General features: G+C 44.6%; 12 protein-coding genes across 28 annotated transcripts; 8 read left to right on the forward strand and 4 right to left on the reverse strand.

Annotated features, from left to right (window-relative positions):
* The first annotated feature begins 2,051 nt into the window (after positions 1–2,051).
* Positions 2,052–3,313, forward strand: LOC135412188 (taste receptor type 2 member 40-like). The gene has a single exon (XM_064650699.1). The coding sequence runs from the start codon at positions 2,085–2,087 to the stop codon at positions 3,045–3,047; it is 963 nt and encodes a 320-aa protein (XP_064506769.1). The 5' UTR covers positions 2,052–2,084; the 3' UTR covers positions 3,048–3,313.
* A 3,843-nt stretch (positions 3,314–7,156) lies between these two features.
* On the forward strand, positions 7,157–8,215 carry LOC135410653 (taste receptor type 2 member 9-like). Its single transcript, XM_064647369.1, has one exon. It carries the CDS (start codon positions 7,262–7,264, stop codon positions 8,213–8,215), a length of 954 nt encoding a protein of 317 aa, XP_064503439.1. The 5' UTR covers positions 7,157–7,261.
* Positions 8,216–14,522: 6,307 nt separating this feature from the next.
* Positions 14,523–16,872, forward strand: LOC135410654 (taste receptor type 2 member 41-like). Its single transcript, XM_064647370.1, has one exon. The coding sequence runs from the start codon at positions 14,625–14,627 to the stop codon at positions 15,570–15,572; it is 948 nt and encodes a 315-aa protein (XP_064503440.1). The 5' UTR covers positions 14,523–14,624; the 3' UTR covers positions 15,573–16,872.
* Positions 16,873–21,771: 4,899 nt separating this feature from the next.
* LOC135410655 (taste receptor type 2 member 103-like) lies at positions 21,772–23,476 on the forward strand. The gene has a single exon (XM_064647371.1). It carries the CDS (start codon positions 21,825–21,827, stop codon positions 22,770–22,772), a length of 948 nt encoding a protein of 315 aa, XP_064503441.1. The 5' UTR covers positions 21,772–21,824; the 3' UTR covers positions 22,773–23,476.
* A 1,674-nt stretch (positions 23,477–25,150) lies between these two features.
* On the forward strand, positions 25,151–27,053 carry LOC135412194 (taste receptor type 2 member 9-like). The gene has a single exon (XM_064650715.1). The coding sequence runs from the start codon at positions 25,473–25,475 to the stop codon at positions 26,412–26,414; it is 942 nt and encodes a 313-aa protein (XP_064506785.1). The 5' UTR covers positions 25,151–25,472; the 3' UTR covers positions 26,415–27,053.
* A 1,834-nt stretch (positions 27,054–28,887) lies between these two features.
* LOC135412193 (taste receptor type 2 member 9-like) lies at positions 28,888–31,175 on the forward strand. Its single transcript, XM_064650714.1, has one exon. It carries the CDS (start codon positions 28,990–28,992, stop codon positions 29,941–29,943), a length of 954 nt encoding a protein of 317 aa, XP_064506784.1. The 5' UTR covers positions 28,888–28,989; the 3' UTR covers positions 29,944–31,175.
* Positions 31,176–32,209: 1,034 nt separating this feature from the next.
* Positions 32,210–39,055, reverse strand: ANKRD66 (ankyrin repeat domain 66). Of its 2 annotated transcripts, XM_064650718.1 has the most exons (4): positions 38,971–39,022; positions 38,626–38,870; positions 37,056–37,284; positions 32,210–32,653 (listed from the first exon to the last, which is right to left on the reverse strand). In XM_064650718.1, exons 2-4 carry the CDS (start codon positions 38,762–38,764, stop codon positions 32,473–32,475), a joined length of 549 nt encoding a protein of 182 aa, XP_064506788.1. In that variant the 5' UTR covers positions 38,765–38,870; positions 38,971–39,022; the 3' UTR covers positions 32,210–32,472. The 2 variants fall into 2 exon arrangements, with proteins under 2 accessions (XP_064506788.1, XP_064506787.1); XM_064650717.1 differs by having other exon boundaries at positions 38,626–39,055.
* A 2,621-nt stretch (positions 39,056–41,676) lies between these two features.
* On the forward strand, positions 41,677–58,546 carry PLA2G7 (phospholipase A2 group VII). Of its 6 annotated transcripts, none has more exons than XM_064650708.1 (11): positions 41,677–42,028; positions 48,713–48,837; positions 51,407–51,557; positions 52,168–52,261; positions 52,894–52,962; positions 53,392–53,539; positions 54,616–54,729; positions 55,004–55,095; positions 55,510–55,683; positions 56,709–56,857; positions 57,196–58,546. In XM_064650708.1, the coding sequence occupies exons 1-11, from the start codon at positions 41,692–41,694 to the stop codon at positions 57,297–57,299; spliced, it is 1,557 nt and encodes a 518-aa protein (XP_064506778.1). In that variant the 5' UTR covers positions 41,677–41,691; the 3' UTR covers positions 57,300–58,546. The 6 variants fall into 6 exon arrangements, with proteins under 6 accessions (XP_064506778.1, XP_064506783.1, XP_064506779.1 ...); XM_064650713.1 differs by lacking the exon at positions 41,677–42,028 and adding an exon at positions 47,831–47,851; XM_064650709.1 differs by lacking the exon at positions 41,677–42,028 and adding an exon at positions 47,989–48,223.
* Positions 46,200–47,923, reverse strand: IMP3 (IMP U3 small nucleolar ribonucleoprotein 3). Its single transcript, XM_064650716.1, has 2 exons — positions 47,054–47,923; positions 46,200–47,003 (listed from the first exon to the last, which is right to left on the reverse strand). The coding sequence occupies exon 1, from the start codon at positions 47,870–47,872 to the stop codon at positions 47,315–47,317; it is 558 nt and encodes a 185-aa protein (XP_064506786.1). The 5' UTR covers positions 47,873–47,923; the 3' UTR covers positions 46,200–47,003; positions 47,054–47,314.
* Positions 58,547–59,096: 550 nt separating the features above from the next.
* On the reverse strand, positions 59,097–70,454 carry TDRD6 (tudor domain containing 6). 2 transcript variants are annotated; one of them, XM_064650703.1, is made up of 5 exons: positions 63,517–70,453; positions 62,955–63,073; positions 61,786–61,875; positions 61,313–61,370; positions 59,097–59,782 (listed from the first exon to the last, which is right to left on the reverse strand). In XM_064650703.1, the coding sequence occupies exons 1-5, from the start codon at positions 70,151–70,153 to the stop codon at positions 59,721–59,723; spliced, it is 6,966 nt and encodes a 2,321-aa protein (XP_064506773.1). In that variant the 5' UTR covers positions 70,154–70,453; the 3' UTR covers positions 59,097–59,720. The 2 variants fall into 2 exon arrangements, with proteins under 2 accessions (XP_064506773.1, XP_064506774.1); XM_064650704.1 differs by lacking the exon at positions 61,313–61,370 and having other exon boundaries at positions 63,517–70,454.
* Positions 70,455–72,502: 2,048 nt separating this feature from the next.
* On the reverse strand, positions 72,503–82,667 carry SLC25A27 (solute carrier family 25 member 27). Of its 6 annotated transcripts, XM_064650728.1 has the most exons (9): positions 82,356–82,664; positions 80,686–80,877; positions 79,832–79,916; positions 79,092–79,214; positions 78,256–78,368; positions 75,996–76,080; positions 75,305–75,397; positions 74,858–74,960; positions 72,503–73,699 (listed from the first exon to the last, which is right to left on the reverse strand). In XM_064650728.1, exons 1-9 carry the CDS (start codon positions 82,456–82,458, stop codon positions 73,628–73,630), a joined length of 969 nt encoding a protein of 322 aa, XP_064506798.1. In that variant the 5' UTR covers positions 82,459–82,664; the 3' UTR covers positions 72,503–73,627. The 6 variants fall into 6 exon arrangements, with proteins under 6 accessions (XP_064506798.1, XP_064506800.1, XP_064506801.1 ...); XM_064650730.1 differs by lacking the exon at positions 79,092–79,214 and having other exon boundaries at positions 82,356–82,667; XM_064650731.1 differs by lacking the exon at positions 80,686–80,877 and having other exon boundaries at positions 82,356–82,665.
* Positions 82,286–117,052, forward strand: LOC135412197 (24-hydroxycholesterol 7-alpha-hydroxylase). 5 transcript variants are annotated; one of them, XM_064650723.1, is made up of 12 exons: positions 82,286–82,304; positions 92,469–92,604; positions 93,895–94,069; positions 96,010–96,159; positions 96,826–96,919; positions 98,361–98,459; positions 100,349–100,439; positions 101,440–101,573; positions 102,403–102,498; positions 104,379–104,467; positions 108,083–108,170; positions 108,900–117,052. In XM_064650723.1, the coding sequence occupies exons 3-12, from the start codon at positions 93,945–93,947 to the stop codon at positions 108,969–108,971; spliced, it is 1,038 nt and encodes a 345-aa protein (XP_064506793.1). In that variant the 5' UTR covers positions 82,286–82,304; positions 92,469–92,604; positions 93,895–93,944; the 3' UTR covers positions 108,972–117,052. The 5 variants fall into 5 exon arrangements, with proteins under 5 accessions (XP_064506793.1, XP_064506791.1, XP_064506790.1 ...); XM_064650719.1 differs by lacking the exon at positions 82,286–82,304 and adding an exon at positions 86,719–87,092; XM_064650722.1 differs by lacking the exon at positions 82,286–82,304 and adding an exon at positions 87,200–87,298.
* The last annotated feature ends 545 nt before the right edge of the window (positions 117,053–117,597 follow it).

The raw sequence follows: 117,597 nt of genomic DNA on the forward strand, positions 1-117,597 counted from the left end.
GAGAAAACTCATTATGAACAGACTGCAACCACCATTCTGCTTTCCCTTGTGCTGCTGTGGGGGAGGAGGTGGAAAAGCTGGAAGTGAAAGAGTGAAGTTGAGCATGGGATGAATGAGGGATGGACACAAGGCTTCTAGCTTTGTGTTTGTTCCTCATCATCCTACTCTTATTTCAATAGGAAATAAATTTAAATAATTGTCCCCAGGACAAGTCAATTTTCTCCATGACAATAATTGGTGAGTGATCTCCCTGCCTTTATCTCGACCCATGAGTTTTTTCATGCTATTTTTCAGCCCTGCCCTGTGTATGGGTGACTTTGAAGGAGCAGCTGGGTGGGGGGCTGGCAGCTGCCCAAGGTCCAACCTCCACAGCAGGTCCTCTAAACATGACATAGTTCCAGCATGAACTGAGCAGAACCTGAATTGGTCATTTCTCTCACCAGTTCAGGACCTGAGGTAGATCTTAAAAATCTCATCTGGACACATCTCCCCACTCAAAGGCTTTGAAAGGACAGGCACCAACACACCTCCCTTCTCTCCTTCATGTTGCTTGTGCACTTCCTCCTTTAACAGGACAGTTCCAATTGATTTCACAAGAAGACCCTGGAAGACCCATCTGATTCCCTACATCCCATGCAACATCATCCCTCACAACCTCACATACCACAACACGCAGCAGGCAAAACCAGCATCTTGCCAATGTCAGCACCACACAAAACAAGGCAGCCCCAGCAAACCACACTGCAGATACCTTCTGCCATCTCCAGGCCACGGCACGGTCTGGCTGGTGTAACACTTTCATTTAGTGCCCCTGTGCAAACACAGTCCCAGCACAGACAGTTCATCTTCAGACCTGTATTAACAGAAATTACTTCTTCTCATATACTAATGGAGAGATGAAGAAATAAAGTAAGAAAATAATAAACTAGCAAAAACCATCCAACCTTACAACACATTTTCTATTCTGTCAGTAAAAGCACAAGAAACTCAAAGCAAAGCATAAAGAAGAGAACAGGCAGTATAAGTGATATGGTTTGAAGCTGGCTCCCTGCCAAATCTCCAAACCTTACCACAAGAAGTTCCCCCCCCAAACCTCAGGGAGAAGAGGGAGAAAAACAACCAAGAAAAACTGAAACGAGATGGACAGCTAAAGCAATATATATATATAAATATATTTACACTTATGTTACAGTTATATACAATTGAAATATATATACAATTTCACAAGGGAAAGGGAAGGAGGAAGGGAAAAGGAGCAAAACCAAAATAGAATATATATATATCCCGATTAGCAGCCCAATATCTAGCAACTAAAAGAGTTAGCAAAGAAATATCTCACTACTCTCCTTGGGACAACCGAAAGTCGCTCTGGAACGATCGCCGGCAACCTCCGCCTCCCAAGGTCGGCGAAGCCTGACCAGGCCTCGCTCCCCAACACGGCAGACTCAACAGCAGGGAACCTGCACCTCCAAGCCGCCGGAAGGAACGAGAGCGAAGGCCTTCCCTCCTTTCTTCTTAAAGCCGGGCTTACGTAAAAATCATAGAGAATACTGGGTAAATCTGGACCCTTCCTTGGTTACAAACTGGTCACCAAGGAAGGCCTAGACCAAACTACCACAATGAGGAAATGAAAATTCTCTCAAGGCAATGCTCTGCCTAACATCAACCATTATCAAAAGAAATAATATTTTTGAATGACTGTAGCCAAAACTAATGTGCTTATTGTAGGCAACCAAGGGACACAAGAGCCCAGACTCTAAATCCGCACAGGGATCAAACAAGGGTCACCCACAAAATCACAACACTGTCCTCTGAACGCTCTTTGTGCCACCCAACACAGTCCTCCTGAACCAACATGCAAATCCTGCACACTGACACTGACACCACGTAAGGGGATACTCAGCACATTTACATCCCTGCACCTGCCCTGCTCTCAAGACCAGTGGCACCAAAATCCCCCCACCAGCAGCTCTATAAAGCTCCTCTTTCCAGACCTGACACTCAGGAACAGCAGACGCTGACCTGTGTTTGGCATTGGTGCAACAGCCCCCTTGTCCAGCACAGCACTGCTCCCAGCTCCCAGGATGGAAGCTTGTCACTCGCCAGAGCAATCCAATGACACCTCATACGCTGACACAACTGTGGTCATCGTCATTACACTTGAAGTGTTTGCTGGCATGTGGATAAATGCTTTCATTGTTTCTGTGATTTGTGTGGCCTGGGTGAGAAAGAAAACCTTGAACTCTAATGAGAAGATCTTGCTGTTTCTGGGATCCTCGAGGTTTTGGTATTTGTGCATTGCATGGGTATATTCAATTTTTTTAGTAATTTATCCAAATTATCTTTATGTTCACCGCATATTTCCGCTACTTAATAGTGCTCAGAACTTTTTTAGTTATTCCAACTTGTGGTTTTCTGCTTCTCTTTTTGTGTTTTATTGCATAAAAATTGCCAATTTCAGGAACAGCTTCTTCATCTACCTGAAAGGAAAAATTGACAGGATTGTGCCCTGGCTCTTGTTGGGGTCAGTGCTTTTCTCCCTGGTTATTGGAATCATTGCCTATAACGCCACGGATAAAGCACTCAGTAAAAACCTCAATTTCACCTGCCAAGGAGGGATTTGGAAATCAAATATCAGAATAGATCAACATTTTTTGCCTCATTTTATCATTGGTTTTGGATATGCCACTTCATTCACAGCAGTTATCTTGTCTACCCTTCTCCTTCTCTTTTCCCTCTGGAGACACAAACGCAACATGCAGACAAACTCCATGAAGGACCTCAGCATGGATGCCCACATCAAAGCCATGAAATCCATTCTCTCCTTCTTCATAATGTACAGCACCAACTTTATATGTTTGATCTTGATTCTAATTTATTCAATGAAGAATGAAAGTGATGTGATATTTTTAACTTACTTAATTCAATACACTTTTCCAAGTTTTCATTCCCTTGTTCTGATTTTCAGTAATCCCAATCTGGAAAAGAGACTGCTAGGGATTCTGCCCTGTGGGAAGTGCAAAGTTTTCCTCAAGAGGGAACTGTAAGAAAACCCAGAGCCCTTGCAAAAGGCTGATATTTCTCTGTAGAAAACAAGTCAATTGATTTCTAACGCAGCACTCCCGTCAGTGTAGATGATAGAGGTGTTCATCTTTGAGGTTAGGAATACATTATTAAAATTCTTTGAATTAATATTAATAGGAGTAGAATAAATTATTATTCTCATTTATTTTGATAGTTCTTGGAGCTGAATTGTTGCCAATAACAAAGTCATTTGGACCTTGTACCCATGGATTGGCTGCAATTCTGCAAACCTGCCAAAAATGCTTTGGCATTCACTGACTGTAACAACAGAGCTAAACAACAGGTTTTTTCAATTCTGCTTTACATTTCTGTTCCTGTGTCATATGATGAGATGTCTTTGTACCTGGTTGATAACTGTGTAATATTAGGATCTGTATCACTGTCTGGCAGTGGCTGATAACTGATGTGTGAACATGTTGATCCCTGTCACTCTCCACAGGTGGTCACTGACACACAAACAGTGATGCAGGAATGGCCATGGGGGGCACAGGTGGGTGCAGAGCCCACTGCCCACATCAGCCCTGAGTGTCCTCTCTGCCCCATTTCCTGCCAGAACACGATTGCCCTGCTCTGTGTGACTGCTCTCCTGCTCTGCTTTTCCTTGTTTGTGTGCATCGTGCAGCGTGGAATAAAGTCCTGCTTTCAACTGGCAATGACCCACGGGCAGATGTACGGGGGGCTCGGGCCAGGTGCTGGCAGCTGGGGGTGCATGGGGGTCTCAGTGAGGCAAGGGCAGGGCTGTCCAGGCTGTGCCAGGGAAAGGCAGATACGGGCACTCCAGTGGACAAAGCATAGGACACAGCTCAGCCCATCAGCGATGGTCGTGGCTCCTCTGTGAAAATATATTTCAGAAAGGGGAGAAATACGGCTGGGCAGTGTGGAGTGAAGAACAATGTGGGAAACAGTCCTGAAGCAAACACGGACAGGGAAGGAAGAGGGGGGGTTGTTCCAGGTACCAGACTGGACATTCTCCTGCAGCCTATGGAGAGGACCATGGTGAGGCAGCTGTGCCTCTGCAGTCCACAGAAGTCCATGAAGAGCTGAGGTCCTTCAGCCCATGGATGACTCCATGGCAGAGAAGGTGTGGTGGGTGTATCCTGAAGGATTGCAGCCCATGCAGAGGCCACTCTGGAACCACCTTATCCTGAAGAACTGCAGTCCATGGCACGGACCGACACTGGAGCAGGATAAAAGTGTGAGGAGGAAGGAGTGGAGACAGCTCAATATGACCTGACTGTAGACCCCATTTTCTGTCCCCCTGCATTGCTGTAGGAGAGGAGGTAGAGACTCTGGGAATGAAGGAGTGAACTTGAGCCTGGAATGAATGGGGAGTTGAGGCAAAGGGTTTTAGTTTGTCTTTGTTCCTCATCACTTTATTTTCAAATGGCAATAAATGTAATTCTTCTTTTCCTAGTTGAGTCTGTTTTGTCGGTGACAGTAACTGGTGAGCGATATCCTTGTATTTATACTGACCCATGACTTTTTCGATCTTATTTTCCACCACACCTTTAGGGAAAAATGGGGGAATAGGAGCAACTGGGTGGGTCTGACAGCTGCCCAAGATCAACCCTCCACAGCAGGTTATCTGTACATGAAATAGTTGAGGAATATGTTCAGTGCAGACAGCTCAGTGTGCAGCTACAGTATGAGCTGCAGGTTGTGTGTTGGATGGCAGGAAATGGCAGGAGCCCCAGGCATGGAGCCAAGACCCCAGGCTATCATGTGCATGCCCTGGAAGGCTGCAAAAATGCCTGAACAGCCTTCCAGTGAAGCAATTTTTCCCAATATCCAAGGTAAATCCCCCTGGTTCATCTGGATTTTGATGCCTCTTGTTTTGTCCTTGCAGCCTGAGAGAACACACTTGGCTACAACATCCCTTCAGGCAGTTGCAGAGATGAATAAAGTTCCCCCCTGCGCCTCCTTTTCTCCAGGCTGAGCCCCTCCAGCTCCCTCAGCTGCTCCGCATCACATTTGTGCTCCAGACCCTTTCCCAGCTCCATTGCCCTTCTCTGGACTCTCTCCAGCATCTCAATGTTTTTCTTGTCATGAGGGGCCCAAAATTGAACTCAGGATTTGAGCTGAGGCCTCACGAGTGCCCAGCACAGGGGGACAGTCACTGCCCTGGTCCTGCTGCCACACTATTGCTGACACAGGCCAGGTGCCACTGGCCTCCTTGGCCACCTGGGCACACGCTGCCTCATGTTCAGCCACTGACAACCAGCACCCCCAGGGCCTTTTGCAACAGGCAGCTTGCCAATCACTCTACCCCAGCCTGCAGTGCTGCAGGGGGTTGTTGGGACCCAACTGCAGGACCCTGCACTTGGCCTTGTCAAACCTCACGCTCCATTGTCCTCAGTCAATTGATCCAGCCTCTCCACATCCCTTTTGCTCAGCCTTCCTACCCTCCCACACATCAACAGTCCCACACCACTTGGTATCTCCTGGCTAAGGGTGAACTCGATCCCCTCGTCCAGGTCATTGATAAAGATGTTAAACAGAGCTGGCCCCAAAACTGAGCAATGGGAAACACCACTGCTGATTGGCCACCAGCTGGATGCATCTCCATTCATCACCACTCTGGGCCCAACCATCCAGACAGTTTCTTACCCACTGAACAGGGAACCTCTCCAAGGTACAACACACCAGAGCAGAGAGCACAGAACGGGTCAAGCCAGGAAAGGAAAATTCTCAGTGCCCTTGGGTGGATCCCATCTGGCATCATAGACTTGGGAGTTTGTAGGTGGCACAGCAGCTGCCCCCGGGTTTGTGGGGACTTCCTTCTGCTCCTTGTCTCTGTCTTCCAGCTCAGGCTGTTCAGTTCCCTGAGGACAACTGCTCTGACTGTTGTTAAAGACTGAGGCAAAGAAGGCATTAAATACCTCTGCCTTCTCTTTATCCTTTCTGGCAATGTTTCCCCTCACATTCAAAAAAGGATGAGGATTCTCCTGGGCCCTCCTTTGCTTGCTAGTGGACTTGTAGAAACAATTCCTGTGATCCCTTATGGCAATGGCCAAATTAAGTTCTAGTTCTCCAGCAACATCATCAACTATCAAAAGTAAGTATAGTTTTGCATGGCTGCATCCAAACCAAGGACATTGATGTTTTCTTGGTAATACAAAAAATAAAGGCTGTTGAAGATCTAACTAGAACTGGTATGAAAAGCCTACAAACTGTCTGATTGGATTTCATGGGAATGTGTGGCAGGCACCATGTTTTGCTGTTGAGATGATCTTCAGGCCTTCTGTAAAATGCTTTCCATGTGTCAGTGCTGTGACAAGGCCCTTCACAAAAAAATGTAAATAGGAGCATGTGATAAGAATATTGGCCTGACAAAGTGATAGCATTTCTGTCCCCCTGAAGAGAGAAAATGCTCCTTGTTTATTAATTGCACCACTAGAGCTATTTTCTGTGATTAGAATTGTCCTTGGTTACACCATCAGCCAAGGTCTTGTTGGTACCTGTGGTCCCAGTGTGCAAGGTCCTGTACTAACCCAGAGTCCAATGGGCACTCAATGCACCTCATGATGAATTTTAACCTTTTCCTGCATATGCTTAAACCTAACCCCCCCAAAAAAGATCCAGCTTTCCTTTCAGTGCCTCCTCTCTTTGTGGCTCTTCACTTAATCTTCAGGCATTACCATGGGGAAAAGTCACACGGACTTCAATGCCTGTGAAGGATTAAAAGGAATCCCAGTTACAGCAGCTCAGATAAAATTTGCAGCTCTGGGACTCTTGGGATGAAAGAGCACAGTGACTCCCCTGACTGTGCTCTGCTGAAAGCACATCCTGTTCACCAAAAGCATCACTGGTGGCCAGGGGACAGAAGAACCCAGATCCTAAATCCTCACAGGGATCAAACAAGGGTCAGTCACAAAATCACAACACTGTCCTCTGAACAAAAACATCTCCGCTCTTTGTGCCACCCAACACAGCCCTCCTGAACCAACATGCAAATCCTGCACACTGACACTGACACCAGGTAAGGGGATACCCAGCACATTTACATCCCTGCACCTGCCCTGCTCTCAAGATCAGCGGCACCAAAATCCCCCCCACCAGCAGCTCTATAAAGCTCCTCTTTCCAGACCTGACACTCAGGCAACAGCAGACGCTGACCTGTGTTTGGCATTGGTGCAACAGCCCCTTGTCCAGCACAGCACTGCTCCCAGCTCCCAGGATGGAAGCTTGTCACTCTCCAGAGCAATCCAATGTCACCTCATACGCTGCCACATCTGTGGTTATAGTGACCCTTGAGACGTTTGCTGGCATGTGGATAAATGCTTTCATTGTTTCTGTGATTTGTGTGGCCTGGGTCAGAAAGAAAACTTTGAACTCTAATGAGAAGATCTTGATGGCTTTGGGATGCTCCAGGTTTTGGTTTTTGTGCATTGCATGGGTATATTACTTTCTCTCACTAATTTATCCCAATTATCTTCATGTTCACCCCATATTTCAACTAGTTGAGAGTGCTCAGAGTTTTCTAAATTATTCCAACTCTTGGGTTTCAGCCTGTCTTTGTGTCTTTTATTGTATAAAAATTGCCAATTTCAGGAACAGCTTCTTCATCTACCTGAAAGGAAAAATTGACAGGATGGTGCCCTGGCTCCTGTTGGGGTCAGTGCTTTTCTCCCTGGTTATTGGAACCATTGTCTACGATATTATTGATGAAGTTTTATGTAAAAACCTCAATTTCACCAGTCAAAGATGCATTTGGAAAGCAAGTATCAGCACAGAAGAACTTTTTTTCCCCCGTTATTTTATCATTGGTTTTGGATATGCCATTTTGTTCACAGCAGTCATCTTTTCTGCTCTTCTCCTTCTCTTTTCCCTCTGGAGACACAAACGCAACATGCAGACAAACTCCATGAAGGACCTCAGCATGGATGCCCACATCAAAGCCATGAAATCCATCCTCTCCTTCATCGTAATGTACAGTATCAACTTTGTATTTTTTATCATGACACTGATTTATGCAATGAAGAGCCAAAATCACATGGTCTTTCTTTTTTACGTATTTCAGTACGCTTTTCCGGGTTTTCATTCCCTTATTGTGATTTTCAGCAATCCCAATCTGGAAAAAACACTGCTAGGGATTCTATCCTGTATGAAATGCAGGTTTTGCATGAAGTAGACATTGTAACAAAAGCTGGACCCTTTGCAAAATGTTGATATTTGGTTATAGCAAACAAATCCATTAATTTCCAGTGCAACTCTCCAGTCTTTGAAGTAATATTACTGTGATTTAAGTATATTATTATTCTCATTTAATTTAGATAGTTTCCAGAACTAAATTACTGTCAATAGCAAAGTCATTCAGATCTTGTATACAGTGACAGGCTGCAAAAGGGCAATAACAATACTGAAACCTGCCACAAATGCTTTGGCATCTGTTGATTGAAAAGACTGAACTAAACAACAGGTTTATTTCAGTTTTGGTTTGAAGGTCTTGCTGCTGTGGCCCTGTCCTAGTGTAACATGATGAGCTGTATCACTGTCTGGCAGTGGTTGATAACTGATGTGTGAACACATTGATCCCTGTCACTCTCCACAGGTGGTCACTGACACACAAACAGCGATGCAGGAATGGCCATGGGGGGCACAGGTGGGTGCAGAGCCCACTGCCCACACCAGCCCTGAGGGTCTTCTCTGTCCCACTTCCTTCCAGAACAGGATTGCCCTGCTCTGTGTGACTGCTCTCCTGCTCTGCTTTTCCTTGTTTGTGTGCATCGTGCAGCGTGGAATAAAGTCCTGCTTTCAACTGGCACTGACCCACGGGCAGATGTACAGGGGGCTCGGGCCAGGTGCTGGCAGCTGGAGGTCTGTGGGGGTCTCAGCAAGGTAAGGGCAGGGCTGCCCTGTACCAGGGAAAGCCACTTGAAGGTGTTTTTCCAAAGGACTCCCCACAGGACACAGCTCAGCCCATCAGCAAATGCTCAAGGCTCTTCTGGAAGGATATATTGAAGAAAGGGCCAAAACAGACCTGGCAGTGTGGAGTGAGGAAAATTGTGAGAAACAGTCCTGCAGCAAACAGGGACAGGGAAGGACAAAGAGGAGTTGCTTCATGTGCTGGAGAAGCGATTCCCTTACAGCCCATGGAGAGGACCATGGAGGGGCAGCTGTGCTCCCTGCACCCCATGGAGGTCCACAGTGGAACAGAGATCCACCTTCAGCCCTTGGATGACCCCACACAGAGTAGCTGGGGTGGGTGAATGATTGCAGCTCCTGGAGCTCTTGCAGCTCACGGAGAGCTCACAGTGGAGCCAGTTTATCCTGATGGACTGCAGCCCATGGAAGAGACCCACACTTGAGCAGGGGAAGAGAGTGAGGAAGGACTGAAGCAAACAACTTGTTATGAGCTGACTGTAACCCCCATTCCCCATCTCCCTGTACTGCTGGGTGGGACAAGGAGGTAGAGAATCTGAGAATGAGTTAAGTTGAGCCTGGGATGACTGGGTGGTGGAGACAGGGTATTCTAGTTTTGTGTTTGTTCCTCTTCCTCCTACTCCCTTTTCAATAGGCAATAAATTCAACTGATTTTTGCCAAGTCAAGTCTGGTTTGTCTGTGACAGTAATTGGTGAGTCATCTCCCTGTCTTTATCTTGACACATGAGCTTTTCCATCCTATTTTCCACCCCTGCCCTGTTGTGGAGTGAGAGTGAAGGAGCATCTGGCTTGAGGGTCTGACAGCTGCTCACAGTCAACCCACCATGACAGGGCCTCTAAACGTGAAGTAGACCAGTGTTGAGAAACACATTCAGTGCAGACAGCTCAGTGTGCAACTGCAGTGAGAGCTGCAGGTTGTGTGGAAATGGAGGGAGCCCCAGGCATGGTGCCAGTACCTTGCACAACAAAGGGCCCAGGGACCTGTGGCACCAGCCAGGTGACCGGACACGCAGAGACACAGCAGGAGCAAATGATTCAGAAGGAAGACCCCAAAATATCATGTGCATACACTGGAAGGGTACAAAAGCCCAAGCTGAGAGTCCCTTCTCAGAGGCACCAAGCTCAAGCTCTTCTCTGTTACTGTGCCATGATTAAATTGCTTTAAAGATCCAGACGTCTGAGACTCTGCTGTGGGAAACCCAGTGTGCAGCTGGTAAGGAAACCTGGTCTGACTCTAGGGGTGTGGGGTGTGCAGGGGCTCAAGTGGAGCACCTGTGGGCTCATAGGAGCTGCCCCCTGCAAAGTGGCTTCGGTCCCAGCAGTGAAAGTCTCTGGTGCGGGTGTTGGACTGCCAGAGTGCCTCCTGGATGGGGAGACAGGAAAGTTTCCTTAGCTGCAGCATGAACAGAGCAGAACCTCAATTGTTTCTTTATGTCACCAGCTCAGGCAGCTCAGGGGGACATTTTACCTCATGCCCAAGGCCAAGGCGTGCACTTCTCATAATATCACCTTCAAAAAGCTTCCTCCCTATCCATGAAATGAGAAAAAACAACCATTTAGGCCAGAGCAACTTCTCAACCACTGTGCTATCCCCTTTTCCAAACACAGTCTATCAGATTGCCTTACTACCAATCCATCTCTTTAAACAACAGCTCCCCAGAAACTAGCAAATAAATAACTAATGCCACTTTAGAACATGGAAGCCCCCCTTCTGTGCCTAAGCAGGATTTGAGGTTGAATTAACATTTCCATAACAAGCTCATAACACCTGCCCAGAGGAGATTTTTATTCTCTTTCCCAGGATTGTGTCCTGAAACAATTGTGACCTTCTGAGCACTGAATTTGAGTTATGGATGGAATGGATTTGCCCAGAATAAACTGGGCATCTAAGAGCCTAAGTAGTTAGTGAACAAGGCGAACCATCTGGGATTTTCTACAATAAAGGAGAAAGACAAGGATTATGGAGAGGGTTCGGCCATGTCTCTCAGATCCCACATACACATGTCCACCCAGATGCAGAAACAGAGAGCTCAGGTGCCATTTGAGATGCACAGGGACATCCAAAATATGCACATGGTCTGGTAGATACAAAGTCTGGGAAATTCCTTCCCCTTCTTGAGTGGTACCTGCAGGGGATGGACTTAAATTCAAACCAAACCCTTGTACTTCAAGGACATGAGCCACACATTCTATTCATTGAAAACCCAGCATTGAGACTCTAATTTATACCCTTACATTCTTTTTAAATTGTCAGATTCCCCAGACAGAGCTGAGTCTAAACCCCAGCTACAGCACGGTCTGGCTGGTGTAACACTTTCATTTAGTGTGCCTGTGCAAACACAGTCCCAGCACAGACAGTTCATCTTCAGACCTGTTGTAATAGAAATTACTTCTATTCTTCTCATATACTAATGGAGAGACGAAGAAATAAAGTAAGAAAATAACAAACTAGCAAAAAACCATCCAACCTTACAACACATTTTCTATTCTGTCAGTAAAAGCACAAGAAACTCAAAGCAAAGCATAAAGAAGACAACAGGCAGTATCAGAAAATGAAAATTCTCTCAAGGCAATGCTCTGCCTAACATCAACATCAACCATTATCAAAAGAAATAATATTTTTGAATGACTGCAGACAAAACTAATTTGTTCATTGCAGGCAACCAAGGGACAGAAGAACTCAGATCCTAAATCCTCACAGGGATCAAACAAGGGTCACCCACAGAATCACAAGCCTGTCCTCTGCACAAAAACATCTCCACTCTTTGTGCCACCCAACACAGCCCTCCTGAACCAACATGCAAATCCTGCACATTGACACTGACACCAGGTAAGGGGATACCCAGCACATTTACATCCCTGCACCTGCCCTGCTCTCAAGACCAGCGGCACCAAAATCCCCCCCACCAGCAGCTCTATAAAGCTCTTCTTTCCAGACCTGATACTCAGGCAACAGCAGACGCTGACCTGTGTTTGGCATTGGTGCAACAGCCCCCTTGTCCAGCACAGCACTGCTCCCAGCTCCCAGGATGGAAGCTTGTCACTCTCCAGAGCAATCCAATGTCACTTCATACACTGCCACAGCTGTGGCCGTTGTCACCCTTGAGACATTTGCTGGCATGTGGATAAATGCTTTCATTGTTTCTGTGATTTGCATGGCTTGGGTCAAGAAGAAAACCTTGAACTGTAATGAGAAGATCTTGCTCCTTTTGGGAGGCTTGCTTCCAGAAGGTTTTTGGTTTTGTGCTTCTCATGAGTGTATTCATTTCCCTCAATAATTTATCCCAATTACCTTTATGTTCACCCCGTATTTCCACTAGTTGTTTCTACTCAAAACTTTTGTGATTATTTCAACTTGTGTGTTTCTGCCAGTTTTCTGTGGTTTGTGCCTTTTATTGCATAAAAATTGCTAATTTCTCTTAGCAAGCCCTGAGAACATGGCCCCCAGCACAGCATCACTGCCCTGTGCACCAGCCCCACTCAGCTGCACCTGGAGGGGACACGTTATCCACCAGCACAGCCACAGTGCACAGCCCACATGGAGAGATGCACTGATGTGTCCAGTCCAGGGAAGCTGACCCAGAAGACATGTCACAGGTCAATGGGAGGGGCTGCCCAGTGCTGGCAGAGTATGGAAACTGCTTTGGGTCACATTCCAAGTGTTCAGGATTGAGAAGTGAAACAGTTAAAAATGCTTTTGCTGTGCAAAAGTGTTGATGAGCAGAGGGATAGCTCGGCAGTGACATTAATATAACAAAACTCAATAGTAAATGAAATAAAAGCTGTCTGGAGAGCTGGAGAAAGTCAGTCTCTTCCTAAGGCAACTAATACAGGGCTACATTTAAGGCTGGAAGTAATGTTAAATTTCCTCTAATTCCAAACCCATCGACATGGTGGGATAGACGGGTCAGGAAATTTCCCTCCTTAGCACCTGTTTGTCAGAGCATTCCTCTCCAGCTCTTAATGACATCAACAGACTTCTGTTAACAGCATAAGCCCAATCTACACTCTTGCTGACATTGGTTTAGATCAGCAGTAAATACCAGCAAGAAAACATCACTTTGATAAGGGTTGTTCAGTTCATCTTCAGACCCTCCGCTATTGAAATAACTGATATTCTCCTCACAAACATAGATGCAGAGAGGAAGAAGAAAACAAAAACAAACAAACAAAAAAAGTCAAAACCACCCAAACCCTCAATCTACACCATGTTTTCTGTTCTGTCAGCAAACCCAGAGAAAATTCACACTAGAGCATAAAGCACAGAACAGGCCACGAGAGGAAATGAAATATCTCAAGGCAATGTTCAACCTTCCATCAACATTGTCAGCTCTCAAAAGAAACAGTATTTTTGCATGACTGCATTCAAAACAAGCCGTGACACCGGCATTTTCTAGGCAATATGAAATAAAGGATAATGAAGTTCTCACCAGAACTTTATGAAAAATGCATGGATTGCCTGAATGTATTTCAATGCAATGTGTGGCAGGTACCATGTTTTCTTGTTGAGATGAACACCAGGACTTATGTAAAATCATTTCCATGTGTCAGTGCTGTAGTGAGAGCCTTCACAAAAACATGCAAATAGAAACATGATAGGAGTATTGACATGACATAGTGACATGACATTTATGTCCCTAAGATAAAAGGGCATCATCATTCTGAAGAGACAAAATGCTGGGGGTTTATTTCTTGTAGCCATAGAGCGATTTCTTGTGACTTCATTTTTTCCTGGTTACACCACAGCATCAGCTGAGGCCTCGTTGGCACCTGTGGTCCTGATGTGCTGGGTCCTGTACAAAACCAGAGTCTAAGAGCACTCCATGCCCTACAGAGCTCCATAAACCTTGCCTATGAAAAACCCAACAGCTTTCAGAATTTAAATTAATTTGGAAGCTTGACAGGATTTCGGGGTGCAAGGAGTCCAGCATGGTCCCATCCCTAAAATTCTTCCCATTGCCAACACATGAGATTTGAATCCTGGCACAGAGACTCATGCTGACTTTGATCCTTTTCCTGCACATTCTACAACTTAATCCTGGAAAAGAAAGTCCTGCTTTTCATTCAATGCCCTCCCACATCCCCTATGTGGCTCTTCACTAAACATTAAGGCAATAAGAGTGGGGAATCTAACAGGGATTTCAGTGCCTGTGGAGGATCAAAAGGAACTCCTGTTATCCAGCATCTTAGTTGAACTTGAGAGCTCCTGGACTCTCAGATGAAAGAGCACAGTGATTCCCCTGATGTGCTTTGCTGAGAGCACACCCTGCTCACCAAGAGCATCACTGGTGGCCAGGGTAAAGAAGAACCCAGATCCTAAATCCTCACAGGGATCAAACATGTGTCACCCACAAATCCACAACACTGTCCTCTGCACAAAAACATCTCCACTCTTTGTGCCACCCAACACAGCCCTCCTGAACCAACATGCAAATCCTGCACACTGACACTGACACCAGGTAAGGGGATACCCAGCACATTTACATCCCTGCACCTGCCCTGCTCTCAAGACCAGCGGCACCAAATCCCCCCCACCAGCAGCTCTATAAAGCTCCTCTTTCCAGACCTGACACTCAGGCAACAGCAGACGCTGACCTGTGTTTGGCATTGGTGCAACAGCCCCCTTGTCCAGCACAGCACTGCTCCCAGCTCCCAGGATGGAAGCTTGTCACTCTCCAGAGCAATTCCATATCACCTCATACGCTGCCACAACTGTGGCTATAGTGACCCTTGAGACGTTTGCTGGCATGTGGATAAATGCTTTCATTGTTTCTGTGATTTGCATGGCTTGGGTCAAGAAGAAAACCTTGAACTCTAATGAGAAGATCTTGCTGGTTTTGGGATCCTCCAGGTTTTGGTATTTGTGCATTGCATGGCTATATTTCTTTCTTTCAACAATGCATCACAATTACAAATATGTTCACCCCATATTTCAACTACTTGCAGTTGCTCATAGATTTTTTAATTGTTCCGAAGTTTCTGTGTCAGCCTGTCTTTGTGTCTTTTATTGTATAAAAATTGCCAATTTTAGGAACAGTTTCTTTAACTATCTGAAAGTAAAAATTGACAGGATGGTGCCCTGGCTCTTGTTGGGGTCAGCGTTTTTCTCCCTGGTTATTGGAATCCTTCTCTTTGAAATCATCGATAAACCTCAATGTAACAATTCCACTGGTCTAGAAAATTTGTGGAAAGTGAAAATCAAGATAGATGAACATTTTCTTCCTATTTATTTTATCACTGGCTTTGGATATGCTGCTTCATTCATGGCAGTCATCTTTTCTGTCCTTCTCCTTCTCTTTTCCCTCTGGAGACACAAATGCAACATGCAGACAAACTCCATGAAGGACCTCAGCATGGATGCCCACATCAAAGCCATGAAATCCATTCTCTCCTTCTTCATAATGTACAGCATCAACTTTATATCTTTGATTGTGACATTAATTTATTCAGCGCAGGGGAAAAGTGTCATGATGTTTCTTATTTATGTATTTCAGTACGCTTTTCCAGGTGTTCATTCCCTTATTCTGATTTTCAGCAACCCCAAGTTGAAAAACACACTGCTAAGGATTCTGCCCTGTGTGAAGTGCAAGGTTTGCATGAGGTAAGAACTGTAGCAAAAGCTGCAGCCCATGCAAATTGTTGACCTTTCACTATAGAGAACAAGTCAATTAATATCTAATACAACTCTCCTGGCAGCGTGGATAGTAGAGATGTTTACTCTTCCCCATCTAAGTTAAGAAAACTGCTTTCAAATACTTTGACCTAGATTATTGTGACTTAATTACTATTATCATCATTGAGTTTAGATAATTTTTGAGCTGAATTATTGTCAATAACAACTTCATTTAGACCTGGTACATGGGCTGGATGCAAAAGGGCAATAAGAACACTGCAAACCCGCCACAAGTGCTTCATCATCTGCTGATAAAACTATTATTAGTAACATTGTTTAGTTTAGATAATTTTTTGAGCTCAATTATTAACATTGACAACTTCATTTAGTTCTTGTATATGGGCTGGTTGCAAAAGGGCAATAACAATAATGTAAACCTGCTGCAAATATTTTGGTATTCACGGATTGAAAGCACTGAACTAAACAACAGATTTATCTCTGTTTTAGTTTACATTTCTTTCTGCTCTGGCCCTGTCCTAGTGTAATATGATGAGCTGTATCACTGTCTGGCAGTGGTTGATAACTGATGTGTGAACATGTTGATCCCTGTCACTCTCCACAGGTGGTCACTGACACACAAACAGCGATGCAGGAATGGCCATGGGGGGTACAGGTGGATGCAGAGCCCACTGCTCACTCCAGTCCTGAGTGTCTTCTCTGCCCCATTTCCTGCAAGAACAGGATTGCCCTGCTCTGTGTGACTGCTCTCCCACTCTGCTTTTACTTGTAGATGAGATCGGCTCTTCCCAGTGGAGTCTGGCTCAGTAAAACATCTGGGAAAGTGGGATTTGTGCAAGGTACAGCATGGAATAAAGTCCTGCTGTCATCTCACAGTGACCCACAGGCAGAGGTACAGGGTGCTTGGGTCATGTGCTGGCAGCTGGGGACCCGTGGGTGTCTCAGTGAGGCAAGGTCAAGGCTGCCCTGTGCCAGGGAAAGCCAATTCAATGCTCTCAAAAGAACCCACCGCAGGACACAGCTCAGCCCATCAGTGATGGTCATGGCTCCTCTGTGAAAAGATAATTTAAGTGGTGCAAAAATTCAGACTGGTAAGGTGGACTGAGGAAAACTGTAAGAAACAGTCCTGAAGCAACAGGGACAGCGAAGGAAGGGGAGAGGTTGCTCCAGGTGCCAGAGCGGACATTCCCCTGCAGCCCCTGGAGAGGATCGTGGTGAGGCAGCTGTGCCCCTGCAGCCCATGAAGTCCATGGAGAAGCTGAGATCCACCTTCAGCCCATGGATGACCCACCAGCAAAGTAGGTGTGGTGGGTGTATCCTGAAGGATTGCAGCCCTGAAGGATTGCAGACCATGGAGAGCCACTCTGCAGCCAGCTTATCCTGAAGGACTGTAGCCCATGGGAAGGACACTCACGGAAGAAGAAGAGCGTGAGGAGGAAGGAGTGGAGACAGCTTATTATGATGTGACTGCAAACTCTATTTTCTGTCCCCCTGCATTCTGTAGGGGAGGAGGTAGAGACTCTGGGAAGGAAGGAGTGACGTTGTGTGTGGGATAATTTGAGGGTGGAGACAAGGAGCCAAGCTGGGTTCACAGGCACCCAGCTTGAGATGTTTCTATGTTACTGTGCCATGATTAAATTGCTTTAAAGATCCAGACGTCTGAGACTCTGCTGTGGGAAACCCAGTGTGCAGCTGGTAAGGAAACCTGGTCTGACTCAGGGGGTGTGGGGTGTGCAGGGGCTCAAGTGGGGCACCCGGGGGCTCACAGGAGCTGCCCCCTGCAAAGGGGCTTCGGTCCCAGCAGTGAAAATCTCTGGTGGGCGGTGGGACTGCCAGAGTGCCTCCTGGATGGGGAGACAGGAAAGTTTCCTTAACACCAGCATGAACAGAGCAGAACTTCAATTGTTTCTTTATGTCACCAGCTCAGGCAGCTCAGGGGGATGTTTTACCTCATGCCCAGGTGTGCACTTCTGATAATATCACCTTCAAAAAGCTTCCTCTCTATCCATGAAATGAGAAAAAACAACCATTTAGGCCAGAGCAACTTCTCAACCACTGTGCTATCCCCTTTTCCAAACACAGTCTATCAGATTGCCTCACTACCAATCCATCTCTTTAAACAGTAACTCCCCAGAAACTAGCAAATAAATAACTAATGCCACTTTAGAACATGGAAGTCCTCTTTCTGCGCCTAAGCAGGATTTGAGGTTGAATTAACATTTCCATAACAAGTTCATAACACCTGGTCAGATGAGATTTTTATTCTCTTTCCCAGGATTGTATCCTGAAACAATTGTGACCTTCAGAGCATTGAAGTTGAGTTATGGATGGAATGGATTTGCCCAGAATAAACTGGGCATCTAAGAGCCTAAGTAGTTAGTGAACCAAGGCGAACCATCTGGGATTTGGGTTGGACCTGATGATCTCGGAGGTCTTTTCCAACCCGGCTGATTCCATGATTTTATGATTTCCCATCATAAAGGAGAAAGACAAGGACTGTGGATGGTAAAGAAGTTCAGCCTGAGCCAAGCTCTGATAGACACAATTCAATTTGTGTGAGATGTCTCTCAAATCCCAGTACATCTGTGTGCCCATTCAGATGCAGAATCACAGGGGTCTGGTGCCATTTGAGGTGCACAAGGGCATCCAAAATATGCACATTGGCTTGTAGATACGAAGTCTTGGGGACTTCTCCTCCTTTTTCAGTGGTGCTGGAGGGCATGGATTTGAATTAAAAGCTGACACCTATGTTTCAAGCACCTGATCCAGATCTTCTATGCTTTGAAAACCCAGCATTTGAGACTCTGATGTTATACTCTTATTTTTTTAAGGTGCCAGATTCTTCACATGGAGCTGAGCCCAAGCCGCAGGCACGGTCTGGTCCTGCTCATTTTACAGTTTCATGTCATATCCCTTTATAAGCAGGGATAGTAGAGAGAGGACTGGCATAGATGAAGGCAGTTCATCTTCTGACCTGTTGGAGTAGAATTAGCTTCTATTGTCCTCACACACATACAGAGAGATGAAAAAATTAAAAACAAAACAAAACAAAACAAAACAAAACAAATAAAGAAAAGAAAAACCAAAACCAACCCCCAAGTAACCCAACTAAACCAAGAAACAAAACAAAGAACTACTACTAAGCCTACACCATATTTTCTGTTCTATCAACCAAATCAGACTAAACTTGGAATTACAGAATAGAAACATAGAATCATTAAGCTTGGAAAAGACCTCTAAGATCATCCATACCAACCAAGCACTGTCAAGCCCACCACTAAACCATGTCTCTCAGCACCACAGCTGCACAACGTGAGCTTCCAGGAACAGTGATTCCACCACTTCCTTGGGCAGCCTGGGTTAATGCCAGAACAGTGAAGCAATTTTTCCCAAAATGCGGTGTAAACCCCCCTGTTTCATCTGGAGGTCATTTCCTCTCATCTTGTCCTTGTGGCCTGAAAGAACAGACCAATACCCACGTGGTTACAGCATCCTTTCAGGCAGATGCAGAGAGCAACTCTTTTCCTCCAGGCTGAGTCTCTCCAGCTCCCTCAGCTGCTCCTCATCAGACTTGTGCTCCAGACCCTTTCCAAGCTCCATTGCCCTTCTCTGGACTCGCTCCAGCATCTCAATGTCTTTCTTGAATTGAGGGGCCCAAAACTGAACTCAGGATTTGAGCTGAGGCCTCACTAGTGCCCAGCACAGGGGGCAGGCACTGCCCTGGTCCTGCTGCCACACTGTTGCTGACACAGGCCCAGTGCCATTGGCCTCCTTGACCTGGGCACACACTGGCTCATGTTCAGCCACTGCCAACCAGCACCCCCAGGGCCTTTTCTGCTGGGCAGTTTTCCAGACTCTCCTCCCCCAGCCTGGAATGCTGCAGGGGGTTGTTTTTTTGTGACCCAACTGCAGGACCCTGCATTTGGCCTTGTCAAGCGTTGTCAGACACAATTTGCCTCAGTTGATTGATCCAGCCTCTCCACATCCCTCTGCAGAGCCTTCCTACCCCCCTGCACATCAACACTCCTGTGAGAAGATGGCTGGGGGTAAAAATTAGAGGAGACTAAGAATTATAGAGGAAAATAAAGCTGCTACTCCCTGGATGGAATGAGGTTGACATGCTCCATGATGATTCCCTACACAACCATAAGCACCTGGTACCAGGGATGGAATGGAGGGTGGGGCAGAGTGAAGATGCCGTGGCCTCCCCTCCGTAGAAATCTCTGCAGGGATTGCAACTTAGTGGTACCTTGTAGTGAATAAGACTGCACAGTACCTGCCAACCAAGGGAGATAGATGAACATGTCCTGCTGCTGAGCCAACAACTATTCAAAACCTCTCTCCTCAGATGAACTTGGCTCATTACAGCCTAATTGTAATATTAATGCACACCTCCATCCCAAAGTTCTGACCATCCCCTCATTGGGCATGCCCTCTATATTCTGTTGACTGTACCTTTAAAAGCAAAGCGAGAGAATTTTACACCGATCAGAAACGAAGATATTTATGACTAAAGTCACTCAAGCTCCACCTAAACATGAAGAAATAACATAAAAGGAAGTTGAGAATGGGGAATATATCAGGGAAGACCCAATTGAAACTGCTGGGATAAGTCAATGGGCTGAAACTGTCTTCTCCCCCTGTAAGGACACCGACTGGTTAAGAACCACACTCCACATGTGCTAAATATTGCTAGTAGGATTGGAGCTTGCTTTACAATATAGTATATTGCTTTAAATACGTTTTTGCAGCCAGATACTATCACCGGCAATCTTCAAACCTTAACCTGTCACAATTTTGTATTAATAATGAGTGTTATTCTGTAAACTGCTGGAGTGAGTCCTTTACAGGTCCTAGCAGTTGCCAGCAAGGGATAACACATTCAAATAAAGTGGGAAGACCTGCTGAGGGGTCTCCCTTATGCTGTTGGCTTAACTTCATTCAAACCAAGCTATGACATTGATGCTTTCTAAGCAATATAAAAGATAAAGAGAAGTGAAGATCTCAGTAGTATTTTTACAAAAACCTCATGACTATATGAATGGATTTCAAGGGTGTGGCAGGTACCAAGTTTTGTTGTTGAGATGAACTCCAGGTCTTCTGTGAAAAACTTTACATGTGTCAGTGCTGTAGTGAGAGCCTTCACAAAAACATGCAAATAGGAGCCTGTGATATGAATATTCATGTAACATATTAATTGCCTTTCTGTCCCCTGGAGAAAAACATATCACCATTCTGAAGAGAGAAAATGCTGAGGGTTCATTTCTGGCAGCCATAGAGCAATTTGCTGTGATTTCAATTTTTCCTGGTTACACTACAGAATCAGCCAAGGTCTCGTTGGTACCTGTGGTCCCAATGTGCAAGGTCCTGTACTAACCCAGTGTCCAAGGGCACTCCATGCCCTACAGAGCTTAACAGACCTTACCTGTTAAAAACCCACAGTTTTCAGGACCAGAATTCATTTGGAGGCTTGAGAGTATTTAGGTGAGGGAGGAAACTAGCATGGTCCCATTCCTAAAACTTTTCATATTGCAAGTAGATGAGATTTGAACCCTATCACAGGGACTCATGATGCTTTTTACCCTTTTCCTGCATATGCTTCAACTTAACCCTGGAAAAAAACCTGCAGCTTTCCTTTTGCTGCCTACCCACCCACCCCACTATGTAGCTCTTCAAAAGTCTTAAGGCCTTACCATGGGAAAACTAACTCCACATGCCTCTGGAGGATCAAAAGAAACTCTAGTTTTCTAGCACATCGGTTGAACTTTTCAGCTCCTGGACTCTGGGATGAAAGAGCACAGTGACTCCCCTGACTGTGCTCTGCTGAGAGCACACCCTGCGCACTAAGACCATCACTGGTGGCCAAGGGACAGAAGAACACAGATCCTGAAGCCTGACATGAATTAAACATGGGTACCCACAAAATCACAACACTGTCCCCTGCACAAAAACATCTCCACTCTTTGTGCCACCCAACACAGCCCTCCTGAACCAACATGCAAATCCTGCACACTGACACTGACACCAGGTAAGGGGATACCCAGCACATTTACATCCCTGCACCTGCCCTGCTCTCAAGACCAGCGGCACCAAAATCCCCCCCACCAGCAGCTCTATAAAGCTCCTCTTTCCAGACCTGACACTCAGGCAACAGCAGACACTGACCTGTGTTTGGCATTGGTGCAACAGCCCCTTGTCCAGCACAGCACTGCTCCCAGCTCCCAGGATGGAAGCTTGCCTCTCTCCAGAGCAATTCAATGTCACTGCATACGCTGCCACAGCTGTGGCCATTGTCACCTTTGAGGCGTTTGCTGGCATGTGGATAAATGCTTTCATTGTTTCTGTGATTTTTGTGGCCTGGATCAAAAGGAAAACCTTGAACTCTAATGAGAAGATCTTGCTGGTTTTGGGATCCTCCAGGTTTTGGTATTTGTTCATTGCATGGGTATATTTCTTTCTTTCAATAATTTATCCCCATTTCCTGTATGTTCACCCCACACTTCAACTAGTTGTATCTCTTCAAAGCTTGTTAAATTATTCCAACATATGGGTTTCAGCCTGTCTTTGTGGTTTTTATTGTATAAAAATTGCTAATTTCAGGAACAGCTTCTTCATCTACCTGAAAGGAAAAATTGACAGGATTGTGCCCTGCCTCTTGTTGGGGTCAGTGTTTTTCTCCCTGGTTATTGGAATCATTGTCTACTATGTCATTGATAAAGCTTTCTGTAAAAACCTCAATTTCAATTGCCAAGGATGTATTTGGAAAGCAAGTATCAGAATAGAAGAACATTTTTTCCCCATTTATTTTATCACTGGCTTTGGATTTGTCACTTCATTCATGGCAGTCACCTTTTCTGCCCTTCTCCTTCTCTTTTCTCTCTGGAGACACAAACGCAACATGCAGACAAACTCCATGAAGGACCTCAGCATGGATACCCACATCAAAGCCATGAAATCTATTCTCTCCTTTTTAGTAATGTACAGCATCAACTTTGTATTTTTGATCTTGACACTGATTTATGCAATTAGCAGCCAAAATCACACACATTTCCTTATTTCTGTATTTCTGTATGCTTTTCCAGGTTTTCATTCCATTATTTTGATTTTCAGCAATCCCAAATTGAAAAAGACATTGCTAAGGATTGTGCCCTGTGTGAATGCAAGGTTTGCATGAAGTAGGAACTGTTGGAAGAGTCATTAAATCTCTTATGCAAACTCTCCATGTTGTGTGGAAGGGAAAGATATTCTCTCTTTATCACTGAAGTCAAGAGTATAACATTCAGATACTTTGACTGAAATTAGAATAAGCAAAAGAAATTTTTATTATCCTTAAATTTAGGTATTTTTTTGAGCAAAGCTCTTGTCAATAATAAAGTCTTTTAGACCTTATACATGTGATTTGGTTGCAAAAGGGCAATAACAATATGCAAATGGTGAGGAACTCGCTGATTGAAACAACTGAACTAAACCACAGGTTTATCTCTATTTTGGTTAACAGTTCTTTCTTCTCTGGTTCCCTTCTTTGTAACATTATCAGCTGTATCACTGTCTGTCTGAGAGTGCAGGTGGGGTGGGTGCACCTTGAAGGACTGCAGCCTAAGGAGACCCCACACTGGACCCGGCTTATCCTGAAGGACTGCAGCCCAGGAGTGGGATCCACACTTGAGCAGGGGAAGAGCGTGAGGAGGAACGAGTGGAGGAGAAAACTCATTATGAACTGATTACAGTCCTCATTCCCTGTCCTCCTGTGCTGCTGAAGAAATGGCAGTGGAGAAGCCAGGAATGCAGGAGTGAATTTTGGATGTGAAGAATAAGAAGAATGGGGGAAGGGAAGGGGTTCAAGATTTGTGCGTCTTCCTCCTCACCCTACTCTGTCTTCTATAGGCAATAAAGTCAATTCATTTTCCCCAGTTCAAGTCTGTTTTCTCCATGACAGTAACTGGTGAGTGATTTCCCTGTCCTTATCTCGACCCATGAGCTTTTCCATCTTCTTTTCCACCCCTGCCCTGTTGTGGAAAAAGAGAGAAGGAGCAGCTGACTGGGGGCCTGGCAGGTGCCCAACCACTAGTGTCAGCCAATCACTGCTGTCCTCTAAATGTGACACAATTCCAACACAAAAAGAGCAGAATATGATTTGTTCATTTCTGTCATCATCTCGGGCACAAAGTGACATCTTAGCTCACAGAAGCTGCCAAGGGTGTGCTTCTCATGCTTTTTGGCAGGTTTTGCTTTGGCTCTTGTTCTCCCAGAAGGAGAATATGTGCCAGGTGTGCAGCCCAAACATCAGAGGTCTCCTGAAGCTTCTCAGATTTTCTTTTCCCCCAGTAAAGCAAATACATCCTTCTTGTAGGACTCCACTGCAAAGGACTCTGTAGATTCACTGCACTGTCTTTTAGAAAGTGACCCAGAGGAAGAGTTTCTGCTCAGGGAACATGACTGGCCCTGGGATGCTAATTTGAAAAGTTGAAGTGAAGGTGAAAAACCTTGTCTTGTGAGCTTTCTCTTTGAAGAGTTTTCTTGCCATGGGCATTCTCTTCCCTGTCTCTCCATCCCCACAACAATGAAAGGGGAAGAATTTAATATTGAAGTGTGTTTTTTAATGGGATGGGGCTCTGAACAACCTGGGATAGTGGGAGGTGTCCCTGTCCACAGCAGGGGGGTTGGAATGAGATGATCTTTAAGGTTTCATCCAGCTCAAAGCACTCAGTAGAAATTCAGTAGCAACCAAGGCTGATCATCTGGGATTCCCCTTGCCATATAAGGAGAAAGAAAGGACTGCTAGGGAGGGAAGAGGTTCAGCCTGAACCAAGCTCCAATGGAAGCAATCTGTGTGTGATGTGATTCAGATCACAACAAAATCTGTGTCCATCCAGATGCATAAACGTGGGGGTGAGGTGCCATTTGAAATGCACAAAGGCATCCAAAATATTCACATGGACTTGTAGATGCAATTTCTAGGAGACTCCTTCCCCTTCTCAAGTGGTGCAGGAGGGGATGGATATGAACCAGCAGCAGATACCTGTGCTTCAAGCACCTGACCCACATCTTCCTGCTCTGAAACCCCAGCATGTGAGACTCTGATATTATAACCTTATTTTAATAAGGTACCAAATGGCCCACACAGAGCTGAGCCCAAACTCCAGCCACAGTATGCTCCTTCTGGTGTAATATTTTCATATAAATGGCCCTTGCACAAGCACAGTCCCAGCACAGGCAGTTCATCTTCAGACAGGTTGTTATAGAAATAACTTCTGTTCTCTTCACATACATATGGACAGAAGAAGAAATAAAGAAGCAAACAAACCTACCCAACCCTGTACCGTGTTTCCTGTTCTATCATCAAAACCAGAAGAAACTGACACCAAAGCATAAAGAAGAGAACAGGTAGCATCAGGAAATGAAAATTCTCACAAGGCAATGCTCTGCCTAACATCAACACCAACAATTATCAAAAGAAATAATATTTTTGAATGGCTGCATGCAAAACTAACTTGCTCATTGCAGGTGGCCAAGGGACAAAAGAATCCAGATCCTGAAGCCTGACAAGGATTAAACAAGGGTCAGTCACAGAATCACAACACTGTCCTCTGCACAAAAACATCTCCACTCTTTGTGCCACCCAACACAGCCCTCCTGAACCAACATGCAAATCCTGCACACTGACACTGACACCAGGTAAGGGGATACCCAGCACATTTACATCCCTGCACCTGCCCTGCTCTCAAGACCAGTGGCACCAAAATCCCCCCCACCAGCAGCTCTATAAAGCTCCTCTTTCCAGACCTGACACTCAGGCAACAGCAGACGCTGACCTGTGTTTGGCATTGGTGCAACAGCCCCCTTGTCCAGCACAGCACTGCTCCCAGCTCCCAGGATGGAAGCTTGTCACTCTCCAGAGCAATTCAATGTCACTGCATATGGTGCCACAGCTGTGGCCATTGTCACCTTTGAGGCGTTTGCTGGCATGTGGATAAATGCTTTCATTGTTTCTGTGATTTGCATGGCCTGGGTCAAAAGGAAAACCTTGAACTCTAATGAGAAGATCTTGCTGTTTCTGGGATGCTCCCGGTTTTGGGTTTTGTGCTTCTCATGGGTATATTCCTTTTTTTCAATAATTTATCCCAATTACTTTTATGTTCCACCCACATATACTCTAATTTTATCTATTCAGAACTTTTTTGAGTGTTCCAATTTGTGGGTTTCAGCCTGTCTTTGTGTTTTTTATTGTATAAAAATTGCTAATTTCAGGAACAGCTTCTTCATCTACCTGAAAGTAAAAATTGACAGGATGGTGCCCTGGTTTTTGTTGGGGTCAGTGCTTCTGTCCCTGGTTATTGGAATCCTTGTCTATGATTTTGTTCATAAACCACACTGTAACAATTCCACCAGTGAAGGAAATTTTTCAAAAGTGAGTATCAGAATGGAGGAACATTTTTTGTCTATTTTTTTAATCTATGGCTTTGAGTTTGTCACTTCATTCATGGCAGTCATCTTTTCTGCCCTTCTCCTTCTCTTTTCTCTCTGGAGACACAAACGCAACATGGAGACAATGATGAACCTCAGCATGGATGCCCACATCAAAGCCATGAAATTTATTCTCTCCTTCTTTGTAATATACAGCATCAACTTCGCATGTTTGATATTGAATATGGTTTATACCACAGAGAATGGAAGTCCTGTGGTATTTCTTCTTTATGTACTTCTCTACACCTTTACTGTTGTTCATTCCCTCATTCTGATTTTCAGCAATCCCAAACTGGAAAAGTCAATGCTAAGGATTCTGGCCTGTGTGAAGTGTAAGTTTTGCATGAGGTAGGAATTGTAGTAAAAGCTGGAGCCCTTGAAAAATACTTATATTTCATTATAGTAAACAAATTGTTTAATCTGTAATGCAATTTTCCAGGTAGTGTGGATGATTCAGATGTTCTAGAAAACTTCATGAAAATTCTTTAAACCACATGAATATGAGTTAAATCATTATCACTTCAATTAGATAAACCTTTGAGCTAAATTATTGTCAATAACAAATTCATTTAGCTCTGGTCGCATAGGCTGTATGTAAAAAGGCAATGACAATACTGCAAACCTTCCTCAAACACTTTGGCATTTCCTGATTGAAATGACTGAACTGAACAACAGGTTTATCTCTATTTTGGTTTACATTTCTTTCTGCTGTGGCTCTGTTCCTTGTAATATTTCCAGTTGTATCAGTGCCTGTCAGAGTAGGTGGGTTGGGTGTTCCCTGAAGGACTGCATCCTATGGAGACCCTATGCTGGAACTGGCTTACGCTGAAGGACTGCAGCCCATGGGTGGGACCCGCATCTGAACAGAGGAAGAGCAGGAAGAAAAAGAAGTGGAGGAGACAACACATTATGAACTGACCACAAACCCCCTTTTCTGTCACACTGTGCCACTGAGGGGGAGGAGGTGGAGAAGGTGGGAATGTGAGAGTGAATTTTGCCCTGTAATGAAGGAGGGGAGAAGGCGAGGGGTTCTAGTTTTGTGGTTTTTTCTTATTATCCTACTCTATATTCAATTGGCAATAAATTTAATTTTCCCCAAGTCAAGTCTATTTTGCTTGTGACAGTAACTGGTGAGTGATCTCTCTGTCTTTATCTTGACCCATGAGTGTTTCTGTCCTATCTTCCCTCTCTGCCCTGTTGTAGAGTGGGAGTGAAGGAGAGGCTGCGTGAGGGTCCAGCAGGTGTCCAAATTTAAGCATACACAGCAAGCCATGTAAATTTAAAATAGTTCCAGCATCCACAGAACAGAATCTGATTTGTTCATCTCTGTCACCAGCTCAGGCTCAGGGGGACATTTTACCTCACGCCAAGTGCCAGTTTTGCATTTCTCATAATAACACCTTCAAACATGTTTCCTTCCTCTTCATGAAATGCAAGAAACAACCATTTAGGCCAGAGCAACCTCTCAACCACTGTAATATCTCCTTTCCCAAACACCACACAATCTCTCAGGCTGCCTCACCAACCAACCCATCTCTCTTTAAACAGCAACTCCCCAGAAACAAGTAAACAAATAACTAATGCCACTTTATAAAATGCTAGTCCTCCTTCTCTGTCTAAGGAGGATTTGGGGTTGAATTAAGATTTCCATATAAAGTTTATAATACCTGCCCAAAGGAGATTTTTATTCTGTTTCTCAGGATTGCATCCTGAACCAATTCTGGCCTTCTGAGCATTAAAGTTTAGTTATGGATGCAATGGATTTCCCCAGTAGAAACTGTGGAACTAAGAGCCTAAGTAGTTAGTGAACTAACTAGTTAGGCTACTCATCTGGGATTTCCCATATAAAGGAGAAAGACAAGGATTGTGGAGAGGGAAGAGGTTCAGCCTGAACCAAGTTCAGGTGGAAGCAATTCAGTCTGATGCAATTCTTCTGATGCAGAAACACACGGGTCTGGTGCTACGTGAGATGCAAAAAGGGCATCCAAAAGTGGCTGGTAGATAAAAACCCGAGAGATTCTTTCCCCTTCTCAAGTGGTGCTGCAGAGCATGGATTTGAATTAAAAGCAGACATCTGTATTTCAAGTGCCTGATCAACATCTTCCTGCTTTAAAAACCCAGCATTTGAGACTCTGATTTACATCCTTATTTTTTTAAAGGTGTGAGATTCTCCAGGTAGAACTGAACACAAACTCCAGTCCCGGTACGGTCCTTTTGGTGTAATATCTTCATTTAATTTCGGTGTACAAGCACAATCCCATCAGAGACACTTCATCTTCAGACCTGTTGTAATACACATAACGTCTATTCTTCTCATATACATCTAGAGAGAAGAAGAAAGAAAGAAAGAAGGAAAACAAACAAACAAGCAAAAAAAGTCACCTACACCATTTATTGTGTTTTTTTCAGCAAAACAAGAGGAAATTCCAGAGTAAAGGATAAAGAAGAGAACAGGCAATATCTCTCAAGGCAATATGCTAACATCTAACAATATAAAAAACTATGAAAAGAAATAATATTTTTGATTGACTGCAGACAAAACTAATTTGCTCATTGTGGTTGACCGAAGCACAGAAAAGCCCAGATCCTGAAGCCTCACAGGGATCAAAATGGGTCACCCACAAAATCACCACGCTGTCCACAGCACAAAAACATCTCCGCTGTTTGTGCCACCCAACACAGCCCTCCTGAACCAACATGCAAATCCTGCACACTGACACTGACACCAGGTAAGGGGATACCCAGCACATTTACATCCCTGCACCTGCCCTGCTCTCAAGACCAGCGGCACAAAATCCCCCCCACCAGCAGCTCTATAAAGCTCCTCTTTCCAGACCTGACACTCAGGCAACAGCAGACGCTGACCTGTGTTTGGCATTGGTGCAACAGCCCCCTTGTCCAGCACAGCACTGCTCCCAGCTCCCAGGATGGAAGCTTGTCACTCTCAAGAACAGTTCAATATCACTTCATATGATGCCACAGCTGTGGCCATTGTCACCCTTGAGGCATTTGCTGGCATGTGGATAAATGCTTTCATTGTTTCTGTGATTTACATGGCTTGGGTCAAGAAGAAAACCTTGAACTCTAATGAGAAGATCTTGCTGTTTCTGGGATCCTCCCGGTTTTGGTATTTGTGCATCTCATGGGTATATTTCTTTCTTTCAATAATTTATCCCCATTTCCTGTATGTTCAACCCACACTTCAACTAGTTGCGTCTATTCAGAGCTTTTTAAGTTATTCCAGTCTGTGGTTTTCAGCCTGTCTTTGTGTCTTTTATTGTATAAAAATTGCCAATTTCAGGAACAGCTTCTTCATCTACCTGAAAGGAAAAATTGACAGGATTGTGCCCTGCCTCTTGTTGGGGTCAGTGCTTTTCTCCCTGGTTATTGGCATCATTGTCTATGATATCGCTAATAAACCGCACTGTAACAACCGCAATTCCACTGGACGAGGTAATTTTTGGAAAGCAAATATCAAAATGGATAAACATTTTTTCCCTTCTTTTTTTATTGCTGGCTTTGGATATGCTGTTTCATTCACAGCAGTCACCTTTTCTGCTCTTCTCCTTCTCTTTTCCCTATGGAAACACAAACGCAACATGCAGACAAACTCCATGAAGGACCTCAGCATGGATGCCCACATCAAAGCCATGAAATCCATTCTCTCCTTTTTAGTAATGTACAGCATCAACTTTGCATCTTTGATCTTGTCACTGGTTTATGCCACGAGGAAGGGAAGTCCTGTGACATTTCTCATTTTAGTATTTCAATACGCTTTTCCGGGTGCTCATTCAATCATTCTGATTTTTGGCAATCCCAAACTGGAAAAGACATTGCTAAGGATTCTGCTCTCTGTGAAGTTCAAGGCTTGCATGAGGTAGGAGCTGTAAAAAACTGCTGTAGCACTTGCAAAATGTCGATATTTCATTCTAGAAAGGGAGTCATTTAATCTCTCATGCAACTCTCCAGGCAATGTAGACGATACAGATGTTCAGTCTTTATCACTGAGATTAAGAAGATATCATTCAAACCCTATGAACTAAAATAGTGTGGCTTAAATAAAATATTTTCAATTATAATTTCATCCAGCTAATTCTTTGAGTTAAATTATTGCCAATAAAAAATTTATTTAGACCTGGTACATGGGCTGGTTACAGAAGGGCAATAACAATACTGCAAACTTTCCTCAAACACTTCGGTATTTGCTGACTGAAACAACCAAAATAACAACAGGTTTATCTCTGTTTTAGTTTACGTTACTTTCTGCTGTTCTAGTGTAATATGATGAGCTGTATCACTGTCTGGCAGTGGTTGATAACTGATGTGTGAACACATTGATTCCTGTCACTCTCCACAGGTGGTCACTGACACACAAACAGTGATGCAGGAATGGCCATGGGGGGCACAGGTGGGTGCAGAGCCCACTGCCCACACCAGCCCTGAGGGTCCTCTCTGCCCCACTTCCTGCAAGAACAGGATTGCCCTGCTCTGTGTGACTGCTCTCCTGCTCTGCTTTTACTTGTAGGTGAGACTGACTTTTCCAAATGGACACTGAATAACCATGAAATAGGATTTGTGCTGGATCAGGGGAAGACCATGAGAAGGAAGGAGTGGACAAGACAACACATTATGAACTGACTGCAATCCCCATTCTCCTTCCCCCTGTGCTGCCGATGGAGAGGAGGTGGAAAAGCTGGAAATGACAGAGTGGAGTTGAGTTGAGTCTGGGATGAACGGGGGATTGGAGACATCGGTTTCTAGTTTTGTGTTTGTTCCTCATCATCCTACTCTGTTTTCAATAGGGAAAAAATTTAAATAATTGTCCCCAGTTCGAGTCTGTTTTGTCATGACAAAATAACAAATGAGTGAGTGTTCCCCCTGCCTTTATCTTGACCCATGAGCTCTTCCATGCCTGCCCTGTGTATGGGTGAGAGTGACAGAGCAGCTGGGTGGGGGGCTGGCAGCTGCCCAAGGTCAACCCTCCACAGCAGGTCCTCTAAACATGACATAGTTCCAGCATGAACTGAGCAGAACCTGAATTGGTCATTTCTCTCACCAGCTTAGGTCCTGAGGTAGATCTTAAAAATCTCATCTGGACACATCTCCCCACTGAAGGACCTTGAAAGGACAGGCACCAACACACCTCCCTTCTCTCCCTCATGTTGCTTTTCCACTTCATCCCATAACAGGACAGTCCCAATTGATTTCACAAGACCCTGGAAGACCCATCTGATTCCCTACATCCCATGCAACATCATCCCTCACAACCTCACATACCACAACACGCAGCAGGCAAAACCAGCATCTTGACACTGTCAGCACCACACAAAACAAGGCAGCCCCAGCAAACCACACTGCAGGTACCTTCTGCCATCTCCAGGAAAGCCCTGAGAACATGACCCCCAGCACAGCATCACTGCCCTGTGCACCAGCCCCACTCAGCTGCACCTGGAGGGGACACGTTATCCACCAGCACAGCCACAGTGCACAGCCCACATGGAGAGATGCACTGATGTGCCCAGCCTGGGGAAGCTGACCCAGAAGACATGTCATAGGTCAATGGGAGGGGCTGCCCAGTTCTGGCAGACTATGGAAAACTGCTTTGGGTCACATTCCGTGTTTCTGTGATTGAGAAGTTAAACAGTTAGAAATGCTTTTGCCATGGGAAGTGTTGATGATCAAAGGCACAGCTCAGGACCAGTTTCATGCCATTCCTAAAGGCAGAGATATAAAAATAGTTGGGAGTACTTCTGAAAATAAGGAAGTGTTCCATCTTGGAAGTCACAGATCTCTGAAAGCAGTAAGGAGGAGCACATTTTCCCTTTTGCTGGGATAGGAATGGGAGATTCAGGCTGTTGGACCCATGTGTCCAGTAAAAGCTCAAAATCAACATCTCAACTTCAGCCAGAAGAAGCAACTACACCCCACGACTGAGAAAAGAGAGAGGCAACACCAGAGGTCACAGGCACCTGTAGTGCCTCCTGGTTGATGCAGGACCAGAAGCAAACAAGAAAAGACCATGGATATCAGCAGAGTAAGCAGAACCACAATCCCAGATGCTTTTGTGATTCAGGTAGGACCAAAACCATTTCCCTCCCTCACAATGTGAGTAACTGCTGGTCATCTCAATAACTTTAAACATTCCAGTGATTTAGAGTATTGGTATATTTAAACATATTCTGCAGTTTTTTGATATTTGAAATCTGATACATAGAGACACACAGAAAGACAGAAGCACTTCTAACTCTTCCCTGTTAAGGACGTTGTTTGCAGTATATCTCAAGGACACATCCTTGTGGGCATTTGCTTCCCCCATTCACGTGTATATCACCCTGCAGATTCACCTGAGATCTGCCAGTGCCTTTGCTCTGCATTTCACATGCTCAGAGGCACCAAACAGACAGGACAAACTACTGCTTCCCCTTTTTTCCCCTATTTTTCTTTGGAGTAGAGGTTGTGCAGTTCTCCCAAAAACATGGTGGGTTTCTCCCAAGCTCCTCTTTCTTCTGTTCCCAGTCTTCATCTCTCTGGTCTAAGGGGATTCCTTTCATTGCAGCTGTCGTGCGGTAGTTTCTGCTCTCCACCTCTGCCCTGCGAGAGAAAACAAGAGCACAGCACAGTCACATCTCCAGGTTGTTCACGAGGCACCATCTCCAGGGTCCATCTCCAGGATTGTGCCTCAGTCTGGTTGAACACCTGCTGCCAGTAACACTTGAGAAAACCCTGTGTTGTGCCCAGCATGGTGCAGCACCAACCTCTCCTCACAAAGACCCCCCTGGGCCCCATCGCTGTCAGGATCTGGACAGTGTAAGTCTGTCACTTACACTCCAAGTGTAAGTCTTGTCCAAGAGAAGGCAAACCCTTTCCTCCTACTGCAGAGCTCTGATTTTGTAGGCACTCAGGATTTATGCAGCTCTATCAGAAACACATCATCAAGTATCAGGAAAAAAATACTTTTTTCTGTGAAAGAACAGCTCTGTCACATCAGTGAAATGCTATCCCAACTGAGAGCAGGAAGCAAAGCCAGTGCCTTCACACTGATGAGCTTCATCACATAAGCTGACTACTCAGAGAATGATAGAATGGTTTGGGTTGGAAGGGACCTTAAAGATCATCTCGTTCCAACCCCCTGCCATGGGCAGGGACACCTTCCACTAGATCAGGTTGCTCCAAGCCCCATCCAACCTGGTCTTGAACACTTTCAGAGAACAGCTTCTCTGGGCAACCTGTGCCAGGGCCTTTACCACCCTCACAGTGAAGAATTTCTTCCTAGTATCTAATCCAACCCTACTTAGCTAGGCCATTCCCCCTTGTCCTCTCACTCCATGCCCTTGTCAAAAGTCCCTCTCCAGCTCTCTTGTAGGCTCTCTTCAGGTACTGAAAGGTGATCTAAGGTCTCCACAGAGTCTGTGTTTGAGAGAGATTGTTGAGGCCCTAAGCCTGCCGGTGTTTAAGAGGCATTTGGAAAATGCCCCTAATAACATGCTTTAACTTTTGGTGAGCACTGAAGTGGTCAGGCCATAGGACCAAATGATTGTGGCAGGCCCCTTTGAACTGAACTACCTTTATTTTCTCCTATTAACTATCTGCTACCAAGGGCAAGAAACATCTTTCTGTAGACTTCGAAATGTATGTACCTATACACACGTGAGTATGAACATATGCTTTGGGCTCAGATAGAAGGAGCCTTTGGTGCAGGTTCAACACTTGGCACTTTGAAGAGAGGCTGGCAGCAGGCACAGGCTGTGGGTGTCTGTGCCAGCTCAGCACCATCCTTGGCAGATCTCGCAGCAACCAGGGTAAAGCCCTTTTCATGCAAAACAAATCTGATGCAAAATATGTGTTTGTTATTCAGAAGTAGCTGTTTTGAAGGCCGTTTCCTAACCTTTGCATGTCCATGCAAACCTCAGCGAGTCGTACGGATACTTGGTAGCAAAATATTCCCAATATTTGCATGTTAATAATATTTCCATGTTGATACATGTAATATTTCCATGTGAATGCAAAGAGTCCTCAGCACCGAGCAGTGGCCCAGCCTGGGCAGGCAGGTATTTCATGCAGCTGGCAACACCTGGGGATAGACACACAGCGTTCAAGGGTCATGGTAGTGCTAGATGGGGCTGAATTAGGATTTAGGAAGGATTTGGATACTCATAGCCCTGTTTAGATATGCTCATCAGCCCTGCATTTGGCATAGACGCTCAAATTTAAAAATGGAAAACCTGCCTTTTCTCTCTTTTTGCATGACAAGCAAATACCCAAAACTGACAAAATATTCCTCATATTTATATACCACAGACACCATGAGAGGAGTGCAGACCTGCTCTGTGCTGTGCAGCATTATGTGCAGGCACACACTTAATTCTGTGTCTGCAGCACACATTGGTACTGCCCAGCTGCTGACACTGCCTGACCACCTCTGGGACCTTCTGCACATCTAAAGGAGCAGAAGGTAATCAAAATTATACTATAAATGCCAGCCATTCCAGCTCCAAGGTTGGTGGTATGAGGAGGTGAAGCCATTGCAGTTGTAAGTTACAGTGGTTGGGCTTAAAAAAAGTGTTCCTGAGTAACAGTGATAAACTCTTGGCTGCCCACAGGCTGTGTTATGGCTGTGAGGTGACTGTACAGGCTTTGTGTGGCTTATAAAATGTCCTAGGCATGGGCATTCAAAGCATCTTCCCAGGTAAGTTCTCCCAGCCATGCTCATAGATGAGCCATGCCGCTGTGGGGTGAGTCAGGCCAGCATATGGCTCTGAAAGGCACGTTTTCCAGCTTAAATCAGTCATTCACTTCATAAAACCCTTCATCAGCTACCTGAGTTGCCCTAGGCTGTTGCTAAGGTGTCTCAGACCAGGATGTCAATCATCCTGTCAATCAACTTGTCAGTCATTCTCCCAGGAGCCTCTGCCTGCCGCGGGCATCACCCGTTGGGATCATCCAGGCAATTCCCCTACCCTTGCTGTCACCTCACTGCCATGGCCCTCATGCACAGCCAAGTGCCCAGCAAATGCTACAGATTGGACAGGAATTACTGGTGAGGTTAATGCAAAAAGGACAGCATTGAATAGGCAAGTAATTGCTATAAATGATTCATCAAGGGAGAGAAGCCTTCAGACTTTCACTCTCTAGGTTAGACAACATTTACCTGTGCTGGTATAGAAACTAAGCATACCAAGAGCTGAGAACAGTATAAAGAGAAACTCCACTGGAACACAGTCCCCCATTCTCAAAGGTCTGGCAAACCTGAGCTTTACTACAAAGCCAGGGTCTAGGCAGTTAAGACCCTACTTAGCAAAGCTTAGGTAACAGCTGCTCATTGTTTAAATGTCTTTAAACTGAATGTCTGAGGGTAAGAAGAGCTGATACTTCTGTGTGGAAGGAAGGTGGTGAATAGTGAGGGTTTGCACATGTCAGCTCCAAATATAGCATGGCTTTAGCTCTAAGGTGTCCCTGGCAGGGTTCAAGGCCAGGCTGGATGTGCCTTGAAGCAACCTGGTCTAGTGAAAGGTGCCCCTGCCCATGGCAGAGGGTTGGAATGAGATAAACTTTAAGGTCCCTCTCAAGCATTCTATGATTCTGTGTTGGATGGGCAGGTAAAATGCAAAGGTTCCAGCAGCTTTCATAATAGCCACAGCTTAGAAACTGGAACCTGTGGCTGCCCTAGAAAGTTTTCTGGGCTTTGTACAGGGGGATTTTGCACAGTTTGGGTGTCTTTTCCTATGGCAGAACACTGATGCTGTGTGAAGATAAAAGGTGGGCATGGAGCCCTAACAGAGGAAACAAGAAGCTGTAGAAGTACAGCTAAAGGACAGCAGCACCTACAGAAAGGTTTATGTGGACTAAAGAAAAGTGGCACTTGGTAGGCACTGGCCTCGTCAGACATTTGCCCAGTCACCATGCCTGATTTTTAACTTGGCAACTCTTGTGCTGCACTGGCAAGCTGGAGACTTTGAGTTAGATATTTGTCTACAAAAAAAAAAATCCAGGATATAAATGGTGCCAAAGTAGTCTTGAAACTGTGGCAGTAGTAAAAGAGATGCCAGTAAAGGACTATGGTGGGACTGTAAATTAACAGAAAAACCCAGGGAAGAAAAAGATTTAGGGAGCTCTCAGCATTCCAGGCTTTGGCATGTGCAGGTTTCACGGGCAGTGTATTTAAACACCAAGTAGTGTGTGGGACTGTGGTTTGCACTGAACAAGCTAATTGGCCTCTGGTGATCTGTCCCACTGCTTGAGAGAGATGCAGGTATGGGACACAGCTCAAACCTCTGGAGTACAGCATCTTAATCCAGGGAAACAGCTTTGCAAGGATGAAAATATCTGCAAGCCAAACCAGTGGCTGAAAAACAGGAATGGTAATTGGGAATCCTCTAAAAGCATATTTCTCATGCCAAGTGGTGCCACAGTGCTAACTGTAAACAGTTAAGGCAGTAAGGAGTTTCCCAAAATTTGGGAGTAATATGTGGCCATCCTATTAACAGATCAAATGGTCTGATTTTCAATAATTATGTAAAAAATACAACGGTTCTTTTCTTTACTATAGGAAAAGCCAGATGATATACATATATATACATATACAACTGCTGAAGGGCTGCTCTTAAACAATTCAACCTGTCTCTTCAGTATTCACCACTCTCTAAGGGGTTAATCTTTGCCAGCTGTTGCTCTCATTTCTGTTGCTTAACAATCTCTCTGTAACACCCTTACAAAAACAATGATGTCACGAGTGGTAAGTGGTAACGCTTTTGAAAACATACCAAGGCAAACCACAGGAGGCAGTGGAACAAAATAATTTCTTCTAAATTACTTCCCTGTGAGAGACCCATGTTTGCTTATCTCCTACTGCTCGTGCTTGACGGCTATAACAGGCTTTAGGTGGACAGATAAGTAACACCCTGGGTTTGTTCTGTTGCTTTATAGCACAGTTTGTTTAATTTTCATTGCTGGAGCCCTATCCACTGCCGCAGCGGGACCTGCCGTCACTACTCACTTCTCCAAGAACTTGGAGCAGTCCTGGTGACCGTAGATTTCCGCAAGCCTCTTGGGAGTGTCGCCAAAGAGGTCGGCTGCATCCATGGCGGCGTGCAGGGAATGGAGGGTGCGGAGCACCCTCAGCCTCCCCGACTCGGCGGCAAAGTGAGCCGGAGTCCAGCCCACGTCGCTCCGCAGGCAATGCCGGGCGCCGTGATCCACGAGGAGCTTGACCAGATCCGACCGCCCTTGAGGTGGGAAGCAAAACAAGGAGAGAAAATGCAACTGCATCAGAGTTTGTACCTTCGGGATGCAGCAGACAGTCACACACAGTTGATCATAATTCCCTCAGCCATGGATTTTTACCCATGACCCGACCATTTGTATTATCATATAAATGATATCCAGTAGAAAATGCTGGTTGTTTTTTCCCAAACTAGACTGTTTCCAGAAGAACTTTACAACAAAAACAACTATTAGATCAAAAAGCTTTCTAATTTCTGAACAGCAATTAGTCATTGACCAACCGACTATTTCTTTGTTACATTTTGCTTTTTAGTTCATTGCAATATAAAATTTAAACATAAAGAATGGGAAAACCTGTGAACAACTTTACTAAAACAAAGGTTTGTTGGATAGGAGGTAGAGAAAATACTTGTTTTCATTCACCTTCTCATTTTTCTAACCTGGGGAATTGCTTAAAGAAGCAAAAAAAGTTCTTTCTAGTTCACTTCACACTGCCTTGACTGAGCTAGATCATTCCCAATGGCCTCTAGGCAATGTTAGTCTCTCATTTTCTTAAGTAGCTCCGTTCCCTTTGCTGATGCCTAAATGCATAATAATCCATCACGGCAAAAGAAAAACATGGTCTCAAGTTTCAAACAGCAAATTATACACTTAATTTCTGAGTAAAGACAGATGCCATGACATGAGATCCCAATGTGTAACAAACACTGCAGCATGGAGGAACAGAGGCTCAGCTTCCCATTTTACACAGTGTACAATTATACATTATGTATTGTTGCATCATCTCTTTTTTGAGATGTAAAGGGATATTTGATTTTAACAGACACTTCTGAAGGGGAAGGGCCAAATGGGAGCTGCAAACACCTCTGGTCCTGCCTTGTTTACTCAAGCAGGTGAGAAAAAAGGAAAGCAATGTAAAACACAGTTATTTTGTTCTATTTGGTTTGATAAATACCTGGTACAAATACAGTGGGTTTTACTTTCTGCTCACTCACACAGGTGTACATGAGAAATAACTTCTTTGCACTGTATGGAGTCACCTCTTAGAAAAGTCAAGTGGGGGACAAGAGCCATGCTCTATGTACCTACCATGTAAATTGCAAATTTTCATGTGATGGAAGAAAAAAAAGTTAAAAATCACTTTGATGGCAATCCCATGAATTATTTTGTAGGCAAAGTTCCCACTTAAATTGGTATTTTTACCTTTTTTTTTTTTTTTTTCTCATTAAGGACAAAACTACCAAATACAAGCTGTGATTATTTCCAGCATACGTATAATCACAACCAGCATCACCTTTTATGACGCTGGTTAGCAGAGGTAACAGAGCCAGGGGTGCCCTCACCTTTGGCAGCAGCCCAGTGCAGTGGGGTCCTGTCGTGCCAGTCAACATCCTTTTGGTTTGGGTCGCAGCGTCCTGCCTTCAAAATCTTTTCCACCAGGTCGTAGTCCCCCAAAGCCACGGCTTCGTGTAGCTCTGTCATGCTGCACCCTTCAGAAAGGTGCCGGGTAACAGAGCAACAGGTGTTTGGTGGGTGTTCACTGATGTATCAGCTCCTCTCAGGGCTGTTTTAATAGATCAAGCGGCACCTGGATTAAAAATGAGACAGGAACTGTGAGAAACCAGGATTTAACAAAAATAAGGGAAAAGGAATGAAAGAGGAAAAGTAATTATAATTTATCTTCAAACCGGTGATCACAGACTGATAGTGACATTTGGTTTGTAGTCATGGAAATCTGGAGCCAAGGGCAGCCCTTTATATAAAGGACTTATATAAAGGACTTGTATCTACAGCCTTTCTGAAGGGAGTTGCTGCTAAAATCCAGCTCACAGTGAACATTTGCCACGGGTCTGTTGTGCTCACTAACCATGGAAACTGGCTCCTCCCTTGCCAGTGCTGCAGATCTGTTACTGGTAGCATTTTATTGCAACAACAGAAACGACTGTGCAAGTATCTTCTCTGATGTTCTTTGGCACAAATAATAATAAGGGATAATAATAAGAAGAATGAAACCTACAGAAAAAGTGATGGGCAGATAGAATCATAGAATCATAGAATCATAGAATCGATTGGGTTGGAAAAGACCTCCGAGATCATCGAGTCCAACCCTTGGTCCAAATCCAGTCCATTTACTAGATCATGGCACTCAGTGCCATGTCCAATCTGCGTTTAAAAATCTCCAGGGATGGTGAATCCACCACCTCTCTGGGCAGCCCATTCCAATGCCTGATCACTCTCTCTGTAAAGAATTTTCTCCTGATATCCAGCTTAAATTTCCCCTGGCGGAGCTTAAGCCCGTGCCCCCTTGTCCTGTTGCTGAGTGCCTGAGAGAAGAGACCAACCCCCACCTGGCTAGAACTTCCCTTCAGGTAGTTATAGACGGTGATGAGGTCACCTCTGAGCCTCCTCTTCTCCAGGCTAAACAACCCCAGCTCCCTCAGCCTCTCCCCATAGGACTTATGCTCCAGTCCCTTCAGATAGTGATAGGGCAAGGGGGAATGGACTTAAACTAAAGGAGGAGAAATTTAGATTAGATGTTAGGAAGAAATTCTTGGCTGTGCAAGTGGTGAGGCCCTGGCACAGGTTGCCCAGAGAAGCTGTGGCTGCCCCATCCCTGGAAGTGTCCAAGGCCAGGTAGGATGGGGCTTCGAGTAACCTGGTCTAGTGGAAGGTGTCCCTGCCCATGGCAGGGGGTGTGGATGATCTTTAAGGTCCCTTCCAGACCATTCTATGATTCTAGAAAATAACTGAGCCCATTGCTTAAAATTCTCATCACCAGTCCCATTCAATAGACTCCCATCAAGCAAATCTCCAGCCCCTGCAAGGCTTTGGGTTTCAGTAATTATACCTGTGCTAGGGGGTATTTCCCAGCTGCTTTGCTGACATCTAAGCAGATTGCAAGGATCACTAGGTAATTCATCATCCTGAGAATGGAAACTGCAATATTTTCTCCAGTCTGGTCAAATCAACGGGGAGAAAACTTTTATATTTCCATATTTATAGCTGAGCTTAAGCTAATTAGTCCTGTCATCCGATAAACCAGAAGCATTTTAGGGTTTGCTGCAGTTTCTGCATTGCATTTACTTCATGGAGAAATTTTCACAGCTTTGAAAAGAGTGTGATTTTCATGTTCAGCATGTTGGAAAGGACCAACATCAGAGCTTGCAGAGGCTGATTGTGAGGGAAGGTTTGCAACCCTAAGGGCTACATCCTGAGCCAGAGATGGATTGGGCCATTTATCTGCTCTCAACTCCCATAAACATACCAATCACTTCCCAAGTCCAGGCTAGAAGGACATAGAATCATCTCCACTCTGATTTTTTGTAAGAAAAAGATGAAGTACAAAGATCAGAGGGATTCACAGCCTCCTTCAATCTTGGGTGGTTGGACTGTGCAGACAAGATCCAAAAAAAAGACTCATACTTGTCTTCTACTGAGCTTGACTCCTGCATGTCTGGGAATATCTGAACATATTAAAAAATAAAATAAATTCTGGAGCTCCTAGTGGGCCACAGATGTATTGGCTTTGTCATGCCTTGTTACTTGAAGTAACTAGTGGTTACTTCAACCACTTGTGCACTGCCTCCTCCTCATTGCCTCTCACTAGTCTTGAAGAACCTGTTCCTTTAGATTAAGCAGAGATGTTCTGAGCTGTCCTCCAAGATTTCAACAACATTAAATTATCCTGAAAATGTCACATTTTAATGCATCCAGCCCATCACTGAAATGAGGGCTGGACCAAAGTACAGGGAAAAAAACAAACTCTTGGACCTTTTCATACAACTTGCTTATTCTTTTCCAGCTTCAGAGAGAAAGGGAGAGGAAGACAAGCCACTGATCCCACTCCAAGAGCTCACCAGCTCTCCAAGGGGACAGTCCATGGGACGGCTTCATAAGCAATTTAGGCCAAGCCAAATTTTACCTCCCCTCCTCCCCTGCTGCTTCCTTTGAAGCTCATATGGCCGTTTAATAGCTGCTCATCACTCATAAAATAATCTGTTATTATTGGTGCTGGTTTTAGGGTTAATTCCCTGAATTCAGTGTTACCGAGGGGGCAAATGCCAGGGCTGTGCAAAGGGGGGGTGAGTGCAGATCTGCCCTGCCAGTAGGGACCTGTGCTCAATCTGCTTTAAACCTCTCCAGAAGTTGTACTCAGAAGCGGGATATGCTTCCCTAGAGTGTGATTACCCCCTTTTCCTAAGGCCAGAGGAAAAGATTCGGCTTTTTACGGAGCGACCTTGAGGCAAAGCGCTCCCCCGCAGCTGGTCCCCCCTCCTCGTCCAGCCACAGCTTCTCCGCGGGATGTTGCAACCCATCCGGGGGAATTTTCTCTTTGGGTTCCTGGTGCTTGACACAGCCCCACTCCGCCACGCTCGGCAGCACCGCCGGGACATCGAGAATCCATACACATGATCCCATCCCTGCCACACGGAGGCACAGCCCGGCACCTCGGCGGCCGCGGGATCCGCCGGGACGCGCAGTCTTTGCTTGGGATGGCCCCGTGCCAGAAACTTGTTTTCCAGGCCCAGGGGAGATTTCTCCCGGGAAGATTGTCTCAGCTGAAAACTAAGGCAAAGTTTGGTCCCTCCCCTTCGGGCAGAGCCCGGCAGTGGCTCTGCCTGCGGGACAGACGTCCTCCTGTGGGAGCAGCCGCCGCTCCCCTGGCTCCGCAGGGCTCTGGGTGGCCCTCCTGCTCCTCTGGACGGCGGGACGGGAGCACAGGGCGACCGGGACACCGCACACCAGGTATGGGAAGCACCAGGCACTGCTCGAGGGCAAAAAAAGGGTCTCGGGAGAGCACGGGGAGGAGCGACGGTGACGTGAGGGGGATTTTAAAGAGCTGGGTGGTTGCTGCGTAGCCCTTCACACAGGTTATCAGCGCTCCCCGCTCCCCGGGTTCAGCCGGCTCATGCAGGAAGCTTGTTCCCAGTCCTCGAGGGATCGCGTTTCTCCAGTTCCTCCCTTCCAGCCCCGTATCTGGCCCCAAATCCCTGTGCGTCCCTGCGGAGGGGTGGGATTCACTCCCGTGGACGTGCCCCTTCGCCGTTGAGTGTAGGGCGAATTTTCCGGTGGGGAAAAGTAACCCACCTCCTGACACGGCCGTGCCCAGGCTGGCGATGGGAAGCAGCAGTGCTGGGCTGCAGCAGAGGAAACTCAGACTAGATGGAAGGGGAAAAGTTAATTCACTGCGAGGGTCTGAGATGTGCAGACCCGAGGTGTGTCCTGCTTTGAGCAGGGGCTTGGACTGGGTGACCTCCAGCGTCCTTGCCCGCCTAAATACTTCTGGGAGGTTGAGAGGGACACAGCTGGAGGTTTTGGGTGCTCTGCCAGCACAGCATTCACGTCCCACACACCCAGCATCCCAGTACCTGCAAGGGACCCTGCACCCCAACTGCTTTTGGAGCTGGTGGGGAGAGGGATGGTGATTTTAAGACGTGGGTTTCCTGATGTGTTTTAAGCTCTATGAACTCAGTGGTGAGGTGGTGGACTGGCAGACGTCAGGACAGCCTGCCTGTACTTTACCCTGTGTACTGCCACAGTACTTTACCCTGTGACACAACCATCCAAGCCTCTCCAGGAGCAGCAGGTGGTGGCTCCTCCAGGGAGGGACCAGGGGTGGTGGTGCTGCCTAGGCTTGCATTTACCAACCCACTAACATGTTTAGAGCAGCCGAGAAGCTGTTGTGACTTACAAATAAGATCCTCTAAGAGGCAGGTCAGGAAACAGGGGATACACCAATCCCATCTCCGATGTTATTAGTGGATGGCCTCCCCTTTCTCTGCCTGCTGGGAGTGAAACATTCTATCTCTTCAAAATCAGCTAATATGATGCAGGAAGGGGCTGTTCTCCAGTGCTTGCAGAGAAGTGAGAGGGGATGCTCCTGCTCTGGGACATACACTTGGATTTAACTCTTGGATCCATAAACTCCAGAGTTTATGGAAAGACCGAACCCAAGTGCCTCCTCCTGCTGACTGCAGAGCTGCTTCCTGCTGCTTCCACCTGACATCCCCATGCCCCAACCACACAGCAGATAGGTTTCTCACCACCCAAGTCCTACTGCAGGCCCAAACCAGGAAGCAAAGGGTAACAAGTTTTTTCAGTCCTTAAAATGAGGTATTTAAAAGCAAGGACAAGAGCTGGGGCTCTCAGGTAAATGCTGTCATAGTGCTTACGTGTGCTTTTTCCCTAGACCCTGTGAGTGTCGAAATGTTTTGGTATCTGGGGTAGGGACTAAGGTGATCCCATGCCCTGGTGATGAGAAATCGCTTGTTGGTTCAATCTGCAGTGCCAAATCAGGCAGGGGATGTCCTTAAAACAGATTAATCAGAACTCAAGAAGGGGACAGTGACACCTTCGACCACTGTGGAATATCATACTGGGGAGTGCTACTGAGTGAGCATGGGAAAGTGCCCTTAGATGAGGCTATAAGGCCATGGGCTAACTCAGGATGCAGGACCCTCACATGAAATATTGGGAATTGCCCAGCTCCACCTTTGGTTCTCTCAGTCTCCATTCCTGATCTTGAGAAGGGGGATGTACCAACCTTCCCCAGCCTCTGTGCTCATGGTGATGGGCTGTCACTGAATTGCTGAGGTCAGCACTTAGCCACATCGAGATGTTGCATGGAAGCAGCCTTTAAAACATGCAGCATGCTTGTTTACTGGGAAAATAAGTGGCCTAGATCAGTGAAAAAAACCACACATTAGCATTTCAGTGACAGCCTCAGCCTTTTACACTCTGCAACACAAAAGGCACCAGTGTGAAGGGCTCTTTCCTTCACCTCCCTCACATTCCTCAGGCTCAGCTCCCCTGCTTTGGCAGCCTTCAAATAAAGGAAAAGACAAGGTCAGGAGAAAAAAAAAACAACAAAGGAGAAAAAAATAAAAAGGAAAAAAAAGCCAAAACCCAAATCTAAAACTGTAGGCCCTGGTAAAACCTCCCTTCCAGCTGCCCACTACCCAAGTGAGCGCTCCTGCTTGGGAACTGCTCACCATTTGCCAATGGCTTTCACCCTTCCCAGAGCCCCCTGAAGCCCTTTCCTCCCTTGCTGGAGAAGATGGCACCTCTTGCAGCCCTCAGCTGCTGGGACAGACACTTGTAAAGGTGACAATGATCAGGTTTTGTCAGGCACACGGAGAGCCTGCTCCAGCACCAGCACCACCATCCTCTGTCCTCCTGCACAAGCAACTTCCCAGAAGATTCAGGAACAGCAAGCCCACTTCAGAAAGTGCTGGGAGGTAGCACAGTGACACCCAGGATCCCATACTGCTGCTCTCACATACATAAGCTCTCCCACTGGAAATCCCTGGAGCGCTGGAGGGGAGTTTGCAGGATTTGGCCCAAAAAAAAGCTCCATGCTGGATCATCTCCTCATGCTAGTTCACACAGACCCATGGAAGCTCGTGCTGATCTATACTGACATTGGATCCAGCCTTGGAATTTAAAAAAAGCCTCTGTGTTTATCCAAGTGTTGGGAAAGGCTGTTGGAGCTGTTTCCTGTGCCCTTTCAACCCCCAGCTCCGGAACCGCTACGGGAACCGCCCTGCAGCAGCCACAGCACATCAGCTCTGGCAAACAAACTCAAACCCACAAACTGAAGGCAAAACCACCATGATACACGAGGAAGCCATCATCTCCCTGGCTGAATTCACCATCAGGAACGAGGACATGCTGCTGGAACTTCCATTTTACCTGTTTATCATGCTTGAAGTGGACCCGGCTCTCATCTGAGGCATGTGAGGACTCCAGCTGTTAAAAATTGAGGAGCAGGACGCTCATTTCAGGCCTCAGCTACTGTACAGCCAGCACAGCTGTGACACTCCAGACTTAGAACACATACAGACATATAAACCCACAGCCTGATTTCTTAGAGAGCATAAGAATTTAATTTCCAGTACCAAAGGAGGAGAGCAGGGCTGATGGATGCTGTTATCCCAAAGTATCTATAGGGAAATCAATTCCCAATGCTTAACTTAACAGCCTATAAGGGGCTGGGTCATTTCTCTTCTGCTGCAGATGCTGGACGTGCACAGATGAAGGTTGAAAAGTTGGTTTAATACAAAAAGAATGGGCTGATATGTAAACTATGGAGGCTGACAGGCTGGAGGTTTGATATTTCCTTTTCTGCTGTTCTTTCAAAGGCTGGACACACTGGACAGAGCAGCAGTTTATCATATGAGTAGTAAAACACTCCGCACAGTCACTGCGTTGTAATTCAAGTTCCCCCAAAAGAGTAAAGAAGAGCAAAAGCACCATTTTTACCTGTACCTGAATTGGGCACCTTCCGAATTTCCCAAGAAATAATGACATTGTTCTAGAGGAAAGCTGGGAAGGTGTTTAAAAGTCAGACTTCAGGTGTGAAATGTGTTTTCAACTTGTATTTCTTACCATAAAGCAAGGTGCATTTGGTGTCCTTTTCTTAATATCTATTATTGCTTTATAAATTAATGTTCTGCTTAATACAGCTGGCTTATGAGATGTGTAGAAATTTTAACATTTAGTTTGCCTTTTAAAAACCAGTCATAATATGACAGTTTCTGAAACCTCAAAAACACCCCTCACCTGAACATCTTTCTGTTTAGAAAAGCCACATTAAAGGATACAGACCCAGAGCTTCAGTGGCAGCTGAACTCCAGCCCTTTGGACTTGGAATGGGCAGTCACAGCTCCGCTCCTAAACCTACTGCCAAATCCTTTCATAGCCCTGGGTAATGGAAAGAAAGCACTGCTAACAAAAAACACATTAGAATTCAGTAATAGCCTTACAGCTATCAAAAAAAGAAAAGGTTATGTAAGTTACATAAAAGACCTCAAATTAAAAAAAAAAAAGTTCTACAAAATGACAAATGGGCCTTTGTGGAACAATTAAAAATCAGGACAAACTCTCAGAGAAACTATATCATAAAATAGTCCACACATTTCTCTACCAACTTACAAAAAAACTTTATTTTTGTTTTTCTGTTTTTTTAATGAAAGGGAAACAAAGTTCCCAACAGTCTCAGAAAGCCTAAGGTTCCCCTTGAGTACCAGTTTTTGTCTGGCTAATGTACTACATGCAACAGTTCCCCCCAGATTTGCAGTTGTGGTTAGGTCAGCTTTTGCTCCAATGCCTCCCCAGTTAGATCCTGCTCTGTAAATGATGCCTGATTGTCAGCTGGAGACCCACACAGTGAAGACACTGAATTCAGCACATTAAACTTCCCTTTACATCTTCACATGAAAATAAAGTTGCCTTTTTTTTTTTTATTCCATATTTGGCTAAAGCTTTAACAGTTCCAGAAATGCAGTATTTGGCTTCCTTGTTTACTGCTGACCCCCAACAATCCTCACATTTTCCCTATATACACGTTGCTTGGTATCAAGGGAAAACCCTTCCAGAAGCAGCAACTCTGGCTCCTGTGCATCCAACAGCTGAAGGAGGAACTGGCAGGGCAACCTCTCAAAAAACAGCAGCTGAGCTGCCAAACAGTCTTAAATCAGCCACTTGGCCAGGCTTAAAACCCCTTCCAGCAGCTAGTATTAGCTGCCAAGCACTTAAACCTAACCACATCCTCTCCTGCGATCAGGCAGAGACTTTTCCAAGCACTTTTGCTTTATGGAATGTAAGGATGATGGAGCTGGGCTGTAAAAAGGATGGAGATGGGCACGCTGGGACGATGGAGCTGGGTTGCTGTGATGATCACAGAGCTGGGCATGCCAGGGATGATGATGGAGCTGGGACACTTGGATGACAATGGAGCTGGGACACTTGGATGACAATAGAGCTGGGCACGCCAGGGATGATGGCACTGGACACACCAGGGACAACAACGGAGCTGGGCCACTGGACGCATTCTTGAAGTGGTGGATGTGGAAGGGAATTTTTTTCCACATGGATGAATGGAGCCATTAGCTGCAAAGGGGAGCCAGGAGGAGGGCAATACCACACTGGAAGCGCAGTTTCCTTCTGGCTCCCTTTCCAGGTGGGTCTGGAAGGGGTGGGTGAATATCCAGTGGTGGCATCACTAGCGTGTGTATGTCCCGCGGAGCAGCCCTACGCAGCCAGGTCGAAGTCGTCGCGCTCCTGGTTGTAGTCGAGCACCTTCTGCCGCAGGCGCGAGGCGTCCACCCAGGTGATGAAATCCTCGACGGCGCGGGGGACGAGCAGCGCGGGGTCTGTGACCACCTCGGGCCCCACGCGGACGTGCCCCTGCTCCACGAAGGTGACGGCGTGGCGCAGGTTCTGCGCCATCCGCAGCTTCACCAGCAGGCAGGGCAGGCGCCGGCGGCAGAAGGTGGCGGCCGAGAGGCTCTCGCAGACGGCCAGCGACTGCCGGCTGCTCACCAGCCCCAGCCCGTGCAGCTTCTCCAGCAGCGCGGCGGCGCAGCGGGCGCGGAACGCGGCGCTGTCCGGGCCCAGGTCGCGGAGCCGCCGGGCCAGGGCGCGCACGGAGCGGGCCAGCGCCTTGTACTGCACGTAGTCCTCCCGCCGGCCCAGCCGGTACCGCCGCAGCGCCCGCACCTCCGCCAAGTTACCGCCCGACGCCTCCCAGTTCACCAGGTCCAGCCGCCGCAGCAGCTTCTGCTCGTGGTACTTCAGTTTCCGCACCATCTTGACGAGATACGGGATTCAGGCTCCGCCGCGCCGCCGGCTGCGAGGGGCCTTTCCGGGGAGGAGCGGCCGCCTACACCGCGGTTCTTCCGGGGAGGAGCCGCTGACAGCGGCCGGGGAGGGAGTCCCGCCCCGGGAGTCCATTCCTGGGAGTCCCGCCCCGGGGCGGCCGAGCCCAGTGGGGCGGTGGGTTGGGATGGTCCCGTGTCTCCTTCTCGAAGGAGAAGGCAGCGGATAGAGCCCACCCCCGCGGCCGGAGCGGCTTCCTTGCTGCCCAGCCCGGGATGCGGCTGCTTCCCCCCGCGCTCGGCGCATCCCCGGGGCCCGCCCGGCTCGGAGGGGTCACCCCAGGTACGGCCGCACCGCCCCGGTACCCGCTCCGTCACGGGCAGCCCGCCCTTGGCTCTCCAGGGATCGAACCCGGGCTTCGTCATTCCTCCTGGAAAAATGGCAGCGGCGTTGTATTTCTCCGTGACATCCCGCTGCTCCTGATGAATAGGCCGATTTTCCTTGAGGAGCCGCAAAATCCTCTTTCTGTGCGGTTCGTAGCACCGCAGACCTCCCGAGTGCCACCGCGGCCTCCTCAGCCAAAGGTTTCATCCCACCTTTCTGTAAGTGCACGGTGCTGTCTGATCCTTAGGATTCAGGATACTCCAAGGAAATTCCCCAGTAGAACAGGTCAGGTTGGTGATTCGGGATTTCTCTGATTCTCATAAAGCAGATTTATGTATCGGCTCAATCTTGAATTTCTTACTGCTGGATTTTCAGCGCACTGGATTTGTCTCAGGGTGGGTGATCTGGTCATGGCCCTCTCCTGATTTGCTTTGCGCTTTTCTCCAGGTCTGCCAGTGAAGGCACCAATGGAAATGTGGACCAACAGCACTGAGAGATTTTACAGAATTCCTGAAGGAAAGGGGCCACACTCGGTTGGATGTACAGACCTGATGACAGAAAATGCAGTTGAGGTAAAGCTTTTGATTCTTTCTCTTTTGGATTTAAGCCACAGTGTCAGTGAAACAACTTGCTGTAGTTTTACAGAGGAGTCACACAGAAGGTCTTGTCTGTGTGCTCCATACTGACATTCATAGCTGAGCTTTCTACCTTCTTCATCCTAGTGTAGGATGTATACTTGGCATTTGCTAGATGGATGTAACCTGCAAGCCTTCCCCATGGCCAATTCCTCCTTCCTCCTAATATCCTTTTCTTTCTGACTCCCCTACTCAAGATGCTGCAGAGAAACTGTGTCCCACCCACCCCACCACTCCCTCTTGCACTGAGCTCCTGAGGAGACTCCACATGCTGTCTCTGTGACTGTAGCTGTTCTCATCACAAAGGTCCCAACAGGATTTGGCAGTGTTGGGAGATGCAGGTGTGCAGGGCTGGGAGATGAGGGTGTGCAGTGTTTGAGCTGCAGGGTAAAGTGTGAGATGTCTTCTTGAGATTTTATCTCTCTTGAGAAGAACAGGATGTCAGTTCTGTAAGAGGTTAGCACAGTGAGAAGCCAAGATAAGAAGATGGGTACAGTAAGCACACAGGTAGACAAATGACTTCACTTTTGGGTTTCTGTATCAAATCCTCTTGCTTCTTAAACAATACCCCTGCAGTAACACTGTGGTTTTACTCCTCAGACTAGCCATAGTGGAGCTTGTGATCAGTTCGCAGTGGTTGTTCATGTTTTCCTTTACTGAGCTTACTCTGTATTAGCACAAAGCAGCAATTAGTTTCTCTTTGCAATCAGCCCATGTGTTTTTGTTTTGATAAGCGTTCTGAACAATTACAGTTCTCTCAAGCATAGATAATGAACATCTTTCCCTTTCTGGTAAGCAGTTAATCACTGGGGAAGTTCACTGGGACTGTTTTGAGATCAAGTTAATATCTTTACCAGTATGGAGGGAGGTTCTTCCTTAATGGTCTTTGTGTCAAAGGTTGGTTTAACTTTGATAAGTAAATAGAAACAAGGTTCATTAAACAAGCTTTTGGTAAACTGATACATTAGTGTTCAAGAAATCAGGCTTTATTCTAAAGCTCTGATCTTAACTAGCTAAACCAAAAGCACAGTTGGAGCAAGACAGTGAATTTGAATAGTGTGTCGCAAATTCCCTTGCAAACCAGGAAGTAAGAATGCAGATTACACACAGTTCATCTGCCTGGAACTCTGCTTTGAGGTGTGCCATTGGTACATTGCTGCTGTCTGCAAAGGAAAAGGACTGACAAGGGGTATGGAGGGTCCACGTGAGTGTGGAAAGCTTGGGTGCTTTCCTGGGAGACCTGGAGTGCAGACAATAAAAGAAGATTCAAACTGGTGGTAAGGAACAGAAGCAGATAAAGCACAGGTTAGCAAAGTTGTGTTTAGAAAGATGGACCACTAGAGACTTGTAAGCATCTTGTTGAGGAGGAAGAACAATATATTGTGTTCCCTTGCTGTGCAGCTGCCCAAGAGCTTCACAGACAGCCTCTGCTCAGTTTAGCCAGGAACACTATAGCCACAAGACCATGCCCTGACACACCTCCTCTGCTGGACCATACTTCCAGAAACTAGTCTCAGAGTAAAATCTGTCCTGGTAACCTAGTGGAACAATATACATCCAAGAGGGGCCTTTCCCCCCCTCTCCCAGTTTAGCAAACTCAGTTGGGTCAGTAACAGCTCCATGAGACTCACTGACGCAAGGAAAGCAATGACAGCTCCCAGCTGAAAGGGTGAAGGGACAAAGTCATAAAATCATGGAATCACTGAATGGTTTGGATCAGAAGGGACCTTAAAGACCATATGCCATGGGCAGGGACACCTTCCACTAGGCCATGTTACTCGGGGCCCTGTCCAACCTGGCCTTGGGATGAGGCAGCCACAACTTTTCTGGGAAACCTGTGGCAGGACCTCACCACCCTTACAGTAAAGGATTTCTTCATAATATCTAATCTAACCTTACTCTCTCTTAGTTTAGAGCCATTACCCCTTGTCCTGTCAGTCCAGACCCTTGTCCAAAGTGCCTCTTCAGCGCTCTTAGAGCCCCTTTAGGTACTAGAAGGTGATCTAAAGTCTTCCCAGAGCCTTCTTCAGGCTGAACGTCCCCAGCTGTCCTGGCCCGTCATCCTAGGAGAGATGCTCCAGCTCTCAGATCATCCTCAGTCACCCCTCTAACAGTCAGCCCTATAAAACTGCATCAGTGAGGAAGACAGAAGGAAAGATCCAGCAAGATGCAGAAATGGAGCAAATCGGTAGTGACTGTTTGTAAATTATTAACTTAGCTAAATGGAGCATTTTGAATTAGCCATAGGCTAACCTAGGGAAGGTAATGTGCATCTCTACCTGTGAAGTTCTGTATCTCATGCTCTTTAAATTCATTTTAGGGACAGAAAGTGAATTGGCATCAAAGCCTGTATAGGATAATAATTTTCTCATGAGATTCTCTTAAATCTCTTGAGCTGTCATTCTTGCATCTGAAGCCCTTTATATAGATGATTTTATCTTCCTTTTTCTCTGCCATATATAAAGAAATGCCAATATTGCTTTTTTTACTTTCCTCCTGATCCCAGGGAAGTTTCTTGCGCCTGTATTACCCAGCATGCGATGCCACAGATATTGAGGAGGCACGATGGATTCCAGATCGAGAATACTATCAGGGACTCTCTGACTTCCTTAATATGTACCGGATTGTAGGAGAAAGGCTTTTCCATTACTACGTTGGTAAGACTGGTTCTAGTTTTATTCCTTGACTAGTGCATGAGCTCTGTTTGCAGGCCGCTGCCTCGCTGCTCCAAGAACAGGGTGGTGTTGCTGGACTGAAAAATATATTTTAGCAAACAAGTGTTTTTGTGGGATGGGTTTCTGTAGAGAGGCTCAGTGTTGAACGTGACCAAGTTCTCAGGCAGTCCCTGACTGCTGTGGATAGGAGTGTCTGGGCAGCTTGCTTTAGGAAGAGCTTGGGTAAGCTGCACCTGTGTGTTGGGATTCAAATCCCACAGGGGAATGTGCAAAGATGTAAAAGCTGGAGAGATCCTAAGGTCTGAATACCAACAAGACTTGGATGCCTGACCGTTAGTGTTTAGGAGATATGTAGACCTTGTGCCAGACTGTGGCTGGGAAGAAGAGAGGGAAAGTATCTTCTGCCAAGTAGTAAGTATTTTCAGAATGAGATCCAGATTTGTCTTATGTATTTTAAAGATGAGACTTAGTACCTTATCTTTGGGTGACTGCTCTGAAGTCAGTGGTCACCACATTCTTGGGATCTCTCCCACAGGAACAAACACTTCCTCTCATTTCAGTAACAATGACATACACTTCTGTTTTTATCCAGGTTCAGTGACCTGTCCTGCAAAGTCAAATGCTGCCTTTAAGCCAGGAGAAAAATATCCACTTCTTATTTTTTCCCATGGACTTGGAGCTTTTCGGTAATTCTGCAGTTGTTGACAAACTATTTTTGTTGTCTATGGAGACAACAGTTACCAAGGATGGTTCTGAACAGTTTTTCAGTAGGGGGGTGAAATCCTTCTGGAGCTGAAACAGATTTCAGTAGTAGGCTGCTGTGTGTCAATATGCCTCCACGGAAACAACAGCAGTTAATAAAAGCAGGGTTGATGTATTTTTGATCATAGAATGGCCTGGGTTGGAAGGGACCTTAAAGATCATCTTGTTCCAACCCCCCTGCCATAAATAGGGACACCTTCCACTAGACCAGGTTGCTCGAGCTCCATTTCTTTTCCCTTTGTATGATAGGTGTGAAGGTATTTACTGACCCATAAGCACACTGTGAAGACTAGCTAGTTGATTTTTGGACAGCTCTTTGGAGATGCAAAGTGCTGTATGTGCTACAGTAGCATTTTCCCTTCTGACAGTAAAACAGCACCAAGGTTTTTTGAACAGGCTTTGGTGCCTGGCATACACAAACATGCTCTGCTGGGTAGCAAATTCAAACAGAAGGAAATATCGAGTGGGGACCAGCACATACATGGTGTAGTCAGCATTTAAAAAGCAGTGGAGTTGAAAGAGTTAATGACTCACCAGAGTGTTTTTTTTATTGCAGGACAATCTATTCTGCTATTTGCATAGAGATGGCTTCTCAGGGCTTTATAGTGGCTGCTGTCGAGCACAGGTGTGTATGCTGCATGTTTTGGGAGTTCTGATGGCAAGAAATTTTCTCACATTGAACAGAATGTTATTTATTCTAAAGAAGAATTTTTGATTCTTTGTAAAAAAGAAAAACTGACATCTATCTTTCAGCCCTGCCCATAGCTGGGCATAGCTCCCATAGCTCAACTCTTCCCTAAACAAAAGGAACTTTGCTTAGATAAGCCCTGGAGTAAAAAGTCTCACAGTAGATAGAATCTGGAGAATATAAAGAAGTTGAGAGTTTTGGTGGGGTTATTGCATAATTTAGAAAGTCTGTCTACGCTCAGTTGCAATTGCAGTAGCACTGGTTGATAACTGGATCTCCAGATCAGTGAAATCTAAAACCTGTGCTGACTTTTTCTCAGACCAAATGGAATGCACACCCAGAAATAACCTTTTGCTGATATTACAGAGATGAATCTGCTTCAGCAACATATTATTGTAAAAGAAGGTCCGTTTCTGAATCACGGGAAGAATCTACATCAAACATGGAGAAGGAGTGGATCTACTACAGGAAACTGAAAACTGGAGAGGAGGAGCGTTGCTTGCGCCATAAGCAGGTACTTGGACTGGGTCTGTGCTCTGGGAAGTGTGGCAGGAGTGCTGTGTTTAGGGCTGACTAGCAGACTCTTTCCCTTTGGCAATGTCTACAGTCTTCTGCCATGACTCAGGGTATATATAAATATGGATCAAGTCATGTGTTCCTGAAGATGGAAAAGCCAAGAACAGTTTTCTTCAGAGCATAAACAACTTCCTCAACAAAGCTTTCTCGTGAAGCTGCACTCTTGAGCTGAGTCAGCTGTTTGTCCTCTGGTTCCACTCAACTTTCTGTTTCTTCTTTGTGTCTTCACACTTTTACTGCCCAGCCCAGCCTATAAGTGACACAGAGTTCAGTTCATATGTTTTTGTGGCCTTAGGCTCGCTTTAGCTTTCATTTACTGTTGCATAGCAAGATGAATCATGGCTGCTCTGAGGGGGATGTTTGCTTCATAGTCTTCAACACACTGAAGGTAGTTTTTAGCAATGTAAACAGTGCAAACTTCCTGCTCATAAGCAGTATCCATGCTAGATGTGATGTGACCATACTGATGAGCTCCTCCAAGCATAACTTGACCTTTAAAATACGGGAGTGATTTTCCAGCTAGTGAAAACTCAGCCAGGGAGCTGCTTCTCTTTATCTCCCAGGGCCATACAGACAGCAGTCCAAGAGTCATTTCCTGTATGCCTACAACATCCTGCTTATGACTCTCAGTGTGTAATGTCTGAGCTTGCAAACAACCTGCAGAAGCCGTTGTCTACAAATTTCACAAGCAGAGAAGTCAGGAGATTGGGATGTATTTGAAATTCAATGGTGCACAGACATCTTGCTGGCTGCCTACACACTGTGGTTCCCAAGAACACTCCTGTTTTTTGATTCTTCTTGAAGCTTCTCTTTTACTGACATGTCAAAGTTAAAAACTGTTCTTATGTGGGACAATGAAAACGTTTATTTGCAACAGCTTTGCTACAGTTTTCAAGGATGTGTATATATAAAAAATGAGATGGGCTTCTTAGCTGTTTCTTATTTGGGGTTTATCCGGTGTAAAGACAGTTTCAAGGCTATTGTGCAGATACCCCAACCTCTCTTTCTCCCCAGGTGCAGCAAAGAGCACAGGAGTGTATCAAAGCTCTCAATCTCATTCTTAAAATCAGTTCAGGAGAGGAAGTAACAAATGTACTACATTCAGACTTTGACTGGAACAGCCTAAAGGTGAGTGAAAGGTGGTGACTGCATTTTGTTAAACACCTAATAATGCTTCTGGTCTCCTTTTTCCATTTCTAAACTGGTTCCTGTAAATTATTCTGAAGATCACACTGTAGATCTATGAACATATTCTCAGGTCATCTCAAGCTGGATAGATAGCAATGGAGCTGAAATGATGCTCTTCTCACTTCAATAGGATCTATTTCCTAAGAAATTATTCCCTTTAAAAAAAAAAGTTTGGGAAGGAAAGTCTCTTACGGCACCTGGATTTTTTTGACAGGATTCTGTTGATACTAGCAGAATAGCTGTGATGGGACACTCTTTTGGTGCTGCTACAGTTATTGAGAGTCTCAGCAAAGAAATAAGATTCAGGTGAGTATGCAAAACAAGGCAAGAGACATTTGGCACTGGAGAGCTCTGGAGCAGAGCACCTTCTCTAGGATCCCCCAGCTACTAATTAGCAACTGAAGCAAAGGTTTGTTTGGTATGTCTTGGTTTCTCCAGTCATGCTTCTTCCAGTTGTGGGGATGTGGTGGAACATAATAGCTGTATCTTATTATATCAGGATACTGTGGGACCCTGCTGTCCTGGCAATGGAGACCAACAAATGCAAGAACAGACTAATTCTCTTCCCCCAGAGTAGAAATAATTTTGAAACAAAATTATTCATTAACCTGTTCAGTATCAGAGAGAGCTCTTTCCCATGTCTCTTGCAACTCAAAGCATGCTGAGAACTTCCATTAAAAGCTTTCTGCTTCTGTGCCAATATCCAGTTGTTTTTGGCAGGTGTGGCATTGCCCTCGATGTGTGGATGCTTCCTGTAGGTGATGACATTTACGAGAACAGTGTCCAGCAACCGCTGCTTTTTATCAACTCTGAAAAATTCCAGTGGGCTGATAACATCTTAAAGATTAAGAAGCTCATCTCCAATGACACAAACAAGAAAATGATCACTATCAAGTAAGTGTCCAGGATCCATAATTTCTGTGGTTGAAGGTGAATCTTTCCTTTCTTGTTGGAGCTGTGCAGTTATATGTAACTGCAGAAAGACAGTCACTAGAGCACAAGTCCTATGAGGAGCAGCTGAGGGAGCTGGGGGGCTCAGCCTGAAGAGAAGGAGGCTCAAGGGGGAACCCTACCACTCCCTACCACTACCTGAAAGGACGGTGTAGCCAGGTAGGGGGTGGTCTCTTCTCCCAAGTAAAAAGTGATAGGACAAGAGGAAATGGCCTCAAGTTGTACCAGGGGTGGTTTAGACTGGATATTGGGGAAACTTTCTTCACTGAAAGGGCTGTCAGGCATTGGAACAGGCTGCCCAGGGAAGTGGAGGAGTCACCATCCCTGGAGGTATTTAAAACTCATGCAGAAGTGGCACTGAGGAACCTGGTTTATTGGTGGGATTGGCAGTGCTGGTTTAACAGTTGGACTTGATAATCTTAAAGGTCTTTTCTAGCCTAAATGCTTCTACGATTCTGTCCTTCCTCATGGCCCAGGTTTTTACTGCACACTTAAATGAGCCACACATCTCCCACACTGGGGACAGACCTCTCAAAGCAGCCAGTAACTCCAGGTTTTGAGATACTCCAAGGTGTGCATTCCTGCCCTGGGTCACAAGTGTTGCATGCATCATCTGAAGACTTTAAATAGCCTTCTGGGGGCAGTTCTGCACTCACCCAGTGAAAGCAGTGCAGTGGATGGTTCTATCCTGCACCACAGACAAGGAAAACAACTCTATCTTGATGTTTTGCTAAGCCAACACTTTATTGCCATTGCCGCTGTAGTGACCTACACTGAGCATGTACAAACCTTCCTCCCTTCTGTGCTTAGTACAGAATTTCCTGCTAATCTTGCATGCTTGTGAGATTAACGTGTTTTATCTTCTGCCAAAGAAAACAGTGTAAGACACATGACTGAAGTCTTTGCATATTTTAATTGCGTGATTTAATGTATTCTTATAAACCTGTTGATCATTACTGTATTTGCAGGGGGTCAGTACATCAGAGCTTTCCTGACTTTACCTTTGTAAGCGGAGGAATTATTGCAAGATTTTTCAAATTAAAAGGAGAAATAGATCCAAATGAAGCTATTGATATCAGCAATCATGCTTCATTGGCCTTCCTGCAGAAACATCTAAGTAAGTATCTGTTTACAGAAAAGTATGAAGTTAGCTCATATTTAATTCCTGTGAAGCTTTTTATTCAGTTTAAAGCAAGATCAAAATAAGTGTGTCAGTGGAAAAAACAAGTCAGACAGTTTCTAGAGGTTTGTCAGTTACTTTTGTAATCTTAGCAACTCAGAGGAATGGCACTGGCATTTTGTTCTCATAGAAAAAATGATACTCCAGATTTTTATGTTTCTTAAAACATCATGCCTCCCCTACTTTGCCAAGTTGGTTTAATTTTTCAGTGTAGTTTTACAAAAAGCTGATTACTTACTCATTACCACTTGGGTTTTATTTCCCCTGTTTTACAGGTCTTAAGAAAGATTTCGATAAGTGGGATTCACTTGTGGATGGCATAGGACCCAATGTTATTCCTGGAAGCAATATTGACATATCTCCAGCTGAACCTGAATAAGGAATACAAAGAAGTACTGAAAATGCCATGGACATCAGGACACTAATGCTGGCCAGACATTGCTCAGACATGGGGTGGCATTAAACACCTACACAGCTTTTGGGGTGTGGAATAAAAAAAAAAAAAGGCATTAAGTTACATTACCATAAAACCAGAGATTTTGGTTCAAATGAGTTAGTAGGATAATAGTGAATGGATAGTAGGATAATACTGAAATACTGCAACAGGGTAACTTCTGCTTTGTAGGCAGCTTGGGGGAAATCACTTCATGGTAATTTAAATACTATTTCTGGTTTTGACCTAAGTCAAGTTTGTGGAGAGACAGATTAAGCTCCAAGGAATACAACTACAGTTCTGCTTACCAAGCTTTAAGTCAGTTTGCATCCAGCAAGCAACCAAAACAAAGCCCCCCCAAACCACCACTTTGTCATTTAGGTAGTTTCAGCTGTACTCTGACAACAGCTGTGAGTTGGGGCAGGTTGTTGCTCCTTCCAGTCAGAAAGGTACCAGTGGAGGGTGGTCTTCAAAACTGCCTTATTTTAGTAAACCACGGTAAAAGCTACAGGAAATAGTTAAGATCACAGCAGAGAAAGGTGTTTGTTCAGACACAGGACTCCTCGTATGAACTTGATCCACTTAAATGTAAGATCTGTGTTTAGTGCCATACCTAGAGAATATTTCTATTCCAAAAGCTTCTGAATTGGTCACTCTTGTTGTAGCAACTGTAATTCCCTTTGGGCAAAGCTCCAGGCAGTTCCTCTCTTGTTAATGTCTGTTACCAGTATCACACAGCCTGCAGGTGAAATTATAGAGATGTGGCACCTGTAAAGCTCCCTTTAGATGGTCCTTGTTAGCACTGCTTGATCTCCTGAGGTCTCTCATGGTACTAATTCTCCCCTGATACTCATCTTTGTCCAGGTACAGTGCTGTCTGTAGCTGACAGCAGAAGCAGCTGGCTCCTACTGACAGAGAGCAATGGTAATACCTGGACAAACAGTGTCAGCAGCCACCTGGTCAGCCTTGTTTAAGGCTGCCATTTTTGGATCAGAAGTCTCTGAATCTGCCCCATGGGAAGGGTGTCTTCTGAATTATGTTCATTTCAAAATGAGGTTACAAACAAAACTGAAGCAAGCAGCACAAGCAAAGCAATTAACAGTGTAATTAAATGTTACATAATCTGTGATCTTAAAATGAGATTGCAACCTAAGACCTGTCCTTCAAAATTTAATGACGTTCTTTCCAACCTACCACCATGTATTGTCTTTATTAAGCAATTAAAGATGTGTTTGTCTTACTGAGTCAGCACTAACACCTGAAGCCTACTGTGAGACAGCCAGACTGACACTATCAGCCAGCCTGTATTCCTAATCCATATGGCAGCATGAAAAATCCACAGCTTCTGAAGAGGAGGAAAAAGCTATGCTATATAAGAGCATGGAACGCTGCTATAAAATAAAATCCCCTTTTCAACACCTGAGGAGGAGATTAAAAGGTGAGATCTTTGAACAGCTGCAGGTTAAGTCCTTAAACTGCTGTACTTGTGTAGCAGCGACACCGTTCTATTGGGCCATCTTCATATTTATTGGAAAAGCTTCATCTTCAATTAGTGAAATTGGAATAACTTCAATTAATTATGTGCAATTAATGTTTCTAATTATTCACCATACCTCACAGTGCTCTAGAGAGCTGGTTAAGGTCAAAACAGAACTAGGGACTGCAGAACAGCACCCACACAGCATTTATGCTTATGCATAGGGAACAGACACAAGTCAGTAAAAAACCACATTAACAAACCAGTATATGTCAGCCAAAGCTTTATTCTAGCTTCTTCCATTGCTTTAGAACAGCACCAAATGCAAGATTCCAACCCAAAACAACTGTATTTCCCAATGGAGGAAAAAACCTTCCTCCCCCCACCACACCCCTGCAAAAATACCCTCTTTTTTTTTTTTTTTGAGGAAAAAAACCCATGTAACAACATAACTTTTGCTTTCCAAAAGCAAACATCAGCAAGCAGTGCTGTACAACAAATAGCATATACAGAAACTCATAAGAAGCCTTTTTTGAACAACCACCCACCTTAATACAAGAACTCGATACAAGTCAGTGCACCCACACACAATAAGAAATGCCAGTCAAGAGGCAAACTTATTTCATAAAGAAAGTACAGTTATGAGAAACAAGCTAACAATAACAAGTCTACCAACAACAGCTGTAGGAAAAAAAAGCTGACAATAAGTCTACCATCAACACTTCTTTGACAAGGAAGTGCAGTAGTGACAAGCATTTGGTCAGTTAGGGAGAAAAAAAAAAAAAACTCAATGCTTGGCTTGTATTCTTGTTCCCATGAACACATTTTCATGGGAATGTTTGGCACACAGGCACTTAATCAGTTTCACGTGGTGAACATGTCACTTGGTTTCAGCAAAGCTGGAGGGCACGAGTATCTTCAACTAAATCACAACTGTGGCCAGTTTGCTTTTCTACAGGGAATAAACACAGATTAGACCCAACAAGATGTGTCTATAAATGTATATAAATGCATTATCGTCTAAAGTCACAGCTCTACAGGGCTTCAGACTAAATATTATCAACATATTGGACCATATTAGAAGACTACATTTACAAAAAGATGAAAGAGCAGACCTGCCCAAAAGATGAAGCAGCAGTGCTCCCAGATTCCAGTTATGAGTTCAAGTCACTCCATCCCTCACTGGGCTTGGCATACACCACTGCAGGAGTTTTTGCATCCTGTGGATCAGGTACCTTCTACTCAAACTGCCTTTCCAGGCAGTAGCACCCATGTGCAGCAAGATCCAGCTCTGTGACATGTGGTTGCACCACCTTAGCTCACATCTCCTGTGCTGCTGCTGAGAGGGCGAACATACTAATTCCATGTAAAGTGTTCAAGAACAGACAATGGGCAAATTTGGACAATAATATTTAGCAACCAAATAAGGGAAAACAACTAAAATGAAGAGGTAAAAACCATGAAAGTATTATCAAAACCACAAAATCAAGAATAATTCTGCATCTAGGTGATGCAATTGGGGGAGAATTTGTAGATTCACCATTTTAACATTTTAATCAAGTTCTTTTAACTGCCTTTTTTTTGCTTAACAGGCAACTAGATCTCTATTGCAGGCTTCATTATTTGCTATCCATAAACCAGTCAGCTTTCAGTACAGTTGTACTGAAATATAATTACCAATTCAATCTCTGAAAGCACATATGCTATCTCTACTTAAACTCAGTTCAGTCTTCATCAGGCAACCACAGAAACAAGTTGCCCAGACAGATTTTGGAGTCTCCATCCTTGGATAGATTCCAGACCTGTCAGTAAGGTTCTTAGCAACCTCATCTTGTTGACCCTGCTTTCAGCAGATCCAAAGGCCCCTTTCAACCAGAACTGCCCTACAATTCCATAGATTATAACCAGAAAGAACCTGTACTATTTATTTGGTGCACTGATTACCAGTAACACATCAAAATTTTTAAGAAACAATAAAGATGTACATGCACTATTCACAAACAACTAAGATGGTATTATTATGGGTTTAGATTTATAGACCAAAGATCTATTATGGGATTGGGACACTCAAATCCCAAACTAAATGCTTGGTAGTCTGCCTAGCAGTCACTCAACTCTGCCTCAGAAACATGAGCAAGAACAGCATGCTAATGGCAGACGCTCAAAACCCTACCAAAAATTATAGCTTGGGTGAACCATCCAAGAACAAGCTCTTCCAAGAGGCTCAATCCATCAGGTGAATAAATAATTATTAAACTGATTTCCAATCCAGACAGAGTAGCAGCTCTCATTGCATGTAGTCACCCCTAAACTGACAGTACATAAGCTAATGCTACTAAGAAAATCTCAACAACAGTATGAACTACATAAATTAAAATTAGTGTTTTAACTGTGTTTTCTAAAATAAAACATTTTCTAGAAAATTAGAAAACATCTCAACACCAAATACACAACCCATTTGGGAGGTTTCAGGTACACTTACCATGAAGCAAGGACTCCTCTGGTAAGGACTGGAAGTTTTCTGTTGCAGGGGTTAATACCTATACAAAAAGGGATCTTCTTAGGAAGCTGGCACTGTTGCTAAGACATCCACTGAGATGATTCCTTTAATACTAGACTAACTTTTTACACTACTGGACTCCTATTTACCACTGTTTTCCCCCCTTATAACTCACTATATTAGGTCTTCTGCCCACTTTTTGTTTTGATTCAGAAACTGCATGTAAAGAACAAACTGGAAATACATTCTGTTATCACCACAGCATGGCTGATGACCTGAGCTTTGGGTTCTAGACACGACTTTTTCATGGTAGGTACTTCATGAAGAACACTGGTGAAAACCTTACTATTCTTTCCTAATTCATAATAGAAGTATTTTTCATGATTTACCAGTTAGTTAGCACCCTTTCTGAAAACCAGTACTGTCCTACCCAGTCCTCTACCACACTGCCATACCTCAGATGATCTGCAAGCTGAGTCAGGAATACCATTCCAGACATTCTCAGGAGCCACAATTTCCTCGTTGCCATTGGACAGATTCAAGACCTGCAGAGAGGGAGCCAAAGTGTATCTAGCACAGCAGCAATACACTCAGCAAATAAAACACTGCAGTGGGAAAACACAACTGAGGACTCCCTGCCTTTAGAAGGTTTTGAGAAGTCTGGATCTTGCAAGGAAGAGCAACTTAATCTCTAAAAAAACTGAATATAACTACTGAATCTGTTCAAGGCTCTTCTGGACTTCTAAGCTAAGTATCGTGAGAAACAAAGGCTGTAAAATACCTACTAGATCAGAACCAGAAGAAAGCTGGTGAAACAATAATACATAATAGACACTGAACCTCATCTGAATACAGCTGAGGTTAGTTTTAGATACCCAAGGGATCTAATAGCAAAAGAGCTGGCTTCCACAATCTCAGGCATTCAATCTTCCAAAAAGTTGCTTTTCTGTAAAGATCTTTTGGATTTGCAACCTTAATTATAACTTAAAGGTCATTTTATCCAAGTATGACATCTGTGATGCGTGTACATAGACACACACTCCCCCTGAACTGAAGGAAGGCTTCCAATTCATCCCATAGCATAAAGAGCAGTAGAACAAGGCAGCTCCCTAGATTATCCTCTACTGTTAAAGTTAACTCCCACTAAAGTTAACTCCCACTGTTAAAGTTAACAGCCACTAACGGAGTACACATTTTGCTGAAGCAGGAATAGTCTTGGATTCATTATTATATACAGTATAGTTCAAGTTTCTTCCCGAAGTTCTACTGTTGTAGCACTAATTCCTCAAAACACCAATAAAATAGTACCAGGTTTCATGAGCATTTAATGGCAAAACAGCTCCACAGCAGAACATGAATTCGCCGGCCAGATAGAACCATGCATATGAGTGTGCATCGCAATCTGGAGCCACCTCCTTCAATATTCCCAGTCAATACAAGGGAATAAGATGTGAAGGGAATATCAAGTGTTGGCATGTAGCATCCAACTCTATTTGAGACACTTCTGTTTCTATGTAGCCTATTATAGAGTGAAGATCTAAAATATTCAATATTAAAATATTTAGAGGAAGACTACAGAAGGGCCAGATCTTAAGAAGGCAGAAAGTATTCAAACCATACTTACCCTAGTACCTTTCTCAGATATCTCCAAAATGCGAGCCTCGCACCACTGGAGGGAGGTCCACACCACACATTTGGAACCAACATCAAAGCCCTTCAGATTACAAGGATATTCAGGGTGTGCTACAAGAAATTATGACATATCAATGAAGGAGGAAGAAAAAAAACAAACAAACACATAAAGTCCCCAAAAAAATCACCCCTCAAAAAACCTAAGATACCTCACAACACTGCTCCCCTGCCCCCCTCCAAACTACTTACTTGATGTTTGAAAGCTAAAATTTGTCATCCTGAACAGTCTTGCAAATGTATTTCATGTTCTGAAATAGATTTCCAATCAAAATCATTAATCTCCCCAGGTAAGATTAGTTGCTGTTACACTGTCACGTTAAACATGAGATACTACACTTAGTCTGCTGTCCTTAACCCATCAAAGCATACTGACATTAATGCTAATATGTTAACTTATTAGGAAATAAAAATTAGGTTTCTACAAGAAAGCTATTCTCATGTCTGAGTGAGCACAACATTTTGATTATTTAACTTCTCAAAATCAGGTAATTTACCTGCACTGCAGTCAGCCAAGTTCTTGTGTTGCTTTTCTTCTTTTTCATCCCCAGACTTACAGCCTGATGACTGCACATGAGTATTTCCACACTCTTTAAATGAGTCAGTCAAGTCTTGTTTCATCCACTCTTCCAAACAGTCATCTTGCTGCTTCTGCCTCCCCTTACGTTTCTTAACTTTGTAGTCACATGATTTTACAGGGAAAACAGGCCTCTGATCCACTGAGTCTTTAGTGAGAAATGAAAGCTGACTTCCACTGTTTGCAGAATTCTGCAGCACAGAATGTTCCAGCTCTAACAAGTCCTCCTCTCTGTCTTCCTGAGAAGGCTGAACATCAGGCAGCACCAGTTCCAGAAAGTGCCCAAACTTGGCACTTACCACTGACTGCTTGTCATGGGTCTTCAGGTCCAGTTGTTTCTCAGGTCTACCACCAGATGACGACAGCTTTAGGGGAGGAGCATCTGCTTCCATCCAATCACCTAGTAGATCATCTGCCTGATGAATTCCAGACAAATTCACTTTCAGTTTCTTTGGGTTCCCTCCCAAAGAAGGCTGAACATCAGGCGGAATCGGCTCTTCTGACTTCTTTCCAACACTAACTGAAGGCACCAGGTTTTCTTTCTCATTAAGTAATGTTAAAATTTCAAGAAAGTTCAGAGCTGCCAACTCTCCTGTCTCCTCACTACAAACTGGCAGCTCCAGCAACTCCTGTTCCAACACTGTCTCTCTTGCTTCACTGCCTGATGCTGTCTGCACTTCAAGTGACTTTGTTTCCAGGGCTTCCTTTGTTTCTTCACTGAAGGACGACTTGGCTGAAAGTGCCTCTAGATCCAGCAGGAACTCTTTTAGATCATCATACGAATAGTGCATTTCTAATGGATCCAGTTCTACTAACATCCCTGTTCCATTGCTGGAAGATGGCTGTGCCTGGAGCACTGGCAATTGCTGCAGCTCTTCTGGTTTGTTTCCTAGAAAGAGGCTGGCTGCTGAAGCACTGCCCATCAGTTCTGCTTGCAGCTCAGCATCCTCTCCAAACAGTACTTCAGACAGTTCTTGTTCTGAAGCTGTCACTTCACTCCCTGAAATATGAGGGCTGCAGCATCTCATTGGTTCTAGTAACACACTGTTATCACTATCGCCTTCAGACAGAGGTACCTCTTTATCAAAACTGTTCTGATGCTCTGCTGTTTCATATCCATCATCAGCGTTCCCACTGGCAGCTCCCACTGACACATTTGCTTCTGCAGTTTCTAAGCACTCAGAAGTTACACCCAGGAAAGGTTCAGAACAAAGTAAAGCACTTCCTTCCTGAGCTAATCCACAAACAGCAGTAGTTTCTCTTTCAAGACAAAGACTCATATCACTGTTTGAACTTCTATTTTCCTTTAAGAGGTTGTCAAGACTTGAGAAAGCACTGTCACCAGTTCCTTTATTAGCCTTCCAAAAAGGCTTCATCTCTTCATTAATACTATTGCCAGAAGCTTCCAGCTTGACAACACAGAGAGGAACTTCAGAATCTTTATCTTTCCGAGTCTCTACTACTTCAGCTTCTAATACAAGGTCTGCAGTCATATCATAAAACTTCTGATTTGCTTCACTAAGCCATGAGCCCTCTGAAGGACTGAAACCTGACAGACAGCAAGCAAATGCCTGACCAGGTACTCTGAGCAGTTCACATGGAATCTGTCGGACCCTCTCCATGCCAACAGCTTCCTGGCTTCCGTAATCCACATGTCGAACAACTACACTGTCACCTTTTACACTGATGATCTGAGCTCTGTAGAACCATCCATCTTGACTGTATTTTGCTAGACAAGTATGACCACTTTTAATACAAGATATTCTGCCATCATTCAAAGAGCTCAGTCCAAGCTTTTCAGCTTCCTCTATTTTTTTGTCTATGTAGCTCAAGTGTTCAGTATCAGCACTATGACACCAGAAGTATTCTGGGCCATTTACCACCGTGATGTAAATTTTTAAAGTCTGACCTGCCTCTGGAAACTTCCAGATAAATGATTTACAATCACAGGAAATCTCACTTGGTGCCTGAGGTGGCAAAGGCTCACATGAAGTTATCATGTCACTGTTCTCTCTTTTATCAATTATTTCAGTTGAACAAGATCTCTCTGTACTTGCAAGATCATTAGGTAAATCCACTGTTATTATACCTTGATGGTCACTGAGAATAACTTCCCATTTATCCTCAACCTTTTCTACAAATTCACATGACAGCAGGATTTCACTTGTTCTCTTGGTGAAGTAAAGCACTGCTTTCTCTGCCCAGTCTGTATTTTTTTTGCACTTAAGTCCACCTAGGAAGCAGTGAATGCTTATTGCTGGAATAGATGACAAGTCCTCAGGGAGCCTGCGTGCTTGATGAACAGTAATTACTGAAGTATCACCATAATCAATATAGTGTACCCTTATTGAATTGTCAGAAGTCTTCTCTTTTACTGCAGCTCTATACCACAGGTTGTCTTCTGAATAAACAGCACTGATTAAATCTCCTGCTTGGAAAAATTGTCCACAAGGATTCTTCGCTGGTGTCCCATTGTTTAAACTTTCCAAAATGCTGTTAAGCTGAACCTCATCACTCCCTAATTGAACATAAAAATCCAGTGGATCATTGACATAAGACACATACACTAACGTTTTAAGAGCTGGCACTATCTTCTGTTGTGGTAGATCAGACACATTTTTAAGCATTACACATCTGCCTTCAGCACCAGATTTAATATCTGACAGTGTATCCATCTGGATAGGGAGCAGAGACTCCTCCCCTGCTTTACTTAACAAAATAGCATCCTTTTTACTGCTAAGCATTTCATCAGATTCTAGTAATCCAGCTGCCAGATCTCCCTTGCTAGAGGGCTGGAAAAGGTTTACATCTTCTTTGAAGTGCCTTTTGCTCCCTTGTCCTCCCTGAGCTTCAGATCCACATTTTTTGCTTTCAAGAGGCCTCCCTGCATTTAAAGGGGACACTGCAGTCTCATTCACATCTGCATTTCTAGAGCACCGAGTCTCACTTTCTACATGACGACACAGTCTTGTGTTGTTTAGGCTTAGCTCCTTCAGTTTTGTATTAATTTGAGTATTACTATCAAACAATTCAACCAGCAGTGTATTATCAGAGTCCTTTGCTACTACTATTGCTTTTAATTGCCTTTCTAGGACAGCTTCCTTAAACCATGTTGCAGCTTCTTTGGAAACAGAAGATACATCAGATATGGAACATTTTATGGCCTGCATTGGCACAAGCAGGATATCAGAAGCATCACTGGGTAAAGGAAGCAGATCATCTTTCTCTACGGTCTCTGTGTTCCCAAAATCCACAAAGAAGACTTTTGCCTTAGGCTGTGTTTCCATAATTACTCCCCTGTACCACTGACTGTCAGCATACCTTGCTAAGCACAAGCTCCCAGATGTTCTCAAGGTTCCCGTGCTGGTCATTGTTTCACTCAGGCGACTGATGTTATCAGCCAGCTGTGCTAAGGTATCTGCACATCTTTCAAGCTGGCAATAAAACGTCCATGGATCCTCAATGTGTGTAATATAAACTTCTTCCTCACTCCCAATTTTGATACCATGATTAGAATAATAGTAAGAATGAAGCTGAACCAAGGATGCCAGATGCTTTTGAGGAAATAAAGGTCTGGCTACACCTCTCTGAGTCAGAAACTGGCAAGCACTCTGAAAAGGTGTTATTAAATCTACGATGTTAAACAGGTCCCTATTTATTGAAGCCAAGGCAAATATTGTACACTTCAGTTCAAGTTCAGATGACGAATTAACAACAAACTGCTGAAAAGTATTAATCGCTTCTTCTTCCCAAGCAAAAGGATTCTGACCATTGGGTTGGATTAAGTTGTAAAGGCTGCACCTGAAAGCCTGAGCCTCCAACCTAAGGAAGCGCTCATCAATTGCACGGAGGCTTGACAGGTACACCTGCTCTCTGTTGCCATAGTCAACATAGACAACTTCTACTTTTTCCGCACAAAGTGCTTCACTAACAATTAAAGCCCTGTACCATTTCTTATCCTTTGAGTACTGGGCTAAACACACGAGATTTGGCCAAACATGTGGCTGGGATGAATTCTTACAGTGCTCCTGAATTTCATCCATTAGTAACTCAAGGTCACGGCTATTTCTACTCAACTGACACCAGAAAACACTAGGATTTTCAACGTATGACAAAATAACACTAACAGTACTTCCTACTTCTAAGTGGCCTCCACAAGAATAACCTGGTTTAATTTCCACATAATTCTGTCTCAAAGACACGTGCAAGTTTCCCTTGCCCTTATATTCCTGAGCAGGAAGAGATTCAGTACTTTTAGAACTGTGAATGGCTGCAACAGGGCTCTCTCTGACCATCACAGTGATGTCAGGATCAACTGCTCTATCATTGCTCTTTAGAGCAGACTCTTCTCTAAGCCTCTTCTCTGCATTTATTTGTTTTTCCTCTGCACTAGTTGCTAGGGAAGAGGCCTGTGTCACAGCCTTTTCATCTGAATTCTGGAGAGTCTTGGGTATTTCACACCTCTGGTATTCAGCATAACCTCCCTGGGCCATGAGTTTACTTACTCTTTTCTCTCCTAACTGGGTCTGGTCAAAAATTTCAACCATGTATTTGTCACCCTTCAAACTCAAAAAACAAACCTTCAGTCCCTTGTTCAGCACAATCTCCCGGAATGCAGACACAGAGGCTTCACTCCAAGCCCCTCTCAGAGGGGAGACACCTGCCAAACAACACTTCAGAGCTAGAGCAGGGACTTCCCTGAACCGAGGGAGCAGGTCCTTCACCGCACACCGATCCACAGTTTCCGTACTGCCCCTGTCCACCAGGTGTATTTCCACCCCACTGTCCAGCACCCTGGTGACCACCGCTCGATAAAAGCCACCCTCGTTCCCACTGGCACAACAAAGGGATCCAGGGTGTGGGTCCCACCCAGCACCATCCAGCTTCGTGGCGTGGGAGTAGAAATTCCACATGCACTGCCTCAGCTGCCTGAAAAGCTGGTGGTGTTCATTGAGCTGCAGCCAGAACTCAGATGGATCTCGGAGGTAGGAGACCTGTGCACTGTAGAACACACAGGTCTTCAGCTGTACACCAGGTACATCAGCAGAGCCCAAATCTCTGTGTGTTAAGACAGGAGGTGCTTCTGATGGCAATTCCAATTCTCCAGCTGAGGATTCTTCTAATTCCAGCTGCCCACGAGCCTTAGTTTGGCTAACCTGCTTACAACTGCTGACCAGGCAGCAAGCCTGAGACCCAAAAAGATGGTTCAAGTTGACGCCGCTTTCCCCATACAGGGTCACATAATAGAGATGCTCAAAGGAGTTAAAGGCTTTGATGCGAGCACTCACTCCTCTGCCTTGCACCAGTGCTTTCAGCACATTGATCTGTGATGAGGACCAGCCACAGCCCCCATCAGAAACACCCTGAAGAGCACACACGTAAGTCACCACAGGCATCCGAAAACACTCAGCAGGCAAATGGCGCAAGTTAGCTCTGGTCACAGTCTCCTTCCTGCCATAGTCCACAAAGATCACGAGAGCTGCCTGCTGGTCCTGCTCCCCTGTAATAAGCTCCAGCAGAAGGGCACGGTACCACTGGCCATCCGTGCTACGGGCAGCACAGGGCGAGCCTACCTTGGGCAATAAATCCTGCTCCCACCAGTCATAAACATGGCACATGGTATCAGAAAGGCAACGGATCTCCTGGGACAGGCATTGCAACTGGCAGTAGATGTGATGTGGGTCAGAGACATGGGTCACTAGGACAGGCTCTGTCACACCCAGCTGAAGCTGTGGGTAGAAGTAATCCAAAGCAGGTGACAGGGGCCGATATGACAGCAGCACGTGGAGAAGCTGAGGCACTGCAAAAGCTCCAAGGGAACATGTTGAGGGCTGCTGCTGCCAGAGCTGCTGCTTTAGGTGGCCAAAAGGCAGGCAGCGCCTGAGCACCTGGCAGAACCAGACAGCAGAGACTCGCCTGGCCAAGCCCAGCTGCCGCATCTGGGCCACGAGCTGGGGCAGCTCGAGCACGATGAGCTGCGGGGACATCACCTCCTGCACCACACCAGACACCTCCTTGCCGTGCAGGAAGCTGAGGAACTCCATCGCCTCCACCGTCCACTTGGAGACCGGTGAGTCCCCGCAGCCCGTGCCCTCAGGGCCTTGGGAGGGCATGACATTGGCCACGACGCAGCCCAGCACCTCCGGCGGCAGCTGGAACAGCTCCGGGCAGCCCCGCGCCAGGTAAAAGGCGGACGTGGCCACCACGTACCCCTCGTCCAGCAGGAACACGCGGTACCCCTGGGCGCTGCAACTCACCACGCAGCAGCGGTACCAGAGCCCCAGCACCTCTACGAGCCCCAACTCACCAGGGCACAGCCCCACCCTGCCGGCCGCCTGCCCGCCGGGCTCGGGGCGGGCCGCCAAGCGCGGCCCCGCCGCCGCCTGTATCTCGCGGTGGAGGCGGGCGTAGTCAGCCTTGCGCTCGCCCAGCAGCCCCCAGAGCCTCAGAACGGGCACGTCGGGGCGCAACCCCACGGCGCGGACGCGCAGGGTGACGGCGTCGCCGCGGCCGAGCGGCCCCAGCCCGGCGTCCATCGCGGGGCCGCGGGAGCTCATCGCGCCCTCGCCGCCCGCACGAGGCGAACGACCCCCCCCCGCCTCCCGCGCCCCGGCCTTATATGGGCCACGCGTCGCCCACGTGACCCGCGGCCAACGGTTTAGCGGCTGTCCCAGCGGTCGAGCCCATTTCGATCCTCGCGGGGGGGCGGGGGGGGAGAAGGGGTGGAGGGCGCTAATACACAGGGACCGCTCCTGCTCAACTGCGACTGCCCGGAGGCGCCACAAAGAGGAGGGTTATTACGGGGTTATCGCCCTGGCGTCGCGGGGCGCAGCGCAGAGCCCGCAGGAGGTGCCCTCGGGCGGCGTGGAGCGCTCCACGACGGCCGGGTGGCAGCGGGGCGGGGTGAGGGGAGAGGGAGCCAAAGCTGCTCAGCTCCTATTGGCCAGAGGCGCCGGAGGCGGGACATGCGGCAGGGCTTGGCGGCTATTGGCCAGTGCGGGAGGCGGTGTGAGGGTGGGGTGCGGTGCGCGGGCGGGGGGTGCGGTGTGAGAGGGGTTGGCGGTGTGAGTTCACGGGGTGTCAGTAGTGTTTCACACTGAAAAAGAAAGATTTGTTAAGGATTAAAGCAGTTTTTCACTACCAGACTTTCTAAAGACTTTTTGTGTGTATGTGTGTGGTGTCCCCTGAAGGGATCCGTACTGGGGCCAGTGTTACTGATGTCAGGGGAGGGTTAGGTTGGATATTAGAGAAATGTTCTTCACCCAGAGGGTGCTTGGGTACTGAACAGGCTCCCCAAGACAGTGGTCACAGCACCAAGCCTGACAGAGCTCAAAAAGTGTTTGGATGATAATTCTCAGGCATGTGGTGTGACTCTTGGGGACGGTCCTGTGCAGGGCCAAGTCAACATATTCTGTACTTCTGTGAATATCTTCTTTAATTATATAGACAAAGAGATCAAGTACACCCTCAACAAGTTTGCAGATGACACTGAGCTGAGTGGTGCTGTTAACACTCCTGAGGGGTGGGATGACATCCACAGGGACCTGTATAAACATGGGAGGTAGATCCACAGGAATCCTGTAAGATTTAACAAGACCAAATTTAAGGTGCTGCACCAGGGTCAGGGCAACACCTAGTACGAATTCAGGTGGGGGATGAACAGATCAAGAGCAGCCCTGTCGAGAAGGACTTGGGGGTGCTGGAGGATGAAAAGCTGGACACGACCCAGCCATGTGCACTTGCAGCCCAGAAAGCTGGTCCTTGTGTCCAGGGCTGCATCCAAAGCATGTCAAGGGAGGTGATCCTGCCCCACTGCTCTGCTCTGGTGAGACCCCACCTGTAGTGCTGCCTTCAGCTCTGGTGACCCCAGAACAGGAAGGACCTCGACCTGTTGGAGTGAATCCAAAGGAGGCCACCAAGTTGATTAGAGGGACGGAGCACCTCTCCTATGAGGAAAGGCTGAGAGAATTGGGCTTGTTTAGACTAGAAGAGAAAAGGCTTCAGGGTAACCTAGTTGTAGCCTACCAGTACCTGAAGGGAACCTACAAGAAAGATGGAGAGGGACTATTTACAAGAGCATGTAGTGTCAGGACAAGGGGGAATGGATTCAGAATAAAAGAGGGTAGGTTTATTAGATATGAGGAGGAAGTTCTTTGCTGTGAGGGTGATGAGATACTGAAATAGGTTGCCCAGAGAAGCTGTGGATGCCCAGTCTCCCTGGATTTAGGCTGAAGGTGTTCAAGGCCAGGTTGGATGGGGCTTTGAGCAACCTGTTCTAGTGGAGGATGTCCCTTCCCATGGCAGGGGATTGAAACAAGATGAGCTTTGAGGTCCCTTCCAACCCAAACCATTCTGTGATTCTATGATAAAAATACTTATTCTAACTCAATCAATAGGTACATCATATCCATCAGCAGGGTTATCAGGGTAATGAGATGGCAGGCAGGACCCCTCAGGATGTAACTGAAGCAGCAGCTTTGCTGGTTTGTCATTGCTGGTGATGGTGTGCAAGGCAAAAAGAACTTGGATTAGTTTCTCAGGGTGTCAACTAGAAAAATATCAGTATTTCTGAAGAAAACCTTCTGACTGATGCACAGGAAGGTGCACCTAAGTATGAGGAGGAACTTCTTTACTGTGCAGTGACCAAGCACTGGAACAGATTGCCCAGAGAGGGTGTGGAGTCTCCCTCACTGGAGATATTCCAGAACCATCTGGACACAATCCTGTGCCATGTGCTCTGGATAATCCTGCTTGAGCAGGGATATTGGGCCAGATAACCCACTGTGGTACCTTCCAACCTGACCCATTCTGTGATTCTGTGACTCCCTAATAATGGTGAGATTAATTTTTTCCAACACCCCCAAATGCATAAAGCCACAACAGAGCTACAATAAAATCAAAAAGTATAAGTGCAAGCCAAAAGACGCCCAGACTTTATTTAATGAGAAATTGGCACATTGAAGTCACTGGTTGCAAAGACCAGAAGAAATCATGAGTGTTTACTCAGAGAGCCAAGCCTTGCACAGTCATTCCGTTATTAGATATTACTAAATCAAAGCCAGCTTTGTTCTATCTACTAATGGTGGCTTTTAATAGCGAATTTTTGCATCTTCATTGCCAAAGATGAACCTAGTGACAAACAGCACTAATCTCCTTCCCTATGAAATCTGGAAGGCTTTAGGTTTCAAAATAAACAAACCACTCCTCTTCAAACATTTTGTGTTTTAAAGAGAATGTTGTATTTCCACCAAGATTTAAAGTGGGCAGAGTGCATATTTCCATGGAAAAGTGGTACCTTAATAACCCAGTCTGCCACATCAGCACCGGGACTGTCATGGGACAAATACTTCAGCTTGGAGTATCATGAGTCCTTCAAGAGGGGCAGAGTGAACTAGGCTTTTGATTTCTTGGGAACAGGACTGCATTTCAATCATGGATCTACTCATGGTTGAGTACAGAGGTCAGGCAGTCTCTGGGAAGTAAAAGGAACACAAACCCTTCCACTTTTGGAAGCAGAATCAGATAAACTGCTTTTATCTTTTTCAATACCTAGTACTACAGGCTTGGTTTGCTGAGGCATCACACTAACAAGAAGTAGTTCTTTATGTGTGTGCAAACACAATTAATAACAAAAATGCCCAAATAATTTTATAGATGCTTAGCCACAGAAGATGTTCAGTGCTACGTTTTCAACCTGCTCTTGTCCTTAACAATAGGAACCATCTCTATTGTCCAACAAGCAGACATTCTTATATTCCATTTACTTGGTAGACTTTTTCTTTTACCCTGTTTACTGTTTCAGTAAGCTCATGCTGGCTGCTAGTTGAAGTATTATTGTGACAATTTTAGTCTGTGCAGATAATATAAATTTCATTTAGCAGTCTGACAACCAAATAGTGTCCTTAAGTCACGGCTGTTTCTAACCAGTAAGGACTGGATTTGGAGAAGCAATGTATACGTGGGATCCTACTGCCATGTGAAATAAGAATTCAGCTTTTTGATTCTTCTCTGTTTTGTCAATATTGAGGATTTTAAAAAGAACTAACTCCGCAGATCCTTCTGATTTGTTCATATGTAAGCCAGAATACCAGCGACCAAGGAGCCTGTGAAAGCAAACACAGAAGTTAGAGGCTTAGAACAGAAGTAATCCAATAAGTAAACCCATTAGATTAACTTGTCTCCTCTTAAAAAATTATATTCTTAAATTCAATCTCATGTTGCATTGGTTCCCAGAGAGGTTGTGAATTTCTCATCCCTGGAGGTGTTCAAGGCCAGGTTGGATGGGGGTCTGAGCAGCCTGGTCTAGTGGAAGGTGTCCTGCCCATGGCAGGGGGTTGGAACCTTATCTTTAAGGTCCCTTCCAACCCAAACCATTGTATGATTCTATGATTTTGTCTTTCATACAAAAATCGTAACATTACATGTGGTTAGGCCTACCAAATCCTTCACAAGACACCTAAACCTCTTTCTTTTTTCAGCTTGCCAACTCATGAATGTTTGACCTGAAATGTTTCATACTTGTGGGCTACTTCGGGCTGAATGCTTTTTAAATTTTTTAAAGGGTTTACCTGTTCTAAAACCTTAATCAGAAAATGACAAAGTTTGCTTTGCATAAAATGTATATCCTGCACCCATTTAGTTGAGATGCTCTTGTTTTTGAGTTTTTTTTTTTTTTATTATTTCTTTTTAATTCTTATGGACTTAAAAAAGGTAATCACATGTAAATTTGCTTTTAGGAATTGCCCTTTGCTCAAACTAACAGCAGAGTTCCAGTTCCCAGGCTCCAGTTACTGCTACCTGGCTTAATTGTAGAGCTGGAGCTTTAACAGCCCAGCAGCGTGCAGGAGAAAGGTTGCCAGCCTGAATACAAGAGGGGTGAAAATGAGACCCAGGATGGAGAAGAAAGTAATTCTGGGATCAAGAGAGAAAGAGGAATGAAAGTATGAGGCATGCAAAGGTTTTCCAGGGCTAGGAGTAAGAAGGGAGCATTGGAGAGTTTGGGGAAGGGAGAAAGGAGGGAGCCTGAAATTGTAAAAAAAGAAAGGAAACTGGCTAGCAATTAAGCAGGACAATGTTTTCCAAATTAAAGAGGTATAAAATGCAACATGAGAGAAGTGACCCTACATGCAGCTGTGTAATGCACTACATTCGGCTATGCTAACTGCAATTAAAGAAACTGAGAGACTCAAATAGTGTTGAGGAAGAAACTCCTCACATTTTAATGCTAGTTGTTCTTGTAAAGAGAGTTAAAAGGCACATACCATTCGCATCCAGGTTGGTATAAAGCCTTTGTACAGAGACATAAACCCTTCACCCTGGACAGTTTGAATCAAGCAGTCCATGGAAGACTTATATAGCAGACCCCTGGGAATGTGCAAGGAAAATAAACAGTGTTAGGATTACAAATGTGCAATTTTAAAAAAATCACATCCCCCTCATAAAAATAATTTGTTGCTGATATTTCTTTACAAGCAAAAGCTCTTTTGTAAGCTCCTTGGAATCTAATCAGAACTGAAATCCACTGGAGTAACTGGCTATGCTTAGGTGGCCATCACAACAACACCCTGCAGACATTTACTAAATCAGTAAAATCATCATCAGAAAGATGAAGAGCAAATCATAAACTTAGCACTTTGCTTCCAGTGAAATCGGTGAGATTTAGGGTTTTCATTTTGCTTCTGAAAAGTTGGTCTCCGAAGTGCCCACACCTTCCCTGCTTGTCTCTCGGCTGGTTCATTATCCGGGTTTTGACCACGTCAGCAGGAGTTCCCAGAACAGCCGCTACCAGGCCAGAACAGACACTGCCAACAGCAACAGATACTTAAAGAAGAAACCAAGATGTATCATGACAACTGTAGCATTGTGATTCCAGTTCTTATAATAGAGATATATTACAACAGTTATCATAAAATCATGAATAATAACTTGTAAAATAAACTTGGCTTGGGAGAAGGCTTGCTAGTATTGCTCTTGCTGAGACATCCTCCCAGCTGCCCTCACCTCTGTGTACTGTTCTGAGGCAGGAATGAAGGACCTACAACACGCAATTCATTATATTGTTTCTATAAAGTAGATTTCTTCATCATTTAAGGGAGTAAAAGAGGTTGTTCTGCAGGGGTTATATGGCTGTGCCCCCACAGATGAGAGCAAAGGTGTTTAAATGCACCAGCAAGGCACTTGTAGTGAGGGCAGTTTTGTAGCAATAATTGCACATCCTTTCTCTTGTGTCTTTTGTAAAGTGATGCTCTCTCAGGAAAAAAAATAAAATTCTAAAGTTACATTTTATCAGCAGTATCAAAATTGAAGAATAGAGGCTTCTGCTGACACAGAGAGGCAGATAAAGACAGCGAAACTGGAAATGCTCTACAGTGGAAAAGGGGTAATCAGGGAATGCAGCACCTGGAAACACTGTGAGTCACACTGTTGTCCACAAGTGGCGTGTTCAGAAGCAAGAAGTGTTTCACTGTGTCGTAAGTGGTCAGATCTGTAGAGAGGATAATGAGAAAAAACAATACTGTCAGAAGCAAATGGTGTCTGTGCTGTTCATAGCATAGGATGTTCATTTCCAGTGCAACTCCTCCCATTGGCACAACTGGCACTCTGCCCCCGGGTTCTGCTGATGATTGTGGCACCAAAGTCCTGTCTTTAGACATGTGAGCACATGCCACTTGGATCCTCACAAGTCTGTGGGACCAGATGGGATCCACCCAAGGGTGATGAGGGAGCTGGTGGAAGAGCTCGCCAAGCCTCTCTCCGTCATCTACCAACAGTCCTGGCTCACTGGGGAGATACCAGACGATTGGAAGTTGGCGAATGTCACACCCATCCACAAAAAGGGCCGGAAGGAGGACCCAGGAAACTACAGGCCCATCAGCCTGACCTCAGTGCCTGGCAAGGTTATGGAGCAGATCATCCTAAGTGCAATCACACAGCACCTATAGGATGGACAAGGAATCAGACCCAGCCATCATGGTTTTAGGAAGGGCAGGTCCTGTCTGACCAACCTGATCTCCTTTTATGATCAGGTGACCCGCCTGGTCGATGAGGGGAAGGCTGTGGATGTGTCTACCTGGACTTCAGCAACGCCTTTGACACCGTTTCCCACGGCATACCCCTGGGAAAGCTGGCGGCCCATGGCTTGGACAGAGGCACTTTCTGTTGGGTTAAGAACTGGCTGGAGGGTGGGCCCAGAGTGGTGGTGAATGGTGCTGTGTCCAGGTGGCAGCTGGTCACTAGTGGTGTCTCCCAGGGATCAGTGTTGGGCCCAGTTCTGTTTAATATCTTTATCAATGATTTAGATGAGGGGATTGAGTCCATCATCAGCAAATTTGCAGATGACACTAAGCTGCGGGGGAATGTCGATGAGCTGGAAGGCAGGAGGGCTCTGCAGAGGGACCTGGATAGGCTGGAGAGTTGGGCTGATTCCAGTGGGATGAGGTTCAACAAGGCCAAGTGCCGGGTCCTGCACTTTGGCCACAACAACACCCCCTGCAGTGCTACAGACTGGGGACAGAGTGGCTGGGGAGCAGCCAGGCAGAAAGGGACCTGGGAGTTTGGATTGACAGGAAGCTGAACATGAGCCAGCAGTGTGCCCAGGTGGCCAAGAAGGCCAATGGCATCCTGGCCTGTATCAGGAACAGTGTGGCCAACAGGTCCAGGAAAGTGATTCTTCCCCTGTACTCAGCACTGGTGAGGCCACACCTGGAGTGCTGTGTCCAGTTCTGGGCCCCTCAGTTCAGGAAGGATATTGAGGGGCTGGAGCAGGTCCAGAGAAGAGCAACAAGGCTGGTGTATGGACTTGAATCCTATGAGGAGAGGCTGAGTGAGCTGGGGTGGTTCAGCCTGGAGAAGAGGAGGCTCAGGGGAGACCTTATCACTCTTTACAACTCCCTGAAAGGAGGTTGTAGCCAGGTGGGGGTTGGTCTCTTCTCCCAGGCAACCAGCAGTAAGACAAGAGGGTATGTGCCGGGGAGGTTTAGGTTAGATATTAGGAAGAATTTCTTTCAGAGAGAGTAATCAGGCATTGGAATGGGCTGCCCAGTGAAGTGGTGGATTCTCTGTCCCTGGAGGTTTTTAAGATGAGACTGGATGTGACACTTAGTGCCATGGTCTGGTAACCACAGCAGTAGTGGATCAAAGCTTGGACTTGATGATCTCAGAGGTCCCTTCCAACCTGGCTGATTCTATGATTCTCCTTTTTGTTCCCATCTGCTCTAATTTACCTCAGAGGTGATCGTTGAGCTGTGTCTGGGTGACCCTCATCAGACCTGCTGCTGACTCAGCTTCCGGGCTTGGCCTCAGACTTGTCTCATCACCACACACTTCCCTGAGGATCTGGATCTTGGTGAAGCCTCGCTGCCTTCACTGGCTCTGCTCTGCAAACCTTGAGTGCTGGGGGCTGGGTTGTAGCCTGGTGAGGTTCCTGCTTTGCTGGCCATGGGATCCCCTCAGCACCTGGATCACCTTTCCTTAAGCTGAGGCACAAACTGTTATTTTTACGCAATTTGATTTCCACAGGACAGAAACACAGGTGCACAAGGCAGAGGTCACCTGCAGTGAGCTCTAGAGTCCCTAGTGTAGGTAATCAAGACACTAAGACTCTCCTTTCTTAAAGCTTATGTGTGGCCTTATGTGCTGCAGACCAAGTTATTCCATTTACCTCCCATGTTCACCAGAGCAGCCCTCTGGACATTTGGCACCCATCCAGCCCAAAGTCCCCGTATTCCTCCTTCAGACAGGATCTTCAGAAATGCATGGTGCACACCCCGAAACCTGAAATCAATATGCAACTAGTAGGTAGACAGCCCAGATACAGAGAAATCTTTGCATATTCCAGTACTTTGCTGCACCAGATCCTTACATAGGATTTATGCGATTTACACCTGCAAGGATCTGGCCCTCTGGATCCATTTTTTGATCCATCTTTGACTTCTATGCCACAATATTTTACCAAACATACTAGTTGCCTTGCTAAGCAGTGATCTGATCTCTAACAGCAGACAACCCTTTGATCCCACACAGGGTTGCAGTAGTAAATGTACAAGACACCAAAAGATGGCAGCAGTTTGGGATGCAAAGAGCAGCGTGTCCTGCTATTTGCAGGAGGGTCTCAAGCCCTGCTGTCTGTGCATCCTGCATGAGCCATTTCCCTCATCCTTTCTTCCAGCTTACCATCTTTAGAAGGCATCCTTCCCTCCCCATGGAAATATGGTGGCCTGGACATGCTGCAGCACGGAGGACAGGTGAGAGTTTGTGGTTCTGGGACCAATAAATCAGAATAAGGAAGGCAAGTATAAATGGGATAAGGAGAAAGTCTTATGTCCCCCACCCCGTTCACTGCCCAGAGCCATTGTGTGCTTCCCAGGCACTGCTCTCCCCCTGAAAAAGCAAAGAGAAGCTGGGGAGAGGGAGTGGCAGAAAACAGAGAGAACCACACTCTGGGCCAGAGCATGATCAGTAACAGGAAAAAAACCACCATCTCTGAGAGGAACCAACCGTAACGGCTTTCCTTCCAACTTCCTCTTTCCCTCCATCTGCATCTGCACCTTCACCAGATCAGTTGGGCTGGCAAAAAACTGTCCGATGGCACCTGCAGACATGCCTCCAACCACAGCTTTCCTGCCAAACAGGGGGAAATTTGTGTTCCAGAATAAACTGAAAATCTTCAAAAATCACAGTGCTTGAGCTGCAGAGTTCAGCAGCATGACCCAGGTGGAACATGTGTAAATGGTTGCTCCATATACTAATGACCAAAGTGAAGGTAATAATTGTGGTGACTGCAGGTTGTTAATCAGTAATATTTCTGCCAATTTTAAGAAAGGGTTAAAACTTGCCTGGGGAAAAAAATCAAGGTTGCATTATGCTCCTCGCTTAAGGTTTAAAGGCAGGATGGGAAGGTACACAAGTAAGGGATGATGCTCCACATACTACAGCTGAATGCCAGTGTGAAATTCTAAGGTGATTGCTGATATATAAGACTTTTCTTTATCTCTCACTGCTGCTAATTGGGTTGTGCTCATTTTCTGGTTCTATTTATTTTAGTAAAACCAGAAATATCAGTAGTATCCATAGTTCCCCCTTCCTGAAGCACCAGCCATGGCAAGTATTTTGTATTAGATTTTCTCAATCTCATCCTAAAACCAGATACATTTTGGACCCAAGATTTGTCTGCAGGACTCCTTCAGTGAGGACAACCCCCAAACAAGCAATAAATATGCATAAATATGCAACATTACCAGAGAGGAAAGGTTTTATCCTCAGCCCTACAAAGCACAGAGTCACGGAGATGTTCATAAGCAACCATCCGAACGCCAGAGTACACTGTGGGAAACAAAAGCAGGAGACAGTTCTTGGGTCTGCCATTTCTGGAGGTCACACTGTGAGAGAGACATCAAGAGATTGGTTTAAGACACTCTGGATCTCACCTGGGTCAGCTGGTCACTGCCCTCACGTTTGTGAGGGCGTTACCTGGTATCAGTGCTACAGATAGAACGTTTCAGCATCAGAGAATCTCTCTGGCTGAGCCATGGGTCTGCCAGGAGGCAGCATGGCTTTGCCTTCATCCTAAGGAGATGTGACTGCATTGCTTCCCCCTCAGCTGATGCCAAACACAAAGCGTCCCACAAATACTTTTAAGGTTTGTTGCTATCACCATATTTCCAAATAAACTACAGAAAACTTTTACCTGTGGCCAACTCCCTAATGCATTTCATCTAGAACTTGTATTCTTCCCTAGTGCTTGCAACCTTATCTTTTTTTCCCAGCCCGTCCCCACTTCCCTCAAGTATAAGATATTTGTGGTTCTGAGGACTACAGGTGCCTGTTTTGCTTCATACACAAGGCCTTCCAGCAAAGATGACAGGGAAATTATATTTTGTTTTCCCAGAAGCCAGAATAAGGCATAAGGAGAGAAGGAAGAAACAATATTGATCCAAAATCCCCTATATATTTCAAAGTGGGATTGCAGGCTAGACTGAAGATATATCACAGATACATCTAAAATGCAAAGAGATATGTCAAGCTCACTTCAAAAGGCTGTTGGCCACAGAAGGCAGGACCCACACTTGTCCCATCACAAGCAGATAATCACCTATGTGGCGGTAGACGGCTGGCGTGGCTCCTTGCCAGAGCTTCCCTAATCCCTCCTCCTGCACGATTCCTGCTGCCGTGCGCAGCATCCCACGGTACGGGGCTGCCTGGCCGGACGCAGCTCCATCCCGACGGACAGCAGCCTCACCTTGGATCTGCAGCCGAGTTTTCGTGAGATCCAGGGGAAATGTCACTGAGGAGAAAGGGCAGGGAACACATATGAATATGAGTGTGGCTGTGGGGAGACCTCCCCCACTGAGAACATCTGCACCAGAACACCCTGCAGGCACCACAGGCATCAGGCTCCATACCTAATGAGTGCAGGAGATTCATGGAGGGGAGAAGATTCACATCAAGATCTGTTAAAAGCAGCTCTGGGCACGAGTAACCAGATTACATTCCCGTCAAACACCAAGTCTTTCTCCCGCATTTCATTTTGCAGATGTGTTATGCAGTATGTGTACTTTCCAAGAGACTCATGATTAAAAATCCTGTTCCTGTTAGTCCCCCTGAATAAAGACCAGTCAAATCTCTCAGTCGTTCGTGGGGCCTCTCCAATTTTGCCCAGCACAGAGGCAGCACGTTAAGGTCAGGAACAACCCCACACTGGCCATTGTAATGCAGATACACATGCAGGCTCACCTACAAACCTATCTACAAAGCTGTCCTACAAACCACCCTAAAACATGCTGCTTTTCTGATTCAGAGACTAAAATCGTACCTAGCCTGTTATTTCTCTCACTGAAATAACTGCTGGCCAGAGAAGTAGGTCCAACTTGATTTCAGCTTCCCAGGGCTGCTCCTGAAACAGTATGGATACATGGTTGCTGCACCTCATTTCAGTTACAGGCTGGGAGTTCCTCTCTGGATGAGAGACCTTCCCAGGCTGTCTCAGGTGGCGATTGCCCAGGAGCAGGGGTTGTCTTTGGTGTGATTCCTGAGCAACACACCAGGGTCCTTCCAGAACAGGACTCATGTGCTGGGGGAACGCAGTCAATGCTCAAAGCCTCAGCAGGTTTACAGTCTATTTGTGCATTAGGTTTGGTATTCGTGTTAAAAGATTAGAGAAAATTGAGAAGTTACAAATCATTTAGAGCAACGTAACAGGTTTGCCTGTAAGAGCTTGTAGAAATAAAGCATGCTGAAAAATATCCCAAATAAGCTACTTGATCACAAAGCAGTGCTATGCAGATGCCACAGTGCTTCTATCCCACGTTTCACCAAATAGTTTTCAGCTCCATTTTTAAAGCCATCTCCACTGTAACCAGTCATATAAGAGTCAATTTTTGTTTGATTAATTTCCATTAACTATGAAAAGCAAATTCCTAAAGGAATCAGCCCTTGCTAGTAACTTAGGCAACAGATCTCCCTGCCTCTAGTCTTTTCCTGGAAACCCAGCAACAGCAAAGCTTAAACCAGTCACAACTGTTCTGTGTTAATGACTGCAGTCCTTTGGCAAAGATTTCATCCTGAAAAACCTGCCCTCCAGCCACACTCAGGTGACATAAAGCACTTGCAAGGCTTAGATTACAGAAAAGTCACGGTGATCACAGTGAAATGCACAGATTTGCTGGAGCAGAACACTGAGGCAGCCGGGGACTGACGTTTTCCCTGCCCCCCGTAAGTAAATTTTGACCCCCTTCCCTCTCGGAAAATCAGGATGAGTTGTACCTAGTTCTGCCACAGCCGCTGCACAGGCTGACAGAGCAAATTTGCTGGCTCGGGGCCACCTCTGTGGAAGAGGTAAGCTCTTCTCTTCTTCTGCAGGTGACATCTAGCATCTCACATGAACCGAGGCTCACCAGCCACCCAGGGTCTGTCTGGAGCGAGAGCAGACCCTAGCACAGCTCAGTTCTGGGTCGTTTAGGAGATAAATTGCTGAAGGTCATGTTTCTCCAGCGCCAGCACCAGGAACTGCAGCAGCCCGAGTGGCTCCTGCAGAGCTGGAAGGTCCTTCTGCAGTGACACAAGAGAATCCTGCTCAACAGGCTCCTGGGAAATGTAGTCTGTCCCTGACGCTGCCCTGCGCCAGGAAACCGGTAGTGCAGGTACAGTCACACACACAGTTTTGTCCATTATCATCTGTATTAAAAAGTGTAATCATTAACGAGAGCTCGAGATTACGAGTACATGTGTGGGGGGTGTTTGCTTTACAAGGTGCTGTCGTTGACAGCAGCACCTCGGGAGCCCCAAACTGCATTCCCATGTCAAACAGCCGCACAGGCATCCGTAAGGGATGAAGTGATACAGATCTGGTTCAATAAGAACTGCATTAGTAGCAGCTATGTTGCGAGCTGGGGTGATGGAGTGCTTTTAGCAATCTGTGTCTCCTGTGGATTAGGCACGAAGCAGTGCAGTTCGGGATGACGGAAGCTGATCACTGCCCAGAGCCCCGTAAGTGAAAAGTTTAAAGCTTTTCCTGGCTGAATGCTGAAGCCCTGTTAATTGTGTGCCGGTCCTAATTTCTCTTAAGTTAATGTAGACATATTTAGGTCCTCATCATTAAAAAAAAAAAGGTATGTGCTGTTCGAGAGAGGCGTTTCATTTATCACTAAGGCTCAGCTGAATCCCTAAGTTAATCATTAGCCATTAGTCAGTAATCCTCGTGCTGAGGATTTGGGGATTTTTTAGGTCACAGAAAATTATTCCAGACCACCTCCCCACACACTTGCCTGACTGCCTGACATTTTGGTGTGTGGTCCCCACTGCAAGGACTCAGACAAATGAAGTGAGCATTGCAGGTGAAATACTCAGCTGATGTCCAATGACTTTATGTCGTCACTCACCAGTAATCGGTATTAAACTGCATCCTTCTTTGGGTTAAAATTTGTTAGAATTCATGCAGTGATAAAGCAAGCTACTGACAAAACCCTGGTTAAAAATGGGAAGAATGCAAACACGCCTGGCTGCAGGGAAGGTACAAGTGGTTCAGAGCCTTTTTCCTGACAGTTCATGAAATCTGCAGTGGCACTTTGTGCCTCCTTCCAAAACTGTTCTCTGGGCTTGGCCACTACATATCAGCCTGCATATCATCTATTCATAATATAGGCTGGAGAGGACCTCTAGAGGTCACCTACAGTCATCGTACAATCCTCTACTCAGAGCAGGGAGAGCTTCAGAGGTACATCAGGTTGCCCAAGGTTTTGTTTGGTCACCTGAAAACCTCCCAGGATGAGGATTTCACCATCATCCCTTAGCTGTGCACCTCTGGGTACAGTCTCATTCTGTTTTCTCCATAACCATGTTTTAGGGAGTGGAAAACAACAACTAGATCTCTCCTTAAAATAAACCCCATAGCATTGCAGATGGAAAGAGCAGCTTTCCATGGCAATTTTTATTCTGAAGAAATAGGTTCTTTTTTAAATAAGTCTGATTTATGGATGGCAACAAAGAAGAATTTTCTCTTCTCACAGGATCTTTGAAATGAGCCTGACTAGAGATGAATGCTTGCATGGACAGCTCTGTGACGTGTGGAGCAGAGAAAGGCCAGTGCTCATTAAAGTCCATAGCTGGAGTTCATACACCCCAAATCCCAAGGGAGACAGCACCAGCAGAGAGAACCCTTCCTATTCATTTATTTCATTTTTTGAGACCGCATTTTTTGTTTTTTTTCCAAAGGCAGTTTGATCAAAGGCTACATATGCAGGGAGGGAGTGTGGACTTCAGATGGGATGGGAAACAGAGCAGGAGGGCCTGGTAGGGCTGTTCTCTCTGTGATGGAGAAAGGCAGCCAGACTGCCCAGTCCTCTCAGCTGCTTCTGCAGGTGTTAGTTTACTTGGAAAGGCCACTAACCAATACCTGCCCAGGACTAGGGCCTAGTCTGAGGAGAGCTTGGTAGTGACTATTGCAATGTCATGCTGGTTGTATCCTCCTCACATTAGTGCCTTGCAGTTGCATCTTGTGTCCTTCACCACATCTTGCCCCAAAAGCAGAAGCTAAACAAAAACAAACCAACAAGAAGGCTAAAACAAACACAAAAGCCTTTAATTTATGTCTTCACATAGGACTGAGGGCTTGTATTACCTGTATACATAGATCACTTTGAACTCACTACTCAGTCAATTAATGAAAATATACTCCAATATTCCAAGGTCTTTAGCTCTCTTATCACTACATACCATTTGTAGGAAAAGAAAGAATTTAATAGATAAACTAAACCCAGGAAATAAACATGCAAAGAGCTATGATAGCTAAACACAGAAGTGTAGTAATACCACAGTTAACAGCTGTTTGTTCCAGACAGTTTTTGAAATGGACATCAGCATCCTACTTGACACAGTTGGTATATTTGGGCTTGTTTTTGTGCAGCTATGACTGACAGGTAACATTCCAAGGTATTTCAACATGACTGTTTAATGAAGGACATAGATCTGGTTTTCACAGCTCTTGTGATCTGATGTACAGGTGGTTGCTTGACTGTGGAGCAAGCAGATGAAAGGCTAGAAAAGGTGAGCAGGGCTTGTTGAAGCAAGAAGTCTGGGCATAGCAAGGACGATCAGGTCCTGGGACTGAGAAGAACAAGAGATTTGGACAAAGAGCCAGAGCAAAAGAAGACAAAATAACACACACACACACCAAAAAAAAAAAATAATAAAAAAAAATCAAATGGTTGAAGTGGAAGGGACCTGGAGTCTGGCTGGTCCTAAGCCCTGCTTAAAGCAGGGTCACCTCGAGCAGGCTCTAAGGACTGTGTTCAGCTGGGTTTTGAATGTCTCCCAGGACTCCCCAGCCACTCTAGGCAACCTGTTGCAGTGCCTGACCACCATCACAATTAAAAAAAAAAATTAAGTGGACTTTTCTCTATTTGTTTATGACCACTGCCTCTTGGCCTTTCCCTGGGCACCACTACAAAGATCCTGGCTCCATCCTCTTGGCACCCTGCCTTTGGGTGTCCATACACACTGGTAAGATCCCCTGAGCCTTCTCTTTTCCAGACTGTGCTGTCCCAGCTCTCTCGGCCTCTCATCAAATGACAGATGCTCCAGCCCCTTTATGAACTTCTTGGCACTTCACTGGGCTCACTCCAGTCTTCTCACACTGGGAAGGTTGGAACTGGACCCAGCACTCCTAGTTGATCTCTCCAGCACTGAGCAGAGGATCACCTCCCTCAATCTGCTGGCAACACTCTTCCTAATGCAGCCTAGGGTACTGTTGAGTGCAAAGGCACATTTCTGACTTGTGTTCAACATGGTGTCCACCAGGACACAAGATCTGCAAAGTTCCTTTCCAGGCAGATGCCTTCCAGGTACATGGGGTTGTTCCCACCCAGGGACAGAACTTGGCATTTCCCTTTGCTGCACTTCATGAAGTCACTTTTTTTCCCTGAAAAGTTAGATCACATGATCCTTGAGCTTCCTTCCAACCTGGTATTCTGTGGTTTTAAGATAAGTCCCTGTTTGCCCATTTTTTCAGCCTGAAAATGGCAGCACACTCATCTGGGTCTATCAGCGACTCCTCCTGGTTTTATGTTCTCTTTTTGCTGAGGGTGTGTGGGAGAAGGCTGTGAGACCACCTCCTAGGGGGAATGTTTTATACTTAATGAATTCTATATGTAATTTTGGTGTGCCACTTCCACACATGCAAAAAAACTAATTTGACCTCTGTAGCCTTGTCTTCTGACATTGCAGTGATATAACACGGGTGACCAGCAGGCTTTGAGTTGTCAGTTCAACCTCTTGCTTCTCAGACACTGGACACACATCTAGTCTTTATTGAGATGATCTCAGGCAGGTGAGGAATACCTTTCATAAGGTTTCTCCTTCAGATGATGCCTGCAACAGTTTCTTGCCATCTGACTTGCTGAAAGCTAAAGGTCTGTGAATCACAACCTTTCTGCTTTGTAATCTCAATATTGCCAAAAAAAGTAATTTTTTTAACTGAAAAAAGCTCTGCATTGCTTTGCCAGTGTCCCTGGCCATGTCCCTGGCTGCCTGAGCAGCCTCCCAGCAACAGGCACAAAGTCCAAGGACTTGCCACAGCAACATCTCAGTTTTGCAAGCCGTAGAAGTTGGTCCTCATCCCAGAACAGAGCTCAATTGGCTCTGCCTTTCCCAGAACAAGGGCTTGTCCGCTGGGCTGTTTGTTGCTTTGACATCTTGTCCCCATGGCAGTGCTCAGCTGGCAGGGCTGATCAGAGAGGCCTATTCATTAACTCGGAGCCCGGGCCAGCGCGGCCACGCCGGTGCCGCAGTGGACTGAGCAGCTGCCGGGGCAGGCAGCGAGCAGGCAAAATGGATCTCACTCTCCTCTTGGCAGCAATCCTGGGGCTCCTTATTGTCAAGGCCGTTTTGTTTCAGCTGAGAAACCCGAGCTGCCCTCCTTGCATCAGGAGCTGGATCCCTTGGTTTGGAGCTGCGTTTCAGTTCGGGAAAGCTCCTCTGGAGTTTATAGAGCAAGCTAGGAACAAGGTAATGTCTGTGGCGGCATTCCTGCTTGTGGGTGTGTGCTCAAGGTGGCTGCCTTCAAGGGGAAAGGCAATGCAAAGCTTCTGCGTTAAGTTTTCTCCTTTCCTATCGCATTTTATAACATCAGGAGCATTTAGCTGGTGAAGAATCAGCTTCGTACCACTAACGTTGCTAAGTTGTGGATCTGATCCAGACACAATCTCTGTGCTGTGACTATCCTGCTTGGACCTCTGCTGTTTTGCTTTTGCAGTCTGGCTGCATGTTAATCTTGGTTTCAGATAATGTGGAAAGCTCGGGGACCAGGAAACTAATTATTTGCATACCCAAAGTTAGGTGAGATTTTTGAGTACCAGCTGGTGTCCCTCAGCATTCAAGGGAGACACAGACATGCTTGGAAGGGCAACGTTTTCCATCCTAAAAAACTTACCAAACACGAGTGTGAAGATTTACCCCCTGGACATAACTGTCTTTCTCTGTGTCTGTTGGATAAAGACCAAATGGTTAATTTAGGTTAGATGCCTAATTTCTAGGTAGCTAATAATAACTGATATAAAAAACAGTTTCCCACTTTCATTCAGGGATGATATCACCTGCTACTGCAATGTAGTCAAGCCTCGAGTGTTCCATACTGAAGGATCACACAGCCCACTACTTGCAAAAACTGGCTAAAAATGAAACCACTGTAACATCCTGAAATTTAAAAAAAAAAATAAATAAGAAAACCAACCAAACAAAAAAACCCCAATGCATACATAAATATTGGATGTTTAAAATTTGCTTTTTTCATTTTCAACTGTTAGATTTCTTGTTTGTAAGTGCTTCTTTCCAGTCGTTATTGTTATAAACTCATGGTGTTAAATGAAATCAGAGGTTTAAGTACAATTTTTGAGAACATCAGGTGCCGTCAATCTTGTATTACAGCACATTGGGTTCACCATGGGGTAAGATCATGTGTATAATCTGGAGTTCCTTGGCTTCCTTGTGCTTAATAGGCCAGTTTTAACCTTATGTTACTCTGTATTTCCTGTATCTTTCATCTATTCACACCATGATCATTTATTTGTTCATTCATCATAGGGCAGAAATGTAGGACTGGAAGAAAACTCATTCCAGCCCGTTCTCCTATTTCAGAGACCATATAATCCTTTAAATAAACTGATCAAGCCTCACTTATATAATCCAGTCATAACATTCTTTTACTTTTCTGATATGAGGCTGTTAAAGAACCTCCCCCACCCTGTTCTCTTGCAAACACATCCTGGTGGCAGCCAAATTAAAGCAGCCCGCCAATCTGTCCTTTCCAGTGCAGTCCCTTTTGGGGACAGCTGTTTCACCATGACTTAAGCTTCCTTTAATTGCCTTTTTTTTTTCCCAAGAAGCTTGTAGCAAAATCTCCTGGGTGAAATTTTAAAACAAACCTGGCAGAAGAGTCCTTTTTGGGAGCTCATTCACAGACTGAATGAGCAAAGCATTTACATGTTTGTATTGATGTACAAATGCACTTAGAGGCTCTGGGTTCATTAGTTTAGGTGTTTGTTTGCCTGGAGACCCTATAGGCTGCTGGTGGTGCTATGGCAGCTGCTGACACATCTGAGCACATCAAAAACACCTGAAGGACTTTGTAAACCCCAGGTTTTGTTGGGACAGAAACTAGAACAAGAAACATTTTCCATGGGAGAAAACTAGATATGGCAAAGAAGAAGGAAAAGGCTTTCTTACATCTCTCCCCTTTGTTTTTGTGTTTGTAGATAGGACCTTTCCTTTGACTTTGTTTTTAGTCCAGCAACTCAGCATCCTTGTGACCTCTCCCTGAGGTGCCCCTGGGCCAAGAGGGAGAGGTCCCTCCCCACCCCTCCTACAAGGTTGGCTGCAGCAGCAGCATCTGACAGTCCCCCTGTCCCTGAGGAGGGCTGCTTTTTTGTTCTCCCCTTCCTCTCCTTAAACACTCCAGGCACTGCAGAGTCTCCCTCCCTTCCCACCTCCCACGCTGGCAGGCTCTGCTGAGGCCAGGAAAAATAAGCCTTTTCCTGCCTGCTCCCTTTTAAAGGAGTAGGCACTCTAGCAGAGTACAGCCAAACAAAACACGTGCTGCTGCCAAAGGGGTCATTAACAGGCATTACAGGGGTTGCAAAATACATCGGCAATAATTCCAGGTTCCTTAATATTGCCAGAACAGTTAAGTGTCCTTAGCACGAGCTAAGGTGGTGTAGAAACAGGCTCTAGGCAGTCAGAAACCTCTTCAGCTCCATAGGGTCATTACCTTCAGGGGAGACTCTTGCAGTTAGAAAATTCCTCCTCTGGATAAATCCTTCAGCCTGTCAAAGTGACACTCATTCTTAATATCTTAATTCCTTTCTTTCTTAATTCCTTTTCTGTCTATCCCTCACTGCTTTCTCTCTCAAGCCCTGGAGTAGCACAGCAGACTTCCACTACTTCCAGCCTGCACTTTTCTTGAAGTTTGCTGCTTCTATTTTCCTCCTACAGAAGAATCCGTGGGCTGGAAGAATTGTCTGGTTTCCCCCTTGTGTCATTACCGGGACTAAGAAAAGCAAGTTCCCCTGCTCAAATAAAACATTTAGTCTCTCATCTAATAAAAGATACCACCTCTTCCTCCTAAAGCTGCCTGGCTGGTTAAAGCAGTTTTGCAGGTGGTCTGGGTTGGGTAACCAGGGTCACTGTGCAACATAAAATACAGGGAGAGCTGCTTAATGAGGAGTTCAAAGGATGAAGCTCCCCACTTTGCCTGGCAAACATGACATGAGTTAGTAAGGAATTTCAAATTCTTCTTATCAGTTTGCTTATTAAGCTAACAGGAAAAGTTCAGTTAAACCCAGGAGATTGTTCTGCACTATTGTAGGGACCTGTGGGATCCATACCCTCTTAGTGTATTGACTGCTTTTGGGACATGGTGCCATGTCTCAGGACTCATCAGATGCCTCTTGGGCTTACTGTCTGTGTGTGGCTGGGCAAGGGATGGCTCGCTGGGTTACAGGGCAAGGGACATGAGGAGGGGAAACAGGCTGGACAGGAGGACAAGGCTTCTGGTGGAGCATTTCCATAGTCAGTGGCCACAGCCCTTAGGCTTCTGGTGGAGCCTTTCCATAGTCAGTGGCCACAGCCCAGTCCCTGAAGGTCTGTGGCCCTGGTCCCATGCAGAGAAGACCAAAATGCTGGAGTCCCTGCGGTAAAGAGGGGTCATGGCACTGACCTCATGTGTGGGGGTGCGTGCCAAGGGAGAGAAAACCCACCCAGTACTCCCAACGTCCAGCACAACTCTTGATGCAACTGCAGCTGTCCCAGCTAAGGGTAGTTGCTCCCTGACTGTCAGTGCCCCATGGAAAAATGGCTGTTTCCCTGACTTCCTTCCTTTGGGATTTTGGAGAGCATCCTTCTGAAGTTTTAATTTCTCTGTAGAGAGAAATAAATTTTTATCTCTTTGTGAGAGATCTTCCTCTCATCATGGCACTGCAGTGTCTCCCAGTCTTTGGAAAAAACAGAGCTTTCATGAGTGAAAGCAGTAAATCCTGAGAGGCTTTTTATTTTGCTTTCTCTGTCTCTGTTAGTAATCAGAGTCTAGTTGCTATTAGTTCAAAATTGATTTTATTTAAAAATTAGTTTAAATACATTGTAATGTTAATATAAAATTTAAAAATATTATTTTAAAACAAGCAGAGTACGAATTCACTAATTTTTAGCCAGCCTGATAATGAGGACCTGGACATAAAATAGCAACTTTAGAAATTTAGCTATTATAGAATCATAGAGTCATAGAATGGTCTAGGTTGGAAGGGTCATTAAAGCTCATCTTGTTTCAACCCCCCTGCCATGGGCAGGGACACCTTCCGCTAGACCAGGTTACTCAGAGCCCCATCCAACCTGGCCTTGAACACTTATTATTAAAACAATATTTTATTTATTATCACCCAGAGGGTCTGAACAGTCATTCTTTCTTTAATAATTTACAGTTGAAGGACACAATCAAAATTCAACTGATGTCAAGAGGAATATTTTCTTGGCTTCAAAGACCTTTTGATGAAGCAGACTTTAAATACAGACACAGACAGCAAAAGAAATGGTTACAGTCAATGGCATAAACAGTGTGAGCAAGATCGAATGATGTTTTATGCCTACATCTCACAGACAGTAGATACTGCACATCTGTTTTCTAGTTTAGAGTATTTCCAAGTGTCAGTGACCATTTTCATAATGTAGGAATTCAGAAGTGAATCCCTATTGCTGAAAGTTTTGAGAGGGCTCTAGGATATTAGATTAAGGGAAGATGAAAGATGAAAGATGAAGATGAAAGAATGATTTATGGCATCAAAAACTTTCCCTGAATGTAAGTCAATCTGTTCTGCTCAAAGCTTGTTAGCTATTTCGATATTAATCTTTCAACATCTGTAAAAGAAAGAAATCATTGCAAGGGAAAGGGAAAGGGAAAGGGAAAGGGAAAGGGAAAGGGAAAGGGAAAGGGAAAGGGAAAGGGGAAGGGGAAGGGGAAGGGGAAGGGGAAGGGGAAGGGGAAGGGGAAGGGGAAAGGAGAGGAGAGGAGAGGAGAGGAGAGGAGAGGAGAGGAGAGGAGAGGAGAGGAGAGGAGAGGAGAGGAGAGGAGAGGAGAGGAGAGGAGAGGAGAGGAGAGGAGAGGAGAGGAGAGGAGAGGAGAGGAGAGGAGAGGAGAGGAGAGGAGAGGAGAGGAGAGGAGAGGAGAGGAGAGGGAGAGGAGAGGGAGAGGAGAGGGAGAGGAGAGGGAGAGGAGAGGGAGAGGAGAGGGAGAGGAGAGGGAGAGGAGAGGGAGAGGGGAGAGGGAGAGGAGAGGGAGAGGAGAGGGAGAGGAGAGGGAGAGGAGAGGGAGAGGAGAGGGAGAGGAGAGGGAGAGGAGAGGGAGAGGAGAGGGAGAGGGAGAGGAGAGGAGAGGGAGAGGGAGAGGAGAGGAAGGGAGGGGAGGAGAGGAAAGGGAAGGGGAGGGGAGAGAAGAGGAAGAGGAATAAAAAGATGTAAGAGGGGATTTTTTGCTAAAAATTTGTAGACCGAAATAGGTACGATTATGGATTTTCACACTGTGGGTACTTTGCTATGTCAGCAAGGGATGCAGTAGATAGTCCCTTGGATTCTCTAAATCCAGGTAGGTTGTATTGTTTGAAATGTAATGTAATTCAAGTATAAAGTGTTACTCTTAGAGAAGGAATCCCTTCTACTCTGCAAAAGGTCAGGCAACCACAGATCACATTCCCTTCTGGTCCCTAAGTCTACAAATTTTGGTCTGATTTGTGTTCCTCTTTGTGCAGTCTTGAGCCAAGGTGTACAGAGAGCTCCTCCCTCCTGACCTCTCAGCAGCACTGAGTTAACAGTGCAGTAATATGAAATCTTTGTTTGTTCCAGTATGGACCCGTGTTCACAATATTCGCTCTGGGAAAACGATTTACTTTTGTGACTGAGGAAGAAGGAACTGAAGCATTTTTTAAATCTGAAGACTTAAACTTCGAACAGGCAGTACAACAAGCTGTCAAGAATGCAGGTAACTGAGACCTGGCTCTTTTTTAAAGGAAATCAAATCTAGTTACGCGGGAACATTAAAGCAAACCGGAAGCCCACTGGCTCTTTGATCACACCTTAAATGCTTATTTTAACCCATGACCATGCTGTGAAATGAAGGTGAAACTCAATTTCTCCATGTGGATCCAGCACTGTAAACCTGAGAAGTGATTTGGATTCAGTCACAAGGAAGCAGAGGTTTCTGATCCAAGGACTGTTATTACTTTCATCATCAAGCAACCCAAGTTTGAGATCAGGTCCTTTTCTGTGGCTGGACACCCCTCCTGTGTATACCGTGTTTGGAGTGAGTGTAGTCCTATCACTTCATTTGAAAATCAGCTTGTAGCAGTAATTAGTTGTTACCCTGTGGTACAACAGGCATTAAAAATGGGTGAGGTATATGTCCCATCCAGAGTGGCATCCTCTATCAGCTCATGTGCTTATATCCTCATAGAATAGCACAGACAGGAATTCTTTGAGTAGTTTGGCAATTTTGGACTGTGAAATAAGAGAGAAGCAAATTGTCAGAGAGATTAAATCACAGAATCTTTGTGGCTGGAAGGCACTGTTGGAGATTGCCTGATCCAAGTCCCTGCTCAGAGCAATGTCAGTGACAGCAGATTGCTCAGGGCTGTGTGTAGTTGGGTTTTGAATATCTCCAGGGCTGGAGACTCCTCAACCTGTTTGGGCAACCTGTGTTTGATCATCCTCACAATAAAAACTTCCCTGTGTCTCAGTGGAGTCTCCTGTGTTGCCATTTGTGCCTGTTGCCTCCTGCCCTGAGAAGAGCCTGGCCTCATCTTTCTTCTACCACCAGATATTTATCCACAGTGACAAGACCCTCCTGAGCCTTCTCCTCTCCAGGCTGAACAGTCCCAGCTCTCTCAGCCTCTCCTGAGAGGATGTGCCACTGTAGAAAGGTGACACAAACTTTTTTCTTGGGATAATTTATTTTTCATTCAGTTCTGTGGATGTGCATGCACATCTCTCTATATTCCACTGGGGGGAAGTCTCTGGATTGTTGATTCTGGCACTGAAGCTTCATGAGGCAGGAAGATGTTACACAGACTGGTAGAAGCAGAGGGCTCATCAAAAGCTTTACTGTAAGAAGCTTCTTTAAAAAGAAGCTTACAGAGTATTTCACTCTAGGAAAATGAGGGTTAAGGCACTTAAATCACAGTCGAAACTTAAGTGTAAAAATTTTCACTCTGTCTTTCAGTGAAAATCTACTTTGTCTACTTTCCAAAATGTTGCTGTTTCTTTTTGTATTCAGTTTCTGTCCCTGCAGAAGCATTTTATCAGAATCACGGTAACCTGTACAGCATGATGAAGGGGAAAATGAGTCCTTCCAATCTGCACATGTTCACAGGCACTTTGTGTAAGGAGCTACATGAGCACATGGCTCAGCTGGGCACGGAGGGCACAGGCGACCTCAATGACCTGGTAAGGTAAGGGAGTTTTGCAGCACATCTCCAATGCAGGGGTGTCCTACATGGGAGCAGAGATGTCACTGTAAAGCAGGTGGAGCTCAGGCTCTCAAGTGTTACAAAAGTTTTGTCAGGATGCTCATCACAGATTCACTGCTTCAGGTGGCTCACAGAGCAGGCAGGGTTTCATCTAAAGGTGTTTTTTCCTAGCTAGGAGAAGCATCTGAATTACCTGTTTGAAAGAAAAAGAAAACACAGAATCTTCCAACAAACCCTGTTTTTCATGTTTGGGCCGAGCCTAGGCCAAAACTTAACTAGTCTTCTGCAACTGACTTTGCTGCCAGAACTTCATTCTTCATGTAAAAAAAAATCCCTTTACTGACAGTTTCATGTGACAACAACAGAGCTCTTAACTTCTCCTTTTTCCTGGTCATCTGGGACAACATCTGTATCTTGGCTGTCCATCAGTACTGGAAGTTGAATATTCATAGAATCATAGAATAGTTTGAGTTGGAAAGGACCTTAAAGGTCATCTCATTCCAACCTCCTGCCAAGGGCAAGGACACCTTCCACTAGACCAGGTTTCTCAAAGCCCCATCCAACCTGGCCTTGAACACTTTCAAGGGATAGGGTAAATATTTCCTTTGGCTTAGGCCTGTTTCTAACACCAGGTTGTCTTTTGCTGACTTTTTCTGCATAACACAGCTTTTACTGCAGCTAAAACACTCAGCACCTGTCACTGCAATTGCTGCAATATGGATTAACTGGGGGAAAATATGGGGGAAAGGGGCTTTGAAACCCTCCCATTATCCCACTTGTCTCGATAATGGGGTGCAAACCCTCACATCCCATGATGTTTCCCCACCTGTCTTCTGAGATCAATTCACATCTACTTGTGAAAAAATGGGCATCATTGAATTGGTGGCGACCCATACCACTGCCTGGTGTGCTAATGTTGGCTCACATCTTCCTGTTATTCCCCTTTTGAATCCGTCTGTGGTCTTTTAACCTGGGATCAAGTTTCTGTGGACAGGGACCTGTTGTTCTGTGCTGTACTGGCACCAGCACAGACTGTGGTCCACAAGAGTCAGCGGTGCCATGAGCCTACAAATTATACATGGAGCATTCCATCCTACTGCATCCCTGATGTGTTCTTTCCACTTCCATGGCTGTCCTGGCATTCACATCAGCTGTTATTTGTTTAAAATTTAAAAACCCAAGTTATTTACTAGATGATAAAATACAGAATCCATAAAAGTCATCTACAGTAAATCTGGAGGGGGTGGGAGGTGATCTGTTCTTACAAAGCAGAGTAAAAGAATTGGAATGCAATGCTCAGATAGCTGTTATTTAGCTGCCTCAAAACTAAATCCACAGAGCCACCAGATGGCCCCAGCTTCCTTATGATCTTTAGAAAAGCAGGACAGTGAGCGCTATTCCCAGTTTAGCAGAGGCTGGAACCTTGCAAAGACCGTACAGGAGAACGGAGCTCAAAGTTTGCAGGATAACGGAGGAACAAGCAGGGAAGGAGTGAGATGAAAACAAAGGAACATTGTCCAGCAAAGCTGCAGACAGAGGAACGAAGTTTTGGGGTGCCTGGTCCAGAAGGGTTTGCGCAATGCCTGGAAGATTCACAGATTGACCTGAAATGAGAGGGGTTGTTAATGGGGAGAAGGGACCTTGGGGCCCAGAGCTTTCCTACCACTGCTCAGGTGATCAAATGATAACTGATGAAGTTCAGCCACATGCAGAGGACCAGCCTGAGGTTTATGTATCTCCAAGTCTCTGCTTAAAATCTTAAAAAAAGGTGTGAGTGTAGTGTGAGCCTTGTGCCAGCCCTTCCATACTGGCATGATGCTTGAGTCCCACAAGTGCTGGCAATTTAACACGCTGCATCCTGACCTAAAACTGCTGCCATGGCTTCCTATGGCCCCTAAGTCTTGGGGATCTTGTCCTTGCAGGCATGTCATGTATCCAGCAGTGGTGAACACCTTGTTTGGGAAAGGCATCTGCCCGACAAGTCAGAGCAAAATCAAGGAGTTTGAAGAACATTTTCAGAAGTACGATGAGGACTTTGAATACGCTTCTCAGATGCCTGAGTGCTTCCTGAGGTAACAACCTTGCTTAGGTAGGCAGGGTCCAGCTTGGACCTGTCAGGGAGCAGCAGAACAGGGCAAAGGGCAAAGGCTTGACCCTAAATGTGAGTCCCAAGCTCAGGGGGTCTCCAATGAGGTGTCCCTCTGATCTTTTCCATACCTTCATTGTTTTCCCAGCAGACCAATCTCAGATTATGTGGCTGCACTGTTGCAGAGTTGACCTTGGGTAGAGGAGGGAGGGAAGTGCTTGTAGAGCCTGTCGGTGCTCCCAGGGCCATGATATTGCCTTGAACACCCCAAAATAGCATTCAGAAAGAATTGGGGGTACTCTAAAAATGTGGCTTTGATTTTCTTCAGGAGGATCATACTTGAAAAGATTGGCCCAAGCAATCTGTCCAAAGCCACAATGAAAACCTGTGGTGAAAAGGTAGGAAAATGTAGGAGTCTTGTGGCCACAGGTCCTGGCTCTAGGATGAGGTCTGGCCAAGGTGAAGGTCTTGGACGTGCTGTTCTTCATGTCAGTCATCACATCAATCAGTCAGACTGACACTTGGCTATCCATCAACTGACTGCTGCCCAGGGGCTTTTGGAAAACAAACAAGGAGTCCTTCTCATGGAAAAGGAAATGCTGGTTTGTGTTGCCTCACTTAAGTGCTTCTTGTTTGTTGCTTTTCTTTACAGGAACTGGTCTAAATCCAAAAAATGGCTTCTAAAATTATTTGAGAAAGTAGTGTTGGATGCTGAAAGGACCAACCCTTCAGACACCACATCCAAGGTAAACATCCCAGGCTACGAAATAAGATGACTTTGTTGTATATTCTCACTGAAGCAGTGGAGGACAGGAATTATTTCAGTACTGGAAGAAATAAATCAAATATGTCAACTTTTATAGCTATGCCTTCATTGTCTAGTATTACTGTCACCTGCAGTAGGACAGATCCAGATCCACAACTTTGACTTCTACTCCTCCATTTAGTTTATTTCCAACAATTCTGAGGATTAACGTCTTCCTCTGGGGAATTTTAAGCCAAGGGTTCAGAGCTATGATCCATTGCCAGCCTCCAGTATCACACTGCAGTGAGCAGTTGAAAGAGGTGAGAGAAAGACCCTTCAGTTGTTTCTCTGAGGGCACCATGCTGTGAAATCTCAAAACCTTACATGTACTATTTTTAAACCCTGGTGTAGACTGAGTAGGTCGTCCAACAGCCAGACTAGTAGAAAATAGCAGATTACTGGATTGGAAGCCAAGTACCCTAAATATTGATTGTGTCAAAGCTGTGATAAGTTGTTCCCCTGGTTATTCTCCTTAGCTCTGGCAGGAATTCTGTCGATACGGCTGACAAACGTGACGGCAGACTGGCCTGGGAATTTTGATCTACCAAATGGTTGTAGAACAGGTCATTAAACAAAACAAGTTTTATTTAGACTTTAAAAGCTTTACATACCACATTTTCTTTCGTAAAATAAACCAGATTAATGGAAAGAAAGAGAAGGGTGGAGAGGGGATGGTGGGACCTAAGAAGGTGCACAAAGTAGGAGGCACAAACTTGTTGTCTTAGATTGGGTGGCAATCTGGAAAAAAATCAGTAATTTTTTATTCAAAGTCAGCCTTTTTGCCTCTGAAAAGTAGACAGGAAGCTTTGTCTTGAATGCATGGTTGCCTTGTATTTAAGGAAATCCTATAAACAAAAGCTGATCCTAGAACATTACACAGTTGCTATAGTTTCAAAGAATATCCACCCACTGAGGTCACTGCTTAGGTCACCAACAAAGTACCTGAAACCAGGGAGTTTACTGATATATCAGACCATCTCTTCATAACAAGCATGAACAGAGAGAACATTTTCTTCATTTGCATTCATTCAACTGGTTCATTCCCGTTTTCAGGTTCTTTAGAGGAGTAGAACAGGAGTTAGAATAGAATTCTTCCATGTATAAGCAACAATAGGGATTGAGGGTGCCCAATTCCCTAAAAACGTTAAGGAAATTGAGACCAGTGCAAGTATTCAGTAGGGATTCATGTGGTGCACTGAGTGCTTCTTGCTCTCTGCCTATGTGTGAGTCTCTCTTAACAGCTGTCATCTCTACTTTGTGGTTGCAAAAAAACCATGACTAATATTACTTCTCTTTGATAAACTAATCCTTGAACTCTAGTAAGCCCTACCCTAAACACTTTTAATATTTTGGAAATAGCCATTATCTTTTATTTATAACAGACACTACTGCAACATCTTCTGGACAACTTGCAAGGAAAACATTTAGCTCCCAATTATGGTCTCCTCATGCTCTGGGCTGCCCAAGCAAATGCTGTCCCTGTGAGTACATCGGCTACAGAAACATCTTCTCTCTATCCTGTTCAAAAGCCTGTATTTGGGAAGCAAAGACTTTGAAGCAGAGGTCACACACACACTGCATGGATTCCAAAGAAGGGATTATCACGCCCACATGTATCACTACAAATATACCCAGGCTGCAATGTCACAGAAGCAATGACAAGAAAAGCTCTTCTTGTATTTTTCCTAAATTATGTTGTCCCCTATCATAACATTTCAGGAACATAAGCCTCATAGCTATTAAGATCACAGTCTTAAGCTGTGAAGAGCATTTAACTCTGTTTTGAAGCACTGTGGCTGTGTTATAGTAAAGACTCTATTTTAGATATCCTGGTGTTACCAATTGTAAAGAATATCAGAAGCATAATATAGAATAACTTCATCCATGTGTAAATACTTGAGTGAATTTGTCTCTTTCATTTTGGGGGATCTGCTGTAAAAATGCCAGTGGAAGAAAAGCAATAGTTTGATTCTACTTCTGTTAAATTTTGTCCATGTTAGAAAAGGATTTGCTGGATTAATGATCCTGATATAAGTATGCTAACAAACCCAATATATCTAACACAGCTTAGGCTAACCAAAGACATTTATAGGAATTTCTCAGATGAAAAATCCATAGCAGCAAAACCATCCTTTATTTACCATGACTACTAAGCCCTTTCCAGCACAGTTACGTCCATTACAGATGTGATGTAGAAAAACATGATAGTGAGTTATTTTTATATGTACCCCTAATGGATATATCTATGTTTTTTGTAGATTGGATATCACTGAAATTTAGCCTAAGGGAAATTCATCCATTTCAGTGAAGTTTCTGTGGATTCATGTGTTGGTATAAGTGGGAGGCATAGCCTGCTGTCTGTTATCAGGATAACTGACATTCCTTCCACAACACTTACTCCTGTAATATTCAGCTGTAAATAGACATACAGATATTTTGCTGTTTCTCAGAATAGGCACAACCACTGTTCTGGGGAATGGAATGATGGAAAAAAAGGACTTTCACCTTCCAAGGGCATTATTTTACAAGCACTTTAAACCCTTTTATCTGAAACAATTCAGTTATCCCTCCTTAGCCCGTGGAGTGAAGCCACAATGTCCAAGTGCTGTACAAGAAAACTAAGCTACCAGATTTGTTTTGCAGAAGGAGGACCTGCATCCACATCGGGCTATTTGGGAAATAACAGTAAGAGTTCTCATCCCTCACCAGCACAGATGGCCCATGACCAGATCTGTGTGCAGGCTGCATCTCCCGCTAGCTCAGCAAGAGGAGAGAGACTCCTGGCACTGCTGCCAGTCCTTCTGGTTTCATCCTACTTAAGAGGATTTTCTCCTTTCCTAAATTTCTTGATTTTCAACTTCATTGCATAATCAGTTAGCAAATTATTTCTAAAGGGGATATACTACTCCCTGTTTTGCTGTTAATTAAAACTTTTCCTGCCCGTTTTAGTGTGACTTACTATGACAATGCCCTGCAAATTATTTAACCTCATTTCTGCTAATATTAGTAGGAATTTTATTTCCGTTCATGAAGCTGAAACTAATCACACACAATGATTTCGTAGTTCATTTTAACATCTAGTTATTTGAAAATAAAGAAAGGATTCTGTGCCTCAAAGCTCAAGGCCAAAGCTATATAATGTTCACTAAAGATAAGTACACAGCAGATGACTAGACATAATCTCCCAGGAGCTGAGCCCTTAGATATGGATTTACCCAGAAAGCACAGCTCCCTGTGCATCCCAACTACAACAGGCACACACAAAAAAAAAAAAAAGGGAAAATTTTTTCACCTGCCTCCATGATTTGCTACAAAGATACTGTCATTCTGTTCTGTATTCCTAAATTCAAGGGTTTCCATCTCTGTTTAGGTTGCATTTTGGACCATTGCTTTCATACTGTCTCATCCTTCCATTTACAAGAAAGTCATGGAAGACCTGGCTTCTGTTTTTGGGAAAGCAGGTAATAAATCTGATCATGTCCTGGAGGTTAGAAATGATTTATTCTGTGTCAGCCCAGCACACAGCACACTTGGTCAGTGGCTGAGAAAAATGAGTGTTGCTGCTAAGAGTACTACTGATAATGTAGAGTCCAGCTCTCAGTTCTTTACTCAGCATATGCTCAAGAAGTATTTTTAAGCCAGAATACCTTTGATGTTATCAAAAGAAGGTAGGAAAAGAACTGTATATGTTTCCTCATTCCTATCATTTAAACTTAGATTTGTATTAACCAGTGTTGTGATTTTTCCATGTACCTCTGATAGCGTCAGATGAGGTTTTTCAGTTCAGCTGCTTTTTGTGGTGTGATGTTCACCAGTTCCAGCTATTCTGTGGAAAAAAAGCAGGCCAGGAACTGTTTTCTGTCATCAGAGGCCAATTTATCTAGCATGATTCACCTCCCATGGCTAATCTCTTTCCCTCAAAAAGCAGTTACCTACTGGGAGCAGTGATCCCCATATGCAGTGCCCTGAACCATGCTTGGAGTTTCATGGAAGGCTCTTTGTTGACATGGGTCAAAACCATATCAAGAAAGATGTCAATAATTAACCAATAAAGAAAATCACAAAGCAGTGCTTAAGCCTTTCTTCTGGCCCTGTTTCATCTGCTTGTGTTAACACAGCCCAGGAGCTCCGCCATGGCTTCTTGTCTTGGTGCCTACAATCCCTGCAACTTCCATGCAGGGTCCTACCAAAGCACTGAAAAAGTCCAGAGACTCTTACCTCCCAAAATGACCTATCTTTGGCTTCTCTTGGCCAACACCATATCTAATACAGCACTTTAGAGTTACTACATTCTCTTAAATGGCTTTTCTTAAAACTTTGAAATATAAAGAAAAATTTTGGATGTAAAATATGTCTTGAAGTATTTTAACAACAGTTCTAAAGCAAGATATGTCAGCCTCTATCAAAACAATTATGAAATCTCATTTTTCACACTGAGTCTTCTTTCTCATGCCACGACAGGTAAAGATAAACTGGAAGTCTCTGAAGAGGATCTGAAGAAGCTCCCATTTATTAAATGGTGCACTTTGGAAGCCATACGGCTGAGGTCTCCAGGTGCAATCACCAAGAAAGTAATAAACCCAATTAAAATTAAGGTGAGATTTGGTTGTGAGGTTTTTTCCCCACAGGATGCTGTATGATTTGTCTGGAAAGGGTTCTCCTAACAGATCTGGATAAAATCAAAGTACCAGAGATATTTCCCAATCTTACAAATATATTCTTTTTAATGGAGTTATTCACCATCATTAATTTATGAGTGGCTTTGCTTCTCTCACTCACAGTCTTACCTTCAATTTTTAGTTGATTTTAGATTGAATTGAATTGAGATGGAGATACTGTGCTGATGGTATGTAAAATAGTAATCAGACACAACAAATGTAGTAGAAAGGACCACAATTTACTGACAAAACTCATTTTCTATTTGTCCTCCTCACTGACATTCAGAAGGGAGGTGTCAGCATTCAGGAATCTGGCAAAGAAATGTTTGGGAAAAACCCATTCTCTTAAGGAAGCAGAGCTCCTGACACTTAAGAAATTACTAATGTCTGCTGTCATATAAGACTTCCTATGAATTTCTTTACATTGAATGAAATGTTCAACAAAAGACTTAGAAAAAAACCGAACAGCTCACATGCTACATCAAGAATCAGAAAAGAAGAAATAATGCTTCTTGTCTTTTGATACCTGAAAAAAACAAATTAGAACACAAACAGTCTTTTCATGGTCTCCACTGTTTAGATTTTATGGAAGAAAACAGCAATAGCAAGAAGAAACTTCAAACATGTAATATGGCCATCAAGGATTTATCACCTCCACTTGTTCTCTCTTAGGACTTTCTATGATGGAGGAGAAGTACCAAGGAGGGACTGTTTTGGGAGCTGATTTGTGATTTTCTCCTTTCTTAGAGTTTTTCCTTCTTTTCAGAATTTCACCATCCCTGCAGGTGACATGCTGATGTTGTCGCCCTATTGGTTGCACCGGAATCCAAAATATTTTCCAGACCCAGAAATGTTCAAACCTGTAAGTTGTCACTTCTTGGTGTGTGTATTTTGCTGTCTTTTCTCCTCTTCACTTATTTCACAACAAAAGCACACGGACAAATTTGCCCAACGTTGAGTAGTCCCCATTGAGAGAATGGCCTTGTACACAGAAAAGATGGGCCCACAAAGGAGGAGCCTGTAAGAATAAGCAAGACTGTAAATTCGGTGACATGTTCCAGGTAATATGGTACTCCTTCATATCACTCTGATCTTGACCTCATCACTCTCTCTGACTCCCTGACAGGAGGTTGTAGCCAGGTGGGGATTGGTCTCTTCTCCCAAGTAACAGCTCATAGGATAAGAGGAGATGGCCTCAAGGCATGCCAGGGCAGGTTTATATTGGATATTAGGAAAAATTTCTTCACTGAAAGGGTTGTCAGGCACTGGAACAAGCTGCTCACGGAAGTAATGGAGTCACCATCCCTGGAGGGATTAAAAGATGTGTAGATGTGGTATTTGGGGACATGGTTTAGTGTGGCCTTGGCAGTGATGGGTTAATGGCTGGACTCAATGATGTTAAAGGTCTTTTCCAATCAAACTAATTTTATGATTCTATGATTCCAAGTACTCTCCTCTCCCTGTCAGATGATTTCTGGTAGGTATTAGCTCTGCTAATTTAGTAGTTAATCTAGTTTCTTGATTATTATTCCACTGCAGGTGGCTGTGTGGGCAGGCTTGTAACTGCTCTTTTTAGCACCATCTGATATAGAACAGTTTGTCTTTTTTATAGAAATACATCAAGGAGTAATTTAAACAAAACTTCCTTTCTAGCAAACTCTTCCCAGTTTGAAATCTCTCATAACAGTTCCTGCCTGTTGGAAATCTGAAGCCGAAACCCTGATGCAGCAGCTTATTTCTTTAGTAACTTTATTCCTAAAAAGAAAACTAGCTTGTTTTTTAGAAACTCACACTTTTTTTTTCCTGAGGAATAGATGAGTGCTCCTTGGCATTTGAATGACATTGTCATTCCAAATGTGTCACCTCCTTCCTTGTCCCTTAGATTTTTTTTCTTTCTTTTATTGAATTTTGATACTAACAGGTTTCCTCTTCAGAAAGCTCTAAACAGCCCTAGGTGAAAAAAAAAAACAAAAAACCTAAACCAAAGAAAGACAAAATTGCATCTTCTCTGGGACAGCTTCATCAGAGTAGTTCACCACCAGAACCTTGACAGGGTGTTACTTGGCAGAGTTGTGCTGAGTTTGTGGAGGCTGGTTTGTCACTCAGCAGTCAAGAGATTTGCTTCTCTCAGTGTCACCCACCAAAACTTCAGCCTTGTCCCTTCTGCTGTTCTTTTTCTTTCAAAGCAACTCAGGATGGACAAGGATCCCTGTAGGTACAGACAGAGCTGTTTTTCTTCCAAATAGTTCATTTTCTCACACACTGGCTTACACCAGATACAGCTCATGGACCTTGCATTTGTCTGTACACAGCATCTTAGAAATGTTTTTTGTGCAAGATATGCATGAGCCACTTGTGTGTCATGACAAAATTTTGTGGCTGAGGCTTCCCTCAGTACATTTGAACATTTGCGTGGCATTTGTGTATATTTAAAAGGACAAGGTTGCATTTTTTATAGGCAAATGGGAAGGTATAGGAAGAATGCTTTAGGGATGATTTTGAAAACCTCACCAGCATTTTGAGGCACGTAAATATGTTTCAGATGGGACCCTCATTTCTTTCCCCGAGTCAGTGCTGACTTTTGAATCCAGACTTTAACACTAACAGGTTGGATGCAAAAAAATGGCATTAGTGCAACTTTGTATTGAGGATTAGCTGTCCAAGGTCATTTTTAGCCTGGAGAAATAAAGTTAAGCTTTATTTATATAAGGCTGATTTGGAAAAAAAAGTTTCTTCCCACAGGATCGTTGGAAAGAGGCAAATTTAGAGAAGAATGCTTTCTTGGACAGCTTTGTGGCATTTGGAGGAGGGAAGCATCAGTGTCCAGGAAGGTCAGTGAAACAGCTGGGGTTTATTTATTCCCAAATCCTGCAGAGAACAACTCTCTTGAACTGGGCTCCTCTTACACTTGGAGATAAAGTGTTTGCTTTGCTCTTTGTCAGTCTCCTAATATTTGGCATTATCTGGACCTTGTTTAAACTGACTTGAAAGTGGTTTCATTCCTGGAAAAGACAGGTTAAGTCACACTGTAAAAGCAGAATCTCAGACTAGCGTATCAGGGGCTATTGCCCCTCCACCTCCTGGAAGGAAAGTCAGCCCAGCTCTGCCTCTGCTGAGGCATCTTTTCATCAAGGGGGAGTTGTCGCACTTTCAAACTTGCCAGTTTACAGACAGAGGTAATTAAGCTGCCATAAACCAGTTCTAAACAAACCTAAAGAACATTTCTCTGGTCTGAGATTCTCATTCCATCCTCTACAATGCCATTGACATCTTTGCTGAGCTTGAAATATTTTAACTGGCCCCTCTGTGTTCAAATCTTGTCTTTGCATTAAGGCCCACACAATTGTATAATGGCTTAAATTGCAGATCCTGTCTCACTTCACTCCTCCAGCAATGCCAGCCTTGATGCTTCCTGCATTCCTTCTGCTGTTTTCTCTGCTGTCCCTCTTTCTGGAACAAGTCCCAGGGAGCCAGCTGCTCCTTGTTTCTGTGTTCAAACATCTCTATGCTCAATCCTCTGCCTTCAAAACCTGGTCTCCTCTAAGAAGCAAGTAATCAAGAATCCTTAAAACTAGTCATTTTATCTTGAGTCCCATGTGGAGCAAGGAATCTGGAGAGAGTTGCGGAGGATCTGCATTCTGGAATCTGCTGCCTGTAGCAGGCTGGACATCAGTGTCAGATAAACTTTGTGAAGGCATTAAAATGAGCAAAATGAATAAAACTGCATTCACTATTTAGGCTTACCAGAGGAAGGTGCTCACTCACTGCTGTACCTCCGTGGCTTGTACCATATTCCTGAGCTAAATATGAGCACAACCTCATTCCAGCAAGGGTGACAGCAAAATTCACAAGAGGCATCTGCAGGTACAGGGAAAGCTGCAAAGCAGTGTTTCTGAAAGCTGCTTGTTTGTATATCCTGACCTATTTGTTCAGGCTGTTCTCTGGACTCTGATAACATCTTTAAAATAAGTTTGTGGTTAGGAAGAAAATGATAACATTTCTACATAGACAACAGATGGAGAATATTTTTCTTGCTGACAGACAAAAAACCTCTTTAAAACCATTTGGCAGTTCACATGGTAACATACAACTTCAAGTTTTTCAGCAATAATTGTAAAGGAATAATGTGGTGGTCTTGAAAAAAAGAAAATTAAATCAACGGTTGTATCTAGATTCCAGGCTGCAGATTTCCTTGATGTGACTGAATGAATGATATTTCAACTTTAAGATGCATTTTCCTTTAATCCACTATTGAGATTTATAAATTAAATGCATGAAACATTTAATTTCTCCATTGCAAAAGTTCAACATGAAATGAAAAGTTAATGAAACTGAAAGCTAGTAAATAACTTACTTGTCAAATATTCTAGCAAACTGACATGGGAAGGGCTCCCACAAAGCCATTTCTGTGCCATCTTTTTACCTAAAAGAAAAATGTGATGTCAGTTTGACTACTTTGGTCTAACCAGGTGATTATTGCCTGTGTGACTGTGCTTATCTTGCATGGCTCTGTCTGTTGTCTCCTGTCTTGTGCTGACATTGTAAAACCACTGCAACCAGCTGTGATTTCCTTCTCGGGCTCCATTTACTGCAGCATCTTAATCCACAGCTGGGATCCTGGGTTCCAGCACCACCCAAATATGTAGCAGTGCACTGGGGGCAAGATTTCAGAAAGCACATCTTGGTCCAGCCCCTTTGTCACTAAATTAAATGGGAATGTGGGAAGGCATCAGTGACTTAGTGTTTTTACAGGAAAACTGCTCTAGGACTCAGTCATGAACATGAAAGACAGGTGGGAACTAAGGGGCTTTAGCATTTTGCTGCAGGAAAGCTCATGGTTTCTGCTCAGTACAACAAGCCATGGAAGAGGACATGCTGGAATGCTGCAGTCTGGCATTTCACTCCTGGATTGTCCTTCTGACCACCCTCAGACACATGTGTTGCTTATTATCCTTGTATCTTAGCATCTCTGTGTGCAGAGCAGAGTAACCACAGCAGCCTGTTGGGAAAAGCACTTTGGGATCTGGTGGTGGGAAGTGCTGTGGTCAGTTGCTGGTTATATCCATGGGACAGGCTGCACAGGGTACAGAGGTGTCAGGGCTGCACAGTCCACCTCCGACTGTGCTGGTGTTTGAAGGACTCTGTCCACGCAGCCTTTCCACTTTCTGGGAAATCCAGATGCATTTGGGTGCATCATGGTTCACCCCTGCAAGACCAGTGAGGGTGCTCAGAGGCAGGACCTCAAGCACCAGGGGTCCAGGGCTCCACTGTGCAAACAGGACTGTGACTGGAAGGATCTCACCGTTGTACAGTGCTGCAGGCGTGGAGTTTGGGCTAGTACATCCCACCTGATCTGGGCTAATATCCACTGAAAGATCCCTGCACTGCTTTCCCCAGAGCTCAAGGTCACCAAAAGCTCCCTGTCGTAAGGTAGTTCCAGTGTGACATCACACAGATAATTTGGGTCTGAAGCTGTGCTAAAACAAACAAGCATCCTCCCACTCCAGAGCCCAGGGCAGCTTCATGTGCAGATCCTGATGGTTCTGCAGGAGTTAGCCTGGGTCTCCTGGGGCTTCTTAGCTTCTTCACACCTCCCAGGCCAACTCCAGGCTGACGCCATGCGCAGTCACGTGGCCTCCTCCCCTGTGAATTCCCCAGTAGATGTTTCATCCAGGTTTTCCAGCATCTCTCAGATAACAGAAAATAAACTGTAGAAGAGGAAGGTAGTATTACTATTTTAACTGGATAGTTAAGACTTATGTCTAAATTCTGCAAGTGAGTAATCCCACGACCGGGCATAGGTGTATGCTGCTTAATGCAGAAAGCTTTTGTATGTATCAACCTTAAAAAGCAATAGCCTGGAGGAGTTCACCTGCAGTTATCTGAAATATTCTCCGGCCTGACTAAGAAGGACCTTTCTGAGAGTGTTATAGAAAAAAGAAATCATGCCCTTGGGTCTCCTACTGCATCCTAATGCTGATGCATTAAATAATAACTCCCACTGTCACTGCTCCCTGATGTCATCAGGCTCCCAGCTGTATTATATAACTTTATATAGCACGATTAGTCATATGGCCTTTTCTGTGTTTGACTGCCTTCTCACTCCTAGGAAGTTATTTCAAGTCAGCAAGCGTTAGGAGAACATAAATGTTTATACAGTGGAAAAATCCATAATGATAAGGGTCTGGTTTAAAATAGGGTGTCAGAAGGATACTGTTGGTCTAATGGTTCACCAGAAAGAAGGGGCAGCCACTACATTCATGTTCTTTGCTGAGGAACAAAGCTGAACAAAGCTACAGCAGATTTCCCTATGGAAGATAAACTTTCAAGCAGAACTAAAGCATGGAGTGTAAAATGGTTCAGACACCCTGTTTGTTACCTGATGATGATAACACGTGTGTTATATTCAGGCTGGACGGCAGATGTTTTCCTCCCTTTTCTTGCAGGTGGTTTGCGATCATGGAAATCCAGTTGTTCGTTGTTCTGTCCCTGTACAAGTATGAATTTGTGGCGTTGGATGCAGTGCCAAGGGAGGTAAGAGTTCCATGCAATCATATAGCATTCCCCATCTTTATATCCTCCAGTCATCAGGCTCAGCTGAACAGCCGTGGTCAACTGTGGTCATGTATAATGAAATGAAATGTTGAGAGGAGTGTTATAAAACATGTAATGCATAGCTCAGTCTTTGTTTGAACTTAGAAAACCCAGAATAACTTCAGAAATTCCAGTTAGTGGAGCTGCACTGACCATACAAGAGTATTTTGTCTCATTGTTGCCTAAACATCACCAGAGATTTGATAATTGCTTTCTGCCCCTCACAAAAACAGTGAATATGGAACTGGATCATTAATACTCTAAAAATATGAAAGATGCAGCACTTATAGTGCTCTTCCACTCCATTTTCAGTGGTGGAAGGTAAATCATTAGGGTAAGACTGAAGGAGTAACTGTGACACAGAGGTTTTACCATTAAAGGAGAATGGCACAGTCTCCACTTTATTATTTTAATATTTTGAAATATTCAAAACTGTGAAAATTTCTTAAGAGCTCATGTGTCATGTTGGCAGAGTGAATGGAATAAAAACTAATCATGAAGGCTTTCCTCAATGGCTTTGGCAAAGCCAAGAAATACTCTTGGTATTTGGTTTTGGTTCTCTAAGACCAAAGGTCCAAGAATATGTTTATATCTTAATACTAAAGCAAGATAATAAATCCAATAACTGAACTAACTTAAATGTTCCTACTGATTTTCTTCTCTCTGCAGAGCCCTTTACACTTGGTGGGGACACAGCAACCCCTGGCACCATTCCGGGTCCAGTATAAATGCCGGGAATAAAAGCTGCCCAGCACTAACCTTCCTTTGCCACACCCCCCCCGATGGATGAACCACTGAGCTGTTTCCCTATCCTACACCTTCAGATAAGTTCTCTGCCTGAAGAGTTCTTAATTTCAACTTCCAGTTCTGCACATACTCAATATTCACATATTCAATGCTGAACTGTGCTCTGCCATACCAGAGTAGTCGTACCTGTGCTCTGCACCTGGTTGCCCACGTCCTAGTGCTTAAAATCCAAGCTCTCCTGCTGCATTCATACTTTGGGGGGCAGTTATTCACAGATTTTGCAAATCTGATATGCTAAGCTTGCCAACCAAACATTCAGGACAAAAAGCTGCAGTGTTTGGAAATCCTGCGTGGAAGCTGTGCTAGAACCAGCTAGAATGTGCAGGTTGCTTCAAACCAAGGCCAGAGTGGTGCCTCATGTTAAGAAATCAGATTGGTAACACTGTACATCTCCCTGGTGTGCACAATATCCAGGACAGTCTGAGCAGAGACCACCGGATCAGATCCACAGCCTGATAAAGTATCATGACTCCTGTGCCACTGCCTCTGTGGGTAGGTGAAGATCTGGCCTGCTCTGCCTGCAACAGGTGCCAAATTTTTGCAAATAAAATGCATTTGTAATGGAAAAATTGCAAGCACTTGGGGTCTTGTTCCATCGGAGCCCCTAAAATTTCTACGGAGCATTACCCGTTCCACAGGATTCAGGATCGGTCCTTGCATGAATATACGATGAAAGTTTGACTGGGATGTCCAGCTCCCAATAAAAAGTGATTGCAAGAAAAGACTGGTTGTCTAACACCTAGAACACTTTTGCTTTCCCTTTCACATGACTTATAGAACAAATTGCACAAATCTAAGAATATTCAATCCTATAAAGAATACCTAGTAAAAGTTGTTTGATGGAGCTGTCAAGTAAGCTCAGATAACACTTTCACTGCTGTCAGATTTCATATACAATAATAGCTGGCATGTATTTTTAGTCTTTTAAGTAAAGATTATTCATCATTTTGAAAGTATTTGCAAAAAAAAAAATCCCACACAAATAGACTTTCAACAACAGTAAAACTATGGGAATAACAAGCATAGGAAAATAACACATTGTATAATTCATTACGTGGTTGGCTTACCTTCATTATGGATAGAACAACTTCAGTGATTTATATGGTTGGAAAATGATTCATCCAACTTCTAATTTAGCTCATTATAGTCAACTCTGCAAGAGTTGCGCTCTTAACTGCTGTTTCAGTGTCTCTTCCAAAACTGAAATCTATTCCCTTGGTTTTCATGCATGGTATTACTTAGAAGTGTATATTTTAATTTTAAAATTTGGCAATCACTGCAATATCTGTAAGGCCAGGTGGGACAGGGCTTTGAGCAACCTGGTTTAGTGGAAGGTGTTCCTGCTCATGGCATGGGGTTGAAATCAGATAATCTTTTTAAGGTCATTTCCAACCCAAACCATTCTGTGATTCTATGGTTTTATGTATTTTCCAGTTTTGCAAAGTTGGGTTTTTTTCCCAAATGCGCATTGCTTTTTATTTTTCTGTTTAATTGATTTTGGGGTTTGGAGGTTGGTGAGGTTTTTTGTGGTTTGTTTTGTTTGGGGTTTTTTTTGGTGCGTGGATTTTTTTGTTTGTGTTGTTTTGTTTGGTTTTGTCTGTGTGATGTGGGATTTTTTTTTTCCCCACGAGAGGTAAATCAAAAAAGCAAAATTCTATAATGGCAAACTTGACTTTAAAGGTAAAAGGTCCCAAAAAGAAGGTCAACATCGAATTGGTTAGAAGGTATCCCTGTCTATGGCAAGGGTTTGGAATGAGATGATCTTTGAGGTCCCTTCCAACCCAAACCATTCTGTGATTCTGTGATGATTTTTCTATATATTTTGCACTCCTTTTGCACAGACCTTTACCTCGATGTGCCAGAGCAGGGAGCAGGATGAGGCCATTGGTGCTGCTTCTGTGAGTGCTGAGTGTTTCTGTCTGAGTTGGCCAGTGGGGCCATCATTGCATACACACGTTTTACACGTGTGTTTGTGTATGTGCCTGCTGGGAATCCGTGTGCAGCCTCACTACAGGCTGGGCCCAGAGCTGCAGCAGCCTCACTTCTGTGAGGATACAGCATTTAGCAACTCCCTAAGCAGCTGAGAATCAGACATGAAAATATCTGTCCTGAAAGGCATGATTTATTTTTATTAGAAATGTAGGCATTTGACAGGAAAGAAATACCTGTTCGTGGCAGAGAAATACCAAACAAGCAGAAAAGCGGGCTTGGCTCTGGGATCCCTTCAGTGCCCCGTGGTGGATGACAGCTCCAGGCACTCACTGTACTTTCCTAGGTGGAAAAAACAAGGGAGATGGATTAGTAAAGCAATGTAGTGGTCAAGTGATAGAGCTAAATGAGGTCTTCTGCCTGGAAATAATTCAGAAGCTTCTGGGGGAGGGAGAGACTTTCCCATGGGACAGGGTTAAATGAGAATTAAAAGGTCATCACGATACCCTATGCAGGAGTGGATTAACAGTATCTAAATTATTCTTCTTCAAGTGTTCATCCAATCTGCTTTTAAATACAGCAGTACCGAAATTCCGTAGGGGATCTGTCCTCTTACCCTCTCTACTGTTAGAAAGCTGTTCTACGTATCAGTAGCAGGAGTCAGAAACAGGTTTTATCCATGCCAGTACCAAAAGTGTATGAAGCAGGAGATTTTTAAGCCCACAGAGGAAAAAAAAAAATACTGTATTTTGACTTATGTTTTTATTTCTACCTTCTGTATGAAGCATGGATGTTAAAGGGAATGCAGTGGGACATCCGTCAAAAAACATCTTAGAAAATGCAACTGTTTCTCCTCCAGATATACCATAGGCCGGATCTACCTGATAAATAATTCCAACATCTAAGCCAGTGAAACAATGGTAGGAGTTGTCTTAAAGAGAGAGGAAATCTAGAATTATGAGAAATGAGCAATAAAACTGTGTTAATTCAAATTTTCTTTAAAAATTTTTGAATTTTATTGTATATTAATGAAAAGTTTCAGGGGAAAAAAAAACCAAGCAAAAAAAAGGGAAACTATCACATTGCAGTCAAACCTTTTTTGACACTTTTGAAGAAAGTATAAATATTTGCCCTGAAATCATAAATTTCCCTTGGAAATATAAAACTCATGAAAACATTTTGAGTTAAAATTGCTCACCTACTGCAAGTGAATTTTCTCCAGTCAGTGCAGTGAAAAGATGACGTGCCATATCAGCAACCACCTCCCAGAATAATCACAACTTCTTTCATGTCTTCCCCCTAATGAGCCTCCCCAAAGGCCCCTTTCATCTGTACTGAGCAGTCAAGTATTTCAAGTGGTCTCTTTCTCTTTTCTTTGCCACTGACTGCCACAGAACCCAGAAGTTTAGGCTTAGCACGTATACCTCCTCGAAATAGATGTCTGGGGACTAAAAGATAGGGCTGTGGCCACTGAGAGGTGAGCTAAAAATAATTACTTCCTGCCCAAAAGAAATTAATTCTAAGGGCCTCACTCTGTGCTGGGCTTAAGCACCGTGCCAAGCAAAACTCGACTTAAGCATGTGTTTTGCTTTAAACAAACACTTAAAATGGATTTGCAGAATAAGAATGGATTTCAATTTAAGCACAGGCTTAAGTGCTTTGCTGAGCCAGGGTCCAAATGCCTCAGTCCCTAACCTGTTGTTTACAGTTAGTCTTGGCATCTGTGCTGTAATTTTAAAGCCATATGGGGGTTAGTGGAAACACTGAGGTGGCTTTGCTCATTTTAGGTGAAACTGGCAAACATTAAAAGATTTTAGGAAGCATTTATAGCACAAACCAGTGGGCTTTGTGGACAGCAAGCATCTTTCCCAGTTATTTGGTATATTCTAAATGTGTGGCTCATCATATGGCAGAAAAATATTTCCTCTCAGCCAGTATGTGGTGGAAGGGGAATTAGACACAAGAAAGGCATTTGAAAGATAGCAAGCACTTAATTGCAACAACCAAGGCGAGTCTTTCATCATGTGGCCATTCTGAATGACATTGGACATGCAGCTGATTGTCACGGCGTTATTTGTTTTCTTCACTTTGATCATAAAATTACCAGGAAAGGCTTAATGGAGTTATAAATATCTTGTTTCCATGAGAGTCCTGGGAGGATAATTATAGCACTGAAGTCTTTACAAAGATAGAGCATTTATAAAATGATATTATCTGAGGACTCCAATGCATAAGGCAGGGAATTCTGCCCTCTATTCCCAACTCTTCTGTTGACTCACTGGGCTCTTTGGGTGAGTCACTTCATCCCTCAGTTTCCTCACCTATACACTGGGGTAATAATGAAAATTACCCACTGCTGCAAAGCCTCTATGGCTTAAAAGTTGTAAGTATTGCTCCCACTCATCAGAGCACTCAAGCCTGGTTATGGGTAGCAATGGGTGTCTGGAAGGATTGGATAAGATATGTGCTTTCCTGAGATGTGCTCCTTGTAAATTACATTACTTGTGGAGTTACAGTCAAAGTATTCAGGGGAAATATTTTGAATCTCTTAATTCATACATTTTAAGAGGATGATGAACAAGCTGTACCCTCCAGTCTTTAGAAATACTTTGTTTTTAATGCAAGGCTTGGAATTTAAAGACTATGGGAAGGTTTGTTGTTGAGTAAAAATACAATGTCCTTTCATAAAACCAACCCCTGCAGAGGAGCATAACCTAGAATGTTGAGTAGAAACCACCTGTGAGTAGGAACTACACCCATACTCTGACTTCCCTAAGCTGCACCAGGCTTTCACTGCTTTAGAAACTTCATACATCATCTTTCCAAGTGTGCAGCTTTGAAAAAGGCAAGTGAGGAAGGAGTGATGGCAAATGAGCAAACAATTGGGCCCAAGGCCCAGTGGGATACTATGCCTGAGGGGGAAAACATGGATTTTGGATATGAAAACAAAAACTTCAGTGTTGGAGAGGAGATACTACATCCCCATTGATAGCACTGTAACTGCCCTGGCTGTGATTCCAAATGGCTGCTGATAAATTTGAGAGAGATCAGAGCTGAATCAGAAAGTTGATGGAAATGTTGCTAAGCCTGCCCAGCTTTGGAGGCCATCTGGTGAGCTTAAGAAAGGGAATGCTCAGAAGTGACTTGAGCACAGCCTGAGGACACCCAAGTTCAATAATGGATGGGCCTTTGCAGCTTGCTGTGCCTTTTTGCAGTGAACTGAAGTGAAAATGAGCAGGTTCCCACCTGAAATGAGGTAAAAATGCAGGTCAGGAAATTGAATTGTTTTACCAAGCACTGAAATTACATTTCTAAATTAATAGTCCTGACAACAAAATTGCCTTTTTTTTCCTGAAACAGAAGCTTTTGATCTGGGGTGTGTGCACTCCTGGGGCGGAGAGAGGAGAGAAAGGCATCCTGATTACTTTTCAGGAATCTACAAAACATAAATCAGGAAAGTCTGAAGACCTAAATTCTCTGTACGGGCATTCTGCTTCCATAAAGCACCTTTTAGGTAGTCTACAAAGGCAGGAAACATCTCTTTTCTGAGGGTGTAATACTCAGATCAAGTAATCACAGCTGGGCAGAGAAGCCTAAATCTAAGGAGGATCATTTTCTTTACAAAGCGTAATTAGGGAATGGAAAGACTTGGCATTCCCTTTTTCCTGGATCCTTGCTCAGAGACAATAACCAGTGATTTCTGTGAAGATCTGACCCAAATTAAGAGCCAAGTGAGGCTCTGTGGGGTGTAGTCTCTCAACGCTACATGCCCAAACTCTTCTAGCTGTGGAGTCTTGCACTGGTAAAGAGTGATCCAAGCTAAAGATGGGCTCTGTCACACTTTCTCATGTCAAAGGTCTCAATTGTACACTTAACTCTTTCAAATTAAACACAAAAGTTTCACTGGGTTCATAGTGTTGGTCTTTGTTACTGTTGACACAGATCCAGAGGCAATTTCAAGGCACTGGCCTCTTATCTGGCCTTTATTCTGAAAACCATCATTGCTCAGAAAAAGCATCATGTGTGTCCTGTTTGCTTGATACCAGAAGAAGATCAAGGGCCTTCCAGTATCACGACATGGCTCCCCAAGTGTGATTCCCAGGTTAAAATTAATAGACGAGCAGTGCAAGAAACTTAGAGTTCTGCTTTTTAAGTAATTCATTACAGCTGAAGATACTGCCTTTGATGCTCTTCTGTCCAAATCTTGGTATTATCATTTACTATTTTAAGCTTGTTTATAGAACTGGAATAATACACAGATAAAAAAGGATGATTACAAGGGTGTTTTCAGGCATTAAAGCTGAGGTTTGAAGTTCCTTTTTCTGAAAAAATAAACCAAAGAATGTTTTACTATCTGAAAACCTGGCAACTGGTCTTTGCTTTCTTTGCTTACCACAAACTGAAACCAAGCACCCCTCTGTTAAAAGCCGGTTTCGTCGCAATGATCTGGTTTTTCCTTAAAATAATAAAAAGGCCCAAATCAGCAATAGTCTGTCCTTTGGGTGTTAAGGAACATATTCAACTGAGCTTTTCTTACAGACTCTGGCCTTGCAGCCTGGTTCAGAGGTTTTGTGGACATGCACAATTTGCACATGCATGGGTGTGTAGGAAATGAGTTCTCTACAGACCCACAAGCCACAAGTGATTGTTGCAATCACTAAAACATCTGCCCTGAGCTGCCACACCTGCCAGCATGGATCTGCACCTGACAAGGTACATTTATCCCTCCACATGGAGACATGCCTGTGTTGCCATCTTTGTGCAGGGGTCGAAGGTGGAAGCTGGGCAAAACGTGGGAGCTTGGGCTGTCCCACCTTCTGGACTCTGAGTATCTCAGAGCCTGGGATTGTGCTGTGCCACTGGATGTCTTGGTGGGCTGCCTGTCTGAACAGGACATCTCTAGCACAAGCTCCTTCTGCAGATTTACATAATGAATTCATGGCACAGCGGTTTCTTCCCAAGGTGGCAGCCCAAGGGCACAAACTAGACTAAAGGCCATGTTTCGTCTTCCCTTTCCCTTTCCCTTCCCACTTCCATTTACTGTACCTGTCCTCCTTGGGAACTTCACTAGTGCCCTTTTTCCTCCCTTCCCAGCTCAGCTTACATTTTGCTTCAGGATTTTCAGATAACCAAATATCTAAAAAGCTTAAAGCTGGAGTGCAGCACTGCAAGGCTAAGCCTGGTAGATCAGTCCCTGGGTAGGCCAAAATGCCAGGATGGACCTAGCTACTTCTTTAGGAGTCCTATCACCCTGCTGAGAGAGCAGGAGGAAGGGGTAGAGTCTTCCATCTGGTTGATGTGGAAGAAGGACACTCTTCAGAGGTTGCTCTGCCACAGTAACTCAGTGCTGTGGGAGCTGTGACTGCCCAAAAATATCTGTGTCACCAGGCCCGTCTACATTTTGCCATCTCCAGTGTTCACCTTGCACAAGGGCTGGCAGAACAAGGGCACTGGCACCATCCAGGGGCCACCTGTCAATCACTGATGTGATTTCTAGAAGATCGGGGCTATGATATATAAAAATAATAAAATAAGCATAAACCCAGATAAAGTGTGTAAGCAAAACATATCTTAATAGAAGTGTTGAAGAAGTAAATTTTTACTTCTAGGCATAATTCAGGCTCAAAAATACAGTCTCAATTGTTACTTATCTGCTTGAGCTGGTTATTTTCTATTAACTGGATGTGTATGTGGTGCCATGTGCTGACTAATAACTCATCATTCACAGCCCTCTGCTTCCCATGATACTCCCATTATGCCTTCAATAGTCACCTAAAAGTGTCAGAATAATGAATGAAAATTTCAGCAACAAAGAAAAACATAAAAAGCCTCAAGATTATGGATCACACTTGAAGAGATTGAAACACATAAATTGTTTTTATATGATCTCTCAATATAAATGAAGCTCCTTAAAATGACATTTTGGAAAGCCTTTCTGTGTCAATCTCTGTAATTGTGGATAAAGATTAATAAAAGGCAAAGAAATCTACTACAGTGGACTTCTCCATCAAACCTGTCTAGCTCTGCTTCAGAACGAGGGCTCCAAAATTCTATTTCTTAACAATTAATAAACAATAATTACCACACTATTAGCTTTATAGGAGTAAATTGTGTCTTGCAGTGAATTGCACTCTGTGGTCTTCTAATTAGCACATATAAAAATAGAATTTCTAGTAGCTTTGTTTTCTTAGTTGTTTACATTCTGAAGCAAATTAATTAATATATTCATAAGCTCAGTCTGTATTTATATACCTAAATAAGCATCTTGATTTTTTCAGAGCACCTACAACTCTGAGAGTTACACAGTGCTTCTGAAAACCAGGCCATTTATTTAGGTGTCTATATTTAGGTACATGAGTTTGAAGCGTTTGGCTGGAGGTCACATAGCTATGGCTCATTGCATTTTTTTATTTCCATTTGGGTCACAATGGGCAAGTCACTTCTAATAATTCTCATCACAAATGTAAGAAATAGCAGGATAGGTGGTAAGAATTACTTACTAAAAACTATCATGATGCTTAGCACTTCCTCAAATACATTAAGTTTCCTTCACGGTGAATTAAAGCCTGAAAAACAGAAATCAGTGCATCAGAAGACAGGATGTTTAGAGACTGAACTTGTGTTGTGGCTA

This window comes from Pseudopipra pipra, chromosome 3, assembly GCF_036250125.1.
Source record: "Pseudopipra pipra isolate bDixPip1 chromosome 3, bDixPip1.hap1, whole genome shotgun sequence".
In the NCBI taxonomy this organism is placed as follows: Eukaryota; Metazoa; Chordata; class Aves; order Passeriformes; family Pipridae; genus Pseudopipra; species Pseudopipra pipra.

Bases quoted from the DNA above. Each gene is read 5' to 3' on its own strand.
- LOC135410653 (XM_064647369.1), top strand. From the start codon at position 7,262: ATGGAAGCTTGTCACTCTCCAGAGCAATCCAATGTCACCTCATACGCT.
- LOC135412193 (XM_064650714.1), top strand. From the start codon at position 28,990: ATGGAAGCTTGTCACTCTCAAGAACAGTTCAATATCACTTCATATGAT.
- LOC135410654 (XM_064647370.1), top strand. From the start codon at position 14,625: ATGGAAGCTTGTCACTCTCCAGAGCAATTCCATATCACCTCATACGCT.
- LOC135412194 (XM_064650715.1), top strand. From the start codon at position 25,473: ATGGAAGCTTGTCACTCTCCAGAGCAATTCAATGTCACTGCATATGGT.
- TDRD6 (XM_064650703.1), bottom strand. From the start codon at position 70,153: ATGAGCTCCCGCGGCCCCGCGATGGACGCCGGGCTGGGGCCGCTCGGC. The intron at 63,074-63,516 runs GTAAATTACCTG...AATTTCTTGTAG, and splicing joins CTTGGCTGACTGCAGTGCAG to CACACCCTGAATATCCTTGT. The intron at 61,876-62,954 runs GTAAGTATGGTT...CCCTCTCTGCAG, and splicing joins TATCTGAGAAAGGTACTAGG to GTCTTGAATCTGTCCAATGG.
- SLC25A27 (XM_064650728.1), bottom strand. From the start codon at position 82,458: ATGTCACCTGCAGAAGAAGAGAAGAGCTTACCTCTTCCACAGAGGTGG. The intron at 79,917-80,685 runs GTGATTATCTGC...TGTTTCCCACAG, and splicing joins AGCCGTCTACCGCCACATAG to TGTACTCTGGCGTTCGGATG. The intron at 79,215-79,831 runs GTAATGTTGCAT...CCTGTTTGGCAG, and splicing joins GATAAAACCTTTCCTCTCTG to GAAAGCTGTGGTTGGAGGCA.
- LOC135412197 (XM_064650719.1), top strand. From the start codon at position 86,916: ATGGATCTCACTCTCCTCTTGGCAGCAATCCTGGGGCTCCTTATTGTC. The intron at 87,093-92,468 runs GTAATGTCTGTG...TGTTTGTTCCAG, and splicing joins TAGAGCAAGCTAGGAACAAG to TATGGACCCGTGTTCACAAT. The intron at 101,574-102,402 runs GTGAGATTTGGT...CCTTCTTTTCAG, and splicing joins TAAACCCAATTAAAATTAAG to AATTTCACCATCCCTGCAGG.
- ANKRD66 (XM_064650717.1), bottom strand. From the start codon at position 38,764: ATGACAGAGCTACACGAAGCCGTGGCTTTGGGGGACTACGACCTGGTG. The intron at 37,285-38,625 runs GTGAGGGCACCC...TCCCACCTCAAG, and splicing joins GCACTGGGCTGCTGCCAAAG to GGCGGTCGGATCTGGTCAAG. The intron at 32,654-37,055 runs GTGAGTAGTGAC...TTTCTCTCGCAG, and splicing joins TGCTCCAAGTTCTTGGAGAA to GGCAGAGGTGGAGAGCAGAA.
- IMP3 (XM_064650716.1), bottom strand. From the start codon at position 47,872: ATGGTGCGGAAACTGAAGTACCACGAGCAGAAGCTGCTGCGGCGGCTG.
- LOC135412188 (XM_064650699.1), top strand. From the start codon at position 2,085: ATGGAAGCTTGTCACTCGCCAGAGCAATCCAATGACACCTCATACGCT.
- LOC135410655 (XM_064647371.1), top strand. From the start codon at position 21,825: ATGGAAGCTTGCCTCTCTCCAGAGCAATTCAATGTCACTGCATACGCT.
- PLA2G7 (XM_064650707.1), top strand. From the start codon at position 48,157: ATGCGGCTGCTTCCCCCCGCGCTCGGCGCATCCCCGGGGCCCGCCCGG. The intron at 52,963-53,391 runs GTGTGTATGCTG...CTGATATTACAG, and splicing joins GTGGCTGCTGTCGAGCACAG to AGATGAATCTGCTTCAGCAA. The intron at 54,730-55,003 runs GTGAGTGAAAGG...TTTTTTTGACAG, and splicing joins TTGACTGGAACAGCCTAAAG to GATTCTGTTGATACTAGCAG.